This window comes from Camelus dromedarius, chromosome 17, assembly GCF_036321535.1.
Source record: "Camelus dromedarius isolate mCamDro1 chromosome 17, mCamDro1.pat, whole genome shotgun sequence".
NCBI classification, from domain to species: Eukaryota; Metazoa; Chordata; class Mammalia; order Artiodactyla; family Camelidae; genus Camelus; species Camelus dromedarius.
The window spans coordinates 9436733-9580911 of NC_087452.1; the positions used below are offsets into that span (position 1 = coordinate 9436733).

General features: G+C 42.7%; 2 protein-coding genes and 1 non-coding gene across 3 annotated transcripts; all 3 read right to left on the minus strand.

The window, feature by feature from the left end:
* Positions 1-24333: 24333 nt before the first annotated feature.
* On the minus strand, positions 24334-49231 carry EDEM1 (ER degradation enhancing alpha-mannosidase like protein 1). Its single transcript, XM_031470777.2, has 12 exons — positions 48515-49231; positions 43175-43247; positions 40150-40253; positions 38758-38929; positions 37562-37745; positions 36011-36185; positions 34610-34730; positions 33975-34145; positions 32108-32181; positions 31141-31237; positions 28930-29133; positions 24334-28215 (listed from the first exon to the last, which is right to left on the minus strand). The coding sequence occupies exons 1-12, from the start codon at positions 49021-49023 to the stop codon at positions 28126-28128; spliced, it is 1974 nt and encodes a 657-aa protein (XP_031326637.2). The 5' UTR covers positions 49024-49231; the 3' UTR covers positions 24334-28125.
* A 6483-nt stretch (positions 49232-55714) lies between these two features.
* On the minus strand, positions 55715-103077 carry ARL8B (ADP ribosylation factor like GTPase 8B). Its single transcript, XM_010984989.3, is given in 9 exon segments — positions 55715-58157; positions 62542-62612; positions 62855-62922; positions 65681-65774; positions 66354-66427; positions 67785-67865; positions 102760-102921; positions 102923-102970; positions 102972-103077. Coding segments are annotated over 9 exon segments (732 nt in total). The 5' UTR covers positions 103056-103077; the 3' UTR covers positions 55715-58107.
* TRNAA-AGC (transfer RNA alanine (anticodon AGC)) lies at positions 99743-99815 on the minus strand. The gene has a single exon. It is a non-coding gene; the product is annotated as a tRNA-Ala (tRNA).
* Positions 103078-144179: the final 41102 nt, after the last annotated feature.

Here is a 144179-nt window from a genome sequence, read left to right on the forward strand (position 1 = left end):
GTGACCTTCTTGGATTTGGAATTGGTGACTTGTGCTTTCTTGACCGGTGTCTGATGAGTTTTACCCCCGCTGCCAGTTTTTGGAGACGCCCGTCTTGCATTTCCATTCTCTCCCACGTTCGCTTTCTCCCGGCTTCCTGCTCTCGCTCTTCAAGATCCAGTTAGAGCCTCACGCTGTTAGAATGAACTGTAAGGAGGAATTCTGTAAACCAGGAATTCATGGTTCGCACACAAAGGGCGATTGTGATGATTTAGACGAGAACACATGTAAAGCCTTGCGCAGGTGGTTGGCACATGATACGTGCTAAACAAACATTAGCCATTTTCAGCAGGAAAGCGGGTGGATGGGTGAGAAAGGGATAAGGATGAAACTCGGAGGCAGCGTCCTGGTAGGAGAGCGGACTTCGGCTGTGGGGATAGAATTTCAGAATCCTGCCTACACGCAGAAGGCTCTGTGCCGGGGGTCCCATTTCATGAGCATGGATTCAGCCCTGCAGTCACCGAAACACAGACCCTGGCACCTGGGAGTTTACTTAAAGCTGTACAAGGTTGAGCATTCCATGTCAGGGAAGAGAGATTAAAAAAAAAAAATGTACCCACCATAAAGAAGTCATTACGGTCAAAATGGTGGTGTGAGTAACAGGAAGGTATCTCTGTGGATAGGGTGAGCAAAGAAAGCCTTCTTGAGAAGGCGACATTTGAGCTGAGACACAAGGCGAATGAGAATATATAAAGCAAGAAAAGGATGGGAGAAAGGCAGAAGGAGGACCCAAGGTGGGGAAAATGTCAATCACCATTGACCACGGGCGAAGCTGCCCCAGGCCAGCCCCTGTCACGTCATCTCATCTGACCCTACAACTCTGCAAGGAAGGAAGCGTTTCTGGGAAATAACCGAGGCTCGGAGAGCTCAGGTAAACCACCCGGGCAAGTGGCAACGCTAACACCGAGTCTGCAGCTGTGGTGCAGCCTTGTTTTGGAAACCCAAGGTCAGCGCACAGCAGTGGACCAGACCAGTAGGAACAGAGAGACAAGGCTTCCGGGTGCAGGGGAAGGCCAGCAGCCACCATGATGGATGTCAAATGACTCTCTTAAAGAGAATCAGTGGCAGAGTGTGTGCTTAGTATGCACAAGGTCCTGAGTTCAATCCCCAGTAACTCCGTTAAAAAGAATAATTATTAAAATAAATAAACTTAATTATCTTCTCCCCAAAAAATTAAAAATAAAAAGTTTTTAAAAGAGAGAATCATGGTCATGGCCACCGTGCTCTGAGTGACGGTCTCACGCCATCTGTGGGGCACTGTGCTGAGCCCTCCACAAGCATCATTCTTGTCCTCTTCCCAACATCCCACAAGGGAAGCAGCACTACACTCCGTGTTTTGTGGATGAACAAAGGGATATACCGCCCCCTTCCCTGCACCCCTTTCTCCCCACCCCCAGCCACGTCCCACACAGATCCAAGCAGAAGCCAAGATTTCAGTCTGGAATATTGACTGCAAAGGTGGGTGATGAGGGAGACTGTGAGACTTTAAACCATGTCACATGAGCCCTGGTTAAAAGCAAGTTAACCCGGAGGAAAGGAGAATGCACTAGAGAGGTAAGACACTGTCTGAGGGTATCTAGAAGGTTATCTCTTACAGAAGCTGGACTAGATTTCTAGACCTCAGAACACAAAACTCAAGACACCGGGTTTAGCGGAGGCTGCCGGTGCCCCACCCAGCTCCCCTGGACCCGATCCATCCTCTCCAACCCAGGTTGCAGGGAGTGCGGGCTGCCAAGTTCTCATGGTGGCGCCCTTTTCCGGAGAACTTGCACTGGAGATGGTGCCATGGAGCAACTGAATGTTTGCTGTGCCCCAGTCTCCCTGCTGGACCTGGATTTTGACATGTACAACCACCTGTCTGAAAATCCCGCCTCCCATTTTGCACCGTTTGCTTTCATAAGAACTAAAGTGCAAAAAAGACTGTGATTTGGAGACAAAATAAATCCCATTAATATCCTGATTCTCTCCAGCAACCAGACACAAGAACCAAAAAAGGACGCACCGACTATAGCACCTGGGAAATACGAGTTTGGAGTTTCTCCCTGCTGGTATTTTTTTTTTTTTTTTTTAATCCCTGGGGCTTTCCTTCACTTGGATAGTTCACAGGTCAATGATTTCCATTCTCTTTGCACACCTCATGTTCGCCTCCTCGCTTTAATCAAGGAACGATGGAGGGAAAAGCAAAGCTGTCCGGCTGTAGCAAAAAGCAGCTGTGAGAAGCATCACACCAAGATCAAATATTTATGCTGCAGTGAGCTAGCTAACGGACTGTAATATCAAAGGGTAATAAATCACTTGTAAAAAGGGAGGAAGAGCAATCAATGCGAACAGTGGACTTTACGTCTCATCAGGTGCTGTTGAGATCCTGATTTCTATTTTGTTGTTCACCTAACGGCGATCGTTTCTCTCTTTTTTCCTATGTTAAAAATATATTCATTTCCCTCCCCCAAGCTACTCAGATGTGCAGTGTTATTAGATGAGGTTTTGTGAAGGAGATATCGAATTCCCTATTTTGTACCATATGAAAAGGAACACACGTAGTTTCCCGGAGCCCCTGTTTCTTTTCCAATAGCTTCTGCTGTTGTTACATGGTTAAGAAATTGATCGAACTCCAAGAGACCGGAGCATTTCATAGAACAGTTGTGTTCAAATTACAGACTTCAGTAAAAGAGACCTACGAAAAACTAACAGCAGCCAATTGGCCAGTATTTCTCATTCCTAGCCACCCTTCCCCACCTCCACCAAGCCCACGTGGGCAGCAGGTAATAAATTAAATGTAAATAACAAAAGAAAAATGATAAGGAACAATCTGACATCTCATCTCTGCCATTAATGTTTTCTAAAAATCTACTATTATAATATTTCAAACAGTACCATCCATCTTGTTGCATTTTTTAAAATTGTATCACTATTTCCATTATAAATTCTTCAACAAGGTCATACTTAGAAGATAAATTGCCAGAAGATTTATCATTAGACCATCAATTTCCAGTGAAAATGACTCAGTTCTTACAGTAAGCTCAGTGCTAATGGAATTTGGTTCTCTTGATTTTTTAAAATGTATTTGTAAAAGCTTTTTCAAGATTTAATTCATATACCATACAACTCCTCCATTTAAAGTACACAATTTAATGGCTTTTACTGTATTCAAAGAGTTGGGGGTTCTTTTTTTTTTTTTCAGTAACCTGTTTTAAGTAATTCTCTTGTTTGTGAATTGGTCTTTTTTGGAGAGAAAATCCTCAAGAAAAATCTGAAAGAATTTTTAACCTCATGAACTTTGAACTCAATGAAGCAAATGCTACTTTTCCCCCACATCATGGCTTCTTTCTTTGTAAATATCTATCATTTCTTTGGGCAGAATTCATTTCACCGGTTGAAGCCCTCTCTGCCTAATGTCAGTGCAGAAGTGTTTTCATTAGGTTGAAGCTACAACTTCGCTCTAGAAAGCATAGTTGAGGTTTGGCTACTGGAAAATAATATCTTTGTTTCCCTCCATTTTCCCTACAGACATTTTTGATCCCAGCTCACTGCAGGCTCATCTTTGAGATTTCACATTTGCTCAAGGCACATGATTTATCAGCAGCAGCACCAGCATAAATTCATAGAGGAAAAAATCTTTATTAACCAAGGTTCACTTTTCACGCTTTGTGCTGCCTCTGTGTGTGTGTGTGTGTGTGTGTGTGTTATTTGCGTACGCACACACACACTCCATCATTCATAGCATGGCTCACAGGTCTGATTCTGTTACACTTTTTCCTTTTATAAGAAGAGGTAATTAAACATTAACACTTACTGTCCATTCAATTCCTTTACCTTATTCCCTCTTACCCCAGCTTTCCTGAACCTCGTGGAGGGGTGGGGCTCAGGAACCTCTATTTCAAATAAACTTTCCAGGTGACTCTGGTGACCCAACACTGGAAACCCAATTTTGCATCCTCCCAAAATTCATATGTTGAAATCCTAACCCCCAAGGTGATGGTATTGCGGGGTTTTTGGCTGTTGATTAGGACATGAGGGTGGAGCCCTCACGAATGGGATTAGTGCCCTTAGAAAAGAGACCTCAGGCAGCTCTCCCACCTCTTCTGCCATGTGAGGACCCAGTGAGAAGGCACAGCTATGAACCTGGAAGACGGCTCCCACCAGACCCCGACCATGCTGATGCCTTGATTTTGAACTTCTAGCCTCCAGAACTGTGAGAAATAGGTTTCTCTTGTTTATATGCCACCCAGCTGTGGTGTTTTGTTACAGCAGCTCCAACAGAGGAAGATATGGACTGTTCTGAAGTCTGAGAGCACCCACATCTGCGTATGCGCTACTAAGTGTCTACGCTGTGCCTCACGCAGGGGCTGCAGATAACCGAGACTCAGCTCTTGACTCTGTCTAGTGGGGATCCGGACATGTAAACCAATACCTTACAATAAAGTATTGAAAGGACAAAAACAAAAATTTGTAGGTTACAAGGCTGATTGGGGGAACACTTGATAAAACCACCTTCAGGTTTCCCTCTATCTCCTCTTTCTTCTGACCAACCCTCCTCCCATTGTCCCACCCAAACACATACCCCACCTATAATACACACACACACACACACAGAGCACGTGCACATGCCACACATCCCCCCTACACTCCCCACTCACACATCACACAGATAAGGTTGCCAGATTTAGCAAATCAATACAGGATGCCAGTTAAATTTCAACTTCAGATAAACGTATTTGGGACATACTTATACTAAAAAGAAATTCATTGTTTACTCAAAATTCTAATTTAACTGAGGGGCTATATTTTACTTGGCAATTCTTCACACATGTCTTTCTCTCTCTCTCTCTCTTTCTCACACACACACACACACACACTTGTCCACCCTACTTCCACACAGGTCTACTACATTGCTGGAAAGGCCCACAAGTAAAAAGAGTTCTGAGTCACTACCTTTTGTACATTTCTGTATTGTTTGCTTGAATTCTTAGAAGACATATCCATTGCATTTGAAATTAGAGATCTAAAAATTGTTCAGAAATATTTAAAACACATATTTTGTCTCATGAAATCATCAGCATCCCTGGGAACTCACCCTGCTCCTCAGCAAATGGATGAACTCCTAGAGAGAGCACCCTCTTTCTGGGGAAAGGTGACAGGAACACAGGAAAGGGCAGGAACACAGGGCCAGTGAAAAGGGCAGCTCAGAACGGACCCTGGAGAAGGCAGCCAGGAGGACCCCGGGCATGGAGATGGCCAAATGCTTTGATTGTTTCCTAAGGGTAAAACCAGCTACATCCATGACATCACCAGGACCACACCAATAACAGTGCTTGTGCACCGCAAAGGGGCTCTTTTAAAGCGAGCAGGACTGTGCTCTGCTTGCCCCTCCATATGACCAGGACATTTTTTTCTAATTTATATAAAGGCCACATAGAGGTTAACAACCGCCTCAGTGACTCATCATTTAGGAAAGAGTATTACATGCTAGCGAATATGCTAATCGGCTCAAGATTCACAACTCCCTGAGGAGATCTCCCTGTTACAGAAGGAACATCACTCCAGGAAATTCCGAGCACCAGCAGGTACCATGGGTACTTGTCTAGTTCATGCATCGGAAGGGGTGAGCCCTTCTTGAGCCTGGCCTCTCTCCCACTAGACTGCTAAGAGAGGTGGGGGACTGCATTTGCCGAAGATGGCCTGCAATGTGACTCCCTAACCTGGCAACCGGGCAGGGCTGCAGCTGCTTCAACCAACACAGTAGAGCAGAGTTGATACCGATGGCCTTGGTGGTAGGGGCATAACTGGTGGGGCAGATTCCGCCTCAAATCTAGGTACCATGAGGCCACCATGCTGTGAGGAAGCCACGCCAGGCACAGACTCTCTGAGTCATCCGAATCCAGGGACCACACGTGCGCAGGAAGGGAACCTCAGGAGAGTCCAGCCCCTTACAGTTGCATCATCGCCAGCCTTTGAGTCTCCCCATCTGAGACCCCGACATCCTAGACCCCCGACGTGCCATGGTGGCGGGGGAGGGGACTATACCTGATCAGTAGAATCCATGAGCATAAGCCACCATGTGTGGCAGTAACTTGTTCCACAGTCAGAGTACCTGGAACCAGAGAACAAAATACCACCTGACCTGTGAACCTGGTGAGAGCCAACAAATTCTATCAAAGCCTGGCGAACAGAGCAGTGCAAGCGAGGCCAAGTGCATTGTCCTGAAATCGCCAGCCCTGGGCTGCTTCCCTCTCTGTCCCAGATAATACTTCAAGCCCATTTGATCACAATGAGGCAGAAATTGCAAGACATTAAGAATCAGCAAGCAGCAAAAAAAGGGCTTCACTCTCTCATCATTGCCTGTCAGAAGCCATGCTAAGCTTTAACCAGATTTTCCCAGTGTTCCTATCCTCTGGGATAGTTTGGTTTCCTCAACAGTCTGAACATCACTGGACCCCAGGGCTTGCAGAGTCCACTTGGCAATGGGGCAAGACAGAAAAGCTTGCAGGTACAATTGGGCTATTCTTCCCCAAGGAGAGGGTAGCCTGATGCCTTTTAGTGTTTTTCCCTGGAAAGAAATTCTGAGGCTGTGGTGCTATCCAATCACAACTCTCCTGGGCATTTTTTGTAATATAAAGCACGAGTGTCTCCCTAATATGTCTAAGAACATGCCTAAGAGTAGACATAGCAAGCAACCACGGTTTTTAAATGAAGCTGTGTCCAGCAGAGGTTTGCAAACATTAAGAATTCTCTTGCTTTGTGCAGATAGATATGCAGCCCATCTCTGGGCAAAGACACAGGAAGCTTAGGAGACGCCACGAAAAGACTGTTGGAAACCAGCTACAGTCCATTCATTCCATTGATCACACATGAATTCCGTTGATTACACAGTGTCGTCAGGGGTCTCAAGGTCTAGGTCAGGGATTTTTCTGAGGGGCTCCCATGACATATGTATACAGTTTAATCAAGCATCTGCAATGACTTAATAAGGCCCAAGATGATGTCCCAAATTACCTCTGTACCTTCATGGGACTCATAATTTAAGGCACTCATTGTTGCCAAGAAGTAGAGCAGCCAGGATCCATGAAAAAGCTTTGGATCACTTGGAGAGGTTGTGCAGTGCTACTTAGAGACAAGAGTAATGGTGCTCATTTTTCATAGTGACATCAGCAAGGACAGCAGAACCTCCCACGCAGAGCCTCTGCTGGCACAAACCATGCACCCGATGGACCTGGTAGTACATGCCTTAGACTTTAGCCAGCCCTGCTTGTAATATGAACTAATAGTCTGCTTGGAAGGGATGGCATTAACCCAAGGTGTCTTGTAGAAGGATGAGGTCAAATACTTCCAACTCTCTAAGAGGTGACGTGAGGTAGTGGCCCAATCGCTGGCCTCAGACAAGTTTGAATCCCAGCCTAACCACCACCCTGCAGAACCTTGAGAAAGTCATGCCAACGTCTTTGGGACTCATTTCTCATAATCTATAAAATGAGGAGTTGGAACCAGTGTGGTCCTTCCCAGAATGTGTTTCTTAGAACACTAGTCTTTTGAGACGTTTCATAGACTTGGAAAAAAAAAAAAAAAAAAAAAAGAAGGATCCTGTGATCAAGTAAGTTTGGAAGATGGCATATCGAATCACGCTGTTGACGAGTCACAAGACGCAGTGACACATCAGAGTTCAGAGAAGCCCTACATTAAAGAAGCTTGTTTCACTACAGTTAACCCAGCATTTTCAAAACATGGTGGACCATAAAACTATTCTAGCCTATAACTCCTCCTGACACTTGGAGAAGGGTTCCATGGAACCCATTTTGGGAAATAGCAGGCTATATTCATGTCTTCATTCACTCATCAGTTTCCCCAATGATTCCAGAAATCATTCATTCCACCTCAGTTAGTTTGCCTGGTTGAGTGGGACACCTGCCAAATGGTAGACAAGAAAGCCAGTGGAGTCAGAGCCAGATCTGAGACCCAACATGCTTTCTGCCAAATTTGGCTGAGACAGCTCTAGGTCTCATCAGTACGACTCTGACTGTAAAAATATTGAATAAATGAGTTCTCCAGGAACAACAACAACAAAAGCCCTCGTACGTGCTGAGAAATATTTTCTCCACTGTGTTGAGGGTTCCTATTATTCTTCATGATGCTACTCCATTTAGCCACTTCCAGGTAGACTGGGATAAACTATTCCTCCTTAGCAGCCCCCCAAATAGCAAGAATGCTCCCCTGTTTCACAGAAGTAAACAGCTCTGACTGATTTTCTACTGATATTCTGAGAACTGAATATTTTCCTTGCCCCGCTTCAGATACGATGCCTGTCCCTAATCCAAGGATAGCAACTAGGCTTCTAACCTATTCTCTCTCCCCTGCTAGGACTGCTGGGGAGAAAAGGGCTCTGAAGGCCATGTCTGAAATCGCAGGGAAAGAGTTCCGTGATTGATTAATGATGTCTGCAAGGGACGGGGGAGCAAAGACATAGGCCATGGATTTGCTACCCTGGCTCTAAACTAAACTAGGTTGGAAGCTGCTATTCCAAAACAACAGGACTGTTATAAAAATCACCACAAAATCAGTCATAAATTAGCAGGGGAAATGTAAACAAATGCTTGTGTTTCTAATATCATTCTTTTTTATACCTCCAGCACTTGAGGGAAAAAAAAATGTGAAAAAAAATGAGTCCATTTTATTACACTCTCAGATCTTGCTACTGATTCTAGTGGGATCAGAGTTAATAAACCTCTGAGATGGAAGATTGAGTTGTAGTTGCTGCAATCCCCACTTTATTTCGTTACAGATAATATGTACACGCCCAGAGTAACTTTATTATTCTTCTGACATCTTTTATCTAATTCAGAAATGGGCAGTTCCAGCTGTGAAATGTGTACGCGGCATGCCAATATATTCAGAGGCTGGGAAAACCCTTGAGTGCTGGTTGTGCATGAAGAAGGGTCCATGCTTGGTCCCTCCGGGTCTCCACGCAGCCCCCGCGGCTCTGTGATTAAATTCACATGAGCATCTTCATCATGGCTGCTTCCTACATCTGAGGCACTACCTTCCAGTGAAGAGGGCAGGAGTAACAGTGCTGTTCTGGACTCCGCTCTGTTTCAAGAGCTGGGGAGCACCTGCCAGTCAAGCACAGTCTAGAGCTGCTGACCTCAGCCCCTAAACAGTCAGTCTCCAAACTGAGAAGGAATCCAGTCGTGCTTTAAGCAATGAACTTCAGGAGACCTGGATTCTACATGAGTGCAGTCCAGCAGCACTTTCCTTGACAGTGGAAATGTTCTATAATCTGCCATCCAGTAAGGTACCCTGTGTGCCTTCGAGGCATGCATAATGTGGATGGTGCTACAAAGAAGGTGGGATGTTTAATTTTATGTCATTTTCATGAATATAAAATAGCCACTATGTGAGTTTGGTCAAGTGATTTAATTTCTCCAGCCCTCAGCTTTACCAAGATTACACCCAGGATCCCTGGGAGCTTAGACAGAGAGACACCTAGGTCCAGCCCACGCACAAGGGGAGGGAACTACATGGAGCCGTGAATACCAGGAGACAGAGACCCCTAGGGCCCCTGGAGAAGCAGCCTGCTTCACCTCTGACAGCCAGCAGCTCACCTGGACTTTCCCTTCACCCTCAGCAAGGATGCCAAGGGAACAGAGCAGATTTGAACAACCCAAGGGTTTCCACGGAGCCAGACACCAATGGGAACAAGGGAGAAGCAAATGCAAACAGGGAAGAAAGAATTAAACATTTGGAAAGATTGCCTGTATAACCACAAAGACTGCAGGTCACACATACTAGGGAAGCACAAAGCAGCCAGGGGAGACTCGGGTCTCTACCTTGAGAACATCCCCAGAACCAGTCTTCAGCCAAGGCCAGAAGTGACTTTTTTAAACTTTGGGAAAGACACCAGGAAAGAGTCTCCAAACTTGCTCTGGTCCTTCCCTTTCATTGTCCTCTTCTTTCACTCCCTTACATAATCTCTCTCTCAAGAAATCACACATACCCAAGAATATGTCTCAAATTCTGCTTCTAGGAGTACTGACCTCGGAGAGTGACAAAAGGTACAAGGTGCCTGGCAGAGTTGAAAGGGCTGGTCCTCCGGGATGTATGCCAAGGACAGATTGCATGTGGTCAAAGCCAAATATCCTAGCAAGAGGGGTTACGGTGGGGGAAGTAAGAAGGGATTCGCTAAGGAGAATTTGTTGTTTTTAAGTGAATTGGCATCATACACTCAGCTTTGTTTTTTTTAAAGGAAGAGATTTGCTCAAGAACGGGGCTGCTCTCCTCCAGGAGGGAGGTTAAGGGATTGACCCCAGACCATTCTCGGCCGGCTGTGGCTCGTGGCCACCGGGAGCACTGCGTTGACCAGGGTGCCAATCCTCACACGCAGATCAGTATAAGAGAGGCATGACCAATTAGCAATAAGTGACCTGAACGCAAGAGTTTTGTGCCAACCCTGCGAGCCTTGAACAGGCCATGTCCGGACTACAGAAGTGAGAATGAGGCCTGGAGCCAGGGACGCCTGTGTTGAAAATGCAGAGCAGCTGCTGACTAGCCCAGGACCCCAGGCACGCGGGCATTGCCTCCGTATTCCTTCCCCACGGCTGCTGTGACAGACACCAGCGCCTTGGAAACTTACAACAGCACACACATGTGCTCTTACGGTTCTGGAGCCTGAAGTCCAGAATCAGTCACATGCGGCCAAAGCTGGGCTGGTTCCTCCGGCGGCTTTGAGAGGAGCCTTTTTCAGACCCCAGTATCTGATCCTAGTTCTTGGCTCGTGAGCCCTTCCTCCATCTGCAAGGCTCATCACTGTCATCTCTGCTCACGTCACCTCTCTGAGGTCAACTCTCCCTCTGCCTCCCTCTTACAAGGACACCTGGGGTCACATCCAGGGACCACCCAGACAATCCAGGAAACTATCCCCGTCACAAGCTCCCCAACTTCATCACATCCCCAAAGTCCGTTTTGCCATTGAAGGTAACATGCCCAGGATCCAGGGGTCAGGATTTTGGGGGCCCACAAACCACCCTCAGTTTCCTCATATGTGCAGTCAGAACATGCCTGTCCCCTTGGTGTGACTGTAATGATTGTAATGCTCAAATGGTAGGCTCTTCCTCTTCCACAAGAGGCCAAACTCTCTGTCTTCAATTCCCAGCCCTACACCGTGCAGTAAAGAATTTGCCTTTGCCCACAGAGGGCTCTGCGATTCGTCCTCAGCTTCTGCAGGTAACTGATGTCCTCCCTGACGGAAGTGTCTTTCTTTAAGGCAGGGACTGGCCACATCAGATCTGAGTGGGGCTGGCCACACCTAACAGTCATGGGATGGAGGCTGGGTCTACACAAAAGACCGATCCTGTGATTCTGGGTTCGGGGGAGGCCTTGGTCAAGTTGGATCAGCTGACCTGGAGACTGAGCGCAACCACATGGGCAATCAATCAGTCACGCCCCAGGAAAAGCTCCAGACCCCAAAGCTGGGTAAGCATTCCCTGGTTGGCAATACTCTCTGCATTATCATCACACCTTGGTGCCAGGAGGGGAAGGCACCCCCAGGACAGTAAAAGTTTCATGTTTCAAACTCTTCTAAACTCTGTCCTGTGCGTCAAATCCTTTGCTCATTCATCTGCATCCTCTCCCTGCAGTAAACTGTGACCATGAGTCTACTGGCCGGCAGTGAATTCTACAAGTCCTTCTAGCAAATTATCAAAATTAGAGGTGGCTTCCACAGGTCACTAACTTTTTATTGACCAAACTCCTTGTCTTTGGTGTCAGAGTGCAGGGAATCTTGAGTGGAAACTTTTTCCTTAATCCTTTCAGTTTTGGTTAACTTGAGACCAGCTCTGTGACCTTGGACAAGTCCTTTCTCTGTGAAATGAGGAGAGCTGATAGGGTTATTGTGAGGATTAGATTCTCTGATATAAGCACTCAGAAGAGCGCCTGGTACACACAAAATAAGCACTAGATCATGAAGACTTAATGGGGACAATATCACCGAGAGGGCAAAAAGGTTCTTGGCAACAAAAAAAATCGGATTATTTGCATGCATAAGGCACAGATATACATATAGTACCTAAATAGGTGTATAGTCTATCCATGGTATTAAAATTTCATCACACCCGAGATGCATGGTAACCATGGTGATGGTGCGGGCAGAGCCCCAACTTCCAAAAGGCTGAAATACAGAAATGCGCCCTTTCTGTTCCCTGGGCAGACTCCCAGTCTAAGGACTGGTCAGTCCAGACTGCTTTTCCAGCACCCCCACCCCTTGCGACCCCCTCCCCAGGCTGTCAGGGCTGATCCAGCGCTACTGTTCTCAGCGGGAGGAAGTGCGTCCTACCTCCACCAGCTTGCAGCTCCTGTACACCCGGCCAAGCCTGCTGCTCCCCCGTCAACTCTCTCAGCCCTCTTTTGCATATTATGCAAATCAAATCATCTCGATGTCCGGGCTGAGAGAATTTTACTTTTTCCCTCATTGAAATCTATTTTGAAATTGATAGATGTGTGAAAAACACATGCAATGTAAATTAGCCTCAGGATGAGTGATTTTACATAATTCTGAGAAAAAGAGAAATTACTGCCCTCAGAAGGTATCATCGATCTGCATACAATTTGGGTTAGAAAGAGAACATCCTTATCAGCACTTTATTACAGAGCTCTCAACCCAGCACCAGGAATCAGTGTAATTTGGGAGAATGAGTGTCATCAATGCCATGAATTCCATGTAATTGTATTTCATTGAGAAAAAGAAAAATGTCTCTCCTCACCATGCTTGTGCTTCTTTGGGCAGCGGGAGGGGGAGGAGTGGGAGGGATCGCACTGTACCATCTGGACTGTCAGAATAGAGATGAAAAATAGAACAGCCGCTCATCCCGTCATTGGGAACTCAGTCATATGTTTCTGAAACGCAAAATATGAACACAATTAAGCTAAGGTAAAGAGAAATCAGCTTGACAGCTAATTATTCCCTGCAATCCAGTTGCCCCTTACTGAACTGCTACTATGGGCCAAATGCTGTGGCAGCCGCCTGGCAAATTCTCTGTCCTGGCTGAATCCACCCCACCAGCCCTTGTAACAAAACAGGTAAAGACTCAACTAGTCTGAAAGTAGCAGACCAAAATGATGCAACTGACAGAGGCTTAATTTCCAGAATATACAAACGGCTCATACAACTTAATAACACAAAAACAAACAACCCAATCCAAAAATGGGCAGAAGACCTAAACAAGCACTTCTCCAGTGGAGACATACGAACGGCCAATAGACATATGAAAAAAATGCTCAGTATCACTAATTATCAGAGAAATACAAATCAAAACTACAATGAGGTATCACCTCACACCAGTCAGATGCCCATCATTCAAAAGTCCACAAACAATAAACGCTGGAGAGGGTGTGGAGAAAGGGGAACCCTCCTACACTGTTGGTGGGAATGTAGTTTGGTGCAGCCATTATAGAAAACAGTATGGAGATTCCTCAAAAAACTAAAAATAGACTTACCATATGATCTAGCAATTCCAGTCCTGGGCATATATCCAGAGGGATCTCTAATGCAAAAAGATATATGCACCCCAGTGTTCATAGCAGCACATGTTCAAGACATGGAAACAACCTAAATGTCCATTGACAAATGACTGGATAAAGTTGTGGTATATTTATAAAGTGAAATACTACTCTGCCAAAAAAAAGAATAAAATAACACCATTTGAAGCAACACAGATGGACCTAGAGATTGTCATTCTAAGTGAAGCCAGAAAGAGAAAGAAAAATACCATATAATATCACTCATATGTAGAATATTTAAAAAAAAAAAAAGGACACTACGAACTCATCTACAAAACAGAAAAATACTCACAGACCTAGTAGACAATCTTATGGTTACCGGGGAAAGGGGTGGGAGGGGATAAATTTGGGAGTTTGAAATTTACAAATGTTAGCCACTATATATAAAAATAGATTTTTAAAGAAGTTTCTTTTGTATAGCACAGGGAACTATGTCCAATATCTTGTAATAACCTTTAATGGAAAAAAATATGAAAACAAATATCTGTATGTATATGCATGACTGGGACATTGTGGTGTACACCAGAAATTCACACATTGTGACTGTACTTCAATTAAAAAAAAAAGTGGCAGAACCAGGAATTGAACCTTGTTTTCTGACTTTGAGATTATGGCCCTTTGAGACTCAAGGGACTGAAAGAGGTTCTAGCCAAAAAAGTAAAATACTAGCCCACAGAACTGAAAAGTGTAGGAGTACAGCTTCAGACATGGCTGGATCTAGTGGTTCAAACAATGTGATCAGAACCCTTGCCTCCTCTCAGCTCCACTTCCTCTGGGTGGGCTTCATTTCTCAGGAAAGCTCATCCTGCCTGGCAGCTCCCCCAAACCCCAAGCCTAAAATCCTCACAGCTCAGTAACTTCAGTGGTTCTTAAAAGAGGTTTGTTATTTATTTCTCTCCCTACTAGTTTCTAGGAAAAGCCCCAGGACTGAGTCTTGTTAGCGTGGCTCAGAGCCCACTGCTGAAGCATTCACTGTTGGGGGCAGGGAGGTGAACATTCCGATTGGCCAGACCTGGGTCACGTGCCAACCCCAAAAACTGTGGGTAAGGAGCCTGGAAACTTTTGGAGTATCAAGATGCTCTTCCCTGAAGAAGGATTAAAGTGCAAAATATTGGCCTGTATACCAACTAAGAGCAAACAAACAGCCCCTCCTCCTCTCCTCCATTTTCTCCACACGTCGCCCTCCTCACTCCTACCATGTTTTGACATTAGTGCGTAAGTTCATTTCTTTCTGCAAAGGCACAATCTTATGAGTCTATCCCGAGTACTCAGAAGAGTGTGTGGCCCATAATAGCTGTCAAATATTTGTTCAATAAAAGAATGAATGAATCAGAAACACCAAACTGGCCTCTCAGCTAGAAATAATGTAGGGTTTAGGTGATGGGGCATGTGAGAATGGAGAATAAATGATCAGCACACCCAGCGGGTGCCTAATAAATGCTCAGCTCCTGCACACTCAGGAGAGCTGAGAACAAGCCCCAGCTCCCACGCCTCCAGCAGGAACAGAACAGGTGCAGGGACCTGTCCCAGCAGATTGGGAAGATGTCCCACTGGCCCTCCCAGGAGGATGGACTGCCTGTCCCTCGACTGCAGAACCCCAAGGCTCCTTACAGCCCACCCCAGGGGTCCTCTTCCGCAAATGCTCCGTAGGACCCACGAATTCGCACTTTAAGTTTGCACTGCTGCTGCTACTTCACGAACCACATTTTGAGAACTAAGCTTTCCTGCCACCAAAGACAGCATCTTCTAATATTATTTGTAACAGTGGCCGGCAGCCACTGAGTGCCTGGGTCCACCAGATGGAACAGCAGGGAGCGGCCAAAAAAAGCCAGGGTTGTGAATTTGAACATATAAGTCCGTGAAGGTCAGCCTTGAGGTACGGGACATGGTGCCCCGCACGACCCACCCCAGCAGCAAACTCCCAGAGTTGTGGTTCTGAACCTGGGATCGTCTGATCACCAGCCTCAAAACCCCCTGGAGAGACTGTTAGAAAGCAGATTCTGACTCAGGGCCACCCAGGAATTGTTGAGTAATCATCAGGTTTTTTTGTTTGTTTGTTCATATGTTTTTTAAGATATAAAAAGAGATGTATCGTGAGGGATTGGCATCACCTGGATGTGGCGGCCGAGATGTCCCAAGATCTGCCAGCTGCAAGCTGGAGGCCCAGGAAAGCTGACGGTGTGGTTCCAGTCCACGTCTGAAGGCCTGAAAGCCAGGAGTCCTTCCGTCCGAGGGCAGGGGAGGATGGACGACTTTACTCAGCAGAGAACAAATTTGCCCTTTCTCTGCCTTTTGATCTTAATCAGGCCTGCACCTGATTGGAGGACGCCCACCCCCATGGGTGAGGACGGTCTTGATGACTCAGCCACACCCCAGGTGTGGAGGGGGTGGGAGGGCCAGTGGCCAGCTGTGCTCTCCTGAGGGCGATGCCCACAGAGATCGGACCTGGCCGGACACCTCCGAATTGCACAGATTTTTTTTTAAATTGAAGTCTAGTCGCTTTACAATGTTGTGTCAATTTCTGGTGTGCAGCATAATGTTTCAGTCATACATATACATACATGTATTCATTTTCGTATTAAGTGCATTCTTTTTCATTGTAAGTTACTACAAGATATTGAATATAGTTCCTTGTGTTATACAGTAGAAACTTACTGTTTATCTATTTTACACATAGTAGTTAGTATCTGCAAATCTTCAGCTCCCAATTTATCCTTTCCAATCCTCTTCCCCACCCCTGGTAACCATAAGTTTGTTTTGTTTTGTTTTTTTTTAATTTTTTTATTTTTGTGGGGAGGGAGGTAGCTAGGTTTACTTACTTAATTTTAGAGGAGGTACTGGGGATTGAACCCAGGACCTTGTGTACGCTAAGCCTGCTCTCTACCACTCAAGCTGTACCCTCCCCTCATGTTTTTTTTCTATGTCTGTGAGTCTGCTTCTGTTTTGTAAGTAAGTTCATTTGTGTCTCTCTCTTTTTTTTTTTAAGATTCCACATATGAGCGATCTCATATGGTATTTTTCTTTCTCTTTCTGGCTTATTTCACTTAGAATGATGATCTCCAGTTCCATCCATGTTGATGCAAATGGCATTATCTTACATATTTTTTTTAATGGCTGATGAACAGAAGATTATTTAATTGTGAGACCCGCTGCTCCAAGGACCGCTGGGCTGCACCTGAATGTAATTAGGTCGATCACAAGCATTCTCTGAGTTCTCTCGGAACCAGGGTCCCCAACCACAGAGGCAGCTGATCGAGGAAAAGGGAGGGAAAAGGGGAAGATCTGCTGAGCAGACGCACCCACCATGTGCCAGGCCCTTTGCACACAGTTACATAAATCCCTGCAAAACCCAGCGGCATGGGTATAATTAGCCCCATTTCACAGAGGAGTAAACAGCCTCAGAGAGGTTTACTAACTTGCCTGGCTAATAATGAGCCAGATTCCAGCCCACAATGTTGACTCCCAGTATTGCTTTCTGTCAGTCAGAGCGGATCATGGAAACACAGCAGGGCAGTAACGAGCAGAAGGCTGTGGGAGGTCAAGTTCCAAAAGCTTCTAACATCCAGAGTGAGGCTCTTGGTGAGAGGCTGTGAGAAAGGACAGCTCACGGAAGCAGTTATCTGGGAACCCCTCAAGTGTGCTGTGCTCTGTGAGCACTGAGAGACCCCTTCCCAAGCTTTCTCTAGAACAATGTCCCTGCCCAGTATCGGATCCGGCTGAAAGCATCTTCACGAGATGAATATTAAACCACCCACCAGCCGACTGAGGAAGGCCTGGTGCACCTCCACAAAAAACAGGTCTGCATTTCCCCTTTTTCACTCTCCCCTTGTTATGAAATCTACCCCCCTCACTCTGCAATTTGTGCTGTCTTCCCAGTGTTACCCTCTGGAAAACCGCAGCCCCAAGACACAGTCAAGACTGTGAGTCTTAAGTCAATGATAACTATGACAGAGCTTCGTCTTGGGAGGAAGACCCTAAAGAGATGCCCAAAGTCCTCATCATCATTGTCTCTATTGCTCATGTTTCAATGAGCAGCACATGCCGAGAATTCGATACAAGATTCCAAAGGACCATGAAATTACATTTTTGCACGCCGTGTTTCAAACATGAAAAGGCTATTTTTTCTATACCCCTGGTGGTTAAAACTGTAATTTTTAAAGGCACCATGGGAAACAGTGAAGCAATAGTGGTCTCTTGTGGAAGTTAGCAGTATGTACAACACTTGATAGACACTGAATCACACAGGAGCTTCTGAAGCCCATTGGTGGAAAGATGGCCTGATTCAGAGTGGATGGTTTTTGAAGGGGCATGCCTAAAACTGGAGAGCCTTTTCTTGGGGACAGGAAAACTCACTCCTTCCACTGGGCACCCACCTTCCCACTCCGCACTCCTCTGTCACCCAGGAAAGTCTGAAGCAGGTGTTCGGAAGACATTGTCTGAAATTCAGCGTTCCAGCGAGTTTCACTGGCATTGTGGTATTTCATTGTAAATATCACTGTCACGGTGGGACCACGCTACTTGAAAAACTTTCCCTCCTGCATGTCGACTCCAAAATGGACTGCAATCCAGTCACCCCTTGCCCAGGAAAGGCAAGGAAAGACTAAGGCTGGCATGGGGGTAACCCATCTCAAAGGCTTGCAGGGGGCCCAAAATACTTGGTAGGTTTCTCCACAGGATGAGGCACATTGTTTTATTTCCCCTTATATTTGATGAACATTTTGCCATTTTTTATGCTGTCCCAGAAGACACTGAATTATGACTTGTATTTCTGGATTTGGGGAACCGATTTCACACAAAATGAATCATATACTATGAAATTTGGCATGAAGTCTGAAGAACGTCTAAAATAAGTGGACCATATAAAGAATAAAAATAAAGTGAGCATTCATGCAACTAAGAACGAACCAAGCTCAGAATGAACACTGCCAGGACCACCTGTGTCCTCTCCAAGCACATCCTCTCCAGGCATGACTGTGCTAACCTCTTTTCCTTTAAGGTTTTCCACATCTGTTTCTATCTCTAAGCAATACACTTAGTTTGGATTGCTTTTGAACTGCATATAAATGGACCATCCCATTGTACAAATCGACTACTTTTGATGAACGTTTGGGTAGTTTTCCAGTTTTTTGCTTTGGCAAACGACACTGCTATGAACAGTCTCATATGTCGCCTGATTCCCACGTGCCCTAGACCGGAGGCTGGCAAACGTTTTCCATAAATGGCCTGCTAGTAAATATTTGGGACATTGTGAACCAGACAGTCTCTGTCTCTCCCAGCTGCCACTGTATCAGGAAAGCAACCACGACCAGATGTAGACAAATAACACGACTGCGCTGCACTGAAATTTTAATAAAACAAAACAAAAACAGAAGGCAGGCGGGATTCAGACCATGGTCCCGCAGTTTGCTGACTCCTGCTGAAAATGGCCTGCTTAGGAGTGGAAATGCCGGGGCCACCCCCTTGAACAACTCCATGGCAGCCAGAGTGTGCAAGCATGTCCAGCTCTGCTGGGTGGGGCCAAACTCTTCCCCAGAGTGGTTTTGCAGGTTTGCATTCCCACCGGCGGTACAGAGCTGTTCCCACACTCACATCCTTCCCACACTTGGAATCACTGATGTTTGCCCACCTCACGGCTGTGCAGTAGTTGGCTCTGCATTTCACTATTGGGTAGCTGAGTCCTGACGGCATGTATTTCTGACAGCAGTGCTACTGCTACTCCTGGGTAAACGGAGACGTCACTTTCCCGGGGGCACCTGAGTGGCAGAAGCACGTGCTTCCGTGTCTCCCTCTTGTCCCTGCCCCCAAAACCATGCTTACAAGCTGCCGAGGCAATTATGTTGGTAATTCAAATCATGGTAATTCAAACCCTCCTACTGAGGAAAGACAGGCAACCAAGACTAGTGGTTGAGGCTGAGGCCATTCCTGGGTGGGTGGGAGGGCTGGGATACAGACCACAGAATATATTAAAACCCTGAGAAATAAAACCACCCTACTAGTGAAGAGGGCAGAGGGAGCAGCTATGTTGGTTTCCAGGGGACCCCTGGGTCTTGTAAGACTGGCCTGGGAGGTGGGACATTAGGGTGGAGGTGCCAAGGACAGAGACTCCCTGTTCCCACCTCAACTTCCCCAGAGCTATGAGTTCTGTGTTTGTGGGGTCATCGGTTTTACGAATTCAATCATATGTAATGTGTCATTTGAAGACTTTTATAAGCTTATTAAAAAGACTATAAACCACTGTTCAGTATTAATCAACTTACAGAAAGCCAATCCAAGATACTGCCCCCATGGATATACAGTTGTCCCTCAGTATCTGGGGGGGGTACTGGTTACAGGACCCCATGGATACCAAAATCCACAGATGCTCAAGTCCTTTATATGAAACACCATGGTGCAGCCGTTCCTCTGTAGCCGTGGGTTCCACATCCGTGGATCCAGGAAGGTGACTGGTCTGAGACAACCAGTGTTTACGGCCTGAGCACTGACGCCACCTACGGACTGGGTGCCCTCAGGCTGCTGCCCACTTCTCCGAACCTGTTTCCTCAAGTGCAGAAAGGGAGCAATGACTGAACCTCTCTCACTGGCTTAGTCTAAGTGTTAAATGAGATAATGCATGAGGGAAAAAAAATAAAACAGAAGCAGACTCACAGACACAGAAAACAAATTTATGGTTACCAAAGAGGAAAGCGGGGATGGGGGAGGGATAAATCAGGAGTTTGGGATTAACAGATACACACCACTATATGCAACTGAGATAAGCCACAAGGACCTACAGCACAGGGAAATATATTCAATATCATGTAGTAAGCTATAATGGAAAAGAATCTAAAAAAGAATATATATATAATAGACTCACTTTGCTATACACCTGAAACTAAGACAACATTGTAAACCAACTATACTTCAATAAAAATAAAAAATAAAAAATAATTTAAAAACCTATTTGTAATCTAATAAATGTTGTTATGCCAATAAAAAAAAATGTAAGCAATAGATCCCGGCGATTGCCATCTTGGTAGTTTTTTTAAAATGCAGTCAGGAATCTAGCAACATATCCCTTACATAAATCCACAGCAGAACCACTTGTTTGCCATTACAGAAGTAAGCTTGTCTTGGCTAGGTAAGGGAAGGCCAAGAACTCAAGTACTTTCCCTCTTTGCTCTAGCTGCCAGGAAGCTGAGGTTCTGTAACCAGAGGGTTGAGGGTATGTGTTAGAAAGGGGCATACAAATGTGAGCCACAAAGTGTGTACATATTAATATAAATAGAGTAATCAAAGGGTATGTCGCCAAAAAATGTAGGCACAACAGAGGTGAATCAGGTCATTTTAGCTAAAATATTGTATTTTATGGATTTTGTTATTGTGGTATTTGTTACCTTTTTCTAACACTTGTGATTTGCTATGATTTCTTTTCTCATCCTAAACACATACTCACTTTTACATTCACTGTCATCACTTTACATTATTTTTCTTTAAGAGGTCCCTCTAAAATTCGAGTCAACCCCCGCCAGACATGGAAAAGTGGAAGGTCCTTCATACTGGAAGATCTTCCAAGGGGCCCGACTGCAGGGAAAGCTTTAAGCAGGGCTCTCAAACTGCGGTCCCCAGATTGGCAGCATCAGCTTCACCTGGAAATTGTTAGCAACGCCGAGTCCCAGGACTCACCCCAGACCTACTGTGTCATAAATTGTGGGGTGCAGCCCAGTGATCTGTGTTTTCATAGATACTCCAAGTAAATCAGAGGCACTCTGAAGTCTGAGAACCACTGGCTTTAACAGAAGCAACTTCCTGATCCTCAAGGTAAAAATACACATTTGTCCTTTTACCTAAAATGAATCGGCTTGAGACCGGACCTCTGATCTGCCAGTTCTCATCCCCTACAATCTCCTCTTCTACTTAACCAGACGGCGCGCCCCTCACAAACCCAGAATCTCACCACTCTGGGTGCACAGACGCGGTGTGTTTTTATTCTGGGGCACCCAAGGGCCCATGTGGAATATTTTTCATGTATCAGCCTGCCTTTTCCCTTCCTCTCTTATTGGCAAACAATGCCTCTCACCAGAGTTTGCCTCCAACTTCCTGCCAACTTCTCTCTGTCCCAGAACTCAGAAGGGAGATGGCTATCATGGGACATGCATTACCACATTTATTAGGACTGAACAATGAAGTCAGACTTTTCTGCTTAGCAAATAAGCCTGATAGGACCAATTGGCTTGAAAACAAGGGCCAGCTTTGCCAATTAGGTTAAATGATGAATATGTTTTCTAAATTGAATGAGTTAAGTCTACAGCTCCAAGGTTTTGGTGCAAACATATTTAAGGGAGGTCATAAGAGAAAGGTAAGTATTTTTTAAAATGTATTATCAGAGATATTTCAATTAATTATATTTTTTAAATTTCCCAGCACTTTCTGAATATTTCGGGTTACACAAGGTACTTCTAAATTGAAAAATAACAGGTACAATGAACAATCATTTGATAAATCTTGAAAGGCCTTTCTGGAATATATACCAGAAATTGCAAAAGTGAAAGACTCTAATAACTGAACAACAAATCCTTTTGCAAATCAGTGGTCTCTAATTAATTGCTTGCAACAAAATAGAGAGCCCAATTAATTTGTCAGCAAATGGATTCGTAAAAATAAGTTCTGATCATAAATTATTGGGTAATTTTAGGCATATTTCTCAGAAGGTCAAAGAATTAAGGTACATCTACAGATATTTATATGTAATATCTATAAAGACTTTGTATTCCTATCCACTTATTTACGTGAATGAGGTTACATCTATAAAAATGAAAAACATGATGATAATTGATACTGAAATCCATCTCATTCTGGCAATAAGAGGAGTTCAACCAAGTATATACAATTCAATTAGAGAGAGAAAAAAACTGTTATTTAATAAAATGAAAGCTTTCCAACAAAATTTTGCCTTTTAAATATCAGCATACACATTTCTACTGTTTATATACTAACTGTAATGTTAGCCCAATCCTGAAGGAAGTTTTTAATACGTAGAGCTTTACGATCATGGAAAACTTGTTAAACCTTCTATCTGTCAAACTATATACATCTATTTCTGTGGCAGTTTGGGTGGACAGCAAGACTTTAAAGGGCTGAAATATATTAAATCAGGATACTATTTTGTGATGGAAAAGGAATAAAGAACTTATTTGAATGTACTTTTAAGTAGATGACGGTAGGCAACAAATTGCAATGGTTTTTAGATTTTGATACATTTAAGAGTAACGTTCAGTGTTGTTTTAAAATGTCCCTATTTATGAAAAAAATCAATTTAGGGTGGCCCAGATGGGTTTTCCAGCAATGGTCCTCTCGCTAAGCAGGTGTGAAGCTTTTCAGATAAGCAGGCAGTTGTCTCCAAGGCTTTGATTAGCTGGTACTGAAGCTGCCCCCCACCCCAGCCCTGCTCCTCTCAGAACAGAGTTTCCTCAATGTCCCCCATGAGGCAAGAAATCCCTGCCCTGGAAAGGTGGCTGTTTGAGGACCAAGCTCTTCAAAGTTGGGTGGAGGCAGTGCCGACCCCCAGAGTGGCCTGACTGCCTTCCTCCCACATCCCCTGCCACACAGGCACACAGATTATTCTGAGCTGGGGTGAAAGGTTCTGGCCCAGGTCTCTCCGGGCCAGTCCCAGTTCTTACCCCCCCTCGGAGCCCCTGTTTAAAGACCGTACGGCTTGTTCCGAGTATCAAATCCGACGTGGCCCTGATCGTGAGAAACACATGCAGAGCCTGCCAAGTGCCAGGCGCCGTTCTAAGCACTTTACACACGTCAATCCGCTCAACCCACCCTCCCCACACAGACTGGCAGCGTCCCCTGTAGTGGGTGGGAAAACCGAGCCCAAGGAGAGGGTGTAAGTCGTGTACCTTGGCACAAAGCTCATCAGCGGTAGAGCCGGGACGAACCCCCAGCAGGGTGGATCCAGAGCCCCTACCTCACTCCGACGCTCCCCACCAGCGTCCACACGGCATGCTCCAGTCCACTCCGTCCGCAGCTCACCGACGGCTCTGGGCTCCGCAGCTCTTCCCCCTGCCGCACTGGGCCTGCTCGGACTCATCAGGAGGACGAAAAACCCACGGGACTTCACACACACACACGCACCCTGCCTAACGAGGGCGCGTGTTCTGAGATCAGCAGGTGCTTCCAATCTCGAGACTGCCCTTTGCTCTGTTGCAATTCACAGTTTTTATAAGGCCCATCAAAATTGCGATGACACAGAGCAGGGAAGCCAGGATGCCACAGGGGCAGAATCAGCAGTCTCCTTCAAGATCCCATCATGACTCAGGTGGGGGTAGGCGCAGAGCTGTCCCACTAAAACCGTCCTGGCTCGTGCTTCCGTTGGACCAGAGCATCTCTTATCGACCACATGGTGCCTTTACCCATCTTAACACATGAGAGGTTAGGAGAAAGGAATTGCCTTGCTTAAGGAAACACGGAGAACTGCTTCCAGACTCTAAAGATTCGGATAAATGGCAACGAGTATGCAGAACGAGTCAGTGCCTGGGAGCACTGGATGTGGAGAGGAGGGTAGAGATGGGACAAAGGTCATTAAAAGTGGCTCTGACTCGTACAGGAAGGAGGGTGAAATGGAAGTGTGTCAGGCAAAAATGGAGTGGGCTTAGCTGTAAGAAAGCAAAATAAAGACTTCATTCATCCAGTTTTATAGTTTCCCTTGTCTGTCTTGTACATAGTGTGTATATGTGAGCACAGAAAGGAGAAACAAAGTGACAACTCAAAAAAAAAAAAGAATCTTTTAATAAAAATTACTCATAAAAATCAGAATAAATTTCAAAAAGCAAGATACTTCTTAGTACATTTATAAAAGAACATTTGGTCCTTTTACAAAAAGCTCCCTTTTAATTTAAATACATTTCTTATTTACAGATTAAACATAAAATATCATCTATACTTGCAAAGCATATTGCACATGACAGAGAGAAGCACTTGTAAATTTCAATAGGTTTTCCCAGAGTTTTCAACTCTAGATTTTTTTTCTTTGTAAAAACAGATTTATCTTTCTTGTGCATAATAAATAAAAATGTAGCCTGTGTTTTGCTATTTAAAACTAAAACAAAATACCTTTAAAAATATTATTTCTCTGCCTTTCAGGAAGAGGGAAGGGGGGGTATTAGATCAGGAAGGTCCACAGGTACTTTACATTTTCGCCAGATTCACAACCAAATTCAAGTGGAAACATAACCCTGAGCCCTGTAACACCTGGGGACACACAGCCCAGCAGCCCCACCTCCTCACTCTCACAAGGTCCCTGCCCTGCAGGGAAGAGGCACTAAAGGAGGAGCTGGATGTCTGGGAATGGAAAAGGAAAGAGAGATCAAGATTTTTTTTTTTCCCTAAGGTCCCTGCTCAGCTGCTCTGGGGCTAGGGCAATCATCCAGCCCGACCTGTTACACAGCACTGAATTTGAAAACAGCCAAAGAGAATGACCTCTGGAAAAAAGGAATGTCTATAAAATCCGAAGCGAAGGATTACAGTTTGCAATCATTCAGTAAACTGAGCTAAGAAAATAGCTAAGTGGGGTCTTTTTCTTTGGTGGGGGGCAGAGGGGAAGGAAAGGGGCTTATCAAGCTGAGACCCCCAGACTGCACAACCACGCTTACCTGCCAGGGAGCTACGGGCTATTTTCACCTGCAAAGGCACCGACCTGGCACAAAATACACAGAAGACCGTGTGCACGCCCCGTGACCCAGGACAGCCTCAGAACCCAGCGGTTCAGGTGCCCAGAGCAAGTTGTGGCAGATTTGAAAGTTCTGAAGGAAAGATGTGAAAAATGGAAGCTGGTTTTTCACAAAGGCCAGCACAACCAGAGAGCTCGCCAACACGCCCTCTGCCACCTACACCTCTGGGAAATGGAGTTCCTCAGTCACACCATCTCAGCTAGCGAAGCCTGCCCTGTAATGGTTTAGAACCTTGTGGCAGGAGATTTAGACTCTACCAAGCCTAACTATAAACTAGCTTTCCACGAAGGTTTTGCAAAACCATTTTCATTGTGTCAACCAAAGCAGAGGCTAGACACTAGATACACGTGGGGATGCGAGGATGGTGCAGGCTCACAGCTGTTCCAAAGGACGACACTGTTCAGAACCAGGGTGTTCCCAGGGCAAATCACTGAGCAAGGGCACCGCCCCAACACTCCTCTCCTCTGCCCTCCCCTCCCTGATATCTCACAACAAAGAACAGAAGGAACAGACAACACTCTGCAGAATACATTATAGTTGTTGACTTTCTGATCTTCAAAAAGGAAGCCAGTTTTTAATGTGGCTCAAAGAACCTTCTCTTTGACTAGCACAAGATAGCATTCTGGCACCTAGTTGCACAAATCACTGATTACAAAGCATCCAACTCTAGACCGGGTGGTCTGGAAGCTCAACCACCAGGATTAAGTGAGCCGCTCACCTTGGGACTCACAACTGGTACAAGTCCAGTGCCTGGAAGTTGAGGCTCTGGGACTTGATACAGAACACGTCTCACCTCAGCCTGTGCCCGAGGGGCCTCTGCAGCACTCAGGCCCGGATCCCTGTTCCAGAGTGTGTGGGGGATGGGGCGCCCGAGCCCAGAGGGGAGGGGATGTTGGAGTGTGAGCGGGAAACTGAGGCAGGGAACGAAGAAAGAAAAACAGATGCACGGAGGGCCCGCTTTCTTCCCTGAGGTGCCCCACTCTCCCAAATGGCTCACTTCCATACAGTCCCACCTCAGAGAAAAGATACAGGGCACTCGCACGTGTGTGTGTGTGTGTGTGTGTGTGTGTGTGTGTGTGTGTTTAAAATGGGACCTTTTGGCTTTAGTGAGTCAATGAAAACACTTAAAACATATATAATATTCTCAAAATTCTCTCTTCAGTAGACTAGACAAGGTTGATAAACAGAATGTTTCTGAAATGAAAACATAAAATGGAAGCATTTGATTTTTTTTTAACTTTAAAGCAATTTGCATAGTAAATATTTAAGACAGAAGTGACATTTATTACTGAAAATCCTTTTCCTAAAAACCTCAAAGAAGTAGACTATATTTAAAAATCAATAACACAAATTTTCAAGAAGAAATAAAACTCCTCTTTGATTGAAAACACAATGGCTTACGCAGCACTCCCTTCCTCCTTTCAAAAGACTATAACAAAATCATCTGAAATCTGCCAGTAGCGACGGCAACGCTACAGGTGAAGGTGGGGGTTTTTATTAGACCGCCTGCCCTTTCTACTGAGATTCAGCTCAACCTCTGATGTCACAGGGAAGCCGGGAGAGGGGCTCAAACCCAGCCCTGCCTTCTATGAGCACTCAGTCAAGTTCAAGGAGACAAAGTTCTGTTCTGGCTAAGGAAATAATAACAAGAAAGAAAGGAGTTTTGGCACAACTTCTTCCTTATATATATACTTGCTTAAAATATCAGGTTGAAAGACAAGGACTGGCCAAGAAATTTCCAGAATCTTCCTAATTGATACCCATTCCCACCCCCCTTTCACTGTGGTCCCACTAGGTAGTAATAAAAAACAAGCCTGTTAAAATCATAGCAGCAGCTGTGACATCCAGTGGCCCAAACCAAAATAGTAGAAGGCACTAATCTGAAGCCTATGTTACACAGAGCAACGGCTCAAGGAGACCAGAAAGTCACCTGACATTTCTTTCTCCCTGACTTAGCTAGTTGGCACTAGACAGAGGAAACAAACAAAACAGAATTCTAACCCGAACATGGTCAGAATCGAGAACCCTTGGTTAGTAAATGTAAGACAGCTGGAAGCTCAGACAGTCGTAGGTACTTTTCTCTCCCTAAAAGGCACCTGGTTCTGGAACTATGGGCGTTCCTCAGGGAGGTCCACCAGAACCATAAAGCGGCATCCAGAAGATCCACCTGTTAAGTTCCTGAATCATGGCCTGACAACTGAAGAGAGTGACTGTTACAGTTCCGATACGGCTGTTACTCGTAAGCAAATCGTTTGTAACACTGTGACGATTACCTGTAGCGAAAATGAGTAAGTGGCTGACTGTTCCCCCACTGGATCGACAATCATGGGCGGTGACTGGGAGAGCCTAGCTATCCAGAGAGAGAGAGAGACAGAGACAGAGAGAGAGGATGATGAAACGCAATGAACAGGGAGGTCAGGTGGACCTAGGCCCTTCTGTGAGCCTCTGACGGAGAGGCAGCCACGCTGCTTTTGCGGCGAGGGCCCGCACATGCAACACCCGATGGATCCACAGACGGAAGCTCTGAAGATCCCGCCAGAGACAGCCCAGCCGCAGGGCTTCGTGACATCAGCACAGCGTAAGAAGCCAACTTCCATCTACCTTCTCACTTCAAGCTATATCCTTAAGACAACCTGGGCACTTTATTGAACAGAAGAGAAACACTTAAGTGTGCAAGAACCCACTAGCTGTGGGTGAGGAGCTGGAGAGAATTCCCTACGCCGTCATGGACACCCAGACTCCCATCCTCTCCTGCTTTGGCCCGGGTCTCCGCCAGGCCTGGGTTCCGCTGGATCAGGTCCACTTCAGATGAGGCCACACAGGAGAGCGCAGATCAGATCAAGCCGACCATCTGGTCGATCTGGCGCATGTAGATGCTCTTTAAGGGCAGAGAGTATCTCCTCTCGTCAGGAACGCGATTGCACTTAGGAAAAAGGAGGGACAATTTGAATTTTGAATTAAAAACCCATGTGTTAATTCCTCAGGAGATGGGACTGGATGACCTCATCTGGGGGTAGGTGGCAGGACTCGGAAACTGAGGCTTCTTCCGAGCAGAGCGATGGCATCCACTGTGAGATACTGCGGCCTGACTCGTCACCTGACGCAGTGCCCACGTCCCCCTCCGCACGTCCAAACCACCCTGTTTGATGCAAATCAATACAGCTACCTGGGGCTGCTACGAGAGGCTCCTGGATTTCTGTTCCCTAACCTTCCCCACTGCTTACGGGGATAACGTAGGCATGCGCGTGGAGCCCCGCTCTGAAGGAAGCCGGTGCTTCCTGCATCTCACTAAAGGTCATCATGAGTGATGACCGTCCTTCTTCCCTCTCCAGCTGGTGGGTGATCCTGTGGCTCTTCCGGGTCCACTCTCCATCTTCCTCCACGCCGCCCTGGCCCCAGAGGCTGTGTTCCCGTGACCACTCTCTCCGCTGGCCACTTCAGCCAGGAGTGACAATGGGCCACTGCCCCCACGGTTTCCTTACACCCTGACGGCGCCTACAGACACAGCCTCTCACTGAAAACCGTCTCAAACTGCCCAGCCTGAGTGTGCCGTGACTTTTCCGTCAGGAACCCGGGTGACAACGTGATTGGCAGTCTTTTCCCCACAGGCAAACCACCCCTGGAGAAAGCGACTTACGTTGGAGCTGGAGTTGATGACTCTGAGCTCGTGAGGTTTAGGCCGGTGCTCTGACTTTCCCACTTGGTCCTGCCCTCCCTCTTCTGAAAAGAACTCCTTCCAGGGTGATTCCCGGAGATGCTCATCTACGGATACAATGTGCCCCTCAGTTGTAAACATGTATCTGGTTCCAGATTTGTGTACCGGATTCTCCTCATCGAAGAGCTAGTGGAAAAGAAAAAGAAAAAAACATACAATTGGAACTAACTCACAGGGGTGCGTCCTCCCAGACCACTCAAGGAGAAGAGTCAGCTCGGCTCTCAGGCCCCCCCCCCAGGCTGTGGGGCAGGATAAACCTGTTGCTTAAACTGATGACTGAACTTCCCTGACCCCACCCTGACCTAGAGTTGCAGAAAGCCGGGGGCCAAGACCCAAGCGCCACCAGTCAGTAATAGCCCTGGGTAGACGCCCCACGCGCTCCCGAGAGTTCCAGTGCTGGAGTTCCAGAGCTACCCACCACCTCGCACACACCAGGCCCTAAGCTGTGAAATGCTGGAAGGAAAGGGGCCGAGGGCACCCAAGGCAGCCCTTTTCTTCGACAGAGGACGTGCAGGGGGTGAAGGAGGGGAGGGGACACCGGGAAAGAACACCTAACCCATAGGGACAAACCAGCGTGGGGAGAAGGCAGGGGTTCAGTCAACGACGAAAGAGGCAGAACTCAGAAACAGAACCCTTAGGGGTGGAAGAGACTTCACAACCACCGCAAGTATGTTACAGATGGGGAAAAACTCAGAGCAGCTTGTCTGTGTTTACACAGCTATCGGGAGAAGAGTGTTGGCCCAGGTTCCCCGCCACTACCCCCTCCCCAGACACCCCCGACTCCGCCCCGGACCCTGAGTTCTTCCCCCGGAACACCTGGGGTCTCATTCTTTCACTCCAGAACTTGCCCCGGGAACATCCCAGACAACGGCTGTGGACGGGATGCCCGCAGGCTCTCGGCGGCCGGCCCCAGCCGCCCTGACCGGCACGCGGTGGGGGAGCCCTCGGCACAGCACGGGATCCGGCAGCAGGTCTGCGGCCCCTCACTGGCGAGGCCCCGGGACAGCTGGCGGGCACGCCACCTCTGCTGCCTGCTGTCAGGAGTGACGCCACCAGCCGCATCATCGTAAAGGACTGGACCGGTGCTTCCAAAACCTACCTTCGTACAGAATCATTTGAACCACTAATCAAAACTACAGATTCCTGAGCCTGCTTCTAAAGATCCTGATTCAACGTGGCTATAATCTTGACAGGGTGATTCTGAACCAGCTGCCCCTGGGCTTGGGAACCAATGAACTAGATAAAACAACCTATCACTATTGTTCTTAAGATTTCTTTTTTTTTTGGCGGTGGAAGGTGGGGGGTGGTAATAGGTAATTAGGTAGGTTTTTTTTTTCTTTTAGTGGAGGTCCTGGGGACTGCTTAGCACACACTCTTCCACTGAGCTATATCTTCCCTCTTCTATCACTGCTGATGGCTATCTTTGGCTCTCAGCCCATATCCTGACCCTTTGTACCTTGAGAAAGTATCTGTTTTTGTGTCGCCACACTGGACAGTAAGAGAGGGGAGGACATGGCACTGGGACAGACACCACACGTGCCCGTGGCAGAGCACTGAAGTGGAAATAGCACTGGACAAGGAGTCGGGACCGGGTCTTTGGCCTCGGCTCTGCCTGGAGTCACCCCGAGAACCCAGGCAAGTCACCTCGCTCGGAGATGCCAGTTCTCACGAAGGGAAGAATGAACACTGGCTGGATGATCCCTACAGTTTCTTCCAGGTCCAAAAAGTCAGTCTCTCTCCAGACATGTTAGGACGTGTGTATGGACAGAGAGCCACTGGGCGGCAGGTCTCAGCCAAGGGCACACACGTCAAGGGAAGTGAGAGCCGCAGACACTGCTCTCTGCCTCAGAGAAGCCTTCCAGCCACCACCCTGAGGCGGGGCCTCTGGTAACTCCACAGGACTGGTAATCCTAAATGTGTCTGTTTGTTTACTTGACAACACCTCCTCCACGAGGCTAGAAACCACAGCGGGAGACAGCGACATGCTTTTGCTCTGACAGTGCTGCGTCCCCGGGCCAGCACAACGCCCAGCGCGGAGCAGCGCCCAGTGACGGGTGGTACGTGGGAGGCAGAAGGGGTGTCTGCTTTCAGCGGGACCAAACACTTCTTGGGTTTCCCTTACAGCACACATACCAGATACAAGTATTTACAGGTCTCACTGAGAAAGAAGCTCTCCATCCGGTCCTCTTTGGATTTGTCGATGACGTGATGCAGCGTAGCGTACCCACACCTACAAAACAATCTTCCAGTTAGTCCCACCTCTGCTCCCTCCCACCTGCTCACTGACTGAAGAAGCAGAAGTCGTCTGTTAACAGAATAATCAAGTTACCAAACACCCCATGAAAAACAAACTGTGTAAGGTTTAAGCGCAATCCTTTGTAGCCTACGCTGTCTGCAAGTTCATTAAGAAAGTGGCTTGGCTGCCTAATCATCAGGTTATTTGTAGGGGAAGTGGATGGGGGCTTGGGAGCGGGAGAGAGTGTTTGCTAAAAGCTTAACAGGACACCAAGAAGATGACTGGTAACATCAAAGGGACTGATTTAAATCTTATGTCCCAACACTTGTAGACTGACTTATCATACAGACAGTCTAAAACAGTATTTTGTAAGAAAATACTTATGGTATTACTGCTAGGTGAAAAAAGCAGGTCACAAAATCAAAATACTGAGTTTTTTTCATATATATATACACACATACATTTTATATATATATGTAAAAAAGGAGTGTAAGACTGTATACTTAAATGCTGCTTATGGTTATCTCTGCACGTGGAGATTATGATGGTAACATTCTACCTCTGCATTTCCTATACTCCCTACACTTTTCAGTGTGTAACTTCTCATCTGTATAATAAGGAAAACCATTAGCTTTAAAAGAACTCATACAGTCCGCTGGAACCTTACAGGAATAAAGTTTTTTTTTTAAATTCCCACTATAATGGACAGGTTCCACTACACAAAAAGTAAGCAATTTCCCTACAGAATTAACATTAATGACCTATTCTAGAAATTAAAATGCAAAATAGATAACATTTTCCCAGAACAACACAAAACAAATCAAAAGTGGCCAACAGAAAAAGTAAGGAATTTAGAAAACTAACTTGACTTTTGTGTACTTTTCCAGACTCTGCAGAATGTCCATTCCCACGTGGAGGTAGAAGGGATTCTTGGTTGCCTAGAGAGAACACAAGAGGAAGTGACCCAGCGAGGGCCTGGGAGGCGTGCCGGGTGACCGCAGGCATTTCCCAACGAGGGAGTCACTGGCCAAAGGAAGACACATCGCCAGCTGCCTTCGCCTTGAAGGGGTCACGAGTGTTAGGACTCGGGTGTTCTGTTGGGTCACGTCAAAGCGCACCCCAGTCTGGTGGACTTTAACGGGGCTGAGAAGATCTGCTCCAGGGAAGAGCGAGCTGCTGCCTTTGTCTCTCCTGAGCCCCATCAGGGTCAGAAATGAAACGATGCCTCATGGACAGTCCCAAACCCAGTCTCCCTCTTGCCTCAGAGCTCTCTAGAATATGAGCTGCAGGCACAGGGACAGGGCTTGGCCCCACCCGGCCTGGAGCACGGTGAGGGCGGGCTCGGTAGCAAGCTGCCTCCCCGGGTACAGGAAGCCGCCTCCATGCACTCGCTCTCATCACCCCATCGCCCACGAGCTCAGTCCCTGGGCTGCCTCCTCTTCTGCACATGCTCACAAATCAGATGGTTTCATTAGGGGAAGAAAAACTCTGGGATGATGAGACTTTTACCCCCAAAATAGTTTGAAAGTTGGGGATGAGCTGTAATTCATGCTCAGGGCCAACCTGCAGCAGCGAAAGAAAAACGACCATGAGGTTAGCTGTCTCTGCACTAAGAGAGCGCAGGGAGCGGCTTCAGAAGGCAAGGCTGGAAAGCCAAGGATTTCTCCAGATTCTAAGAAAATAGTCAGCGTGAGGTGGAAGCTCAAATAGCAAAGAAGCAGTGACAGAAATAAAGGGGCATAAACCCAAAGGCAGAACTCAGACAGCACCGGCATGCCGCCCTCGGGGTGTGAGTGGCCTGGCTCTGCGCTGAGTTCAGAGGCAAACCCAGGGGCTCTCTTCCCGCTCCCGAGAGGGTCTCTCTTCACACATGAGGTCAGTGACCAGTTTCATAGGATTTCTCCCTTATCAGAAGCAAATGGCAAGGATTTGGTATAAAAAAAAAAATACTGAATAAACCAAAGTACTGATCCTACTACTGGAGCTCATAACAACGAGACCTCCTGGTGAGAGCTTGCCCACTACACGTGTTCGTTCCAGGTCTACTGAACGGCACGACCGGCCGGCCCCGCGGGCAGTGAGCAGCTCGGGCTGCTGTGTCTGCGAACGGCGGACAGCTCTCGGTGCATGTACACGTATGGTGTGCACACAAGTACGCATATCTGCCTTAACCCATGGAGGAGAAGACTTTCCACAGTCAAAGTGACATTTCCTCTGGCACTCAAGTAATTTCACCAAAGATGAACACTGTATTTTTTTTTTAAGATTAAACAAAAATAGACATTCGGATGAATCCCAGATGATTCCCTTTCCAATTAAGAAAAAGAATTTTTTTTGTCTGAATAATTTACATACACCAGGGTTCCATAGTACAGGAGCACTGAAACGCATCCCAGAAAAGAGTTCTTCGGTCAAATAAATTCGGGAAACAGTGAGTACCAAACCATCCTCCTAAATGGTTTAAAATGTGAAAAACAAGCCGGAAAAACAGGGTATGTTTCAACCTTGCAGAGTGCAGGCTAAACACGCACGTGACCGCTGACACCTTCTCTGCCCTGTGGAACGAGCGCTCGCACTAAACACTAACAAGACCATGGACCGAATGTAAGTCCAACAGAGTTACTGAGAAACAACACAATTCTACACCAGTCAGCAAGTGATCGCGATGAGCCAGCTGCTACAGGACTTTCCGGCATTTCAATCCGAACCACTGTTTAACAACCTCCAGTACCTGGTAGAGGAGATACGTAGACTCCACCAGCTCTGGTCTTAGCGGGTAGAAGAGCACGTCGGGGGCCTGCAGCTGCCAGTTGAACCTCTCAGGGAGGGCCCCATAGCGCTTCCAGATGGCATAGTAGAAGGCATGCAGGCAGATGGCATCCTCCACGTCTCCTATCAGAACCTGAGGAGCAGACGCAGGCCACCAGACTAAGGCACGTCTCAGAGTGGCCGGAGGTGGTAGCAAGGCCCCGGACGCCCCACCTCTACCCACTGGTTACCTGACCTATGCGCGTGGAGACAAAACCCACCCAAAAGCAGCAACCCGGGCAGATGCCCCCTCCCCCCAATCTGGCCATCAATGCCAAATTCACATGAACTGCATGGGACGAGAGGTTAATTGTACTCATGAACAGACAGAGAACTGAGAGACGGGTCATCGGAAAACCACACACCGTTACTTTCCAAGCATGGCTTTGCACTTATGTACTATGGAGTAATTTCCAAACAATGGAGACACATTGTGCTATTAACATCCCAAATCTGAAGGAGTCAGAGAATGTTCTGATATCATAAAAAGGAAAGAAAGAGAAAAAAAAAGCTTTCCAATAATGGCATTTTCTTAGCAAACACTACTGTGTGAAGTACCTGCAGTCCGGGGAAGAAGGCCTGGAGAGAGTCGATCCACGTGTTCATGAGCTGCCCACTGAACATGTTCACATTGACGTAGAGCGGCGGGTCCCCCTCTCCCTCGTTACAGGCTTCCCGGCTGCGGGTCCAGGCAAAGGGGCCAAAGCGGGAGAAACAGAAACAGCTCCAGCCGTGCCCCTGCAGCAGCCCCGGGTGGTTTCACTTAAATGGAATCAACATTAACCTTTTCTCCTAACACGTTCTTTAAACCTTTGGAGAGGGACTGCCTCTACTTGTTGATATGAGACTCTGGCATCAGATGACACCCACCACAGAATAAAAGTTCTAAACTCAGCCGTGGTAACGCATCAGGATTTCATTGCACTTTGCAGAAAGCACTTTGACATTCAGGTTTGAGAATACTTCCATGTAATCTGGCATTTAGCTTGGGTGGGGTGTGACCTGAGTGGGGAAGCCTGGTTATTTCTGCAAAAGAGTCTCTTCTCTAATAAAGCCCTACACCATGGGCCTGGAGGAACACATCAGAGCAAGACGCTCAGGGATCACTACTCAATTTGGTTCAGGGCTTTAAAAAGCCAAAAGGGCTGAACTCCAGCTTGTCTGCCTCCTACTAAAACGCAGCACTTGCACGAGTGGTTCCTACAATAGTCGGGGGGAAATGAGTCCAAGAAAATCCCACCCTGTAGCCAACTCAGTAGCTGTCACCTGCAAGGGCCGTGTAATATACCCAAGTACACAGGGAAGGCCCGGGGAGAGAGAGGCGACATCAGGGGGGAAGCCGCTGCAGCTTCGGAAGGCACCTCTCTTCTTGCCGTCACTTGCTGCTTGTCACCTGTGGCAGCCAGTCTCCAGGTGGCCCCCCATGACCCCTGCCTCCTGACTGCCGCACCCTGGTGGGTCCCCTCCCACATCACGTCAGGCTCGGTCTGTGCAACCAGCAGCGTCCGCAGAAGTGGGGGGGGCATCGTGCTGAGACGAGCGCACGAAAGCACGTGGCTTCCATTCTGCACTTTCTCTTTCTCTCAGATCACTCATTCTGGGGAAGCCGGCTGCCAGGAGCTTTCCTACAAGGAGGCCCATGGGGCAAGGAACTGAGACCTCCAGCCACAGCCAGTGAGGGACTGAAACCTGGAAGGGGTCCCCAGGACCAGCCCAGCTGCTCCAAGCTTCCTGACCCTCAGAAACCGGATGCGATAACATCTGTTGTTTCAAGCCACTGGGCTTCAGGGTAATTGATTTTGCAGCAGCAGATAGCTAACACACCTCTTCACCCCCAAACGACAGGCAACTCGGAGGCAGGAAGAGACCCTGTGAATTTAGGCTGAGAAAAGCATGATCATCTCAGAATGCATTCTCTCTGCTTCACAGGGCAGTAAAAGCGATGCTGGGGAGACATACCCTCTTCTTAAGTAGTTCTGAATACTTTGATATGCAGCATTAAACATTTCTAGGTCTTCTTTTTCTCCGAAGAGAATATAAGATTTCAGGAGGTATTCGTAGAAAGAGTCCAGCCCGGCACCCAAGCCGCTCTGCTTTCCAACCCACCGGCCCGTCTGAATGTTCACGACGTTACCTGTGAAATAAGCAGAGACCGTCAGGGTACCCAGGTAGGGGAGGCTCCCACCTCAGCCCCACTGCCCCTCAGCCCCTTGCAGGAAACAGGGGATGAATGCGTGGCCCTCACTCCTTTATCAGCCCTACCAGGAGCAGGGATGGCCAGGAGAGCTCTCTGCATATACAGTGTTTAACCACTGACACAAAAATGGGGAAAACACTTCATGTAAAGGAAAACAGGTTTGTTATTTTGCTTTTCCAGATTGAAAATGCATTTTTCAAAAGCCAAAAGAGAGTTGTTCATTAGAGAATTATAAATTATATAATTTACATTATTTGTAAAAGAGTAAAAAAAACCCCAATAATCCAAATGTCCAATATTAGAAGAGTTAACAGACTATCACGTAGATTTTAAAGACAGTAACAATGAAAACAAGCTACCAACTTGAAAACACCTGAATGACTTGCCAAATGTAAGGCAAAATAAAAATATTTATATTATCATGTCAGTGCATAACAGCGGCCCATGCCAGGCTGAAAGGGCTCATGGGAAATTTTTGAGTTGACAATTTGGGGTGACACTGGTCAATCATTTGATGATGGGCTGACAATCTGGACAACTTTTTTATCTGTACAGTTGTTAAATACATGAAATTCACAAATAAATTTAAGAACTTCAGGAATAATCAAAAATTACTTCTTGCAATGACACTATAGCTCCAGGACCATCAATCCGGTTCCTTCTCAATGACAAGAAGAAAATACTTCTCAACATAAGACAAACAGTTACAGGAGGCAACAACCTATCACAAATTGTATCTTGAGTTAGCAAAATACTGATAATTACTGAAGATAAATGATGAATGCACAGGGGTTCATTATTCGTTACACTTTCTCCTACTTCTATGTGTTTGAAATTTTCCGTAATAATTTTTTAATAACATCTTGGCCAAAATTCCCACCTAATACAGGTATAACCAGAGCTTTGAACCTACCACCACGGGCCAAAATTTTTTAGGAGAAAGCCACTCTACCAGTAACTCTAAATTCCTATGATGTGAACCTCACACTGAAGCAGTACAGCCTGCCTCTTAGGCAGCTTTTCATAGCATTCTCATTAACAATGATTTTCAAGTGGAAAATGCCAAGGGATTCAAATCAGAAGGGAGCCGCAAACAGCAAAAACATCATGCTGCCCCATCGAACCTTACAGCCTCACTCTAAGCAAAAAGGCACAAAGAAATTAGACACAGCAGATGCTGAGGGCCTTTCTCTCTGAGTTGTTAATTTTCAGAGTCAACGGTACAAGAAAGAGGGGTGGAGAGGAGGGAGGGCCCCAGAGAAGAGGAAGGGGGCGATGGATGCAGTCCCAAGGGCCTGACAGGTGCCCCACACCTAACAGTCCTGTGTCGTTGCTCCGCAGGTTCCAAAGAGCTTTCACTGCTCGCCTGGCCACCCACTCAAACGTAGAATCCCCCAGCAGTCGGCTCAGAATCCCAAATTCCACCAGGAGGGAGCCAGCTCCAGCCGTGCACGTCTCATTATTGCTGTCGGGAGGAACGCCTGTCTTTAGATTCACCTGGGGACAGGAAGAGACAAAGGCTCTGTGGCAAAACTCAAGGCCCCCGCAGGGCTGGAAGGGTGGGCCGCAGCCACCGCACTCCACTAATGAGCCAAGCTCGCTGTGGCCTGAGTCACCGCCTCCCCCCCTTTACATCTGAGAGGAATGCGGGTTAAGTTTAAAAGACACAAACAAGACAACAACAACACCAGAGCCCAGTGTTATTAATACGAGCGAGTCCTGGGGGAATCATGGCAATGCTATGTGCTAATCCACCTCTTCCCAGCAGGTTTTCTTCGTGGTTACCCAGCACCAGGCTGGGCACCAGGACACAGGTAAGCTGCGGAATCAGCTGGACATGCTAAGTGAGCCACTGTGAACGCATTCCTGCTCTCAGCGAACACACACAGGACTCAGACTGGGAGGCAAAGGGCACACGGCGAGAACATGACCACCTCCTTCATCCTGGAGGCTGTGTGGTCTGGTTCCACTGGTTACCTAGAGCCTGACTCAGTTCCCAGAGGAGTTCTGGCCTCAGCACATCAGATGCCACAAAGATAGGCTCTCATACCGGACCCTACATGTGAACCAGCAGCTAACTTGCTGGCCTGTGCAGGCTTTACATGAAAGATCTACGTGAAACGTTCAAAGGAGTCGCTGAGCCCCCACAGGGCACAGGTGGAGTCCCTGGGGAGATGGACCCAGGTCAGAAACAAAGACAAGTTCCCCACTGTTTCGTAGCAGGGGATACAAATCCCACACGCCAGTGGACTTAAGAACACTGAGCACAGGAACACAACCTTCTCAAGGGGAGGGAATACGTCACATATGTCACTGGATGCCTGGCACACAGTAGGTGCTCAGTAAACGCTGAATGCATTAAAAACTCTTTACATCCTATTTAGGGCCAAATTCTCACAAGGACATGGCTTTCCTCTTCCACATCAGCCCCACTCCTCCCTGCAAATAAATTCATCAGCAAAGAGTTTTAACTCAGCAAGGTGGCGAGCCATCAGCACGGTCTACCTACCCGAGGGTAGGGGATCCCGGTCTTGGTGTTTTCAAAGGCAGGGAGGAGCCGCACGGCCAGGTCATGAGCCATGTGCAACAGCTCATTATCATAATCCTTAATCGTCATGTCACCAAAGGGCTGCTTGGAGTCAGTAATTATTCTGTGGGCAGAAAGAAGGCTTCCCAGGACCCTAATGACAGGAAGAACAAAAAAGTAATAAAATCATGCCAGTTGGAAATGTGCACAATCCAGCTCAGAATGACAGAACCATTCTGAACAGAGCGGAAAAAGGCTTCAGTTCCTTATGGACTTGGAACTGCCTGAAATCAGAGGAACTGGACTTCATGACCCCCTGAAGTCCTTTCCAGCCCTAATGGTAAATGATCAATTCTTAACTAACCACATTACTGAAAGGGAGACAGCAAACCACTCATCCGAGGCTCCTGGGAATAATCCCACTTCAATATAACTATGCCTGGTGATCTGCATCATCTCATCACAGGGGAGGACCCTGATCACTCTCAGAATAAGTGTCACCCTTCAGCATTAACAAACTACTCTTGATTTCTCTCGCTTGGGGAAAAAACGTAGCCATATGAGAAACAGAAAGGGGCAAGACAGCAAATATTGACCAACTTTTGTAATTCTGGTGGCCGAGCAACGTGAAGCTCTCCAACTTCTGGTCAAGAGTCGAGGTGAGGAAGAGGAGGAGACGGGGAGAAAATGGCCCACTCAGAGGGAGGGGCCGCCAGCTTAGACCTCCCTTCCCCAGCAGTCATGAATCCACGTCCCACTCCGGTGATGTGGAGTGGACTGTGACATTTTTCAGAACAAATGCTTTCCTAACTTCAATTTCAAATAAATGTTCCATCTGGAATGTTATGCAGTAATACAGTTTTCAGAAAGTTTAAATGGAATAGGAAAATAGTCACGATATATTAAACTAAGAAGGCAAGATATAAAACACGGGCCCAGTACACTGGGGCGGGGGAGAGCAAGAAAGACACACATGGCGCAGACAGACCCAAATGGTCCGCAGGGGTCTCATGTCGGGGGGTGGGGGTGGGGTGCGGGGGTGAGATGGGAAACCAATGTCATCAGAAACACGCAGGGGTTTTCCCAGGACAGAGTGAAGGAAATGAGACTAGACACAAAGAGAAATCATGAAAAATTCCTTTAAAGGGACTCACTCTTAAACCTTCATTAAAGCCTAAGTGTGTCTTTCTATTCAGTCCCAAATGTAATTGCTTTGAAATGTCAATTGTTTCAGTTTTCACAAATCCAAAAGCAGATGAAAAGGGGACACCAGGCCAGCAGGTCTGCACCTTGTGGCTGGTGGCCCCTCGCAAGAATTTTCCCCCTTACGCACACACAGAAGCAGCCTTCAATCCGTTCTATGGACTATTTTACCTTATTGTGGCCTCAAACACTTGGACGGTGGAATCTTTGTCAAATGAAACTGTGTCAATCACTAACTTGACGGCTTTCTGGAACTCGGACGAATTTCCCATTATCTTTAAAAAGAGGAACAGAAACCATTACAACAGCCTGAAATGAAACTGAAGGAGATGATGTCAGGAGACGGGCCACTTCATTTAAACGTCTGTGCGCCTGGTTTCCTACTCGTGGGAGCAGAACCACTCAAGGTACAAAAGCAGTTGTCCCAGGATATTTTCTGGGACAGACGGCAAGCCCATTTCCACCAACTCAAGAATCCTACCTCTGAATGGCAAAACTGTGACAGTCACTCCTCATAAAATCACGAGCAATGAGCACCCTCGGTGACCCACTCCTCTCTCCCCCAAACTTCAGACTGACATTTAGCATGCAGGACATATGGTGCCTGCAGTTCCTGAAATGGGGAAAAAATAAATCCAAAAACTGAAGAAACAGAAAACATAACTTTCCCTCTGCTCCTCAAATAATTCGACAGCTGGGGTGCTTGGCTCCCGGGAAACTGCAACATCTGGGTCACTGACTTGTTGCTTGTTATCCAGACGTCTGAACGCTCTGAGAAAGAGTGGTATTATCTTTTGGAGCAGAGCGTAAAGCCAGTGACATGCAATTCAAACAAAACATACACATAACCAGCTCTCCATCCTTTTTAAAAAGTGATTGAGAATTAGGATTCCTATTCTGGGTGTGTGGATATGGCATTATTCCAAGCTTCCCTCTCTTACATGAAGTGCCAAATGGGCATACAATTTTACAGATGAACTTGAATTGAAATGCTTTCATGCTGTTCAAAATTTTAGAACAATCCTGAGACCAAAATGACATCATAAGGACATACGCAGAAAAACAAGGAAGAACAAGTAACTTCATTCAGACACTACTTCCAGTATGTCTTATTTCCTAGTATGTATTGGTCTAGCGCATCTGTTTTCCTTCCCTGCCCCGCCCCTCACTGTTATTCTGCTGTAACACGCAGGGCAAGTACAGACATTTCTTTTCTGGCTTTCAGTTCTTTCTTTTTAAAGGATTATGCAATCATGCTGCAAGTTGCATCAAATGGTGGAGGGATTGCTAGAGACGGATGGTTTCCAAAGTACATCTGTTACAGTTCGTTTAAAATGTTAGCAAAAGGAAAGGAAAACCTCAACAGAAGTAACACCTGAAAAATAAGCCTGAAGTGTGCGTTAAAGACCGGATATTCTACAATGAAAACCACAGAGGCTGGCTTGTTTCCTTACAGATGTTCAGCAGCAGCAATATCTGTGAGCAGCTGCAGATGCTGACATGATCTCAGATCACGCAGAGGGTGGCGAAGGAAGCCGACGACTCTCGATTACGTGTTGTAACTTACCATTTGAGCCACAGAACAGAGTAACAGAGTAACAAGGCTATGAATTCATTCATTCGGCATCAAGAAAAGCTGGACTGGACATTGGGGTTAAATAGGTTTCTTCACTAGAGGCCTTCTCAGAGTCTTTAAAATGCTGGTGGGCACTGCAGCTCTCCAACAGAGGGACAGACTTAGAGAATTTTTCAAGTTCATTTGAGGACGGAATTCTTTCAGGGAGCATACCCTAAGAATCTGGACTGGGGGATGCCAGGTTGGTAGAAATGCATTTTCTTAACACATATTTGCACTCCTACTATGTTTCAGACACCAGTAGGTGTGGAGAGAGTGAGCTGAGTAATAGAGATGATGTCTCTGTACTTAATGCGCATGGCAGGGGGATAGAAAGACACAATGAGGCAAAAAGCGAGAGCTCGGGGAGAAAAGGTGGGCTTTCGTAAGCCATATATGAGTCTTGGGACTTTTTTTGAAGCAGGACTTGCAGGCTGAGTCTGCCTCTGGGATAATTCAACAAGTTAACTCTAATGAGGATGAACATACTTGTCCGGGCACAGTTAGATGAGTGATGGCAGGGGGCTGAGATGGAGCGGCAACAACTTCAGAAGGAGATATTGGGCGACTCAATGGCTCCGCAGCTTCAGCCTGGCAGAGTGAAACCCCGGGTTTCCCAACAGACCGTGAGCCTAGGAGGATGGAGCACGACCTCTCAAGCTCTGCCCCAGTTCCCGTAATTCTACAAGTAGCAAGATTCTGGCCAGCTGTAATGCAAACTTAGCGAGCATTACCCAACTCCTGACAGCTTTAAACTCTTTCTAAGTTCAAATGCAGGATCCAGAATCGACCACAGTAAGAATTTTCCAATGGTAAAGGCTTGCTGGACAACTAAGTGGAGCAAAGAGGTAGTAAAATCATGTTTACATGGGAAATTTGTGAACGCTAGGATGAAATACAGTCCCCTGCTGTGTTCTGCAGCAGAAGGTGGTGATGCAGGCGCAGCGCACAAAGATAGTAAGTACCGGGCCGCGGTGCCGTCTGCAAGGCTGTGCAAAGGCCTCCAGTTCCCTCAAGGGAAACCAAGGGATGAGGAGGTGCAGGCAGCCCCCGAGCTGGGAGCCCAAGCCCACAGGGGATAGTGTCCTCAAAACAGGGAAAGCAAACTAAAGTGGCGTGTTTAGAGAGAAAGTCTCTGCACAGGGGCTGGGGCCAGGGCTGAGACTCACTCTTGGGGAGCCAGGAGCTGGGTAGCATTTCAGGGGATCCTGTCCCCTGAAGATCTTGAGATCCCGAGATCTCGTCTTTGACTTCTGAAATCGTAACTCCAGTAATTGTAAACTGGTTCCTTCAAGGAACAAAAGAGTGGGAAACTGGGAGAAAAAGTTTTCCCCAAAACAATCCTACTTTCTTCTCCATTTTTTTTAAGGGTAATCACCTCCCCCTCATCTAACCTTCAGTGCTTTTCTTGCTCTCAGCATTAAGCTCATTAAAATAAACAACAGCAATCAGAGCTATGAATACAGTTTGAGTACCAGGTTTCCTGGAATTCTCATCCCTGAGGGAAATGAAGGGTAATTAACTCCAAAATATCTTATCTTAATTAGTTAAAAAAAATTAATAATAAGGCTGAACACTTACTGCAAGTGTATCCAACGCATCAACAAGAGTCAATGAGTAATTCCCTAGGACATCATTGATGTTCAGATTTGAACTGAAAAAGAAATAAAATCTGAATTAAACAAAGGTACTTTAAAAGAGAAAGAAGACAATAAAACTAAACACTCATCAGAAACTAAAATTGCTGGAAACTGTTATTTACTCAGGGACTGCTGTGGGTGGATCAGGACGGCAATGGTCCTTCTACCGCACAGGTGACAGTTTCTATAGTGTCACAGAACAGCAGAGACACACACACTTACACCGTGGTGGAAAGAGCACGGAACAGAACGTCAGAAGACGGGGAACAAGAGTTGTTGCCCTCTCTGAGATACAGTTTTATCATTGCAAATGATCTCTCAGTCCAGCTTCAAAAAGCTCTGATTTGGAAATCATCAGGAATGAAAAAGGAGAGGTCTTGTCATATGACCTGCAAATAAGACTTTAATACAGAAATCAGAGACTCCAGCAGATTACACACAGAAAGAAGCAAATAAAGATCTCACTTTCAGTCTCAGTATCACTCATCTGTCCATTGTCTGGGGGAACAGATCAACTTCTTTATAACATTTCTTCACTAATCTCTCCCCCAGAGAACTCCCACTACCTTCATCAATTCTCAGGAGGAGATGGCTTGTACCACGCACCAAAGCAGGACTGCTCCTAACAGGAACTGCATTAATGTTTCTGCCACACACCCCCTACCCATAATCAACACCAATTTCCCATTTTGAAACAATCCCAAGACACGAACCTCAGGACTGCAATGAGGGCCAATGACAGTTCTTTATAACATTAGGAACGACAAAGATGACACTAACACGGCTGGGAAAGGCAGGGATGGAGAAGCCGTGACAGAAATACAGTACAGCGTGACAGGTTCTAGGCAGCTCGGTTCTATCCCATCCCATTCCCACAGATCCAGAAAGCAACTGCAGGGGCTTGAAAAGATTTCAAAGATGAGAAATGAAAAAGATGCAAGTAAGGAAAGAAAGAGGATAACCGTTTAGAGATTACGTTTAATGAAAGACCACAGTGACAGAGCCCTAGTTTAATCTTCAGCAATGGACTTGCCAATATTATGATGTCTTCCCTCAAACCCCAGGACCACTTCACATACTCCCTGGGTCTCTCTGCTGGGCCCTGCCACCCTTCCCTGTGGGCGGCCTCTCCCGTGTTCTTCACGTCTTGCTCTGCTCTCTGAAAGGCCTCCTAGGCGCTCAGGCGGGGGAAATGGGCCCTACGTGAAGCAGGCATAAACAGCTCCAACGTTTCACTCCTGACTTTACCCGAGCCTTTGCTGTATGCTGGTTATGCCACTTAAACGAGGACAAAGAATGTATAGCAAAACTTTAGATTCATTGTTTGGAACAAGCTGTGCAGAGGGGCTGTATAGGAACCAGGGCTATCTGGTCTCCCACAAGCCAGGAAGCCAGCGCAGCACACAGCTGCAAGCCTGTACCTGCTTCTTCTTGGCATCGACTCTCCCTAAACACATTTATACGATTGCAGAAGGTCCTCTAAAGGTAAGAGCTGTGGGTTAAAATAAGCACTTCAAGGGTAGTGCCAGCCAGAGAGGAGAGGAGGAGTGTTGAGAGTTGCAGGAGAGCGTCAAAGCAGACCGGGAGATCCTCGTGCGCAATTCGGCCAACTCAGGAACCTTCTGCTGGGCTTACGTATTTACCTCCACCTGCACTGGCCCCTGGAAGGGGTGACTAATGTGGGTCACTGCCCTCCTTCCTATGTTTTATTGTGCTTTTCCTTTGGGGCTACAATTAAAATGGATCCGGTTTTAAAATACTTCTCAACAGAATGTCCAAGCAGTTACTAACAATGAACAATTACAAGAGATGCCGCAGGAAAAAGCGTATCTGTAATAACTGTCGTGGTTCCTTCTCTTCACTCGGTCAGACAGAGCCACTCAAGATTTAAGGTGTTTGTGAAAACACTTTTAATTCTTTGCTACCAGATAATTGTTATATACTCTTTCAAAAATATGCCAAAATAGAAAAAAGAAAAATGGGGAGGGGAAGGAAGGAAAAAGTAGACTCCATAAAACCCTCTTGGCCTGATGGCCCCAAATTATGCAGGTGAGACTGGATTTGCCCGCGTAGATCTCCTTGATCCATGGCCAGACTGACCTGAGGATTCTTATCACTCCAAAACAGAGAAGGTGGAGACATCTACGGTCTTGATGGAAAATTTTTGATTATGCAGCAAACATAATGCTAATAAGACATGTTCAAAATTAAATGTATGTGTGAAAAAAAAATCCCACATATACTTAACCTGTAACAGCTGCTCAGAAATCTACCTGGTACTGTATAGGCACAGAGGTAACACAAGAAACAGTCCTTGTGTTCAAGGGATTGATAATCTGGGGAGACAAGACAAAGCAAAGGAAGGTGAACACACAGCAGTACCCAATTCGCACACGATGTTAAAATGTGGAACAGCAGCTCCAAGGAAAGGAACCAAAAGGAGAACCGAGGAAATCAAAGACAATCATCTTCAAACAGTTCAATGGCGTCATGGAAAAAGACCTGCGCCTGACTCTGAAGGAGGCCAGGGTTTCAGAAAGAAAGGGGAGGACGGAGGAGGCCACCTTCAACTAGGCGTGCCTAGGAATGAGTCCATTTAGGGGCCAGTACCTGTTTGATCTGTTAATTTGAGATTTGCTTTTTTTGTTTGAATAGCAGCGTGGCTAAGGAGAAAGCAAAGAAGGGTCATGTGCCCAAGGCCTGAACGAACATTATTATTCACGAGATTGCAAAATTTTAATAACCAAATTGACTTGGAGAAACTTTTGAATTTGGATCCTCCAGCCCAAACTGGGGATGTGAGAGGAACTGACTTTGCACAGTGACCCGTAGCTGGACAGAAAGACCTACTATTTTTAAAAAGGGTTCAGGTTTTATTTACTTCATGTAAATACTCCTCACTCTACCTCCAGTCAAACAAAGCAGGCAAGGTAAGCCTCAAGTAAATGTGACTAAAAAGAAAGACACATATGTTTAGCATTCCTATTTTGTTCCTGTACTTTCTACATAATATTCTAACAGCTACCCTACTTTTTAAAATAAATCATTAGAATACACTTGACAGCAATTTTGAGGATACATTTGGTTAAAATAAATACCTGCAAGATTTTTATTGCCAGTTATTATTTCGGGGATGTAAATGTGCCCTATTGTTTCAGAGCCACAGTAACAAAGCTCTGGTTCTAAACTTTCCTTGAAAATACTAAAGTCTGAGAGGAGTTATGTTAAAGGAAAAGGCTGAAGAAAAATAAACCATTCCACGCTTTTTAAGTGGCCAGTGTGAGGGTATGCTCAGGGCCACCAAAATCTCAGAGCTCCTTCACCTCCTCAAAGACACCAAGGTTTACCCACCAGAAGGTTTACTCTTACCCTCTGGGCACAGCCCTTCCCAAATGGCATCCCCTCAATGTTTCTAACGCCATCTTTCCAACAGCAACAGATCTGTCCCAAAGCAACCTGACCTCAGCTTACCCAGACTGTCAGTGAACAGTCAAACCAAACCACTCACCAGCAGACGTCATTCTGAAGCAAAGGCCTGTGCCGCCAGGAACGACTATGGGGACTAGCAAGCTAACCAAGGCCACCTCACCCTTCTGGAGAGGGGCTCCAATTTTCCAGAGGGTTCTTAAGGTTCATTAGGGAAAGCCTTAAAATGCCAACTCACTCTCCAGACCATCGTGAGTGTTACCACAAGTCTTATTAAGCTGTTTTTCTTAGGTCTACACCATCAAAGGAAATCTGAGAAAAAGTTGGTGAGGGAGAAGAAAGAAGGGCACTTACTCAAAGTGTTCCCTCCCTTCTTGAAATACCATGACCATGGGTGAGGAAACACAATTAAGATCCAAAATATGTACACACATTTTGATTTCAACTATGTTAAGAATGTGGAGGCATATGGGCAGGAGCTGGCAAGAAAGATAAAATAAAAATAACTGGTGGGATTTCAGGCTTTTTTAAAAAAAATTTTAATGTTTTTTTCCTCAAAAGATTGAGTTCAAAAGAAAACATATGGGTATAAAGTCTGGTATAGTTAAACTAGTTAAGTGAAACAATTCAATTTCCTACAATCTGGAAAGGCCCAGTAATTCTTTTCAAAATTTAATAAAAATTCTCCCCCGAAAAAATTTGAGACAGAAAATACATTAATATGTATAAAGCCTGATACAGAGAAACAAGAAAAATAACTCATCGGTTTCCTACGATTTTAGGAAGGCCCAGTCCTTTTAAGTTAACCTGGGATGTGCCTGTTGCTTCACTAAAAATCATGCTTCCCAACTGCAATTTAAGACGTGAACTGGTGGATTATCGGACCATTTTTAAAACTCTTCAGCCCCTTTGGTGTACGGGCTTCCTTTTTAGAACCTAGGGACTGGACTTTGCTGCTCTTCACCAGGTGGAGGAAAATGCAGGCATCGTGGCAGCTCAGTTCCTCCACTCCCACCTGAGAGGAGAGACCCAGAGGAAGGGAGTCACCTATCCAGCCTAACAGGGTCCCTGTCAAAGCACACCGACCGGCTCCCTCCAGCTAGGAGGTCCTTAGCTGGGTATGCTGTCCTCTTGGACTCTGATGTCAACAACAGTGACCCTTGAAGCTCACCTTCTGCAAACAAGGCTGGTGGAAGGGGACTGGCTGATCTTCTCTGACAGCCCTGCCGCCAGAGTCGAGGAATTTATGGGACAGGCCCTTCAGGGCAAGGAGTCTCATCCGGGTTCTCAGGGCCCCACGTCTGGGCCAGACAGCCTTCCTCAAACCTAACCACCCTCAGCCTAGGAAGCAGCCTCTGTTAAGAAGGATAAAGGTGTAGCCCTAGCTCTGCCTCAGACTCACTGGACGGCTCGAGAAGTCCCGTCCCGGGATCAACTCCTGAATTTTTTTACCTGTATATAGAAAAGTTGGAAGTTGGCTAGCTAAGGGGAGATACGGGCTTGCTTTGAGCTGCGTTTACAAGGGATATCATTTTGATTTTATGTTTATCTGGAGAAAGGGCTGGAGATAGGAGTCGAAGGCCCCCTAAGCCACCCTCGGTACTGCCACTGTCCCCTCTGGTCTCTGGGTCTCAGTTCCCTCATCTGTGAAAGAGATGCGCTGACAGCTGTCCACTATTCTGAGATTCCGGGAGAATCCAAACAGAGGACAGCCACCGGCCCCTCCACGCACCCCCAGGCCCAGCAGACCTCAAAGGGCCGGCAGAGGCCCCCAGGACCCCAAGCGCCCTGGCAGCCCTGGGGCTGGGGGGCGCAGAGGATAGAAGGAAGCGCGCGGGGCGCGCGGGCTACTCACGGGTCCCCGCGGTCGGGCCCTCGGCCGCGGCAGTGGATGGGGTTGAGCTCGTCCTCGGGGAAGGCGTGCGCCATGTAGTTGTCGTAGCCGAAGACGAACATGCCCCGCGCCAGGTCGCGCATCTGGGCGCGTAGCTTCGGCGGGAAGGCGCCGCTGTAGCGCTTCTCGTACTCGTCCGGGCCGCGGCCCCGGCCGCCCAGCACGTAGCCCCAGTGGGCCGGGCCGCATACGCCCGGCCCGGGCCGCCGCGGAGCCCGTCGCCGCCCCGCCGCCGCCCCGGGGACGGGCGGCTGCATCCACGACGGCCCCGACGGCCCCCCGGACCGGCCCGCAGGGCCCGAGGCGGGAGACGCCGAGCCGTCGAGGCCCCTCAGGCGCTGGAAGCCGAAGCTGAGCGGGAAGCGCTGGTAGAAGCCCATGCTGGGCCCCAGCCCGAAGACGAGCCACAGCACCCCGTGGAGGCCAAGCCGGAGGAGCACCAGCCCCAGGACGAGCGCTCGCCATTGCATGGTCGCGCGGGCGCCGCGGGCATTATTTTAAAGCGCGGGGGGCCTTCCCCGCCGACCACCGCACCCACGTCCGCCCCGTAGCCCCGCTCACTTTCCCTTTAAGGAACTCCCTCGTGACGCACCAGGAACTGGCCCATTGTCCCCCACCCACGGCACCTCGGGCCCGGCCAGCCAGGCCCCACGTTCGCCCGCCCAAGTTGCCGGGATTGGCCCGGCCCCGGCCCGGCATCGCGGGGCGCGGCCCGGGACGCCCTCCCGCGCCATAGGCCGCCCGGACGTCCTCCGCGCCGCGAGGCCCCGCCCCGTTCTCACGCCCCGCCCTCCGGGCCCCGCCCCGGAGTCCGGTCCCGCCCCTTGGGCGGTCCCGAGTCGGACGGGCTGGCGTGGCGGGTAGGGGCCGCTCGGGCTCCGGACCGGGAACTTCCAGCCAATCGGAGCGCGGCACGGGAGCAGCCGCCGGACCCCGGACAGCGACGTGGCCCCGGACAGGGACGTGGCCCCGAACCCGCCCGGCCCCAGGTAGAGCGTGTCTCTGGCCGAGCTGGGGCAGGCCACTCCAGCCCTATGTTAGGCAGTTAAAACACGTAAGGAACGGGGAGGAAAGGGGACATTTCTGTATAAAATAAGCTACTTTGGCAGGGTTTTTAATTTGTTATATGGTGGGGTAGGGTACTACCTTTTAGCTTAAGACTGCACCAAACGGTATCCTGAGTTTTTTGTATTAAAACACCCTAACTTGTACTCTTTTTAACTTTTTATTTGAACTCTTTATTAAAACATCCCAATTTTTAACAGTCGCTCACGGTGATTGTAAAACACACATTCCCAGGTCCTGTCTTAGACCTATCGAACTCCATTGGAGGGTTCAGAGAATGTGCGTATAAGTGGTCTTGGGCAATACTTAGCATCTGGTAATTTCAGGAAATACTGAGCTACGTTATACTGCCTTTGTCTCAGAAACAGGATCTTTAAAAAAAAAAGGGGGGGGGTGAGTCAAGGCTGCCGCTGCCAACACCAAATTATTTTTACCAAATCTATTAACCATGTCACCTCTTGTCCCTCCCACTTCCATCACCTCTCCTGTGCACTGACCTAACCTTTGATCTGTAGAATAGATTCCTGATCAAATCACTTTACCCCTCGGTATCTACTTCCAATAATTAATAAGTTGCAAACGCTAGCTGTGAAGGGCTATTGCTTTCATGTAATGCCTCAACGGTTTAGATGTTTTCTTTTTGTTTGCTGCATTTGGAAATGCCCGCTAAGGTTTGCTCTCCGTAAGTTGAGACCATGTACCTGTTATACCCAGGTTCCTGAAAAGCTTGGGAAGCAAGGCCTGATGGGTGGCTCAAATCCGAGACTGGCTGAGTGACCAAGGGAGTGATTAATAGGATGGTAAGGTCGTCATGTGGCACATTCATCATGAGATGAGTCAGGGTCAGAGGACTTTTTGCAATAGAGAGGAGGTATAATTGGGACTGAGAAGGCGCCCAAAGAAACATTTGATTATAAACCAAGGTAGCTGGCACATAGTAAGGCCCTTTTTGTTGGCTGAGCCTTCTTCCTGTCCAAAATTCTAAGAGGCCGCCTCAGGAATTGAAAAGAGCATAAAAAGACTCTGAGCCAGGGTCTTTTGCCTACAGTTTCTTTTCTTCGTCTGTGAAAGGCAAGTAGGGACCCTGCTGGAAGTCCAGTACCAGTGCTTGATCCCAAACTTTCATGTCTGCGTTCCCAGAATTTGTAAACTGGATGTGAATATAACGTATGTGTTGTATGTTTCCTTCCTAAGTTATTTTATTACAAATTTTAACTCACCACAGTCAACTGCAGACCACATTGATAGTATCTCCTATTTCACATTAGAGACAAGCTCGAATAAAAACAAATCTCTTTTCATAACCAGAGAAAACTGTCTAACTTCTGAAAGATGCTTTCCATGGTAAAGCTGACAATAGCTGCAAGTCATGTATGTCTGGCGAGTTTCAAAATACTTTCACGCATGTTCTCATCTAATCTTCACAGAAAAACCTTGTAAGGTCTATTCCACAAGCCATAAGGGAAGAGGTCAGGTTGGGGGCGCTCAAGTTCTCCAAGCTAGTTGGCTCTAGGCAGAAAAAGAGCTACTGCCCTGGTCTCTCGCACTTTAGTTCCAGAAATTTTCAGAAATCAGCTGGTTCTCAAAGCAAAGAAAGACTGCTCCATCTATTCTTCCCAAACCAACAATGTTAACATTAGTGTCCTGAAAGGCGCACTAGAATTTAAGTGCCAGGTTCAGAAAACGTTTCCTTCTTAAATTAAACTTCTTAAATTAAACTTAAATTTTTATATATATAAAAATCTTGCACTAGCCCTTTAGACTAGACACCCCTCGAGGTAAATGTGGCTGATAAGAATGGAACAACACCCAGAGGTAATCAGGAAAACCAGGCTTAAAAATCAACTTAATTGTTTTGAGAGGTTTTTCTGTACATCTCACAAAAGCATTAGGAGATTGATTAAAAAGAGCCCTGAAATGCACCATGGTAAAAATGGCTTTGCTCTGGGTGGCGCCAAAGAGATGACCCCTAAGAACTCCGCAGTCCAAATACAAGGTGCTCAAATCTTAGCACTGCCTTCTGAGTGAACTTAGAAAGTTACTTTTCAGGACCTCTTTTCTCATCTGTAAAATGAGGGTGATAAGAAAAGTACTTAATGCATATGGCTGTAAGAATTCAATTATTTAGTGTATATAGTGTACTTTCCACAGTGCTACATCCCTGGTAAACACTACTGTTACTATTCATCAACTCTGTGTAAAAACCAGCATCTGGTAAAAGTACCTGGAACATACACACCTGAGGCCTGTTGGATGAATTAAATAACCAAGTCCCTCCTGTTTTCAAAGCATTATTTTAGGGGGAAAAATTTTGTCTGAAGAAACCAAGTATAAAATAGGACAAGGGCTAAAACTCACCCCCGTGCATGAAGAGTTGAAAAAGCTTTGAATCCTCAAGTCTAATTCCAGTTCTATTTAATTCAACCTGTTCCAGCTTCCACACATCACAGTCCTAAATCTCTGTGATTTGGGTTATATCCAACAAGATGATCCAAATTCAGTCTCCCTCTTACTTTGATTGTTGAAGTAGACGACTGCTAACATCTATTTCAGTGGCTCAACTAAGTAAACAGATAGACATTACCATTTTCCAGGTCAGTCTTGTGAGGCTGCGTGGGTGAAGCAATGCGCTAGGTTCCTAAAAGCGCACAGCCAGAAAAAAGCTCTGGCCTTATGAAGACCCTAAAGGGTAGTTCCAAAACTTCCGATTTGGAATATCAAGGCTAAAACAGTCTATTAAAAAAAGATTTTTCTACTTTTAAAAGTTAAAAGGTGGGGGTATGGGATTACCCATAACCCCATGATTAATTTGATGAAGATCCAATTCCAGAATTCAGATGTTTCCTCAGCTAGGTAAAAAAAAAAAAAAAAAAAGCAAAATTTCACATTTGTTTTAAAATTGAACAGTATATAATGCTCATTCACACGTCTTTGATGGGCAGAAGTCCAGAAGTTTGTCAACACACTGTTGGCCACAGGGACAGAGACTGGTAGAAATAAAAACCAGTACATCCCCCGTGAGGGGCACTTTGGCAACTCCTAGCCTAAGTGCAAGTGCACTTGCCCTTGACCCAGACATGTTTCTGTGACTTGCTGCACAGGTACATAATGATCCACTGCAGTACCGTTTATAAAAGTGAAAGATTATAGAAACAACTCAACTGTCTATCACCAAGGGCCAGGTAAATAAAGCATGGAATTCCCATACAACACAAACCACGATGAAATGGGAACCATACTGCTGCGAAAGAGAATGAGAAATTCTCTACATATTGCTGTGGAAATAATACCAGGTCACAGTAAGTAGGAAAAAGGCATGTTCATATCAGCATGCTACCTTCTATACGAGAGGTTTTTTTTAAAGGTGTATATATTTCTATTTCCTTTTTGTATTTTATATAAGAAAATACTAGAAAGATAAATAAGAAACTGATATAAGGGTTACCTGTAAGACCAGGATGGAAGTAGAAGGGTGTTTACTCAGTCATGGGTGGGATCAAGAATTCCTGTCTTTTTATCTATTTTCAGTTTTTGAATCATGTGACTTATGCATGAAAGATCAACTTAATCAAAGATAAATGGAACTTAGAGAAAAAGAGGTGAGCTGCCTTTCCCACATGTCCTAACTACGAAACACTAAATCAGATGCAACAACGATCCATCAAGATCCAGTATTCACCACCCATGAGCCCAGCCCCAGCCCTGAAGTTACCGATGTTGCCAAAGAAGGAAGGATATAAATTCTTAACCTTTCTCTGAAGGTTAAGGAGAGCTAGCACTTTCCTAAATTGGCTAGTGGTATGACAATTTTTTTCCTAAGAGGATGATACAAATAGAAAAAGGAGTCATCTAATTCACGTGCTGGGTAACAGGAGATAGAAATGATGGACTCTCTTAAAATGCAGAAATAAGGTAGCACATTATGGGATGCAGACCGTGCGAAACTGAGGGTAGGCCAAAGCTATAGACTATGTAAGAGATGGTTGGAGAGATACTATAATTAGTGATCTGCTCATGTTCCACTTTCCGTGTTCCAAAGGCAACACACTGGTTTTGTTGGGGTTTTTCCCCACCCCTCATTATTTTAAAGGAAGTATTTTCTAACTGCCCCAGGTTTCTCCAAACTCCAGGTAAATTCTAGCACAACCTAGCAACCAGCAGTTGTAAAGTATTCAACATTTGCCCTAAACATTTGCCCCCAAATTGGTAGTATATATGTGGTTTATATTTTTCCACATTATATACCAGAATACACATTTTTCTGCAGTCTGGGTGGGAGAAATGCTTTAAAAATTTTAAATGGATTTCAAAGTATAAGCCTGCGTGGTTACAGCATTTCCTTCAGACAAAGTCTAAGTTATTGCATCATTCTCTAAAATGTCTGTGATTGTCAGCCTTTTACTATGTTAGTTACAAAGTGTAAATATATTGTAGTTTGTATTATTTTCAAGCAGAAGGAACACCCAACATTAACATAACCACTGGGACACTAGGACTAGTGGGCATTTTCATCCTTCTTCCCCGCGTTTTGTTTTACCACCATCCAAATCCCTAAGCTGCTAGAACCAGAGCCTGTTAGTGGGAAAAAGTATGTTAGAAATCCCCTACTCTCCATTTTACAGGTGGACAAACTGTGGGGCGGGGGGAGAGGGGGTGTGTTCAGCAGCTCACCAAGGTCACATGATCAGTTAATAGCAAAGAAAAGAGCTCATTCTTGCCAACGCCGACCTAGCACTCGACAGAACCAAGCGACATTGGCATTTTAAGCTGACAATTCTTTTCCGACCACAATCCTTTTATGATTCCAAAACCTCCAAGCCCCAGTAAAATGAGGCTAAGATATCTAACCCCCTTCTGGTTCCTGCCAGGAAATCTTCATTACCTAAGTCACCAGTTACCTTGGGATTTTAAAATAAAATACAATTACCTTACTGAAGAGAGGGCTTGTTAATGAAATGCAGTAATGAACAACTACTGCTGTTGCTCTTATTAAGGAACTTTCCTTCGAGTCCATCTAGCATGTCAATGACTTGCTTCTGTTTCCCTAAGAACATTCAAGAGGCAGCAATGACAAAAGCACCCATTTTTACTAACAGCTGAATTTTAAACAGAAATTGTGGAGGCGACTTACTCATCAACAGGAAGCGCCTGGCATGGGCTGCACGTGTGTGCAACTGCAAACCTAAGGGAAGTCGGGCATGCCTAGGGCTTGCTTTGCTGTCTTCAAGTTATCTTCGCTGAAACACGTCGCTAAGGATATAACCTTTAAAGGTGGTACCAAAGTGAAAATATTTCACATACTAAACAGGTGACTCCCCCCAATGGCACATTTTTGGTGTAAAGCATTCAGCCAGCTGGATGCTACAGTCATGGTGCCATGTTGGTTACCATAAATTTAAACTTCTGCTCCAGTTCTCAATCCGCCAGACCCTGAAGAGGCTGGAATTACCAAAGCAACAAGATCTCAGTGTAACTGGATCCTAAATGAATAGAATACATCTGGCAATTCAGTCAAAAGCAATAAACACAAAAGCAGACACGGTCCAATACGTCTAATTTACTTGATAGAATCTAAGGGACTAATTTTAAAAGTGTCAATTTTTGGAAGCAAATATAGACTTAGAATATTGAGACTGAGGTAAGCTAGATTTATATGCTCTCCCCAGCCCCGTCCCCAGCACACACACACGCCTCCTTCAAAAATTACCTCAGCAGGAATTGGGGTGAGAAGAGGACCAAACTGACTACTTGATTAAATGGCTCCACCAATTCAATGAATTTAAACTTGATATCCCAGGTACTTCTGTCCCAGAAATGCTCAATCACACGTCCAATTGGCCAACAAGGCTTGGCTGCACAGAATGACAGTGTGGATGTGGAGGAAAAGCCAAGCTGAACTTCTCTGAGTAAAATGACATAAAATCATGTCCCCAGCAGCTGTGATGGGAGAAATGCTCACTTTCATTGTATAAAAAAGAACATACTAAACAAAACAGGCCAAATGCTTTACTTTAAAAGTGTGCCTCTGAGGGAAAACCACCACATGTTTAATATTTTAAATCTTGTCATCCTGGAAATGAAGCCAGAAAATAGACATGTCTTGTAATTTCAGTTTATTAATAGCTTTGTTATGATTTTTAAAACAGCTAGATTACAAAATGCTTTAACTAGCTCTTGTCACTTATTAAAAAAAGTCCTAAGTTTGGTGTATTATGACAGTTTACAAGTAGTAGCATTTCTTCCACCACCACCACCTCCCCCCAAAAATCGCAGTATCAATTCTGTGGATATTTAAAAGTTTATTCTATTTTATAACTAGCCCACAGACCCAATTCTTTGAGAGCTGAGCTGATTCCAGCACATGGTCTACGGACCCTGCTCATGGTAATTTTCTTTAAATCCCCTTCTAAAAAAGTCAGCACCTGCCATCATGATGCACATTTTAAGTTAAAACTGTCAATACAACCCTCAAAATGCAAGTTTATTGAATAAAGCTGAGAAGAGCAGTAAACAGACAAAAAAAAATGCATCCACCTAAATAAAAAATTCACGTATTTACAAAGTTCAGTAACTGTTGTTTCACATGCAGAGGTTAATGCACAGGAAAATGTTGGTAGTGGTGTTTGGATGTCTTGAAATGCTAGAAGCAATGAAAAGACACACAAACACATTTCGCTGTAGGTCAATTAACAAAACTATGCGGTCCCCACATAGTCACACATTCTAGTTCTGATTCCTCCTTTTAGGCACAAGCAAATCGCCACATTCTTTGTAATGGTTCACAGTGACCATTAATGGTGCTGAAAGTACAGTAGCAAGTTTAATACCCCTTCATTTACAGAACCATCCATCCCATCAGGGAAGTATGCAACATGCTTCAAAGAATAACAACAGAATTTTAAAAGCTGAGATTCTATTCATAAAAATGTGAATGGAGAAAAGCAAGTAGTGTCTGTGCAACATGGCACAGTCTTTTGTACAGAATATTGTTAAGGCCATGGCAGTCTATAAATTAAAACTGGTATTCATTAAAATAACTAACTGTCGACTTGCACTCTGAGTGCTCAATGCACTTGGAAATGCACTTGTCTACATGAGTGCTGCTTAACAGAAGAAACAAAGATCACACACGGTGTGAGGCAACACAGAAGCAGGTGTACCACAGTTATAGCTACTACATGGTCTGTGTGAATTACAATTTACAAGTGAACCAGTATTAATATGTCCCTTTATGTATATGGAGATCACTAAACTATAAAACATGTTCATGTAAGTTTTTACACATCTCTGTATCACAGAAGCAAACAACAGACAGCATCAGTTCCTCAGTTCTCTGTGTGATTATTAAACAACCTGTAGGTGGTGTGCATGATTACATCAGATAAAGCAGGCAGGTCTAGAGTTGTCACAATAATCGAGATGTCTAATGGCACCGGACAAAAGAGTGCCAAACTGTACATCAGTAAGAGAGAAAAATAAGAATTTTTATTTGTTTGTAAGTATCTATTGTGCTGAAAGTCAACTTTATGACTGGATATAAAAAGTCAAGAGTTACAGTGTCATGCAGCAGCACTGGTTTAATGACTGGAGGGAGAAAGAACAAACAGGTGTTTGAATAGTATGACATTCTTAACACGTTTTATTATATTGGCTGGAATGCTCTAAATTCATGAAAGCTTTTGAGAAAAATCTTCAATTCCCAACCCCTTAAAAAAGTGTGTTGAACCAGGAAAGAAGAAAAAAAAGAAAAAAATATATAGAAGTAATGATCTGGACAGATACAAAACAGCATGCCTCAGTTCCTCCCATATCCCCAGCTGCTGTCTGGTGATAATGAATTTTCAGAAAGCAGAATGTTTTTAAAATTCATTGTGTAAGATCTCACCAGAGTAAAGAACCAATAACAACATTGATCTGGTGCCTCTGCTCACTCTTTGCTGACCATATTTTAAATTCCTAAGGTGTAATTAAACATTTCACATGCATTTGTGAGATATGTAATATTTATGTTCATATCCCACATGAGTCAAGCTAAAAGTTTTCTAAATACTGTGTGCGGCACTAGAAACTTCATGCTGTATCAAGTCAGTATCAGTATTAAGCTACTGGAATCTATAATGAAATATCATAGATAGACATTACTGAAAACCAATATAAAAACCTGGCCCAGAAAGACCAGAACAGAAATATGCAATTTTCTTGAGTTAAGATGGTCAAAAGTGTGTTTTTTAAAAAAAGCTCTACACACTGTTTAAGACAAGTACATATAAGAAGCCTTTTTGTGTGTGCTGACTTTATCATGACAACTCTAGTTGATTCTTTATGAAGGATTAGGAATACACATCTTCAGCAGTGCACATGAGAAATAAACTCTGAAAAAGGCAATTTCTGGGGTTTAGGAAGGACCGTATTCTGGGAAGTACTTCAGAGGAACGGACAGTAATTCTAGGATTATAGCCAGGAAGGACTGGAAGACTTCAGGAGATGCTTCAGCTTCTTCTAGATTTTGAATGTTGAATAAGCCACTGAAGTGTGATATCTAAAGATGGAGGGGAAAAAAAGTGAAGGTGTTAAGATTCCAAAGTTAAGGAACTAAATACCAGACACAATGTTTAAAAGGTAGCTAACTTCAAAGCACGTGCTGTGCTCCGCCTGTCCTCGTCTTTTCTGCCCCTGTGCTACTCTCCTTAAATAGATAACTGCATCTGTACCACTGTCCTTCACTATCTCAGCTTCCAGAGATCAATCTGGGAACACCAGGGACTGAAGAGTCTCTGATTTAAAAGTTAGACTGTGGACAGAACAGCTTGTGCCTTCTTTTAGTCATTCAAAAATTTTCTGATGGCCTGTAAGTATTGTATGTGCAGTTCCAGGAATGCAAAAAGGTGGGAGAAACTGTCTCTGCCCTCAAGGAACTTTTAGTGTAAGAGATGGAAAACATACAAGTAACCATTTGGGTCTGGAGGATGGCCCCACAGAATTTCAGGCAAAACAAACAGCAAAAGCAAAAGAATAAACAAAGGTAAGAAGCTAAGAATTTAGCAGTAAGCACATCAAATGTGAGGGCAGAAGGCAACACAAGGAGATACCCAGCAAGTGGTTTCAGCTGTGCGGAGCTGAGGACAAGGTGGAGACTGGAAGATACCATTGGAGAGGGGGCAGCTGAAGCTACCATGGCCGAGACTAACCCAGAAAAACACTGAGATGGACAGGAGAAGGCAGCTAAGTCAAAACACTCAACAACTGTCCCTGAATTCGTTCACGTGTTATCCACATAAAGGGCAGGGGAGCGCCTAGTACAAGCGGCACTCTATTCTCCATTCAATCTCCCAGTTCCCCAGCTAACATGCTAACTGTAAGCCAAACATTACGTAAAGAATAGCCTAGAGCTGAGATCTGAACAGACATGTCCTGTTCAGAGTTGTGGAAACAAAGATTTAACCTGACTGCTAAAGCAGTGTCATTTACACTTAAGAAGGAGGGCAGCAGTGTGTAGTTTACCAGCAAAGCCACACTCATTTGAACTGAATGGAGGAAAAGGTAAATCTGAAACTGAAATGACTAAGTTTAAATATTTAAGAAATTCACTTAAAAAAACAAACAAACAAAAACTTGTGGGCACTTGACATAAGTCAACCTAAACACAGATGAATTCTTAAGACTAGATTAAAAGGCAAAAAAGAAATAAGATATTCAGATGAATGAAGAGTCATCTTCCATGACAAAAAGGGCCATAAGTATGAGCCATCTTTGCAATGATCATCTTCCCTGAAGCAATCTGTTCTAAGTGTAGTCTGAGGACAAATTACTAATGAAACTAAGGTACCTCATGTGTAACACACAACCCACGTGCACTGAAATACATCTTGGAGCAATTTAGTAAATTCATAAATTTGGTACTAAAATATGTTATAAAGGCTGAAATTAAGGAGGGTTTTCTGATACTTCATCACCCAAGAAGTTTAATTGACTTGGCTGTTAGTTGTATTTCTTCTACAAATAAATAGGCTTTACAAACTCATTTTGAGTCTAGTTAAGGGTGGATTCGTTTCCCTGGGCTTGATAATATTAAGTGAACCAGGAGTTCTACAATCACAGCCTGGTGACCGCGGGGCTCCACTGCAAACTATGAAGATCAGCCTCAAACAGCAAAAGAAGTTCTCACCAGCTCTCCTGTACATGCTGTATAAATGAGCTCACAAGATTTTTTCAGGAAACTATCAAGGCTAGTTTGTCATAGTGGTAAAACAAAGGATTTTTTTCCTCCTTTCCAACACTCCCCCCCCATATTTTAGAAAATACCAGAGAAAACAGAAAGGAGTAACAGATTTACAGAACAGTACAATGTACTAAAAATTATAACTAGTGTAGAACAGGGTTCCCCAGCCTCACTGCTACTGACATTTTAGGCTGAAGAATTCTTAGCTGTGGAGGCTATGGAATGTGTAGAACACCCCTGGTCTCTACTCACTAGAGACCAGCATCACTCTCATTAAGACAACCAAAAATGTCTCCAGACACTGTCAAATGTCTCCTGGGGGAAAAAAATCCCTCAGTGAGAACTAGTGGTGTATAAGTAAATGTTCTCTTGGGGACACACTTAAAATTTAACAAGAGTTCCCCGCAACATAAGAAAAACATTTAAAATGAACTCTAAGCAACCCTAAGTGTTGAATGGTCTGTTCTCAGATTAACTGGATGCTCCCAATGTAGCAAGCCACTTATTCTCTCCATTTAATAGAGGAAGTTTGTGTCCATCAGCAAAGTACTGGGCTCAGATTCTTCTGGGTGGTCTTTAAAGAAAGCCCAGTATCAGCCTACTGTAAGCTCACTGGAGCACGTTTGAGGGGACTGGGGAAGGAGCTGAGATACAGACTGGAACTGACTTGGGAGAAAAGTTAAGTATGATGAAGACCCATACTGCATGAAGGCTAAAGAAAAAATGTCAGAATACCTTCTAAACGCAGTAGTTTGGGCACTACTGATTTATTACATTGTATCCCAAAATATTTTTTAATTGAAGTTATGACTATCAAAGAACAGTCAGAGAATTTGAAGAGAGGGAAGGAGCCATGAGCCAAGAATGCAGGCAGTCTCTAGGAGCTGAAAAAGGCAAGGGAATGGATTCTCCCCTAGAGTACCCAGAAGGAGAGTGACTGTAGGACGAGGGCACAGCTCAGTGGCAGAGCACACGCCCAGCATGCACAAGCTCCTGGGTTCAATCCTCAGGACCTCAATGAGAAAAATTAGTAAGTAAACCCAGCTGCTTCCTCCCAGCAAAAAAAAAAAAAAAAAAAAAAAAAAGTGCTTCCTGAAGGAGCACAACTGTAATTTTAGTCCTTGATTTTAGCTCAGTAAGATCAGTGACAGGCTTCTGACAGCAGCAGTACAAAATGAATACACCCGTGTGATATCCACCATGTCAGACACTGTGCAGTTCATTTCTCACTCCCTCTCATAAGGGAGCTCTGAGGCTGTTGCCATTATCCCCGCTTAATAGATGAGCAAAAACCGGAGATCAGGGAGTTGAAGCTCTTTGTCGAAGGCCAGTCAGAAAGTCACTCAGAACCAAGTGTTCCAGCCTGAGGCTGCCTTACGCCAAAGCCCAGGCTATCTCCAGCCACTAAGCAGCACTGATGGATAGCCTCTTTTTCTATAATGACCTGAGAGAGATTTTTTTTCACCAGTGACCACCCAACTGGGAGAAGTGAAGGAGCCATGAAAATCCCTAGGTTCCTACCCAACTGTTTCAAGGCATAGCATTAACTCTCCTTTCAGACTTTGGCTGAGCCTGGCATGCCAGACAAGACTTAGCTTGAGAAGCTTTTGTCATGAAGGAATCTTTTACCAGTGAGTATAATTTACTGCACTGTTACGGGTCTTTCCACTCAAGCAGCTAACATGTTGGATAGCCTTTTACCTTGTCAAACACTTCTGTTTATCTTTTTTTTTTTTTAACCTTTTGACCCTCTTCACACTAATCCACTTTTACTAAATAATCCTTCACCAAATTATCTAAGAGACTAAAGTTGAGTCAGACATACTTACTCTTCAAGGATACTGTACTGGACTGAATGGTGTCCCCTAAAAATTCACATCCACCTGGAACCTCAGAATTTATTTAGAAATAAGGTCTTTGCAGATTTAAGATGAGGTTATACTGGATTAGGGTCGGCCCTAACCCAATAACATGTGTCTTTACAAGAGAAGACAGACACACAGACGTGCACAAGAGGAGAAGGCCATGTAAAGCCAGGGGCAGAGAATGCAGTGAAGCATCTACAACCCAGGGAGGCCACGGCCGGCTGGCCACAAGCTAGGAACAGGCAGGGAGGGTCCTCCCCTAGAGCCTTCAGAGAGACCAGGGCCCTGCTGACACTCTGATCTCAAACTTCTAGACTCCTAAACTTGAGAGAAGAAATTTCTGCTGATTTTAAGACACTCAGTTTGTAGGACTTATGGCAGTCCTAGGAAATTAATACAGACATTAAGTAGATAAAGGGTATTTTTGGCTTATACTTCCAAGAGAGTACTAACATATTGCAGTAATACACTGGTTTGATAAATGAAAATTTTTTACAGTGCCTATAGACCAATTTTTGTAAAGTCTTATTTCAAAAACATCATTCTGTTATAAAGCACAGCTGGATACTAGCTCTGCAAAAATTAATACAATAAATCGATCACAGTGCTTATTAACTTCATGTCTTTATTGCATTTACTTCTTTAAATAGCACAGAGCAGATTCAGGATGTTGTATTTGTTATAAAAGGTATAATGTCTACTCTTTTTCCTGAGGCAAAAGCAACAGTACTTTATAAGGGAAATCACTTAAACAGAAATGGAGATAGTAAGTAGTAAAAAGCATGAGACACCCCTTCTAATGGTACCCACTTCTTCCACAAACACCAGTCATTTCTTACCTATATTATCCTTTTCTTTGCAAGAAATTGAATAGCAGCAAATTTCTCTATCCTGAATAGCAGACAGATTCCTATGAAAAGCAGAAGAAAATAAGTCTGTGCTTAAAACAACTATCATTTTATCACTCTTTGCTCAATTTTACTTTTTTTAATTACTACACTAAAGAAATTTACTACTACTAAATTTTACAGGCTCACTTGTCTAGTATGTCAAGTTTATCTACCCCAAAACATGGCCATAATCATTACTGAATAATGTAGCAATAAGAACTAAATTTTTTTTAAAAAACCATCATTCATTCTGAAGACATACATTTTTTCAATTAGCTGTTTCTCATCCAAGGCATTAGGAAGATCTCTCTTGTTTCCAAGTACTAGTACCTGTAAAAAGAAAAGATATTGAGAATAAACTTTTATGTAAGACAATGTCACAGAAGCATATCATATTCATACCTGGAGACATTAAAATAAGGATGTTACCTCAAGCCATAATATTAAGGCATATTTATGTGACTGGTGGCCTCATTCATTCAGTCATTCAAATTAGCATTTACTTTAACTTCTACCAGGCGGACGTCCTTAATTCAACATGTAGCTGCCAAGTTCTATTTAAAATATTCTAAGTGTATGGTATACATTCTGCTATTTCCTAATAAATCTTTACCAAAATGTGAATGTGATCTGAATAGCCAAGGGTGGAGGAATGATTTTCAACCATTTTTATCTGTTAGTCATTCATCTAACAGTGAACATTGAAATAGCCTTTAAAATTCTACATCCATCCTATAAAATATCATGTATAAATAATCTAAAACAATGGATAAGTCTGGGGATCAGGAAAAACAGAGAAGCCATAAACTCAGAATAAAAGTCATCTGATCACTAGATGTGCATTGAAAAGAGAGGAAAGCAGAGATGGGCTTCCCAGTTACCACTCTGTCTTTCCCAGGTAGATCCTTTCTGCCTTACAAAAAGCAAAAAATGTGAGTCCATATAACGCATCTGATAACATCCTTACTCTAAGTCAATGTTTTCTAAGGACTTCTATCTTTGACCAATCCCAGCGAAGTACACACCAAGTCTACCGCAACATCTGGTCAAACACTTGTCACACCTACTTCTTTCACACAATGCACTCCCCGCCCCCACCCGACTCTAGACACTGTGACTGATTCTACTCATAGGCCCTAGACTCTCATTTCACACAAAGGATGAAGAGCCCAAGAACAGAGGCACAGAGAGCAAGGGGCACTGGGAGCTCACAGGGGAATGCTAAACCACAGGGAGTCAGAAAGCCAAAAGCCAAATCTCAGTACCTTTGGTCAGCCATCCTCCCTTCCCCAACTCTCCCTTCTCCACACTCTTATTTAAGTCACCCCAGGTTCTCAAGCTGGACCTGTCTGAGCATTAAAAAATACATCATGGTGATATGTGATCAGCTGTCAGTTTTAGGGTTGCCTAGTATCTTAGCCTCTTCCTACATTTATGAAATCTCCCACCTTATGAACCTGCCTCCCAATAAAGCTACTTGCTTCTGTAGATAATTTCTTTTCCAGCTTTCCTTTCTGCTAGAAAATGGACAAATAATGTCCAAGGATCAACGAAAACTCAATGCAGAGCCAGTATTGCTAGAAAGCAGGGACAGAGAACCCGTTCTGATAAGGAAGGGACATACTCCCCATCAGAGCAACTGTGTCTGGTGTTCGGAAATCACATGGGGTCACCAGACTCACTCTACAGTGTTTAAGTCTGGATGCGGTCCTAGCAGCTGTTTAGCTTCCCTTGTTCCAGCCGATTTTCTGAACATGGTTATTGGCAGCCTTCTCAGAGACTCTGTGAGCTACCCAATATCCTTTCAAAGAATTCTTTTCTATTTAAATCAGCTTTCTATCGCTTGCAACCAAGAACTCTTGTGGTGACCAAGACTGATTTTTTTAACTTATGGTATATAAAACTAGTTTTTAATATAGAAGAAAAAGAGTAGGCTTTGAAGTCAGAAAGACACGGATAGTTCTAGTGCAACAGACTAACAGCCATGCTATCCTGATTGAGTAACAACCGTTACGGAGGAGGGATGACAACCCTAGTACATTGTGAAGGTTAACTGAGATAACACACCTCAAGTACCTGACACTTGTGAACGTGCCGTGAGGATAAAGCCTGGTCCTTTTCCAGCACTCTCTAGCTCAACAAACGGCACCTAATTATATAAGACTACATGAGCCAGGAACAAGGAATCATTCTTTACATCTTCCCTTCTAATACATTACCAAGTCTAGTGGACTGTCTTCCTAAATACCCTTCAAATCTGTTTCCTTTTCACAGTCTTGTCTATGGCTACCCCAATCCATGGTACTCTATTTTGCCAGGACAACTTCAACAGTTTCCTAAAACTGTCCTCCTTATAATCCCCCTTCAATCTGTTCTTACACTGAAATCAGAGTGATTTAAATAATAAATCTGACCACGTGAAACCCCACAGCGACTGCCCACAGCCCAGCCCAGCCCAGCCTCCTCCAGGGTCCCGGCTGCCGCAGGGCTCACCACCTCCACCCAGCCTCCCCCTCTGCCCTGCGCCCCACAGACCGCCTCCTCTCCGCGCCCTACTTCCTCCTACCAAACAGCTTTGCCTGCAACTCTCTTTTCCTCCAACTGTCACTCCTCTCATATGCCTACACGTCCCTCATATCTCAGCTCAAGCAGCACTTCCTCAGGGAACCCTTCTTTCTTCCCTCAAAGTAGATCACACCTCCCCCTTACGATCCAGTAGCCCCAGCCTCTCCTTCGTAGCGCTTACCACAGCTGTACTGTTCAAGGGATTCCGTATCACCCACCTAGTTTCCTACTTAACCCTGAGAGCTCCACAACAGCAGGGAGCATGTTTCTATTCGTCTCTGTTCATGACTATTTCTCCAGGACTGACCACTGCTCCTACTATATACATTTTAATAGCTGGTTAAGAAATAAATAAATAGCACACTGCCCAACATGTGGCAGATACTGAGTAAAACAAGCCTTCTAGGCTTTAAAAATAGGAAATATTTTACTGATTTCAAACATAACTAATATAATTATATAATTTTAATAATATAAGTATTATAGTCATATAATAAAAAATTAACCAGCACTCCATACTTACTGGAATTCCTTGTAACTGTGGTTTATCTAGAAGATTATGTAGTTCATTTCGAGAGGCTTCTATCTTTTCACGATCTGCAGCATCTATCATGTAACTTTAAAAAAATAATAAAGGGATCTCAGTATGACTCCTCCATATTCTTTGATGACCACAATAGATTTTTAAATTTTCTTAATTTACACTGTTAAAACTCTTAATCAAAATAAAGCCCTAGATTAAAAAAAGGTCAGCACCCAAAAATGCTTTTCAATAGACTGTTCTACAGACTACTATGTATAAAGGAGATAAGCAACAAGGATACACTGTCTAGCACAGGGAATTACACCCATTATCTTCTAATAACCTATAATGGAATGTATCTGCAAAATACTGAATCCCTATACTGCACCCCTAAACTAATACAAACCTGTAAATCAACTATATTCAATAAAATCAGTACAGATACACAGACTGTCCTTAGGGGGCTAATACATGATAGTAAAACATATCCCTTAGCTCTTAGCTGCATGAACAAACAAAAAACAGAAATAAAACTCTCATTCTTCAAAGTGATTACACTAAGAAAATATCTAAGAAAGACTGTTATCAAGTAAAAATTGATCTTTAAAAAATATGAAAAACAACTTTTTCCCTTGAAACCTAAACTGACGAGCGGTGGGGGAGCACAGCTTACACGATGGCGTTGACTCCTCTGCAGTACCGTTCCCACATGCTCCGGAAGCGGGGCTGTCCTCCTATGTCCCAAATCTTCAAATCAAGACACATAATTCTTAATAAAGATATTTCTAATAATACATTGAAGAAAGAAGTAGCAGGAGAAGGGGAGACATCAGGAAGATGTGCTCATTTCCACAATGTTAGAGACAAACTGCTCCTGAAAACTTGAGCTCAAACAGTTCTTAATCTGCAAGTTCTTGGGACCACTTATAAACTTGAAGTTCATATTTAATATATTTACACTAGATCTAACAAGTGCTGCCTGAGTGAAGATTTAGTTTTTGTGCAATACTTTGCCTGTTAACCAGTAAATTTCCAGTGATGAAAAAATATTTTTTAAGACAATACTTTTAGAATCTGCAGAATCATGCATCATCCAGATTTGAATCCCAAGACAGAAAACAACTGTTCATTCAGAATCTATTTAAGTTTAATTATCGGATTGGGTATGTATTAATGCCTAATCGTGTTTAATTATTCTGTAAACAACATAGAAAACATTCCTACCTAAGTGCTTTTCTTATATAAAATTATTTTATTCATATGAAAGCCACTACCCACAATGATTTCATTATTATGGATACTCTGTACAGCTACGTAAAAGTCTTAAGTCATGGTATTTATCTCCAAGAGGCGTCCAATTTTGCTAGAGACCTGGGAAACATATATGAAGAGACACACATGAAAAATCTGAAGCTTCATTAGACAAAGCTACAGACAGAATTCAGTACACAGCTCCAGTGAGCCACTAGAATTGGGTGAAATGGCCATAAAGTTTCAGGCTACAGAAGTAAACTCCTATCGGCTACCGAACAAAAAGTAAAATAAATTAAAATAAAATAAAATAAGGCCCCTAATAAACAGACCCTGATTCAAACCTATCAAACTTATTCTAAAAACAAAAGTATGTTAAACTAGTTAACTTTTTCCTATTTTATAGCCTTAATTTTAGGGCTTAGTAGTAATGAAAGGGAAAACTGGGTTACCATATTTTCTACCACAAACATAATATTAAATTATCAATATTCATTATAAATAATAAACTATTATCTTTCAATACAAAATATTATTTGTGAAGTAATGTAGTATCACATTCCAAATACCCTGAAGATGGGATTTTTATTTTCTAGGAATACTTAAATCCCAAATATTACTTCTGCCAACCCATCTGTTTTCTATGGGCACTTAACAACATTTCAACACTTACATATTTTGATCTACTAGAGAAAGAAAGAAAGAAGAACAATTGATTTACATTCTTTTGGAACATGCCCATTCATTAGTTAAGAACTGCACATACTCATGTAAAAAGCAAAGAAACAAACAGAAAAATTCCTAGCTGTATATGCTAAAAGTTTAAATTGAGTATGGCAAGAAGCTGACGTACCTTTATTGTGACGTTACCTTTAGTTACTTTCCTCATGTTGAAGCCCACTGTGGGTATCATATCTTCACTGAACTGACCTGACTGAATGAAGGAAAACATCTGAAGTTAGACTAATTGATTTTTATTAAAACATATAACACTGCATAACCTTTGATATCAACATTGCTGCTGTACTCATCTTAGTAAACAACTAACTTTTTAGTGATGATAACAATCTGCCTTATGAAAACATTCCTGACAGACATAAATCTTGAAGAGGTGTGTGATTTTGTTCATTCAGACATATTCTTCCATTAATCATCTTTTTGAAACTAAGGTAATTTTTTACATGTTTCCTTAAATTTAAGAAATAATGTACAACCACATATAAAAATTTATTAATTTCCCCATCTATACATACATTTTTACAAAGTAGAAGTAAATTAGAAGTAAAAGTTCAAAGTTTTTCATTTCTAGTATTTAAATTATTTTGCCAATAACTGTTAAAATTCACTGTTGCTGTTCTGAATCAGTCTTTTAACAAGGCTTATAAAATGGTTTGTCATATAAATGGTCTTCCTTTTATGTAACGAATTCTGTTCTCTTTTTGGTTTATGAACTTCCTGTCATAAGACTAAAATCAAATGTCTTCTAATATATCTGTATTTTAAAATTTAAAATGTACATCCATTTGGAATTTGATTATATAGTGCAAGAAAGTTCCTTTTTACAACTGGAGAACTGAGAATCATCTTACTCCTCATTTAAAAATCCACATTTTCCTAACCAGTTAGAAGTGATCTGCCGAATTCCACACAGGGACAGTTTTACATCTGAGTCCTTCATTCTTCTCCACTATCCTGTTTATTTCTAGTTAGCCTACATGAATTACTGTACCTTATCCTATGTATTATTCTTTATAGCAGATCAAGAATTTGGAATGTTTTGAAATGAGATTCATCTCTCACATTTGAAATAAACTCTAGAAATTAGTAATTCTGTTAAAATACTGACTGTCCTTTATCAACTCTTGGTATTTAACCAAGTCTCTCCACCCAGGCACAAGATCTGGCTACTCAAACATCCAAATCCTTCAGTGAAGTATCATAATTCTCTCCTAACGGGTCTTCCACCTATCTTGTCATATTCTTTATTTCGACTGCAATTGTGAAATATAGGTGTATCTGAGTCACAACTAATGCTGATTTTATATGTTTATATACTTATACATTTTATTGGACAAATACTAATTTCTCAGCTGACCTGACTCTTACTTATTAGGTAAACAGCCCAGGATTATAAAATGTTTCAACAAGGGACTGGTTAAACAGGACTGTTTTCAAGGCCCTAATATTGGCCAGCTGTTGAGCTAGCCACACAAGAATTCCAAAATTGTCTACAAGTCCAGAGCACAATGAATTCAAACTTTACAAGTTAATTTCCTCTACATAACTCCAGAAGTGTTCTACTTTTCCCCTCCTGTTCAGTGCAGATTGGGCTGACCTCAGAAAAAATGGTAACACAACCATAATCATTATTTATATATATCAGACATTATAATTCTCAGAATTTCACATGTATGATTTATACATGAAAATCAAATCATGATATCAAAACTACACATATCAAAACTAGTCATGATACAACAAAAAATATATACATATAACCTGGTTAAAAAATGGGCAAAGGTAACACCAAAGGCAAGAATGACAGAAATAATAACATAATTTCATTAAAAACTTCAGCTCTGCAAAAGACAATGTCAAGAGAGTTAAAAGACAAGCCACAAAGCAGGAGAAAGTATTTGTAAAAGACACACTGAATAAAGGACTGTTATCCAAAATACACAAAGAACTGTTAAAACTCAAAAATATGAAAACAAACAATCCAATTAAAACATGAGTCGAAGAACTTAACAGATACCTCTCCAAAGAAGATACACGAATGGCAAAAAAGCATTTGAAAAGATGTTCCACATCATATGTCATCGGGGAAATGCAAATTAAAACAGTGAGATATCACTGCACACCAATTACAGTGGCCCAAATCTGGTATATTCTGATGACACCAAATGCTGGTGAGGATCTGGAGCAAGAGGAACTCTCGCTCATTGCTGGTGTGAATGCAAAATGCCACTGTGGAAGACAGTTTGGCACTTTCCTACAAACCCAAACATGTTCTTATCATACAATCCAGAAATCATATTCCTTGGTTTTTACCCAAAAGACTTGAAAACTTAAGTCCACACAAAAACTCACACATTAAATGCTAATAGCATCTTTATTTATAATTGCTAAAACTTCAAAGCAACCAAGATGCTCTTCAGTAAGTGAACGGATAGACCTGTAGTACAATATAATATTATTCAGCACTAAAAAGAAATGAGCTACCAACTACAAAAAGACATGGAGGAACTTTAAATGCATATTTAAGTGAAAGACCCAATCTGGAAAGACTACATACTGTATCATTCCGACAATACGATATTATGAAAAGGTCAAAACTATGAAAACAGTAAGAAGATCAGTGGTTGTCAGAAGTTGGAGAGGTGGAGAGGGATGAATAAGCAGAGCACAGAGGATTTTTAGGCAGTACAAGTACTCTGCATGATACCATAATGATGCATGCATGTCATTATACATTTGTCCAAACCCAGAGAATGTACAACACAAAGAGTGAACCATAATATAAACCACCAGACTTAGGGTAATTATGATGTGTCAGTGTAAGGGTATCAGTTGTAGCTAATGTAGCACTCTGGTGTGGGATGTTGCTAACGGGTGAGGCTGAGAGTGCAGGAATAGAAGGTATATGGGAAATCTCAGTACCTTACCCTCAATTATGCTGTGAACCTAAAACGGCTCTTAAAAGTCATAGCAAAATGAAAAACAAAATGGGCAAAGGACGTGAATAAACTTTTCTCTAAAGGGGAAGAATATCTCCTTAGCAAAGAAATAGCTAATAAGCACATGAAAAGATACTCAACATCACTAATCATTAGGGAAATGCAAATCAAAAACTATAAGAGATACCCCCTCACATCCATAAGGATGGCTACTAACAACAAACAAACAAAAACCCAAAAACCAAAGAGTGTTTGTGAGGATCTGAAGAAACTGGAAACTTGGTGCGCTGCTGGTGGAAATGTAAAATTGTACTATTGCTACAGAAAAACCGTAAGGCAGTTCCTCAAAAATTTTGAAACAGAATTACCACATGATCCAGCAATGCCAGTTCTGGGTAGATACCCAAAAGAACTGAAAGTAGGAACTTGAAGAGACACTTGCACATCCATGCCCATAGCAGTACTATTCATGAGAGCCAAAAGGTGGAAGCAACCCAAGTGTCTATCGGCAGATGAACAGATAGATAAAGTGTGGTCTATTCCTACAATATAATATTATTCAGCCTTAAAGACCTTATTCATGCTACAATGTGGATGAACCTAAAGGACATTACGCTAAGTGAAATAAGCCAGTCACACACAAACACACACAAAAAGATAAATACTCCATGATTCGACTTATGTAAGGAACCTACTGTTACATTCATAAAGATGGGAAGTAAAACGGTGTCACCACAGGCTAGGGAGAGAGGAGGAAACAGGGCATTATTGCTTAGTGAGTATGGAATTCCAGCTTAGGAAGTTTTATAGATGGTTGGTGGTGATGGTTACACAATAATGTGAATATACTTAATACTACTGAACTGCACATTTAAAAAGTTAAGATGGCAAATTTTATGTTTTGTGTATTTACAATTTATTTACAATTAAAAAACCTAGAATGACATAAAGGGAGGCATATCACTGCCATTTTATAGGACAAGGTATAAAGTCCTAAGCAAGGTCACATAGCTCAACAGTGCTTGATTATATTTTTCTTAAAGATTGCCACTGTGCATTGTAATACAGGCTTTAATTAATATCTGAGGAGAGGTCTGTATGAGATAATGCCTCATTTGCTTGGTATCACTAGGAAAAGGTGCTATATCTAATGAAGCAGCCAGAAATTGTGGCTAAAGCTTTTAGGTACCAAAACGTTTAATACAGCTTGCACAGAAAGCTTTCTAAAATGCAATACAAACTCGGCTAACTTCTCACAATCTATGGGATATGATTTTAAGGTGTTCGTAGTGTTTCAGGTTTTTTTTTTATCATTTGTAAAATTAGATAACCTTTAAGGGCCCTTCTGGCAGTAAAACTTTAAGATGATGATCATCAGTTATAGCACTACCACATGATAAAATGAAGGGAGGGGGCAGTATACTCAGCTGCCCCTGAACTCTCTTAGATGCTCATCTTTCTCTTCACCAGTACTTCTCACTGCTGGCAGATATGAACAATCCTTTCCCTAATTCAGCTGCCACTGCTAATCTGCAATGGCTGAAAATTAGGTAATCAAATCCTCAGGTTTTTAATCCTAAAAAGTCTTGAATACAGCATAATGTTCAATGAACATTTGTTAGCTCTGATGAATGGATTGTGTGGCATATCTACTTTATAGACTTGGAAGCATTTTCTACTTCTTTCTTAGTGTCAAATCTGAATCATCACTTTTCAAAGCTTGTGTTGAATGACTAAACCACTCAGTTGGCAGTTGTGTGCTCTAAATAACAGAATTTATTTCTGTGCTGTCAAAATGCCTCTAAACTGAGAGCAGCAATTTAGGAAACAAGCAGATGCTTTAAAAATACTACTCAATTGTGTATCATGCTATTTATTTTAACAAATTTAACAAACACTTGAATAACATGAAGCACTTTCTAAGCACCTAGTAAATATTAATCAGTATTAACTTCCTTAATTCTTATAACAACCCTATGAAGTAAGCAGCATTATCCTCATTTCTCAGATGAGAAAACCAAGACAAAGACAGGTTAAGTTATTTGCCCAAAGTCACATTATTTTTAAAATCTGTATAGAGAAATAAAAATATGTTTTCATATCCATCATCTTAAAAAGCATATAAAACATAAACTGATCTTCACTTAGTAACAAATTCATGATCATTGGCATTCATGGTGATTTTGTGACAGTGGATGGAACTGCAGCTATCAATGCACACCCAAAGTCACAAGGCGGTATCTTTGGAATTTGTTTGGTTGGCGCAAAATAAATCTGAAGCAAAACGAGAAGGTAAAAAGAAGACTATTGTTGAGGTCCAGGAGTCTTATTACCAGTTACATTACTTACTAATAACCACGTGCAAGTCATTCTACCTTTGGGTTGAAGCTGTCTTCTCTAGAAGAAAAGGGAATTGGAAGAGTATCTCCAAAGTCACTTCTAGTTCTAACATTTTGGTTTCATGTTTTATTCACAGACTTCTCACTTAAAATATAGTTAAGCAAGAGATGAACGCCTACATCAGTAGGAAAAATGTGGCTCTTTTTTCCCCAAACTCATTAGTATACCAAAGGCTAAAAGCAGACCTTGTCTCATAAAGTTCTGCTAGTGGCTACTCCAGCACACAGAGCTTACCTAAATTTACTACTGCAGATCACAGGCACATAAGACAGGGGAAGGAAAGAGAAGAAACCAGGTAAAAGTTAACACCAGGAAGGCAGAAAACATACGGCAGTGGACCCGTATGAGTGAAAGGACACCTCACTGACCATACTCTACGACAGTAAGAATGGGGGAGGGATCTGTGCTTTGTAAACAGGTTCTTGTCCAGAGAGGTACTGTGTGTGCACTGGCTGCTTATAAACCATACCTGACCCTAGTGAGAACACAGTGAAATACTCATACATTTCAGTGTTTTAAAGTAGAGAGATTCCAAATGCATTAGATTAGATCTTACAATTGCTCTTTTAAATGAAAAATGCAGAAATCAAGCTATTAACAACATAGGAAAAGAAGTTCTCTTTGCTTGATCTGTCCCAATACAGCAGCAGGCCAACCCAATTCAGTACATTTTAAAGACAAGTGGAAAAATACCTGCTTTGACAAATGTCTCACGGTTTTTTCTCTTAAAGTCTTTCTTTCAAGGCTTTAGCTATCAAGCTACTTTGTAAAGACAGAATGAAATAAGGAGCATAACAAAAGCCTCAAACTAAATTTCTCCTCTCAGCCAAAGAAACTACTTTCACATGCCAAGCAGAGTGGCCTTCTTCTTTTAAAACAACACACAGACTGTGACTTAATTGTTTAACTGCCAAAATTCCCACATTTGACAAGGGAGAGGATATGGCCAATAAATACACAAGTTAGTCATTTTTCTTTCCAAGAACTTTTAATTCAAATGTGAAATTGTTATTATCAGCATTCAGTTTTCTAGTGTAGAGCATTATTATGCTTCTTAAATTTCAGTAATAAGGTGCACTACTGACAATATCACTCATTTCAATTTACAGTATTTTAAAAACAAGAAAGGCAACCTATTTTTTGCTGCAGTTATTTGAAATGAAAGGTAGATCAAGGGGGAAATTTTGATGAGGAGTAGGATATTTCAACGGTCTTAAAGTGTACCCCAACAAACCACTCACCTTGCACCACTCAGCTGCAGGAGGAAAAACTAGTAATTATACAATGGAGAAATCAGACAATTCCTTGACCGAGTGATCAAAACTAACGTCACACTGAGGCTCAGACAGACATCATGTGCCTGCAGAAGTGTCACCACAAGGACACAGTATCCCCTATGTAGCATTTCGGCTGAGAATGCACAAACTAAATATAATCATGAAGAAACATCACACAAACCCAAAACAGAGGAACATTCTATTAAGGGGGGGGTGGGGTCAAAAATCAACGTTATAAAAGATAAAGGCTGTAAAAATGTTTTAGACCAGATTCGGATGGGTCTAAAGAGACATGACAACTGAATGCAGTGTCTGACCCTAGACTGGATCCTGCACTGGAGGCAAAAATGCTATAAACAACATTTCTGGGTCAACTGACAAGCTAGGAATAGACAAAATCTGTGACGTATCATTTTTTAATATAATAAAGTTGGTAACTAAATTAGTTACATAAGAGAATATCTCTAAGCTTAAAATCCCCTACTTAAGTCAGGAATAAGGGCCATGGTGCACACATCTTACTTATATAAGGTGACACATAGGGTACAAGAAAGAAAGCAAATGAAGTAAAATGTTCAACTCTGATAAAGGTGTGTGTGTGTGTGTGTGTGTGTTTTGCAATGCTTTTATTCCTGCAAGTCTTCTGTAAATTTGAAACTGTATCCAAATAAAACATTTTTAAAATGGGGATAATCAAATATCATCTTCTTGTATATGTCTGAGACACAGCTAGAATTAAAAGATAAATTACCTACTATAATAATTATGAAATTCATGAAAAATTCGATCATAAAGCATTATGACAATAGTTCAGGAACAAGTCATTGCTAATCTTGTTTTGTCCTTTAATATTCTAAAAGGACACTAACTTACAAATGTCTCCTAATAGAAAAATCCATGTTTATAGTTTCAGTATAAGGGAAAAGCCTCTTGGCTTTAAAACTGGCATTTTTAAATCTATTCCAATATTTTAGTATTTCTGTATAAGCTAGGAAATGAGTTAAACAGTGTGCTCTTCCAATCTCAGTTCCTCTTAGTTTCGGGGAAAACTATCCCATTTTAACATATACTCCTCTTTTCTTTCTAAGCATTTCATACAATCATTACCACTGTGAAGACATACACAGTATCTAAGACCATCTCCCTTGCAACCTCTCTTTTGAAGGGGTTAGAAAAGATACAATTATTCACGACAGCAGTATTTCAAGGATCATATAATGTTCATTTTCTCTCAATTTTAGAACATTCTGACAATCTTTCCTTTAACTAATTTCCCAAAAGAGAATAATACGTGCAAATCCAAAGTTACTCCCAATTACAGACATAATTCTTTCCCACAGGACGTCAGTTTAAAAGTTAAAATGTTAAAAGACTCAATTGAGAGTTAAATCTTAGTAACCAAAGAATAACATCTCTCAAAATCCCCAGTGGGTGGGTTTGTGTTTTCTGTTTGTTGTGAGAGGGAGGGAATCTCTTCAGTTCTTAGTGTATAGAATTAAATAGTGCATAAAATTTTTAAATTTCATTTCAGGTTCCTTAAGGGCATAATCAACGAAGGCCTCTCATTTTCAAATGGTCCAAATTCTCAAAATGGGCCATCATTCCAAATAAACTAAACTCAAAAATTATTTTTCTAAAGCAAAATCAAGTAATAAAAACATTCTGCAAAATCAGAAATTCCCACAATTATCCTTCAAAAAAAAAAAAAAAAAAAAGCACAATCTGCAATAACATTCACTCAAAAAAACTAACTTTTCAAAAAACCCTAGCCAAAAAGATAAAGGCATCCTTAGATCCTTGTATGGACAGGCCTCCTGTGTAGACAGCGGTCTAGATACCAATGTTTTTCATCTGGTCTACCCACGCAAATTGACTGGCAACTGCGTCCACCTGGGCACAGTGAGTGACGTGCTCTTTCATCTGCGTTGTCTACACAGATGAGGAAGTAGTGGCTGTAGCTCTCCTGCTAGGCATTTATGAATTCTGGCCTAGATGGTTTAATGTAGGCAGGCCAATTACAAAAGCCTGCTTTATAGATGATCCAATCATCAACCAATAATAAATCTGTGTTGTACTGATTCACAAACACCTATTCCTATTAATCCTTTCCTATATAGCCTTATCAACCTACAAAGCTACTTTGTCTCTGCCTTTATTCATTCATTTATTTACTCACTCATTCAACAACAGAGAGAAGGAAAAGAAAAGAAACTAGGAAACAAATATAAAAATATCTCACAACAAATAACATGCTACAGAGGACATAATACAGGGTGACTGGGTATCCAAAGAAGGACTCTCTGAAGTAGTGACATTTAAGCCTCCAGACCCACTCCAACCCTTAAGATGTAATATTTAACTCTTAACTGCTGCACTGGTCTTCACAAGCCACTCAAAAATTACCTCTTTGCCATCAGAGGCACTCTTGATAGACTACTTGTGGACTAAGGACCAGTCCTGAACTTTTAAGGGTCCAGTAAGGCAAGGCTCTAGATTTTAGCGCTGAAATTGCCAGGATTTTTTGTTCATTTGTTTTGTTCTTTTTTGATGTTAAACTTAGTAATTTTGCAAGTAAACAGTTTTGCCTTGGGAGGGGCTTAGGGTGGGTAGTTTATTTTTCAAGTTAACTACTGGTAGGTTTTTTAATACACCCCAAACAGTAGCAATATGGACTTTAAAATAGTTGTTTTTAGGTAGCAATATTAAAACTAGGTGAAAGGCCAGGGGTTTTCTTTGACATTAAGTTACAAAAACATGACAGATAAGACTTCTCTAGATAAGAACTTTTTATAAAGCATTAATGACATAGGGAACTCTAACTACTAATTAAATGACTGTCATTCTAATTCAAGTCATTTCAAACAATTAATCCTTAATGCCTGCTAATACCAGCAGAGCTACTCTGCAGCAATCTCCTTTACAAAGACAACTCCTGAGGATTAAATATTCCCAAACCCACAATTTCAATTAGGAGCCTGCATACTCTCATTCCTGCTAACCTTTACTCCTGAAGAAAATGCACTTCAAAAGGTCTCTAATGACTGTTTCCTGTGTTCACTATACCTTTCACTAACAGCACTTTAGTAATGGTTTTACTAAATTTATATTCAGAGAACTGCTGAAGAAAATTCAACTCGTTTTGTCCATGTAACAATTCGCTGGTGAGCCTCCCTAGTCAACCACTTGGCAACCAGATCACAGTGCAGTATTTTCACTCAGATAATCAGGAATTCTGATGATGTAATAACAATGTAAAAAAGGACCCCAAAAGAAATCAGTGCTGGAGAGCTTCAGCAAACACAGCATTTGCTTACTTGTCAAGTCATTAATATGTCTGGATGTATTTCCCATGAACATCAAGAGTCTACTATAAATCTTTATGGTCACTGTTTGCAGATGACATAATACTATACATAAAAAATCCTAAAACATATGACCAAAAAAACTTATTAATGAATTCAGTAAAGTTGCAGGATACAGTTAATATACAGAATCTGCTGTTTGTATACACTAATAATGAACTACCAGAAAGAGAAAGCAAGAAAAAAAATCCCCTTTACAATGGCATCAAAAAGAACAAAACCCCTAAGAAAAAAACCTACCTAAGGAGGTAAAAGATATGTATTCAGAAAATTTAAGACATTGATTAAAGAAGTGGAAGATGACACAAATGAAATGATATACCATGCTCATGAACTGGAAAAATAAATATTGTTAAAATAACCATACTACTTAAGATAATCTAAAGATTCAACGCAATCTCTATCAAAATACTAATGGCATTTTCCACAGAACTAGAACAAACAATTCTAAAATTTATATGAAAACACAAAAGACCTTGAGTAGCCAAAATAGTCTTTAAGAACAAAGCTGGAGGTACCACGTGCCCTGGTTTCAAGCTATTCTACAAGGCTCTGATAATCAAAGCAGTATGGTGCCGGCACAGAAACAGACACATAGACCAATGAACAGAAGAGAGCACCCCAAAATGAACCCACACTTGAAACCAAGTCCCCCTAAAACCAAGTTCCCTTACCAAGACTAAAATCAGTTTCTCTATCCAAAACTTTATTCCTTTTTTTGTCCCCTCTGACCTCAATCCTGTGCTAACTAAACACTAATCCACCAGAGTCAGATGACTACAATTGCAACTGTCGATAACCACTAATGTACTAAAATTGCTATTATAGATACCATCATTAACATGCAAACTCAGGTTGTTTCTTCAGGGCAAGAGGAGCTAACAGACCCCTGAGCCATTGACCACCTGGCCACAGAATTATGAACCAGACTCCCACAACCACAATTAAGAAATGTCACAACACAATGAGTAATCCCAGCTTCTTTGTTCTTCCCCTTTAAAACAAAATAAAACCTAATTCAAAGACCAAGCTGGAGTGGATCTGATGCTTGTCTTCCACTCTCTTGCTTGGTGCCCTGCAGTATTTCCTTACTCTGCTGCAAATTCCCACTGTCAAGAGTTTGGCTTTCTGTGCCACAGGCATATGTACCCTTTGCTGGGTTTCACACTTACATGGACAAATAATCTCTGACAAAGGAGGCAAGAAGATACAATGGGAAAAAGGCAGCCTATTCAATAAATGGTGTTGGGAAAACTGGACATCTAGCTACATTAAACGTAAGATCTAAAATCATAAAACACCTAGAAGGAAACATAGGCAGTACGTGCTCTGACATCAGTCTTAGCAGTATTTTTTAAAAATATGTCTCCTCAGGCAAAGGAAACAAAAGCAAAACTAAACAAATGCAACTACATCAAACTAAAAAGCTTTTGCACAGCAAAAGAAACTATCAACAAAACAAACAGGCTGCCTACTAAATGGGAGAAGATATTTGCAAACAATATCTGGTAAGGGCTTAATATCCAAAATACAAAAAGAACTCATACAATGGCAACATCAAAAAGAATTAAGCAACTCAATTAAAAAGTAGGCAGACGACCTGAATAGACATTTTTCCAAAGACACAGAGGTGGCCAACAGACACATGAAAAGATGCTCAACATTACTAATCATCAGGGAAATACAAATCAAAACCACAATGAGTTATCACTTCACACCTGTCACAGTTGCTGTTGTCAAAAAAAACATCAAATAACAAGGGTTAGCAAGGATGTGGAGAAAATGGAACCCTCATTGTGCACTACTTGTGGGAATGTAAATTGGTACAACCACTATGAAACAGTGAGGAGGTTCCTAAAAAAATTAAAACTTCAACTACCATATGATCCAGTAACTTCACTTCTGGGTATTTTTCCAAAGAAAACAAAGACACTAATTCGAAAAGATATAGGCACCCCATGTTCACTGTAGCACTATTCACAATAGCTAATACAAGGAGGCAACCTAAGTGCCCATCAATATATCAATGGATACAGATCTACGGGGTGTGTGTGGAGTGGAGGGTGGGGGGACAGCATACATATTCACATATAAACAGTGGAATACGAGTCATAAAAAAGAATGAAATCTTGCCATTTGCAACAACATGGATGAACCTGGAGTGTTACGCTAAGTGAAATAAATCAGAGAACAATACAGTATGATTTCACTTATATGTGGATCTATAAAACAAAATAAATGAACAAACATAGCAAAATAGAAACAGCCACAGATACAGAGAACAAACAGGTGGTTACTAGAGGGGCGGGGAGTGGAGGGGATGAGTGAAATAGGTGAGGGAAATTAAAAGATACAAACTTCTAGTTAATAAATAATGAGTCTTAGGGATGAAATGAATAGAGTATGGTACACAGTCAATAATAACATAACATTTAAGTATGGTGACAGATGGTAACTAAACTTATCACAGTGATCATTTTGTAATGTCCTGAAACATCAAATCACTATATTATGCATCAGGGACTACCACAGTGTGTTGTAGGTCAATTATACTTCAAAAACAACCTCAGAAAAAGAGATCAGATTTGTGGTTACCAGAGGTGAGGGGTAGGGGAAGGGGAATTAGATGAAGGTGGTCAAAAGGTACAAACTTCCAGTTATAAAAGTACTAGGAATGTAATATACAAAGTGATTAATGCAGTTAACACTGCTGTATGCTAGATATGAAAGCAATTAGGACAGTAAATCCTAAGAGTACTAAGGGAAAAATTTTTCCCCTTTTATTTTGTATGAGATGATGGATGTCACTAAACTTACTGTGATCACTTCATGATGTATGTAAGTCAAATCATTATACTGTATACCTTAAACATACAGTGCTGTATGTCAGCTATATCTATAAATAAAACTGGAAGAAGAAAACAAGTATTTTCTATATTTAAAAGTTTCTTTCCCTCTTTCTGGGAAGAACTGGGTATTCAGGAAACTAAAATGAGAAAGAGACTTATTTTTCACTGTATGCCCTTCTGCATATGCATGTACAGCTTGTTCAAAAAAAAATTATAAAAAGAAAAAGTTTCCTTCCTATAATCCTGAAATAGGTTTCTACTACTAAACTTAAAAAGGGGAATTCCTAGAACCAACCAAATGCTACAAACCAATGAGATATATATATATATATATATATATATATATATATATATATATGTAACGTAAATCCTTTAGTCTTAGGAAAAACACTGTGATGGAAATATAACAAATTTGTTATCTACAAATGGTAAAATAAATTCTGTACTCTTTAAAACAAAATAAGAAAGCCTAGTCTGTACTGCTCTACTGAAGATCTATTAAGCCAGAATCAGAAAAACAACAAAACAAAATTTTGAATATAATTAATAAGGCCCATCATAAAACAGTAAAATCATATAGCTGATAAATAATCATCTGACAAGAATCATTCTTTAAACAAGAAGCCCAGTGGATGTGGAGTTACTATAAGCCCAGCTCATTTTCTCAGGTGATGGATGTTAATGTTAGTCTAGTGGTTATGACTGGGACTCTGCAGACAGTCATACTAGGTTATTACTCTGGTCTTACCACTTGCTAGCTATATGTCCTTCTTGCATGTTCCTTAACTTTGCAATGCCTCATTTTTCCCAAATGAAAAATGAATATAATAAGTGTCTACCTTATAGAGTTGTTTAAAAAATTAAATAAATTAAAACACATACAGCATTTAGAACAATGCCTGCTTCAGGCACAGGGAAAGCATTGTACATTTGCTACCAACACTATCCATGAAATGAGATGTTAAAAAGTAGTTCACAGGGTTCTGGTTAAGATTAGGTTAGCACACTCCACTCTGCCCCTTCAATGAATGTAACTAAAAACTGGACAGAACAGCATGCAGCAAATTGAGGACTCTGAAAGTAAGTGGTAGCTGATAAGTTAGAGAAGAAAATCAGAACTCAGAGTACAGGCAACCTGATACTATGTCCTAGTTGTTTTTTTCTTCCCTTTCAATCTCCCCTGGATCAAAGGCAGGTCAACTGCCGGAAATGGATACCAAGCATGAACAGAAAAAGCTCAAAGAGGAGCCTTCTCTTTTTGGTCTGAGGACTGTGTGTGTGTGTGTGTGTGTGTGTGTGTGTGTGGTGGGCAGGGAAGACGGTGGGGGCAACTGAGAAATAAATCCCTGTTGATTTGTCGGGGGGACTTTATTCTCTCCCCTACCACTTGGCCCCTGAGACAGATACGGTTGAGGGAAGGGCATAGCAAAGCAGGGAGACTGAAGCCCCAGCTTTCTAATCAGAGGATCAGGAAAGTGGGAGGGGGAAAGCCCTGTGAGTCAGACAGTATTGGGGAAATTCATAAATGAATGGACTAGGGAAATAGACCCCATAAAGTTGTATATGAACTCCTGGGCTCATCCCCAAACTGTGATATGTGGATCTGACCTGAAATAACCTATCAAAGGCCTTGAGAACTAAACTATGATGCAGACCACTAGCCAGGTTTCTAGTTAACCCCCTAGGTAGTATATAGGTAGAAATGATCCAAATAGTACTACTGCAACCTGGACTGATACTAGAACCAAAGCCCACAGAAGAAAGCAGGTTGGAGCTTGTGGCCTGAACCTAATTGGGTCAACTTCCTGCTAAAACAAAACAACAAATCAACATTCTCCAAAGAATTTAAACAAAACTCAGAATCTCATAATATTCAAAGTATCCAAAATAACAATAAATGAAGAATCAAGACAATTTCAATTAGCAAAGAAAAAAACACTGAATAGATGCCAACATCAAGATGACCCAAATAATTGGAAATAGCAGACGAAGACTGGTTACCATAACCATACTCCAGGTAGGGCAAACACTCTTGAAATGAATGTAATAGAAAGCTTCAGCAGGTAAATAACAGCCATAAAACAGAACCAAATGGAAATATTAAACTGAAAAATACAATAACCAAAATTAAAAAAACAAAAACAAAAACAAAACACCTCAACAGATGGGCTCAATAGAAGAATGGAGATGACAGGAAAAAACTCAACCACCTTGAAGACAGATCAAGAGAAATTATTCCAGGCTGAACAAAAGAGAAAAAAAGACTGGGGGAAAAAACTTAACAGATCCTCAAGGATCTATAGGACAATATAAAAAGGTCTAACATTTACATCATTGAAATTCTAGAGTAAGAGAAAAAGAATAGGACCATGCAAGACCTCAGATAGTCAAAGCAATCCTGAGAAAAAAGAACAAAGCTGGAGGCATCACACACTCCCTGATTTTAAACTCTATCACAAAGCTGTAGTAATCAAAACAGTACGGTGTTAGCATAAATAGCCACACAGATCAATGGAACAGAATACAGAACTCAGAAATAAATCCACATGCATATGGTCAATTAATTTATGACAAATGAGCCAAGAATATACAGTAAGGAAAGGACAGTCACTCCAGTAAATGGCCATGGGAAAACTAGACCACTATCTTACACCACAGGAAAAAAAAAAAGTAACTCAAAGTGGATTAAGAACTTGATAAGACCTGAAACCATAAAACTCCTAGAAGAAGACATAGGCAGTAAGTTCTTTGACATAAATCTTGGCAATGATGTTTGAATACAACATCAAAAGTAAAAGCAGTAAGAGCAAAAATAAACAAGTGGAACCGCATCAAACTAAAAAGCTTCTGCACAGCAAAGGAAACCATCAACAAAATAACAAGGCAACTTACCGCATATGAGAAAACATTTGCAAATCATGTATCTGATAAGGGACTGATATCCAAAATATATAAGAATTTATACAACTCAACTGCTAGCAAAACAAGCAGTTGGATAAAAAATGAGCAGAAGACGTGAACAGACATTTTCCCAAAGAAGACATATAGATGGCCAATGGGCACTTGAAAAAGTGCCCAACATCACTAATCATCAAGGAAATGCAATTCAAAACCACAATAAGTTATCACCTCACACCTGTTAGAATGGTAATTATTAAAAAGACAACAAATAACAAGTGTTGGTAAGGATGTGGAGAAAAGGAAACTCTTCTGCACTTTTGGTAGGAAAGTAAATTGGCACTATCGGCCAGCGTGGAGGCTTCTCAAAAAATTAAAAACAAAACTACCATATGGTCCAGCAATTCCACTTCTGAGTATTTATCCAAAGCAAATGAAAACTCTAACTCGAGAAGATATATGTATCCCCACATTCAGTGCAGCATTATTTACAACAGCCAAGATAGTGAAACAACCTAACTGTCCAGTGATGAATGAGTAGATTTTTAAAATGTGAGAGACAAAGAGATAGATGTACACACACACGAACACGAGCATGTGCATATGCTCACATGTGCACACACAATGGAACATTATTCAGCCTTAAAAAAGAATGAGACCTTGCCATTTGGAAACACAGATGGACCTCAAAGGTATTAAGCTAAGTTTAAAAAGTCAGACAAAGACAAATGCCAAATGATATCACTTTTATGTGGAATCTAAAAACAAAACAAGAAAATAAGCTTCTACATACAGAAAACAAGACAGGTGGTTGCCAGAGATGGGAAATGGGGGTAACTGGGGTAAAGGGTCAAAAGGTATAAACTTCCAGTTATGAAATATGTTAAGTCACAGGATATAATGTATAGCATAGTGACAAAAGTTAATAACACTGTATTAAAATACCGTATTTGAAAGTTGCTAAAAGAGTAAATCTTCAAAGTTCTCGTCACAAGAAAAAAACTCTTCGTAACTATGTTAAGGTGACAGATGTTAACTACACTTACTGTGGTAATCATTTTGCAACAAATATGAATATTCAATCATGTTGCACACTTGAAGCATCACGTTGGATGTCAATTATACCACAGTAAAGAAAAAAGAGAGACAGAATGGCTGAAAATATTCAAAATTTGGTAAAAGACGAACTTACAGATTCAGGAAGTGCAACAAACCCAAAGCAGGATAAACGCAAAGAAATCCACACCCAGATACATCATAACTGAACTGGTGAAACCAAAGACAAAAACAAAAAAACAAAACAAAAAAAACAACAAAAAAAAACACTTGGAAGTGGCCAGAGAGAAATTATATATGAGAATAACAATTTGAATGATTATGAATTTCTCATCACAAATAATAAATGCCTATTCAAAAGTACTAGGGGGAAGAAAGGACTCTCAACCTAGAATTCTATATTCAGCAAAACACCCTTTAGGAATGAAGATAATAAAGACATTCTCAAATGAAGGAAAACCAGAAGAATTTGTAGCTAGCAGATATGTTCTAAAAGAAATGCTACAGGAAGTTCTTCATCCATAAAAGAAACTAACAGAGGGAAACCTAGAGCTTTGTAATTAAGGGAGGGCAACAGAAATAATAATATTTGGGTAAATGTAATAAACCATTCTCTTCCTCTTGAATACTATAAAATGTTCAATAATTGAGAGCAAAAACTGTAACATTGTCTGCTATGGTTTTCAATGTATGTAGATATAATATGACAAAAACAACATAAAGGGAAGAAGGTAAAAGGACCTATATGGTGGTAAGGTTTCTACATTCCACACAAAGTGATAATGTATTAATTCTAAGAAAATTAGGTAAAATACATATATTGTAATTCCTGGAACAACCACTAAAGAAGCCATACAAAGAGAATAATCAAAACCTCAATAAATTAAAATACTGAAAAAAGTCTAAATGAACAGAAAGCAGGAAAGAGGGACAAGAGGAACAAAAAACAAAGGAGACAAACAGAAAATAAATAAAATAGTAGAACTAAATTCAAACATATCAATAATTAGAGTAAAAGTAAGCAGTCTAAACACACAAACTAAAGGACAGATTGTAAGTCTGTATTTTTTTAAAAACCCAATTATATGCTATCTTCAAGAAACCTACTTTAAATATAATGAGAGAGGTAGGTAACAAGCAAAAGGATATAAAGTCTATCACCATGCAGACACTAACCAAAAGAAAGCAGGAGTAGCTATATTAGTATCAAACAAAAGAGCAAGGAAAATTACCACGGATAAAGAGGGACACTACACAAAGATTAAAGAATCAATTCACCAAGAACATATAACAGCCTAAATGTGTATGCACCAACAACAAAGCTTCAAAAAAACATAAAATTAAACTAAAAGGAGAAATAAACCCACAATAATAGACTTCAGCACCCCTCTCATGTTAATTGATAAACAAATAGCAAGAAAACCAGCAAGAGTACAGCATTTAACATCACCAACAATTAACTAGGTCTAACTGACAATTAGAGAACACTCTACTCAAATACATGTTCTTTTCAAGTAAACACGGAACAATCATTCAAGATAAACCATACGCTGGCCATAAAACAGAACTTCAGAAATTTTAAAATATTCAAGTCATAAAAAGTGTGTTCTCTAAGTACAATGGAATTAAACTAGAAATAATTAACATAAAAGAATCTGGAAATAACCAAATATTGGGTTATATATAATCTATGGGGCAAAGAGGAAGTCTCAAGGAAAACTAGAAAATATTTTAAACTAAATAAAAAATACATAAAAATTTGTGGGATGCAGTTAAAGCAATGCTTAGAAGGAAATTTAGAGACTCAAATGTTTATATTAGAAAAGAAGAAAGGTTTCAAAGTAACAACTTAGGAAACTAGAAAAAGAACATGTATCACATGATAACTATAGTTAACACTGCTCTATGGTATATTTGAAAGTTGTTAAGAGAGTAAATCCTAAGAGTTCTCATCCTAAGGAAGAATTGTTCTCTCTTTTTTTGAATCTATCTGAGATGATGGATAGTAACTAAACTTGTTGTGATAAATCATTTCACAATATATGAAAGTCAAGTCATTATGTTGTGTACCTTAAACTTATACAGTGCTTATGACAATTATATCTCAAAAAAACTGCAGAGAAAAAGAGCAAAATAAATCCAAAACAAGCAGAAGGAAATAGTAAGAGGAGTAATTAATAATACTGAACAGAAAATCCACAGAAGTAAATCAATGGAACCAAGAGATGATTTTCTAAAGATAAATAAAATTGATAAACTGTTAAAGGAAAAAAGAAGACAAAAATGACCATTATCAATAATAAAAGAAGAGATATCACTAAACTTTACAGTTATTAAGAGATAAGGAAATACGATGAACTTTATGCACATAAATTCAACACCACCAATGAAATGGACCAATTCTTAAAAGCTACAATCTACCAAAACTTACCCAGGAAGAAAAACTTAAGCAGTCCTCTGTTGTATTAAACAAATAGAATTAGTAATTTTAAATCTTCTTAAAAAGAAATCCCTAGGCCCAGTTTCATTTGTGAATTCTACCAAATATTTAAATAAGAAATACATACACACACAAAAAAGAAGTAACACCAACTTTGCATAAAAAGAGAAGAGGCAGGAACATGACCCATCTCATTTTGTGAGCCTAGCATTACACTGATGCCAAAAAATAGTTTACAATATTCAAAAAAGTTGACACACTGTCCTAAAATAAATTTAACAATGTAAGACAGTAACCAGAAGCAAGAGGGATGGATCATTGGCTATAACTTGCTGAATGATCTAGATTGTCCAAATTGTCAATTTTGTTCAACCAAATGCTGGTAGGAGGGTAAGAGAGTGGGAACATACCAAGCCATCACCTGGTTGCTAGTGGTTAACTCCTCGATGTCTCCTGGTGCCCCAGGAACCATTTATTCTAAATTTTCAGAATACAACAAGTCCCAGTTCCACACATACAGCTACTTCCCTGAGGGTGTCTTTCCTCTTCTGATTGTACCCATGTTTCTGTTTTAAGCAGTATGAAAACCTCCAACATTCAATAAATAGAGAATTAAACACAAGATTAATCTGTGCTGGAATTTATCTATGAGGCTTAAGTTCCTGATGCACCAACAGGAGAGCATTATTTTAAAAAAATGCCCTACATGGCTCCCAAAGTGAAGAAAATAAGCTAATCACATCTTGTATAGGAAGACGATGCCATGACCACTGCTACCTCTGAAAGAAGATGATGAGGAAGGCCACTGGGAGACCTCCCTGCAAGCTTGGTATTGCATATTGCCCTGATTTCTTTCAGACAAGACTCCCTGCAGGAATTGCACTGACTCATTCATAACTCCCTGGTCCAACATCATCCATTAACTACTTCTGCTTCCTGTTCAGCTCCATTTCTTTAAGAGAAGTTATATAGGAGTTTTTCTGAGCCATGAAGAAATCTAACTGGTGACACATTCCACACAATTTTCTGAGTCTGCCTCATTCTACTTCCAGGGAAATAAATTCCACTGCTCACTGGAACCATGATATCCATTAGTGGTTATTTAGATCTGCAATTAAACAAATGTCAAAGACATTACTGAGAAGTTATCCAGAAACTGTCTCCTAATTTAGAATTTAACCCATGACTCCTACTGATACTTGGAATCCCTAAACATTAGAATGAAAAATCCTCTAAATGTAACCAAGGATTATAGCGTATCATGCCAGACAGCATATGCATGACCTCTTAACAGTTCTCTTTTCCATCTAGAAGATAAATGAAGCTACTAAAATCCTGCTTCACAGTTATGTCATAAAACAAATAGGCAATCCTCCCTTTTCTTTTAAAGACTAATCTGGGCATTCATTGCAACAGTGGAGGCAAAAAAATGTTTATAAACACAACTCTGATGCCAGACTCTGGAGAAAGCAAACAGTGGCACCTATCATTAGGATAAATTAAAACGTGGATTTTAATTTATTCATCCTTGATTGCATACTTATAACATTTTCCTGCCTAGTGGATTCGTAACCTTATCTCCTCTATTAATAACATCACATGGATTGTCTTGTCTTTCGCCACTGTAAAATGTTTAGTAACACTGTTTACTTTTTTAAATATCAAAGTTACTAATTCCCTAAAAACACTGTAAACCGGAGTACAAACCTTTTACCTATCTGTTCATTCATATATCAGTAGAGGCATCTTTGCTCCCATTTTTATCAGTTTGGCAGCACAATGGCACAGCTCCAAAAAATGCCATGGCCTGAATACATTTTCTTTCAATAGTTATTTTCCATGCTGTGGCTCTCTGGATGTCCCCAAAGAAACACTAAACACTATAAAGTTACTCCATCAGCCCAGTCAGTATTATCAGGATTGCTTCACACTGAAATTCAGCTCTTAAGTGATGGACAGTCATGAAATACTGAGTCACTGCACACTGCTCAGATTCCAAATTGCAGTGCCTCCTAAGATGCTAACGTCATTATTTATTCAGTAGCTGTCTACAACCCCACTTATAACCATCCGGGTGGGGAGCCTGGCAGGGAACTGAAAGTGCAGGAAGAGTGTGGAATAACAAGAACGTCTTCCAGTTACGTGTGATTACTGCCTCACACATCATTGTTATTAGTTAGGATACATGTCGCTGGCTTACCCTCTTAATAACAGTAAAAATAACAACAGCAGCACACCACCATTCATTCACTTTACTGGCCTCATCTTACAGAAAAGGAAGTTTGAGGTCAAGGTCACAAGGTCACACACTCAGCTAAGTATCGGCAGGGTCCGAACTTCAAAGCCGTAATGTTACTTTCTACTCGAACATAATGCTTCAGGCATTTGAGGGTTATCTGTGGGTAAATAAGGAATGGTCATTATTTGTACAGAACCTGAAGACAATGTTAAGTCGTGCAACAGCAGCAACAACAAAATACAAACTCAGCAGTCAACTGAGAGGTTGTAAATAGATACTATGCTGGTATTCTATTAGCATATGTAGTAAAATACCAACTTAGAGCGATCAGAGTCTCTTCCACCGAGCTAAATCTAGTAACAACCACCAAATTACAAACAGAAAGACAAACCAAATAGACCAGCAGATTTTTCAACAGGTTGCTCCAAACATCCTAGCACATCTACAGTGGATTATGATAAAGGACGGTCAGTTATTTTAGTTTCTCTCTCACAATGACAGAAAACCTTCATCAGGAATCGGAAACTGGTCCCTAGTGCCCAATACACCTCCACCCTGAAACTCAGGAACCTTTCATCCCTCCTGAAATGGAATCCCTAGTCGGTACTCAAAGGAGGGAAGGGGTTCCCTTCCATCCACCATCTAACTGGAGTACATGCTCCTGCCCTAACTCCCAAATATCACATCACCCACAACGATAATTACCAACTACGGAGCATTCACTGTATGACAGACACTGTGTTGATTACCTGACCTCAGACTGTGAGTCTACTAGGTACCTAGTCTCACTTCCAAATCACCAATGAGGAAACTGAAGCTTTGAGGGATCAGAGCTCTGGCATATCTCAAATTCAAATTTAGGCCTCTCTGACCCAACATATTTAAACATCACCCTACAATGCTTCACTCTCTGAAGTCTAATTATGGAGCTCCTACTGAGTCAGGCCCAGAGCTACACTTAAGAGGGCATAAATAATAATAAGAAAGTTTACAGTCTTGAAGTAGAGACAGATGAAGAGATAATTGGCACAATTAAATATAGTTCTGGACAAAGTACTATGAAAATGGAGCAAGGGGTAATTAACTTTGCCTGGGAGAAGAGCTGGGGCAAGGTTTTACAATCTGAGACCTCAGCAACGTGTAAGACAGTGTCATCAAAGGGAAAAGGGACACCAGGGGATAAAAATGTATTGTAGGCCAAAAAAAAAAATTTTTTTAAAGTCTTGATAGCTTGAAAGTCTCATACTCCTCCATTACCCAATCTAACATGTATTTCAAAGACTTGCTTCCTCCATCCTTCCTCAAACCTACCTTGCTAATTTTCACTGGCAAATATAAGGACCCCCCCCCCAAAAGTCTCACAAAAACAAAAACAAACAAGACAAAAAAACTAATATTTACAAATGTTCCTAGGAAGGATAAAGCAAGGACATACTTAAACAATTAGTAAAGCAGATTTAAAAGCATATGGCAACAAAGAGCCAAAGAAAGGTAAAACTGCATGTGGAACTGCACAATGTCATGTCCAATTTCCAAATTAGTCTCAGTTACAGGACTTCGAAAGAGCTGTACTTATTAGGTGGCAAAACAAGATCCTTAAGGATTTGTCTGTAAACATGTATTCATCAAAGCTCACCTTTTTTATGGAATGGAGCTGAATTCCAGGCGTATCTAAAAACTGTCACTTAAGCCTTTCTTTACCTTGTATAAGCTTATGAATATCTACTTAACAAGGGAGTTAAAAAAATCATACAATGCTTTGTGTGTGAAAGCACTTCATAGAACAGTCAAATGTTCAAATAACTAAATAAATGAATAGATTTTTACTGAATGCCCCCTGTGTGATGGACATAGAGGAAAGGATGATTAAGAAGTAATAGGATGTTTAGGAACATTCTTTGTGCTAACTACACTTAAGAACGGACATAGTGTAGGTGGTACATTTCCTGTCTTGTTTTATCGTAATGTCTACAAGGTCCAAGATGAACTGCTGTCTGAGAGCACTTTGAGCACTAAAAACCCACAACAGACTGCAATGAGTGAGTCTCTAAGCACGTATCAAACAGCCTATCAGATATGAGGACTGAGGATCACACTTTGTCTTTTCAACCACATGGTAAAATAATCAGTAATGTAACCTGATAGGAGAGAAAACTGATATTCTGAACCTAATACTGTCTACAAGACTACACAGCACCTAAGAAAAATCCCAACTTAAATCCCAAACTATTCACTATCCTTTACATTTAAAGCACACAAATTACCCTTACCAACTTTCATCTTCAGTAGAAAGACACTATACAAACCTAAACCAGACATTTTCCAGGCACAGAAACATTCCTCTTCAAATTCAACAGCAAAGGCTTCCAAGGATATAAAAGAGTCTGAACCACTCTGAATACACGGCCTTCATTCAGTTGCCTAAATGACCTGTACTGGCAGCCTGCATTCTGGGCACAGATTAATGCACCTAAGTGCCACAAATAAATCAAGACAGCCCAACCGCAATTCCAAAGGAGTGGAGATATTCTGCTTGGTTCTTGTGAACAAAACAATGGCAAAACAAAAAGTCAGCAGAGTAGGATGATTAACATGAATCACTAGAAAGAAAATACAGCATTCTTCTGAGAAGCCAGGAGTGAATGTTCGACTACTTTCTAAGTCTCTTACTACTCCTGAAGATAAAGATACGAATTGGATGAAATTTCAATTCTCAGTTTTAGTTCCACTGCACTTAAATACAGCATTAATTCCCTTCCCAAACAAAAGTACCTTTATATCATTAATTGTATAATACATTTTATACTCTACTTATCCCCTTCCCTTCTAAATCCATCCCCCCTTCTCCACCCCATATCTGCTACTTGTTGATTCCACAATCTCATTCCCCACCAATCACTTAAATCCTTAAAAAGGTCTTTGACTACAAATTCCCCTTTGCCGGGCACATCCGATTCAACTGCAGTGGGCACATCCGATTCAACTGCTAAACTGCACTTCCGTAATCTTGCTTACTCTCCCTTACTCTCTAGCTTCCCCTTCATTATCTCTTAACTAGACGTTTGTAATAATCTTGTAACCAATTTCCTTTTTGATGGTCTCTATATTACTACTAAATTAATCCGTTGGAAACAGAGCTCTTCATTCCCCTGAACAAAAATCTTCAATGGCTCCCGATGGCTACATATTCAAATTTAGTCAAGGCTTTGTGTGGACTGATTCAATCTGTTTTTCCAGCCTTTTGGTTTTTTTCCTTCATGCAGGTTATACTTAATCTGACAAAAATTCTTGCCCTCGATTTTATCTTTGTTTCTCCCACTGTTCCTTCCTGAACATCTTTTCCTCCCTCCATGATAACTGGAAGCTCCACAGGGCAAAGAACCATGTCTGTTTCATTCTTTATTGTATGTGTGCTGCCTACAACAGTGCTTCAAATACTCATTGAATGAATGAAAACCACTCTACTCAAAGCTCAGCTTAACAGGTATTCCCACCACGGTCCTACCAAAAGTCAGCAAAATGTCTTTCTAAAACTTCTCCAATGTCTTCGGTGAAGGTGGGGAGATTCCCACAGCATCATGTGCCAGTTCTAAGGCACTTACTATTTCTATCCCATACATGGCTACTCTAAGGCACATACTCCACCATAAATAACCTCGTCTGGTACATTTATGAATCATCTCCTACCACAATGCTTTGCACATAGTTTGAGTACACACAAAATAGATACACTACTTTGCTGTTATATTCATTCATTCACTTACTCAATATTTATAGAGCTTATTATGTGCCAGGCCCTGTTCTTTTCATTGGGATGCAGCATTGAAAAAAGGAGAAAGTCCTGCCCCTATGGAACTTATAATCACAAAAGAGATGAAGACAGTAAGCAAGACAATTTCTGATGGTGGTTAACTGTGGCGAAAATTACGATGGAGGTGATATGATCAATCTGGAAGGAAGATACCTACCACAGAAAGGATGACAGGACAGCATAAAGGTTAAAACTGGTCAAACCATCTGGCCCACTTTCTGGTTCTCCAAAGAAAATCACAAAATGAAAGTTTTAGGCACCAATATTTCAATCACTCAACAGTGGAAAATAATGCCCGTAACCAAAATATACATATAAGGGTTAATTAAAGCCTACAACATCTATTTGTTTTAATATTTTTAAGATAAGGATAGACGTTGGTTCTTTGAATTGACGGAGGGAGAAATCAAGAGTTCCATTCTGAACTGAATGAAACCGAGCTGCCCATTAGCCACCAAAGTAGATAAATCAAGTAGACTACATGGGACTACTTAGTACGGACAGCACGATCACGTCACTGTTGTCAAGAAAACATATTGTGAGGGAATAATCCTGCATGAAAGTGAAAGGGAAAATCAGGATCAAACTCAGTGTTAGAATAAAATTTCTTACATTACCAATTAGACTATACCAACAAATTGTACACACATCACTTATTTCCCTTTAGAATCTGACCTGCAGAATAGGAATAGGCAAGACAAAGCTGTGACTAAATGTTAGTTCACAGTAAACATTCTGGAGCTTCTAGGGTGGGTGGGTAAAAATATTTGTTTTTTATGGTACACATTTCAATATTATTTTAAAAAGAAAACCATACTGATAACAGCTAAGAAGACATTGAAATTTTTTGAGTCTTTAATAATAAAAAAAAAAGGTTATCAGAATAATACAAAAAAGCAAGCATATATTGGGCATTATTCTAAGTGAAATAAGTCAGAGAAAGATAATTATGTATGGAATCTAAAATTTTAAAAATTCCAAACTCACAGACAGTGAAAAAATTGGTGGTTGGGGTGGGGGAGGAATAGGTGAAAGGATGGGATGGCAGGCTACAAGCTTCCAGTTATAAAATACATAAGTCATGGGATGTAACATACAGAATGGTGATTATAGTTAATAATACTGTATTGTATATTTGAAGTTGCTGAGAGAGTAATCAAAAGGGAAAAAATGTGTAGCTATGTATAGTGACGATGTTAACTGGACTTACTGTAGTGATCATTCCACAATATATACAAATACAGAATCATTATGTCATACAAAAAATGAACACAATGTTATATGTCAATTTTATCAATTTTTAAAAAGCATATATTTGTATATATAAAGGGACAGGTGAAAAAATGCAAAGGATATTCAGCTGATACTAATAATGACTAAAGCTTAATGGTATTAAAAATTCTTTCCTGTTTGTATATCCACACTATTTTTCAAACAATACAGATTTTGTATATTCTTTTTAAAAAACAAATGTTTTTAGTTTTATAATTCAGCCACTGAATGAAGAAATAATAAATCAAAATAGGGAAACTAAAAGCTAGTGGAGCAAAACGGCTAGATTTTGGAGGAAAAAATGTTACTTTCCTCCATTTCCTAGTTATTCATGTGATAAGAACTATTCAGAAATGATAAAACCTATACATCCACCTTAAAACATTTTCGAGACAAAATGAGCTTTCAAGAAGTAAAGGAAAAACAGGCCCAGTAGGCCTAAACCAGACCCTAAGCCACCTTAAGAAAGGAAGAGCTTTCTGCCAAAAGCCCTTTCTGGCCCAGCCAATATGCAGTCCACAGAGCCCAATTCTCATCCAGGAGAACAGAGCAACACAGGCAGCAAACTGCCTGTCGGGGCTTGCAAATTTAGAGCTGTCAACAGTGACTAAAATCCACTTGCATCTTAAATCTTAGTTAAAAAGTTACAGCAAACACAATTGGCAATATCCAAATTTAAAATTTTAATCTAAGCATGTACTTGTACAGGGCACCAAAGTTCTAGAGGGCAGGTACTACTCAATAGAGCCACCTTTTTCTTCCTGTTGGGAACGTCTACCTTTCTACCTCTTAACCATAAAGCTGCAAACCATCTCAGTTTTTCTTCTGGCAAAAGGCTGGGATTTTATAACCGGCATCCTTATCCTTTTATTTTATTCTCCAGTCTACGAGTAAGAGTTCTAATTCCAGGTATAAGAAAGCACCGCTCACTCTCAAACATCAAGGTTCTCAGTGCTTACTGACTCTTCACAAAAACTGAAGAACAGGGAAGTTAAATGACTTGTCTACAGTCCTGCCATTTAGTCAGTGGTGGGACAAGCAAAAGGACAACTCCTATTTCCAATTCCCTGCTCAGAAATGCTCCACAACCAACTCCACAATTAAATACACACTGTCCAAGGAGAAGTATACAGATCTCTCTTCATCTTCTAAAAGGAAGAATTGTACGAGTTGGTCCATCAAAAATGACTAGCCTATCCAGGAGGTTAAAACATTTTTTCCACCAGCCCATCTCAGCTATCAAAAAAAAGTCAATAGGATTCAAAATGTGAATTAAACAAAACGAAGCCTTACTTCTTAAACAAAGGCTACTAATATCTAAATATAATCGAGAGCAATCTAATGAAGGCTGATGATTACATCTAATATTATTCCTGAAACGTAGCAGTTCCACTCACTGAGTGCTCTCTAGGTGCCAGGCAAGGTGCTGGGTAGTCTGCACACATTCATTTCATTCTGACAACTACTCTATGAGGCAGTACTTTGATCATCTACATTTTACTGAGGAGGAAAAAATGAAACACACAGATGCTAACACAAGTTATATACGGCTAAATCGATATTCAAATCCAAATCTGTCAGACTCCAGAACTCTCATTCCTAATATTATGCTACACTTTGCATACTGAAATGTGAATATGGGTTCAGAAAGATATTTGTTCTTAATTTTATATTTTAAATAAAATAATATTTGTCCATTGGAAAATACATTTGAGCACCATGTATGTGCCAGGCACTGGTTTAAGGCATTTGGAATACATCAGTGAACAAAAGAGAGAAATCCTGGCCCTCAGGAAGATCACATAATGGTAATCGAGCAGCTAACATGCACCTCGTTTTGATCACTGCTCAGAGTGTTTTACAAGCATTAACCCATAACAACTATGAGGTAGAAACTACTATTATTCCCACTTTACAAGTAAGTAAACAGAGGGGTTAAATAACTTGCCAAAAATAACACAGGTGGAAGAGTCAGGATCTGAACCTAAATAGTCTAGCTCTCAACTCCTAACCTCCATGCCATTGTAACTTATGTAACAAGCCACTTAATTTAAATATATTCCAAATAAACCCAACCATACCACATTCAAATGCCAACAAATTTAGGCTCAAAATATATTCTAACAGTAATAACCACTTTAGTAGTTGCATATGGAATTGTTATCAAGTAAACTGGTACAAAAGACATTTTAAGAATCATTTTGCCAATCATCATTCAAGGTTTTGTTTTTGTTTTTTTTAACTACAAATGATTACTTTTCCAACCCAGTTTAGGAGGAAAGACCTCAATTTTCAGAGAAATGTCACTACTTTGATACCTGAATCCTAAAATTATTTTGCCAATATTATGATTTATTAAAAACATAGTATCCTTAAGGATAATTTTTAAATGAACCCTAAAGCTTTGTTAATTTTTTAATTTAAAAAAAGTTCCTTTGGAAATGAAACAAGAACATTATTCTATTATATAAAACTGAGGAAACTGGAATCAGATCCAAATATAGAATCCAATATCTAATTTAAGAAACAGTGTAACATTAAAAAAAAAACAAAAACCAGTACAATAGAATGTGATTTTGACTTTGAATAAAGAAATTAACTCAAATTACTCCATTAGAAATTTCAATTTTGGTTTGTCACATCTTAGAAAAACTAAATGCCTTAAATTATCATTATTTTTGACCTATTCAGCAAATAACAAGGTTAACATTTTTTTGCTTTATTTTTTTCATACATGAGCTCAAAAGACATGAATCAACTTATACAACTATAAATGATATTCAAGATATAAATTTTTAAAATTTCATAAGCCATAGCTTCAAAAAGTGGCCTACTTGGCAAACTTTCTTAGACTCTGGTTTAGAAAACATTGTTTTTAACCACCACCCCACCACACACACACAAAAAGCAGCATCACACTGTAATAGTGTAAGGTTAGGTAAGGGCTACGTGGAAATATGCCAAAATTCTGGAATACAAACTCCTAATGCAATCCGCCAATAAGCTGAAAACAAATTAGACTGTGATTGCTAAAGGGGATGAGCTGTATTTATATGGCTTGCCTGGAAAGTTCAATAAAAAAGAAAATTGAAAAAGGAATTATGGGTGGAGGCCATAGCTGGTAATATGGTATAGTGGTAATGTGCCTGCTTGGCATGCATGAGGTCCTAGGTTCAATCCTCAGAATCTCCATTACGTAAGTAAGTAAATAAACAAACAAACAAACAAACCTAATTACCTCCTCCCAAAAGAAAAACTTTTTAAATTTTAAAAATACTTTAAAAAATTTAAAAAAAGAAAAAGGAATTGTGTTCTCTATAGCCTCCATCTTAGCACCTGCTAACACATAAATAGGTACTTTAAAAAAGTTAAAGACAGAGCAGAGCAATTACCTGTTAGGACAGTTTAAAAACACTGCTGGTTAACTTCACCTTACCAATAAAACTAAGTATGCCTAAAAATACCAAAGGAGAACGTGCTTAACTGAAGCCCAACTTTCTACCGTTCATAAAATTTGTTCAGAAGAGCCTCTCAGTAGGAGTGCATACTTTCTGGAAAGCAACTTGGCCATCTGACATGAAATACGTTCGTACCCTTGACCCAGCGATGCCAACTCTGGAACCCATCCTCAGGAAATGCAGATCAAATTGATGTACAACAGCAAAACCCTGGAAACCACTCAAATGTCCAATAATGAGGAAATGATCAAATATATTACAGTATGTCCACAAGTTATGCCATAACAGAATAAATTATGAAGGCATTAAAGACGGTTTTAGGCACAGAAAAATGCATACATCACAATTAAAAGAAAACAAACCAGGATATGAACATTATAGACAGCATTTTTAAATGGCATTTGGACACATATATTTTTTAAAAAGAAAGATGAAAAGGAAATACTCTGAAATGCTGACAGTAGTTAACCCTGGATGGTGGAGAATAGTGGTTTCTTATATTTTACAGTATTCTTTTAAAATTTCTACTCGTAACCTTGTGCTACTTTGTTAATCAGAAAAAAGATCATCTAAAAAGAATATATAACTATTTTTTACAGTTGCAACACATTCTGTATCCATGTTCAGTGACATTTCATTTTATCTTTGAGAAACCTAATAAGTGCTTCAAGTTGTGAAATATCTTCTATGTTAGTCATTTAAAATGCCTTATTGCACTCTTAACAGCTTCTTAACGAGAACATTTCACTTTGAGATTCTAGGCCTGCACAGAAAAAATGATGGCAAGAGGGATGGGGGATAAAGAACTGTGAAGAGTTCTCTAGCAGGATGCTTCAGGTTCCACGACTCGGAATTTACATTTGAAGCCGAGTTCACTGGAAGGCTACAGTAAAGTTTCAGATTTGTTCAAGTTTAGAGTTGAGCTACAGTACATTTTCTTTAAAAACTGTTTTCGCCATTCTTACCCCAAAGTAATTAAATAACAAGTACTTTGATCACAGAATTATTTCTGCTTTTTAAAGATACTAAATTTAGTTCAATAATCCAATGCCCAATAGCCAGTTATTTAAATGTCCAAACATAGTATTATAATATTCCACTATTCCTACTTTCCATAGATTATCATTCTTTCCCCTAATATAGACACATATATACACATATGTACACAATCATATGTGTGTGTGTGTGTGTGTGTGTATAGTCTTCAAATTTTAGTCAAAATGCTTAAGATGCTTGGATTTAAAGTGCTACCCGGATTCATAATAGTAGTACATTTACATTAAAAAAAAAAGATGTTTAAAGGATTAAGATCTCCCAATCCACAGCTCTATGGTTCTACCCTCAGGTGGATCCACAGAGGAAGACAAGAAAAGTAGAAAGTGCACTGGCCCTGGGTTCTAATTTTATTTCTGCTACTAATTAGCTTTGTTGCATCAGGAATTTCACTTAACCTTTCTGGATCTCCTAGCTACATCTATAAAATTAGGGTAAAATTAGACCACTTAGTTAAGGTTTCTACAATTCTTTAAAAAAAAATTATTCTAGGTCCAGATTTCTACAATCTTCCCAAATATCTTCTTTTCCTAATTCTCAGCAGTGATAAACTTTTCCTAGGATTAACCTTTGAGGTAGCAACACTTCATAAAAATGTAGACAAATTTTTGTAACACTACTTATTTCAAAAATACAGAAGGTGTTTAAAACTCATCCTATCACATTTTGGTAAATTCTATTAAACATTTCTCAGTAACTATCCTATCACCAATCTAAGAGTCTCAGATAAAAAGAAAGTTACTGAATATACATTACACATATGGGACACATGATTTATTATGCAATGACTGTTACAACACCTGGCAATGGGCAGTATTTCATTCCCTGACACTCATCAAAAATTAAGGACTAGAGGTGTTTCTTTTTTTAATGTTCAAAACAAAGAGAATACTATGTAAATTAAGTGTTTCGACATAAAGTATTAGGTAACATGTGGTATTATTTGGGGTTTTATTTATTTTGGGTTTTTTTTGGGGGGGGTAACTGGGTTTGTCTGTTTGTTTGTTTGTTTGTTTTAATGGAGGTACTGGGGATTGAACCCAGGACCTCGTGCGTGCTAAGCACGCACTCTACCACTGAGCTATACCCTCCACCCTCATTTTGGGTTTTAAACCCTAAGAATATGAATTTAAGGATTGAAACTCTCTGTAAGCAAACTGCCAAATTTCAGAATTTTCAGAATTCAGAGACCAAACCCTACAATAAGTAATTCAGCTTCATAAACCTTTTGAGCAAGTTAAATGACTTCTATTAAAATTTTCTTAACTTTTAAAGTAGAAAAGATAGCCACATTTTACTTTGATGTTTACAAAAAATTGACTTTTATCTAAGTAAACTGGCTTCACCTGAAGCTTTTCATACCTGGGAAGTTACTAGTTGAACTTGAGAAATGGCCAACTTTCTAAAGTGACACATAGTGTTCAACACGTCTGAATTCCTGAGTCTATAAATCAAAACACTTTCTACAAAAAAATAGTGCGTTTTTTAAAAAAAGATCAAGATAAATTTACTATTCTGGACATATTGTTTCTATCTAAAAGTCTGTAAATTTCACTTTTAAGTACTTTTTCCTCATTGTCAATATATTCTTGTAAGAATTATAGATTAGGTTAAAGCCTGAGGTTTTTTTTTTTGAAGTATGAAATTTACTGAGATTTTTTCTTTTCAGTTTCTTAAAGGTCACAAGCAATTACAGTCACAATTTTTTTCTTAACAGAGCCTACCCACAACATATCATTCAAAAAGAATACTCTAACATTAAAATAATAATTCACTTTTAGTTCAACAGTTTTCCAGAAGCTATGTTGTTAAAATAATCTAATGCAAAAAAGATGGGGGGGAGGACATGATGTGATTACTTGCCACTATCTATAAATCCAGTACAGCAGGCCACGTTTGGATATACACACAAATTCAAAGGAGGAAATGACACCAGCCAGCTTTCTTCTGAACATTTTTCAAAATACTATTTCTGCATTAAATGAGTGTACCCATTACATACAATAACAGCAGTTACCATTTACCTAGCCCCTTCTATGGCAGGCATGATGAGAGTCATTTAACATCATGTACTTGCAGCAAATCTGTAAGAAACCTATTATTATCTCCTTTTAATAGACAAGAAAGCAAGGACTGACTGAGAGAGGATACAGGCTGCTAAGTGGCAGAGCCAGACTGCAAACCCAGGCTGCCTAACTTCAAAGTTCACACTCGTTATATTAAACTACACTGTCAACTAAAAACATAAGCATGACTTTCATGCTTATGTTTTTAAAAGTTCCTCAAAGATTTACTAAACTTTTTTAGGTTTCCCGAGCTTAACTAGTTGTCTGCAAAAAACTCAACAACTGACTGCAGTAATACACCTATCGACATTATAAATTACTTCAGTCTTGTCAAAGGGTAGGATTTACAAGGAGATTCCAATTCTTACTTAAAGGGAATATCAGAAAATTTACAGTTCAGTGAGCTCAACTGCACTCAGGCTGATCTTTTCCACATCATATAAAAGCTCAAATATGGATACTTAGCTCAAAGTTTTTCCTTATTAATTTTAGGGGTATTAGATACACATTCCACTCATCTACACATATTGAAAAGGTAGTCATTTCAAGCACTACCCCCCAAAACCATATTACAAAAAGAGCCAAACAAGTAGGCAAATTTTCTTTATGCTTATAAGCAACATTCCTCAAAGGAACTCTGGGTTCTGCTAATCTCTTTCTCCAAGTCTTACTCATTCCTGTGGCTCTGTAACTGCAAGGACTAAGAGTCACAAGTTACACAAGCTCTCGTGTTCTACAACAAGGGAGATGTGTTTGAATCACTCCCATAACCAAACCAGTTGGACAGCTAGTCTCCTATTAAATAGGGATTTCACCCATTATCTAAAACGTGGAGGAGCTGCTGCCATCTCTCTTTGGAACGGCTCTAAAGTTCACCCCCGACAAGCACAAGCCCCTACCAGCTAAGACTGAGTGAGTCACAGCAACTCCCAGGCTCTAAATAAAGATTGAGAGAATCTCTCGTTCTTATTCCTTCCCCAGCCAACCAAACAAGCAAAATGTCATCATCCTCCTTCCCCTCAATCACTGTGGGATAAACAGCACACTGTGTATAGGTTCCCAGGGCAATTTCCCTCCCAGACACCCCTGCCCCGTACGTGGAATGAGCTATATTCCTGCTGAGTCCCTTCCTCTCTATTCATGTAGGAAAGCGCCATCCCAAGAGACCAACCCCTTTCTTTCAACGTAGCTGGCTGACTGATAAGATCCATCTTACCACCTCGACGAGGGCAATTAGTTCTAGAAAAGCGGAGACCCCACCCCCAACCCCTACAACTGCTCGGCTTAATAAAAGCTGAGCACTACTGTGAACTGGCTGGAAATGTCTCTCCCCAGCTTCTACCCACGAATGCAGCACAATCAACTGGATCTTGGCCCCGAGGGAAACGGATGAAAACCAGTAACTGAATTACAGGGGACAAGCTACCCAAAGAATTCAGAAAGGAGTCCACAATGGTCCCCTGCTTTTCTCACAATGGGACTTTTCGTCCCGAATGGCGAGTGAGAGGATCTAAATTTTTATGCTTTCTCCCAAGACAGACGGACTCGCCAAATCCCACCCTTCAGGAAAGTGACAAGCTGGAGTTAACCCTTCCGCTGCCCCCAGAGAGCAAACCCGAAAGAAACTCCAGTCCTCCAAGCGCTTTAAAAATCTGACAAGCCCAATTCCACCCTTTCCAAGCCCCGGCCGCGACGAGGACACACACCTTGGAAGAAGATGACTACATGGAACTAACCCTTCAGCTGCCGATCTCAGCGCTACACTTCAGCCACCAACACGCGGGAAACTCCAAGTCCTGGCCCTCGGGGAGGTGACGGTCACGTCTTGTCTCCCCGCGTCCCCCACCCAAACACACACAATTCCAAGAGCCCCGCCGCGCTGAGGGGAGCCCCAAGCCAGGCCTTCGGCGAACGCCGGGCCTGACCCGCGGGCTGCGGCGCCCTGGGCGGGTGAGCGGGAGGGCACTCACCGCGATGACATTGACGAAGGTGGTCTTGCCCGAGTACTGCAGCCCCACGAGCGTCAGCTCCATCTCCTCCTTCCAGAAGAGCGAGCGGAACCAGTCCAGCAGGCGGGAGATGAGCGCCAGCATGATGGCGGCCGGCAGGGAGGACGGACCGGCGAGCGGGCGCGCAGTGGCGGCGGCGACTTCCACACGAGCGGGCCTCTGCCCGGATCCCCCCAACGGTTCCTCGGGGCCCCGGTGCTACGCTGGCGGACACGGGCGGGCGGCGGCGGCCGGAGCCAGGAAGCCGAGCAGGTCATATGACTCGCCCTACCCCCCACGCTCGTCCCCGCGCCGCCGTCGGCGTCCACAGCAAGAGCGGCGGGGCCCGCCCGGCTAGGTGCGCCCGCCGCCTGCAGCGCCACCTGCTGTGGACTCGGCGCGCAGCGCCGCGTACCAGCGCTCCGACCTCGGGCTCCCTTTCTACCACCCTCCATGGCTCATTGATGTTGGTGAATTCTTTCATTCTCTCAACAATTGTTTATTGGCAGTCTCCTCTGGGCAGAAAGACTTCAAGACTGGCGGAGTCAGCATGAAAATTGCTTTCCTACATAGCAAAAGATGGAAGCCCCAAGTGTAAATCAGTAGGGAAGTGATTAAATAAATTCTAGTATGTCCCCAAAAGGGAATACTTTACAGCTGTTTAAAAAAGAATGAGAACGTTCTCTATTAACTGATACAGAATGATGTCCAGGAAATATTTTCAAGGAACATAAAGGCAAAATGCCAGCTATGTATTAAATGATAGTTTGGTACAAGACAAGAAAACAAGAATATGGGGAATGCGAGATTGAACCAATATATATTTTTAGAAGTTTGCTGTGGCAGCTCCAGGCAGAACTGGCTGTAGGAAGGCGTGATGGGTTGAACTGTGTCCTCCTGAAAGGATGTGTTGGAGTCCTAACCCCCAGTACCTCAGAGTGTGACCTTCTTTGGAAATAGGGCCATTGCCGTTGTAATCGGTTAAGACGGTCTTAGTGGAGTATGGTGAGCCCTTAATCCAAAATGACTGCTGTCCTTCTAAGAAGATAAGAGACGTACACACAGGAGGGGAGAGAGCCATGCAACAACAGAGGCAGAGAATGAAGTGCTGCAGCTGCAAGCCAGGGAACACCAAGGAATAGCCAGCAAACCCCCCGGAGCTGGAGGAAAGGCATGAACAGATGCTCTGTCCCAGCATCAGAAGGAACCAGCCTTACTAACATCTTGATCTTGGACTTCTGGCCTCCAGAACTGTGAGACAATAAATTTCTGTGGTTTTAAGCCACACAGTTTGTGGTCCTTTGATACAGTGGCCCTAGCAAACTAACCCAGAAAGAAAGGGCAGAAGTAGTGAGATGAGTTAGGAAACTATCATACCAGCATAAGAGAGCCATGGTGCTGGCTTTGTACACGACTTTGTACACACTTGGGGGTCGGCCACTATGAAGCTTCCATTCTGGTGGCAAAGACAATGAACAAGCAAACAAACTAATTTCAAAACGGGAAGTTGAACATTCCTCAACCTTTACAATGATCATAATTCTCTTCACCTCTAAAATCATTTAACAGAAAAGTCATTTCTTACCTCCTGGTTCTAGTCTCCCATTAAAAAAAAAACTTCATAAAAATTTTTATCATAAAAGCACACTATGATAGTTGTAAAAAAAAAATCAAATAGTACAGAGGTATAATAAGAAAAAGGTAATCTGTCTCTTGGCATCCTCAATTCCCCATCTCCGAAGTAACTCATTTTAAGAGTTTACTCTTTAAAAAAGGACACTATGAACTCATCTACAAAACAGAAACAGACTCACAGACATGGTAACAATCTTACGGTTACTGGGAAAAGGGGGTGGGAAGGGATAAATTTGGGAGTTTGAGATTTACAAATGTTGGCCACTATACATAAAAATAGATTTTAAAAAAGTTTCTCCTGTATAGCACAGGGAACTATGTTTAATATCTTGTAATAACCTTTAATGAAAAATATATATATGAGACAGAATATATGTATGTATATGCATGACTGGGCCATTGTGCTGTACACCAGAAATTGACACATTGTAAATGACTGTACCTCAATTTAAAAAAAGAAAGAAAAAAAAGAGTTTACTGTTTTCTGATCAAATAAACATTTATACACATATATGGGGTAGAGAGTTTTCTCTTATGCACAAAAATGGAAACATGTTGTAGCCATTATTCTGTAGCTTCCTTTGTTTAACTTACAGTTAAAATTATTTTATTAAAAATAAAGGCAGAAATATTCAAAAAGATTTTCAAAACTCATCATTTCCTAATTATTTTAATACAGTTTACTATAATCTATGTCCTTGAAGCTCTCTACCTGTATTTTATCCATATGATGCAAATACCTTATTATAGGGAGTCAATGAACATTTCTTCCCAGCTCTGGGTTCATCGATGTCACACTGGTAGCTTGAAATCAACCACTGTGGGAATACCTGCACCATAGAAACTGGCAGACACTACAAATTAGGTTCCTCCCTTCCCAGGAGAGCCAGTTGTTAGATATTTACCAGCACACTACAGATAGTACCTCATTCATAGGATTAAAATGAGAATTAAATAATAGTGTTAGCCGACAGTGAGACCCCTAAATTAGGAGGCCCACCAAAGTGTGGGTCCTTGCCTCATGGCTGGAAAAAATTCCCAGCTGATGCAGAGGGACAGAGCGAAAACTGCTTTTATTTCTCAAAAGAGGAAAAGGAAGAAAAGCGCTCAAGTGAGGAAGAGGTGCTGGAATGGGGAGCCTTCAGCCAAGATGGGTGGCAGGGACAGCTCAGGCCCAGGTTAGGCCATGTGGACTTTTCTGGGAGGCTTCTGCCATCACGTCCTCCTCCTGGCTGTGATGGAGCCAATCAGTCCTTGCATGGGCTTTTTAGTCCTCGTATGGACTTTGTTGTCATGGCAATCGCCAACTGTCACGGTGCTGGTGGGTGTGTCATTTAGCATGCTACTACATTACAATGAGTGTATAATGAAGTCAAATCCTCCACCATCTTGGACTGGATTCTAACCAGTTCTTGTTTCTTCTCTGCAGTTGCCTTCTGAGACTTAGAAAGAGTAACTGGTTTCTAGTTGGGGGAGGGGCACGGATATGATACTGGGGGCAACAGCCCTGGCAACAAAAAGGAAAGTTGCTTTTAACCAGAATGCCAGCCATCTGGTGGGCCCAGCATCTTCCCTGACAAAAAAAAAGAATAAAAAAAACTCCGCAGATTCTGTTCAGCCATGAACGTTTTTAAAGGAATTGAAGGAATAATCTCAGTTAATCATTGAGAGAGGTGGTCAGAGCGGTTGCCACCCCCCAGTGCCTGCAGGCGTGTCCTAATCTATTGCTTGAGCCTGCTCTTCTGTGACTCAGGGAGGCCTGGGAGACTTCAGCTTTTCTATATATAAGAGTCAGAGGTGGGGGGGAGGTGCCTCAAAGGGTCCTGCTCCCTTTCCGTAGTAAATTAGATAAAGCAAGGTAATGAAAGGCAAGATATGCTTACTGTGTACAGAGTTCATAGTTTGAATGCCTGATTCTGATACCAGCTTCTCTACCTATCTCTGTGTGAACTGTGCGAGTTGCTTAACCTCTCTGTGCCTCTATAAAGGGAGATAATGGTGTTCTTTGCCTCAAAGGATAACTGTGAGGACTAAATGAATGAGTCCACAGGAAGCTCTTACTATGTAGCACCTGGCGCAGCATGAGCATTCACTAAATACTAGGCATTATTTCTGGAACACAGTGACTCAGGACATTTGGTCACTAATTCAGGGGCTCTGTTTCTCATCTGTAAAACAGGGGTAAAGATATCACTCTTATTTGAGATTTTAACTGAAAGGGCATTTTCTGCTGGACTCAGTCCCTGACGTAGTCTGGCGGTGAACTCTTCCCTCTGAACTTCATCTAGAATTAAGTTTAAAAACATGGGAGAGCAGGATCACGTGCTCAGACACATTCATAAGTCACATGTAAAGGTCAGGAGTCCTGGTGTGCTGGGAACGTGGATGATGAGGACAAGTGATAAGCCTAACCCATGGGTTTGCTACCTGGCTGTTGTATAAGACATGAAAAATTCCATGATCAGAGCCAAATGCATCCTTGAAGACCACTTTAGTTTTAGCTCTGAGAAAACTGAGGCACAGAGGAGGAAATATCGCACCTAGGGACATGATTTTGAGCTGTCATCTCCTTAAGAAGAGGGATCATTTCTACTTAAACCAATAAACCCATTCTGAGAAAATGAGTCGGTTAATGTCTCACCACTTCGCTGTTTCCTCAGCTTCACGTTTGTCTAACGGGATAATAGTTTTAGACAAAGAATAAAATGAGCGTGACGTATTCCATATGTTTCCACCGGCCTGATTATCAGCTTCATAGCATCTTCAAATGACGGCACCTGGGCCTTCTCGGCAGGACACGTCTGCATTTTGGCCAAGTCAGTCAAGAAGCCAGAATCTTTCATTAGCCATGGATGTCAGCCCAGGTCGTAGAGGCAGCCTTTCAAAATCTATAAGGGGCAGAATGTCAGCTCTGTCTTTTAAAAGGACAGAGCCAGCTTCAGGAAAAGAGAAGCAAGAACCAGGTAGGGAGTAGTCTAGAGAAGAAACATTCCTCGTTAGTCCAAAACTGAGCTGGCCAACCCCACTGTAAGAACAGTCAATCACTTGAGAATTCCAAAGGTAGAAAACAGATACTCCACACAGCTCGGCGTGATGCAAAGCGCCCTCTGCTAGGAAGGAAAAGCCTTATCTCGAAAAAAAAAGTTCTTATTCTGGCTTGAAAAACTAAACAGTGACCTTGGGCAAGTCACCTCTCCCCCCTGGGCTTTAGTTTCCCTATCTATGAAGTGAAAGTTTGGGTAAGATAAAATTTAGGAATTCCCTCTCTCTAAAATCTTGTGATTTCATAGGAGTCTGACTGAAATGTTCGGGAAGGGATTTCTACATGGGGAAGGGAATAATTTTTTAATAGCTTTTTTTTTTAGGGGATTTTTAAGTTTACAGAAAATGGAGCAGGCGGTATAGAGTTCCCGTAACCTGCTTCCCACCTGCTACAGCTTCTCCACTTGTATTTGTTACATTTGTTATAAAAGATGAACCAATGTTACTACATTATTATCAACTAAAGTCCATAGGGTACATTTGGGTTCACTCTTTGTGTTACATAGTTCTACGGGTTTTGACAAATGTACAGTGTCATGTATTCACTGTTACTATATTATACAGAATAGGACATACAGAATTCCCTAAAAAACCTCTGAAATAACTCTCTTAAATTTGACAGTCTATGATTTTGAATATTTAAAAGAAACAAAGAAACATGGAATGTCACCAAAAAAAAACCCCCACAACAACAACAAAGAAAAGAATCATCAGTGGAACTCAGAAACATCTACATGACCATGGGATAGAGGAGAAAGGGACCCAAAGGATTTCTGTTTGTTGGAGCAGCGAGGTTCAGCCAGGCCTGAAGCTGTTCTTTTGAGTTTTTCAATTATGTTCGATAACCACTCTCTTTCTCCTTAGGCTGTTTGGATCTGAGTTTCTGTCAAATGCTCTGGTAAGAATCCTGCCTAAAATAGATTTAAGAATAAAAACAAAACCAAAGACTATCTATGAAAGGAATAAAGTAAGGTAAGGAAACGAAATAAAAACCAACAAAGTCAAAGAAACAATAGAAAATCAAAATAATACGCTGTACAGGATAGATGCAGTAACTTTTTTCAAGTGGGTCTCTGCTTCATCCAGGTCATCACTGCCGTTTGGTGGATTTGATGATGAGTCAGTGTTATTGTTTCAGGGGTAAAAGTATAAGCAGACAGGGTGAGGGGGTTCCCCAGAGAAAGAGGACCAAGGATGGTTTTCTTGACGTAAGAGAAGCCATTTTTGGCCTAAGCCGTTTTGTGATCTAAGCCTGGCCCCAATGCTTGTCAGTGAACAGGTCTCAGTAATTAATGATTTTAAGGGAACACAGGAGAGAAGGAAAAGTTATCAAGAAACAACAGTTTATCGGTAAAACAGAGTCCTGGCTCTTCCTCGAGGGATACTCGTAACAATCTGATGCGTATCTCTGAGTCCTGCAGGAACTAAGTCCCCACCGTGGTGGAGGATGGTAACCACGTGCTGAGACCCCAGACTGGTCAGAACCTAAGGGATGATGATGTGGACCTTTTCTGGCCCTCGTGACTTTAATCAAGTAAAGCTTGGACTCTGGCAGCCTTTGCCCCAGTTCTGTGCTGAACTCTTCTCTGCTCAAGCCCCTTCATGAATATGCATGTACTCTTAGCTTTAAATTTCCCCAGTTTTGCTCTTTGGGGAGATACTGCTTTGGGGAAGACCCCTGGTGTTCTCCTTACTTGCTGCAAGTGAGAAAGTCCTTCCTTCTCTTGCTCTTTGGCTGGGTTGTATCTTTTGGCTCAACACACATCGAGGCGAACCCAGTTTGGGGGTAAGAAAAGCATGCATTTTGGAGTCAATCAGGAGCTGGTCTGCACCCCACTTTTCTCCCTTCTGACCTTTGGTAAATTGCTTCACCTCTCTGAACCCAAATGGAAATAGTGTCTACCTCTCAGGGCTGTCACGAGAGTCGAATGAAAAGTACAACAGCATCACTTAGCACCGTGCCCTGTTCACAGCACGTTCTCCTTAAATGCCATTGTTATTACTTCTCACATCCGAGATTCCAATGCCTGATGTGGAAATTCCCTTTTGTGTCTTCCTGCCACAGGCGCCCTACCCAGAACTCTATCGGCACAGCCCCTCCTAAGCGTTCCCGGTCTACAGCAGCATGCCCTGGGAGTCCTGTCTGTGCTGTCCTCACGGGTGCTTTATAATGAGCACTTAGGATACAGCCGGTGGCTTCAGTGTCCAAGCCAGGGAGGAGGATTTTATCACTGAGATTGCTCAGTACTGCAGCACAGCCGTCATAAAAAGTTGGTGAATTGTTGTTGGTTTGTTACTGGATTTATCTTCTACAGACAATGCGCCCTAGACTGCAGCATCCAGTGCCCCCTTTGCTCTGCCATCACTCTGTGCAGTGGTTATTCCCTGGCACCCGTCATTCCTACATCATAAAAACATCCTCCTGTCACTTTAAATTAGTGCACACACTTCTGGTTCCATTACTAATATATGTAGTCTTAAGAAATTGAAAAAAACAAAAAATGTATTTCAGGTAAGAAGTCTCCTGGTGCCCAGTTTGAGCCAGCTGCAGAGTGGACCTTTGGGAAGGGACAGAGGACAAGACTGGCTGCTTCTGTTTCTGGGTGTATTCACTTCCCAGGGCTGTTGTGAAAACGGACCACAGACTAGGAGGCTTGAACAGCAGCAATGTTTCGTTCCATAGTCTGGAGGCTAGGCGTCTGAGATCAAGGTGTCAGCGGGGCTGGTTCTTTCCGAGGGCTGAGAGGGAGAATCTGTACCAGGCCTCCACCCCAGCTTCTGGTAGCTTGCTGGCAATCTTTGGTTCCTTGGATTGTACCGGCATCATTCATCTCTGCCTTCAACTTCATATGGCCTTCTCCCTGTGTGCGTGTCTCCCTCTGTGTCCTGTGTCCAAATTCTCTTTTTCTAAGGACACCAGTCTTACTGGATGAGGGCCACCCTAATGACCTCACCTTAAGTTGGTTACCTCATCTGCAAATAAGGTTACATTCTGGGGCACTGGCGGTTAGCACTTGAACTGGAGGGGTAGGGGGGGACACAATTCAATTCATAACACCTGCCTAAGTAGTTACCCCTGTTCTTCCATCAGTAGGATGGACATGGAATTATCATCTAAAATGGGACCCTTTTAAGAGAGAAAGGGGGTGCTGTTCATAATTATGCCAGAACTTCAGATGTAAATCAGAACCATCCTGGTCACACTGGGGCATATGGTCACCTTACCCATGAAGCATAGACCTAGTGGAGGTAGGGAGCGGGGTGTGGGGGCCAGAAAGAGTTGACTTGACCAACACCACCACGATGGATGCTGGCACTCTCCAGGCACGGCAGATGTTTCACACTGGCCGTCTCCCTCCTGGAGCTAAAAATACTGGGAACATCACACCTGCAGTTCACTCCATCCAGGTGAATGCATCTCTGTTTCAGCAGGCAGATTAGGGAGTCCTTCCTTTAGAACCAGAGTATCCAAGAGTCTATCTTTTTCCTGCTGAGATATCCTCACTCCACCAGGACTGCAGTCTCCATGGACAAGACCTAAGGCAGCCCCACTTCAGTTCTCTCCACACGTGATCCACATCCGGTTCCCTGGAAACACTGTACTTTGCCTTCACAAACTGTGAGGATCAGACTGGCCCCATTGTAGTAATGTCTTTTTCTCTTCAGTCAGAACAGCTAGCCAACCCCAGAGCTGCATGTTTTAGATCACCCAGGCAGCCTCTCTAAGGGGTCCCTTTAAAGCCCCTGTCCCTAGGTTTAAGTTAACATTGTCCTTCACTTGGGATGAGGATTGGGGAACTCATCAACAGCTCCCTCCAAGCACCTTTTCCTTTAATTCCCCCTCTGGATCCCTTTCCTGCCCTCAGTGGGGGTGAAGGGTTCAGCACCTCCAAGCTATCTCTTTTTGCAAGTCCTGCATGGCGAACTCACACATCTCATTGATATGGGACATCTACAATTTTGGTGATTCAGACAAAAGCAGAGCCAAATGGTTTCACTGCAACAAACTTTTACCTGATAATTACTAACCAGACTGAGGCCCTCTGAAGGCAGGGATTGCCTTACTCTGCTGGGTGTCCCCAGCCTCCTGGCTCTCCCTCTGACACCCGGTAGGGGGATATGCAAATACTCCCGATGAATGATGTAACAGCAAGTTTCCAGTCGTCTCTACATTCGGCTCCCTGTCCTTTGACAACGTTTCGGTTTGGTTTTATTAAACCCCTACAGCAACCTTTGATAATGGAATAAAGAGACAGGTGCAGAAAGGGAGACGCAGGTGAACCTCTGCCCAGCTTCGGAAAGGATGCGGGCGGGTGCCGCGGGCTCGGGGCCGCGCCGCCGCCGGTGCGCTCCAGCTGGCGGCTGCCGGGAGCACTGCAGGGCTCCTCCGGGCAGCGAGGGGCGGGAACGCGCTTCCGACGCGCAGCGGGATCGTCTGGGATGCTCCAGATGTTTATCCGCCGCCAAGCCGGGTTCAAAGGCGGCCTAGAAGCTTTCAGAAGAGACACGTCCGTCCAAAACGCCCCCGGCGTTGACCAGACCCAGGCAGGTGGTGTGCCCTGCGGAACACTGATTCAGGGCATCCAAAGAAAACTTTAATAACCTCGGGTTCTACACACTGCTCTGGTGCCAAAAATAAGCTATGGAACAGAAACACTTGAATAGAGCTTTCAGACTTTTTTTTTTTTTTAAAGTTCATTATTATTTTACCGGTTGCTCCTAGCAAAAGATAGAGGCACTTGGGGAAATCACTTTTGACATGAGAGCTATTTTCTATCAAATAATTTACATAATATAGATAATAGAAGTAGCCTCTGATTGGTGTAAATACTTCGAACAACCCAGATGTGTATCAGGTAGAAAATATAAATCACCACCCGCTTCCTGGCCCCTCTAGCTTCACTCCCTCTCAACAGCAGTGATCACTGTTGACAGCTTGGTGAATTTCCTTTAGTAACAGTAGTAGTGGTAATAATAATAATAACAAAAATGAATCTAGGACTCACTCATGTGTCAGGCACTGTGCTAAATGCTCTATGTAGACTGTTTCCTTTAGTCCTTACATCCTTCCTATGTGATGGATACTTTGACTACTCCCTCTTTACAGACATAAAAAACCAAGGCTTGGGGAAGGTAGGAAACTTGCCTATGTTTGTGCAGCTTTCTGCCTATTTTTCTCATGAGTACACACAGATATATGAGTGCATGTGTATGTGTTTATGTACAGTTTCTATTGATGAAGGATAACATGTTTTTGTGAAACTTGCCTTTTTTTCACGGAACACATTATACGCACCTTCATATCAGGATTTGTAATTCCCCTTTGTTCCACTGAGCAAGACAATCTCTTCAAACCTGTTTCCCTGTTTTCACCAACATGAAAGTTAACTTATGTAAGTAAAGTACCTGGCAGGTATATAGTAGGCACCCAGGAAATTATAACTATTAATATCATGATGAGCATTACTAGTTAATGGTCAGGTGAACTGTCATTAAAGGAGGAGTTTTGGTTGTTTTAATTTAATGCAATCATCCTTATGCAAGTAAAATCTACTGAATTTAAATAGCTTGCCAGTTCTTTCTGGGTATTTTGCTTCAAGGTTTTTTTTTTCCCCCCAACTCTTAACAGAGGCAATGGGGATTGAATCCAGGATCTTATGCATGCCAAGCACACACTCTACCACTCAACTATACACCCCATCCCTGAGGGTTTGGGTTTGTGGGCTCAGAAAGAAGGTGGGGAGGGGGAATAGACAACTGGGAATGAATGTTTAAGAAACTGTCTAATGAAGCTCAGAGAAGCAAACAGAAAATGCAAAACAAGCAAAATCCCGAGAAAAAATCTGACAACAAGAGATCAAGTCTAATGTCTTTCATATCATCTATAAATCCCTCTGGCCTCTTGAGATCAGTTCCTGGGTCTAAATGAGGTCTGCCCAGAGCCAGACACCTAGTGAGCCTTTATGGAGAGCCTGTCTCACAGAGCTCCAGTACCGTCCCAGAATCATGTGGACATCTCTTTTTTTTTTTTTTCCTGTCCTGTCTTTAGAGTAACTACTTCTTCATGAAGTAGTAAATTGCAGTTGGCTTCAAGAGTAGAGGTTGCAAGCTGACATCACTGATTTGTAAGTTCCAAGGAAGGTTCCCACAGTTACAGGAGGTAGGGACTCTAAACACTGATATTTCCATGTAGAAAATACAGATTTGATATCTCCTGTAAACTTCTTCTTGCCTCTGCTAAATAAAACAACACACTGAGAATCCTTTGAAATTGCGCTTTTGTTCAACAAACATTTGCTGAGCACCTACTGTGTGCCAGCACTGTCCTAGGCCCTAGGCATTAGGGTATCGATGAAGAAAACAGGAAGAAAGAAGATCCTCTTGGAGTGTTCATTCTATTGGTCTCAACCTCGAATGGGCCAGGAAAACCACTGTTTCTGATGATCTATTTTCAGCAACCCTTCTGTGGCATACACGGTAATTTAATAAAAATAATAATTCCTCATGCTTATTTAACCAGTATGAATTGCCTCATGATCCCCGGGTGAGCAATGATTTTGTCTTTATGTTTGAAATGGAATTAGGACCAGCTCATAGCCCTATATATCAAGATTAGAAGGGAGTCTGGTATCTGTCTGTTGGGGTGTTCTCTCTACTTGGGCACGCAGGCTTCTAGAGGGGGCCTTAGAATCCAAGAAGGGGGTCTGCTCAACTTCCACCAGGAAGCATCCTGATTTCTGAGTCCAGAGTTTACCAGATCTGCTAATGTTCCAAGCTGCTATTCGATATCATTGTCAGAAACTAGTCAGCACTACAAGCTGTGACCCAAAATATTGAACCATCTGTATACCATCTGTGGAGAGAAAGCATCCAAATAAAGAGCAATCCTTCCCAAGGGGGACAGAGAAGCTTGAGGGTGGGAGTCCACAGGGAAGGGCAGTTTGGAGGCTGTCACTGGGATTAAAAGCAGCGTTCTGGTTATCTACTGCTGGCCAAGGACTACCAAAAATGTAAAATAATGACAATATTTATTTTGCTTACAAATCTGCAACTGATGAAGAATTCAGTGGGGACAGCTGTGTCGGCTCCTCTCAGCCCTGGAGCAGTTCAAACATGGGGACTGGACCACCAGGGGCTGCTTGGTGTCTCTACCTCTGTGTGGTTTCTACAGATGGTCTCTCCAGTGAGGCGGCTTACGTGGCTACGTGGCAGCTCAGGGCTCCAAAGCAACAGGTCTGAAGAAAGAGCCAGGCAGAAACTGAATTGCCTTTGTGACTTAGCTTTGGGAGTCATACAGCATCACTTCCATTGTAGACAGACCCTCCCCAGTTCAAGGGGAAAGACCATGGACCCCACTTCCTGATGCAACGGTGTCAGCACCACGTTTTAAGAAGAGTACGTTGAGATGGGATACATATGTGTGGCCATGTTCGGCAAATACAAACTGCCACAAATTGCACTCAGACAAGCTGGACCACATAACTCAGGCATACCAAAAACAGTGACGAGGACGACCAGGATGAACAAACACAACAGTTGACCCAAGAGGGAATTAATCAATTCAGGGAACACAGATTTAATTTTTTAGTAAGAACTAATAAGGACCATCAAAATTATTTGAGACTACTTTACATCCACAAAATAATATAGGCTGATATGAGTAAGAAAAAGGCAGAATAAAACAACCTGACCAAAATTAATCATTGAGGGGGTGGGGGCACAGATCAGTGGTAGAGCGCCAGCTTAGCGTGCTTGAGGTCCTGGATTTAATCCACAGTATCTCTATTAACAACAACAACAAAAAATGCAAGCAAAATTAATCATTGAATGGACTGACTGAATACCACAACAGACAAGATGAGGACCAAGGCAGCAACCTAGAAGATAATCTTGAATAAATCCTCTATGATGCAGAGCAAAAGCAAAGAGGGGAAAAAATCTACTGTTTTAAAGCTGACGCTGGTCTTTACCCCAAGGAGTTGAAAACTTACGTCCACACAAAAACTTGCATACAGATGTTTATAGCACCTTACTCACAATTCACAATTGTCAAAACTTGGAAGCAAGGATGTCCTTCAGTAAGTGAATGGGTAAATAGACTGTGGTCCATCCAGACACGGATTATTATTCAGTGCTAAAAAGAAATGAGCTACCAAGCCATGAAAAGACATGCAGGAAACATAAACGTACGTTACCTAAGAGAGAAAAGGCAATCTGAAAAGGTTACATACTGTGTGATTCCAACTATACAACATTCTGCAAAAAGGCAAAACTATGGAGACAATAAAAAGATCAGTGGTCGCCAGGTACTGAGGGGAGGGAAGGATGACTAGGTAGCACGCAGAGGATTTTTAGAGCAATGAAACTACTCTGCATGATATTATGAGGATGGAAACATACATTAGTACAAACCCATAGAATATGCAACACCAGGGGTGAACCATAATGTGGACTGTGGGTGATTATGCTGTGTTGGTGCAGGGTCACCTTAATTTAAAAAAAAAGTAGCATTCTGGTGATGATGTTGATAATGGGAGAGGCTGTGCAAAAAATTAAAAATTAAAGAACATGGAAGATAGGTCCACTGGGCTGCAACTTTGGTGTCCTAGGACTATCAGAAACAAAGGCAGCCACAGCAGAGAGGAGGAAATGACCTCCTCAAAGAGAAGGAAAGGTCCTCAAGATAAAGAAAGGTGTGACCCTCTGGGAGTCCAACAGGTCCCTGAGCACTAAATGGGATGAATAAAAAGACGCTCGTGAACAGAAACATACTTTTGAACTTTTGGAATTCTAAGATCAAATAAAAAGAAAAAAATTCTTCAAGAAATATCCATATTCTTTGTACCAGACAGTTAAAACTGTTTACCTACAAAGCAGAGAACCACACTGTCCCTGGACTTCACCTCAACAAACATGGATTCTAGAAATCAGTGATGTAATGGTTTCTAATTATGAATAAAATGTTTTGATCCGAATTACTATACACAGGCAATAGGAATCAGGCACCATGAAGATAAATTTGTACTTGTTAGGATGCATGTGCTCTCAATTTAAAAACAAAATTCTAAAAGAAGTATTCAACTACAATGAGATGCTACCGCACACACACCAGAGTGGCTAAAATTTAAAAAAGACTAAATCCGTCAAATGTTGGTGGAGATGTGGAGGAACTGGAACCCTCATACATTGTTGGTGGGAGTACAAAATGCTACCATCACTACGGAAAAACTGTATGGCAGCTTTTTATAATGTTCAACATGTATCTACTCTATTACCTAGCAAATGGCACTCCTAGGTATATACACAAAAGAAATAAAGGCGTATGTGCACAGAAAAAAAACTTGTATATAACACTTGTAGTAGCTTTCTCCATAATGGCCAAAATCTAGAAAAAAATCCAAGTGCCCATCAACAGAAGAATGGAAAAATAAATGTTGGTACATTTATGAAATGAACTTCATTGGTAGAAAAGAACAAACTACTGATGCCCACCAATACGTGGATAAAACTCAAGTCAGAATAGGGGTTCCCTCGAGGGAGGGGGGACAACTGACTAGAGAGGAGCACGAGGGAACTTCCCAGAGTGAAAGGAATGTTGTGTGCCTTAAGACCTTAAAATTTGTGCATTTTCCTGTATATAAAATATACTCCAAAAAGGATGGTTAAAAGGAAAAAACAAATAAGGAGATAACATTCACTAGTTTTTATAATTGGGTATGAAAAGGGGGAGACGTGGGAGAGCTGAGTTTGACAGGCAAGGATGATTCCCAGGAATCTTCAGTGCTATTGGCTCAGCCCGAGAATAAAGGTCCAGAAGCAAGAGTCTCAGAGCTGAAGTTTCCAGTCATTAGCAAAGAACGGCAGTGCGTGCTTTGTTGTAGGTAATTCCTTACCATCTATAGCTACCAAAGTTGCAAGTGGTTTGTCTTAATATTTTTAAATCAGCAAGAGCGGATGTTAGGTTGTCCCTGCAATGAGGGCATTCTAACATACTTACATTCCAATGTACAGTCTCCGATGGGAAATCAGAGGGTAAAGTTCAGACTGCAAACCAGGAATGTGCATCACCTGCAGTTCACCTACGTCATTACCTATGGCCTACTGGAGAAATTATTCACATGCTTACAGGACACCTTTATGGTCACTATGCAATAAAATAAACCAAAGTACAGAATGATAAAATAATTAAAAGGAGGCCATTCAAACAAAATGAGAAACAAAATTCAAGAAAGAACACAGGGTAAGATAAAAAGCAGCAGAGTGGTTAAGTATGACCTGGAGAAGAGAAGAAAGCTGAAAGCAATGAAGGAAGGGTCTCTGGAACACTGGTGCTCAAGACATCACCTGCCAAGTGGCTGAAGTTTAAGGGCACAAGATTACACTTTCTCTTTGGATCCAATCAGACTAATTAGCTCAGTGGTAAATGGTTACTACATAATGAAAATATTATGAGTTGTATTAAATTTAAAATTTAGACTCAGTCTTTAGATGAATAAGGAAAGAATCGTACCTATAATCTTGACAGTGAAAAAATAAAAATAATTAAAAAACTGGAAGGCATGGTGGAGACAAGAACTGGATGGAAATGTTAATATGATAATTTCCGTTTTTTTCACTGGGGGGTGGTGGTGTCAATGGATAACTGTCTAAATTTCAAAAATAAACCAGGGCTTGGTTATATGATTTTAGGTCATAAAAATCACCATTATAAGAATTAAAAATACTTAAAGGGCAGAGTGGTTGGCATATAGGTAGTAGAGAAACCGCACTGAGTCCCTCATCACTCATGGCATGGAGGCAGCAGCTACCACCTACATGTGATAAAACAGAACATGGATGTGCACACTGTTCAAAATAAACGTTCATTTCTTGTAGAACTTAAAAGTCATTAAATATGGTCATCTCAGAGTGAGTGATGGATTCAGGATGAGAATGGAAGTGGGAGATGTTAACTTTTTATTTCCTTTTGGATGGCTAAAATTGGGAACAGGATGGGGCAGATATTACCTCGATTTTTTGTTTGTCTACAGTGGCTGATGGGAGACACAAAAGCAGCCCCACTTTCCCTCCACCCTTTCCCTTGGTCCCTTCCATGTCTGCCCTTCTCTTTTACTTTAGCTTTGCTGGATTTTTTTTTGTCAGGATTCAAGCCACCAAGGTTCCCATATGACGATCCCTGGGATCCCATATGAGAACTACCACTGGAGAGGTTAGAAGCCACGGAAGCAAATTCGAAGGCTGGCTGGTTGCTTTGCTTTGCTACGCCTGATATCCCTTGTTGGGGAAGCCAGGTAGGGCCAGGATGAGATTAACTTCCCTCTCATTCTAAGGAATTAATTAAAATACAGCTAATAGAAAGTTAATAATAATAAAGGCATTGACGTTAGCAAGAACTTTAATCTCTGCCCTTTCCCAACCCCCTCCCCTACACACACACACACACACACACACACACACACAATCACACAGGACTCCTGTTTCCGTAGAGGAAGGTCCTCTCAAGCAAGGCTCTCAACCTTGGTGGGTAAGGAAGTGCATCTGGAAATATGTTGGTCATTAAATATTTTGGTTATTAAATAACTGACCCACAAATCAAGGATGCTAAAGATCTTACAATGTGGAGGACAGTTCAACCAAAAACTGTCCTGCCCAACCAATGGCAACCAGTAAGTACCACTCCACCTGGGTGACACTCCAGCCTCTCTGTCCCCCTCCTTCCCCGCCCCACAGAAGGAGTGACTTCCCTAGTTGGTGGCTTTGGCAGAAGGAATGAGGAGGGTAGATCAGGCCCTGCTGGGATCTGTTTTCTTGGGATCTGCCAGCCTGAAAAGACGGTGAACTGGGGCCTGCTCTTCACTGGGTAGTAGGCTGCCCAGCAGGCTCTGTCCTCGTGGGAAAACCTGGCACCTATCCACAACAAGGCCTGGATGGGAGAGATCTCTCAATTCCAGTGGTGTTAGCAAGCCCTTTGGGACACAGCTCTGAAGCCACCAGCCACCTCATACATCGGGACAAATGTACAAGGATAAGTATCTATCATGACAGCATCTTACAGAGTAGTCACCACTCTAAAAACCTTCTGTGCTCTGATTTTCTCTTATTTTTTCATACCCTGGCAAAGAAAAGATTTTTTAAAACTTGAGTTATTAAACTTAAACTCAAACACATGCAACACTCCTCTGTCCTAACCCTGTTTTTAAAAAAGCAGAAAGATGTACTGTCCTGGAAATTTCTTCATTAATTTTATTCAGAATAAATAATATGCTCCAAATGAAGGCTGCTGGCATCCAATGTTAATTCTAAAACATGGTGTCACCAGTTTTGCATGACCTCTGCTTCTGCTTTTTCCCCAGCATTCTGGATAATTGGAAGTTGTTAACCCTTGGCAACAGTCTTAGCTTGGACTAGGTCTGAGCCAAAAATAATTATACAGGGAATCATGCCAAATCTTGATGCTAAGATCAACAGAGAAGTTATTTTCAGCTATCAACAAATAAGTAAACTGATAGTTACCTGGACTCAACAAAAGCTAAAGCTTCTTCATTCACATAGTAGCTCAATATTTTGCAAATTTCATTCATTCAAGTATCATTCTCCATGATTTTTGTCAACTACCATGCATCCTGTTAAGACTTTCATTCTCACTTTTTTTGATTTTAGTCAGTTTATTTGAAAAAGAAACATGTATGTTGATTCTATAAGTGGAAAACTAGTATAAGTTGTCATAAGTTGAAAACCATAAGCTTTTTTCAAAAAAGCATTACAACTAAATTTTAAAAGTATCTGTCCATGTATCTTTAACATTATCTTTGGTAGGTGAAAGCTAAAATCATAAAGCTTTTAGAGGAAAATATAGAAGGATGTCTTCAGAACTTGAGGGTAGGCAAAAGTTTCTTACGTCACAGAAAGCAAAATCACAGAAGAAAATTTGCTAATTCGGCTTTCCTGAGCATTTCAAACTTCTGCTCAACAGGACACAATCAAGAAAATATTTAAGCCACAACACTGTAAAGTGACGATAACTCAATAAATAAATGTTAAAAGAAAAAAAAAGAAAACAACAAACAAAATGAACAAAAAAAAAAAAAAAAAAAAGAAAGAAAGAAAGAAGAAGAAGAAGATACATAAGCAAGCTACAGGCTGGGAGAAAATGCCTGCAAAACATCTACCTGACAAAGGACTTCCATCTAGGATATGCAAAGAATTCCTCCAATTCAGTAACAGGAGATAACTGACCCAATTTAAAAAGACAAAAGCAACGCTTCATAAAAGAAGGTATAAGAATGGACAATAAGAACACGGAAGCAGTGAAGGGTTTATTCACTGATTCTACAAACATTCACTGAACATTAAATATGTGCTATGTGAATAAAACAACGATTGTGCTCCCGAGGGCCTCACTACTGCCAGGGAAGGCAATTAAACAGACTCATAAAATACAGTGTAGTGAGTGCTATTATAGAGTTAAACGACGGTATAGCTTTTCATGTATGCATATGTACACACCTATATACACATCTATACGTATATACGGGTATATTATATATTAGTAATATATAACAATAATGAAATATATATTACTAATATATATTATATATTCACAGATTTAAATACAGATTTATATTTAAGCAGATTTATGTATACCACTAAGGGTAAGGGCCTTTCACGCCTTCCTTAAACTTTTATTCAACATTTCCTGAGCACATTAACCAAACCCAAATAACTATGCACTAAGTCATGTAAGGAAATAAAATATTAATACATTAGTATGATTCCATTTCTATGACATTCAAGAACAGGCAAAAACCTATTTTATAGAAATAAGAATAGTGGTTATCTTCGGCACTATTTTGACTGGGATGAAGCTCAAGGGGAAATTCTTTCATGCTAGAATGGTCTAAATATCTTTTTTTTTTTTTTAATCTTGATTTGGATGATTCCACATACTTGACTATTTGTGTTTGCAGTAGTGAGCTATACCTCAGTAAGAAGTGTAAAAGGATAAATCTGACAAGCTCCTGCCTTAAAGAATATTGCGATCTGGTTGAAAATGTAAGGCATGTTGGAACTAACTACAGTAGAAGGCAAGATGCATTAAAAGTGACAGATTTAGGGGACAGCACAGCTAAGCGGTTGGGCCAAAGGCCTCTACATCAGGAGGTCTTGGATTTGAAACCAGCTCCTGATTTGCCAGCTTCATGAACTTGGGCCCGTCACTCTGATTAGGTGAGTTCACCCCTGCGAGCCCATCAGAGTTTCCCTGCTGTATACAATGTGAGGCACAGTACTTCCCAGCCAGGGTTGTAGAGAGGATTAGATGAAATCCCTACGGAAGGCCGTTAGCTGAGGACCTGGCTCTCAGTGGAGTTCAGCAAGTTTCAGCTTGTGCTATAATCATTCCCAAAAACTCTCGCAATACGGTGAGTGTAAATTCTCACAGCCACAGCAGCCCACATGCCGCAAGTGGACCTTTCTTTGTTGATCCACTTGATCTCAGTTGAACCCTTGTTCTACCACGTGGCAGAAAGCAAAATCTCACTTCCTGGTTTTCTCAGTCATTTCAGGTTTCAGCTCAGTCCTTTCACTGTTTCTGCTTCCCAGATGGGGAGGTGGTTCAGGTTGCGCACTGAGGAAGTGGTCAGTGCGTGCCGCCATCCAGGGGTCCTTGTTCCATCAGAATTCCATTCAGAAGGGCCTGGCAATGTCACCCCTTACACTGACACTGATCCCCCAGCCCCAGGCCCCAGCCATCCACTGCATATGTTATCATCACACTGGAACAGGCAGGCAGGTTTTCGCTTGGCAGGAGCTGAAGGCTTTTGTTGTTTAAAATCGACAACAGACATTTAAAAATCATTTTAGGTTGCCACAGAGAAGTAGAGCATAGAATGTCTTCTCAGTAATGTGAAACAGTCAAACTTCCCCCTTTTATTGAAATAATCATTTATCTCTGTGTGGTTTCCACAGGAAAATGAATTCAGTCTGTCTTGCCTGAGTCTGACCCCATCAACAGCACACTGGAGCCATTACAAATCTTAAAAATTAGACTATTTTGCTCATGTAAGTCATGTACCAAAGTTCTTTAGATGTCCAATTAACCTTAAATAATTCTTTACTGCCTAAAAAGAAAGTAGGGAAGGATCATTTTTAAATATTTGGAAAATGAAACATAAAGGGTAAAATTGGATACATTTTAACTTGTTAAAATATTAAATAAACACATCAATAGATTCACTTACAAATGTATAAGGACACATACCCACTACTATAATACCATACATGGTATTCCCACTGCCCTAAAAGTCCTCCTGCTCCCCAAGTCCTGGCCATCACTGGTCTTTTTACTGTCTCCATAGTTTTGCCCTTTCCAAAAGGCCATATAGTTGGAATCACCAGCTGGGATTTTTAAACAGGCTCTGAGTAACTACTTACAGAGGAGGCCAGAGCTCAGGGGATACTGGGGATACAGAAGCCCTCAGGGACTAGCGACTTGAGAAGCCATCACTACCTGCAGGCCTGAAGACGTTACCAGAGCCCGGCTGGGGTTAGCACCATGGACAGGGGCTGTCTGAGGCAGGCTGAAGTCACAGAGGGATGCAGCTACCACCAAAATCAGGTCAAGCCATGGAGAAACAGGAGGAATAGACATCCACACCTTTCTCCAGGGGCTGCCTCCCTATTGGCCAGTCAGAAGCCAGAGGGCAAGGGGACTCGAGTGACAAATGCAGTCCAAAGGGATCAGCCTCCCAGGGTGCAGAGCAGGATCTAGAAGGGAGGAGGAGAGACATGGGGGCAAATGGAGGACCACCCACCCAACGAACATCCCCAGTTCACCATCAGTCAACCCCCAGTCTGTTCACCATTAAAACCTGAGTTCACTTTATGACTACACCTCCAGGAAGCACATCCCTACACATAAATTGTGCCCGTTTTTAGATATTTCCTAGTATGTTTACATTTGAGAGTAAATTTCATTTTTTAAGTGGACAGTTTTTACCTTGAAAACACAAGCCAGTGAACCTGTTCTCCCTGTCAGTTAATCAAGTGTTCAGTGTGCCTCTGAATAAAGACAAACTGCGGGCCTTTGGACTTTTCTGCCAGGCCTCGTATTTAGAAGAGGAACCCAGTGAAATTCACAAAAGGCAAGGATTGAGGAACTATACACCAAATGCTCCCCTCTCCTTTTTTGACCAGAAGTGACAACTGAGGAGCAGGAAGGGGGAAATTTGCTGTCACCGGGCAGACATGTCATATTGTAGGATCCCAAGATCTTACCAGTGAAAAAGACCTTAAGAACCATCTAGTCCTGTGTTTTCGAGCCCTTTTAGTTGGGATGCCTCTTGCTTACACATTCACATGGAAACCCATTACGTGAAAGGATTTTAATAGTTCACAGGACCTGCTACTGTGCTTTGCGCGTCACAAGGATAATCTCATTTCATTTTGACTACAGTTTCACGGGGGAGGTTTCTTTCCTTTTCTCCAACTGACAGAGGAAGATACCGAGGGTCAGAGAGATGACCAAGGTCATATTGCCAGTGGCCGTGGGAGGTGCGATTCCAACTCAGGATTCCTGATGCCACAGCCTGTGTCTCTACTTTCAGATAAAACCAGAGATGCTTGAGTTAAAGCAGAGGGTTGGAGGCTCAGAGCTCTGCTGTTTCTCCCCTTAACACTGGCCCTACCCTTGGCCACCTGGGGCACTATTTAAAAACACCCAACCAAGTCTAGCACTTGACAGCTTAATTTATTAAATTGACTGTCCTTGACCCCAACAGATAGAAAACCAACCTAGCTCTTTTCTCCCGCCTCCAAACTACTTGGATATAATTTCCCCTGTCATCAGTATGCACATGTAATTTCATCTTCGGCTTTTTTTACCCTAAATCTATTTTCTATAAAAATTCTCCTATATAAATCCAGACCTTAGACTTACCAATTTTAACAGCTGTTTATCATTTTTAGAGAAGACTCCCAGAACTTCCCACCCCATCTTCCATGGAAGCCTGGCTCCTAGTGATATTAATAGGTGTCTGCAATAAATTGGGGTGTTTTTTTTTTTTACCAGTTTTTGTATTTATATTACATGTAAAAATATATATACATGATAAATTTGGGAAACAATACATATGCTCTTCTCACAATGTCCCTCCGCAACTGCCCACCACATGCATATTAGAAAATTAAAGATGACAAGTTATGCAAGAGAGGATCTGACATCATTGGGCTTAGCAAGCTGATTCAATCCTAGAAAAACCCTTCTGTAAAAACCTCGATGGAGCAAATCCACCGCTCTACAGACCCAGTGGATTGAACCCGCTGCATTCAGATTTGCTTGGTCCTTTCTCAGTGACTGTGGCACCCTTACTTTACAGATGAGGAATGCAGACATGCAAGTCACCCAGCTGGCTGGCAGCACCGGTGAGGGTTGTCACTCAGGTCGCCTGATAACTTCTATAGAAATCCTTGTGATCAAATAGGCTGAGCTCACTGGGATATTATTCTGTACACAAGAAATTGACACCTTGTAACTGACTATACTTTAATTTAAAAAAAATTGGCTAAAAAAAAAATTGGCTGAGCTCTTAAAGGTAGACACGTGTTCTGCTATTTCACACCTGACAAACGGCAGACCAGTCCAGTTCCTACAGTCACCCCAGGTCGCCTGGGAACTTGGTGGGCTTCTTAAAAGGAGAATAGCCATCTGCAGAGGATGGCACTGCTTTGCCTCCAAGTCCTGAGGTTCTCTGCGGTGCCGCACCTGCAGCGGGCCTACCCATGGCTCTACACAGCATCTCTCTGCTGCAGGCACTTCAAGCAGTCGGTCAACAGCCGGACCCTGGGGCACCGTCTTCTCCTGTTCTGGGCCCTGCACATAACTGGCAGCTTTTTGGGTTACACAGTAAGGGGGTTAGGAAGGAAGTTGTGGGCTCTGGCAGGGAGCCCTGACCCACGTGCTGGCTGAGGGCAAACGGAACACGGAGTGGGCAGTGGAAAGAGGCATTTATAAATATCAGCTAGAACCACATGACCAGTCGCAGGACTGCAACAGTTGTGAGCACTCTTCCTTATGTGACATGATTGTATCTGCTTATACACAGACCAGTTATCCCCCTCTTCCACTGCCCTACCATCTAATATAAGGTGTATTAATAGTAGTCAACCTCGTATTTCAGTGTTTCAGTTACAGGATATGAAAGGGACATGGACTCAGCTAGAAAAGAAGTCACCCCAGAGTGGATAAAGGGACTTTGGCGAGGTTTGGCTTATTTTTGGATGAGTGTCACAAATGTCTCTCATCAGTTAAGTTGTTCCCATCAATGAAATACTGAGTATGAGATGGAAAAGAGATGCAAAGGAGTCTAATTCAGCCAGTACTCGTGTGAACTCAGAAATAACACTGCATTTGCCCATGCAACATAACTCAGCATCCTTGCAAAGCAAGTATGCCAACAAGGTTCAAGGAAATTGATGCCTTTGCACTGGAGGATAAACAACCAAATGCCACTTGGGAGGACTCATGCTCCCTCAGCCTTCTTGGAACTTAAAAGCAGCAGAGACTTTCTGTTGATACCAGGAGATGATGGGGAAGTTCTGTGCAGAAATGATTTTTGGTGCCAGGTGACTCATTTTTAAACAACTTCCACATTCGGCAGATGGTGATAATGCCAGCGCTTAACGATGGGGCTGAGTAAATCAGGACGGCATGTTTCCACACTTCTCAGATGCTTATTTCTAAACATTATGTAAAAACCAAGTCTTTGGGTACCTCTCTCTGCAGTGACTCACGGAGCCTACACAAGGCTGCTGTCTCTGGAGTGCATTTTGCCCTCCTGCTGGAATCTGAAAATGGATCACACTGACTGGACTACGGAAAAAGCACCCAGACCCTCTCATTTTTCAGATGCTGAAAACATCAGGCCACAGAGTACAGCTACCCCAGACATTTTCTGTCTTGATCATTTCTCAGATGAATACCACCCTATGAAAAGACCTTCACCTTCATCAAATACCCATGTATTCCGAACAAAATAAATCATGAAACCATAGAACCTATGGGACAGAAGGTCACTGAGGCTGGGGCAGAAACAACTAACTTTTTACCAAACATTTCATGCTCCCTCTCCCAAGATACAAAGTTGACGGTGAAACACGGCTGCCCAGGGAGGCAGTACTTTTCCCAATGCCCTTTGATTTGTGCAGAAGGCATGTGACTAGTATTGGCTAATAGAAAGTGAGCAAACATGACAGGTGTCACTCCTGGTCAAAGTAGTTAAGAAGAGAGTGTGTCATTCCTTCTCTCTCCCCTCCCTCCCGGATCCAGAGGTCTCCGAGACTCTGACAGATGGAAGAACCATGAGATATGATAAGCCTGGGTCCCTGAATCACCACATGGATGAAAGCCACCAGGAGTATCTTCATCAGATGGTTACGTGAGTCATACATTGTTATTGCATTAAGCCACTGAAATTGGGGGTTTAATCATTACAGTCACTAGCATCTCCTTAATTAATACAGATGCCAACTTCCATCACCCTCTCTCAATCTCTTGTCTTCATTCTCTTTACAACCTCTCATTGGGATATTAGCAGGAGAAACCAGAAGCACTTTATATGATGACCAAGATTATGGTCACTGGTGTCAGGCAGACTAGGGCTTGAATTTCATTTTTAATATGGAGCCAGCTGTGTGTTCTTGGGTAAGCTAATTAACTTCTCTGAACCTTGGTTTCCTCATCTGTAAAATATGCCATAAAATTGTTGAGAGAAATAAAGGAACTCATCTTGTAAGGCACTAATATTCAAGATATGAAGGCTTTTGTTCTTAGTGGCATTATCCTACAGTAGGTGATCATCCAACCTATGCTGGTGAAAGTATTAAAGAGATCAACATACAGGGTTTGTTGTATGGTCACTTTCCAGGGGGCCAAAGGAACTTAGGTATATAGGCAGCTTCCTTTATTAGATACCAGGACCTTAGAAAAATTAGTGGGGTGGTGGAATTAGAAACATAGGTCCAAGGAGACTTGGGCACCAGGAACCCAGAAATAATAAGCATCAAAATATCTAGGCACTAGCCACTATGGAGGACAGTATGGAGGTTCCTTAAAAAACTAAAAACAGAGTCACCATATGATCCAGCCATCCCACTTCTGGGCATATATCCAGAGGGAACTCTAATTCGAAAAGACACATGCACACCAATGTTCACAGCAGCACTATTTACAATAGCCAAGACATGGAAACAATCTAAATGTTCATCAACAGATGAATGGATAAAGAAAATGTGGTATATACAGACAGTGGAATATTACTCTGCCATAAAAAAGAATGAAATAATGCCATTTGCAGCAACATGAATGGACCTAGAGATTATCATATTAAGTGAAGTAAGTCAGAGAAAGACAAATAACATACGATGTCACTTATATGTGGAATCTAAAAATAAAATGCAAATTTTCTTTACAAACCAGAAACAGACTCATGGACACAGAGAACAAACTGTGGTTACTGGGGGTGGTTGGGAGAAGAGGAGGGGAGGGCTAAATTAGGAGTTTGGGATTAACAGATACATATTACTATATACAAAACAGATAAACAACAAGGACCTACAGTATAGCACAGGGAACTATATTCAATTTCTTGTAATGAGCCGTAATGGAAAAGAAACTAAAAATATATTTATGTGTGTATGTATATGTATAACTGAATTGCTTTGCTGTATACCTGAAACTAACATTGTAAATCAACTACACTTCAATAAAAAATGAGAATAAGACAAAACAAAAAAATCTGGGCACTAACACATCTTGCAAACACCCAGGGTCCTTCAGTGGAGAGGAGATGGTAGCTGTTGTTTCCAAGATACACGGGTGAGGTCACATGAGACATGTGGATGGAGGGTCAATTCTCTGACTGGGCCTCAGGAAACAGATCCTCTCCCATGGTCTCTAAGGAAACCCCAGAGATGGTCTCAGGTGACAGTGAGAAAAGGAGGCGTGGGAGAGACGCTGCCAGGAACACAGGAGTGAGATGGAGGAGAACACGGCTCAGGGCAGGTAGCCAGACACCCACACTCCCCAAGAGAATCAGTAGTTTTCTGCCCTTGATTCCTGTACCTGCTCCTCCAGCTCCACTCTGGGCCATAGGATCCTCTTCCCCTCCATCCTCTGAGCAGAGTCCAAAGCCCTGGGCAGACTTCCTGCTGACCTCTCTGTCACCCGCTGCCCCGGGGCAGTCCTCCTTTGGCATCAGGAGTCTGGAAGAAGATGTTCCCTTTCCTTCCTTTGCCCAGATGCTGAGGGTTGGAACAACAAAAGTAGATGTTTGGCCCAAAACTGCTCCAAAGAAAGATGAGAACAGCCTGGTTCCTGCCGCCACTGGGGCAGTGATGGGGAGAGTGAGAACTCAGACCCTGTCCTGCACCCACTTCCAAGATCCCTCCAGCTGAGCTACTGAAAAGCCTTCACGAAACTGGACCCACCAGCGACTTCAGACGCCTCCCTGAAGAGACAGGAGGACAGAAAAGCCGGAGCAGAAACACAAGCGCCCTCCCAGCATCTCAGGCATCCACACCGAGAGATGCCGCCGGCTCCGGCTACCCTCTCCAGCTGGTTTTCCTTCAGTCACGTTTTTGTCTTGCTGCTGCTACATTCAAGTATTTGGATTCGAACAGGTGAGGGAAGGGTTTCTACCACATGAGGAAGAACCAAGAAAATTTCATACACAGTACATTTTCCAGATTCTTGTCTTTACACCCAGATAAATCATGGACACCCATGAAAGCAAGCAAGAAAGGGAGACAGGGCAGGAGGGAGGGGAGGAGGGAGGAGGGGAGAGAGGAAAGAGAAGGAGCCCTTCAGAGGAAAGGATGATTTATCTTGTGCCTACCTGGTACTCCAGTTTCCAGCACTTCCAAAACCGATGACCTTAAAGAAAATGAGGTCGGACCGGAGTGCATAAGTGTCCCGTTTCCCCAAAACACACCTGAAGCATCCCATTCCAGCTCTGGATGACACAACTGACCTTTTTCCTGTATGCTGAGACAGAACCCATCTGCCTCTATTTCCCATCCCTGGTCCTCTCTCCTGGCCTGGGTCCACGTGGAACAGGTCGACTCTTTCTTTCACGTGTGAAAGTCCACAAGGATGGCCTGTCCATGAAATAGCAGAGGGAAAGCATAATCTCCACCGAGGGTTAGTTCTCCTTGGGTTGCCTTCTCCTTTGGAGCAATAATGGGCAACTCCTTTTATCATTTTTTTTTTGAGGGATGTTAAAGGACTCTGAACCCCAAGTCTTCCTTCCAAACTCCAGTATCAGCCTAACTCTTCTACTGTCACCTATCCTTCCTCAGTGTCCCTTAATGTGAAGCACAGGCTGCAGGAAACAGGACTCATGATAGATGAGTTTGGAGGTCAGAGCATGAGAGGTGAACCAGATTGTGCTGTGAGCAGAGAGAGAGACCCCGGCACCCTGGAGATGCCCATGTGCAAAGAGGACCAGCCCCAGCAAACTTCCCACATCACCACGGCCACATGGCCAGGACAGGAACAGGAAGTCAGAATCACCTCCCTCCAATCCAGTCCTGACACGCAACACCCAGCCCAACCTTCCCTATTCCCCGCACCTCTGTCTACTGTCTTCTTTCCTAAAATGCTCCTTCCAGATGTTGGCAGACATAAGAGGAAAGATCTGAAAGAAAATAGAGGGCCTGGGCTATTTATTCAAGAATTTAAAGTCTGCTTAATTTCTAACTCTCCTCAGAGAGAACTTAACTTTTCTGATATTCTCAGCCTTCTTCTCAAATCTTCCCAAGATGACAAATACTGTTTGTCCATCGAACACCCCTTTTTCTTCCTCAAGGTAAAAGCTTTCTGAGTTTCCTCTGATGAGCCGCCCTTCTCAGTCCCCGTGGTCATTCAAGACTGACCGCACACGACTCACCACCTGAAGGAAGAAAGGAAGACCAACACCTGAGCAAGCAGAGTCATGGTGATTGGCTGGGGGCCAAAGCAAGATGGGCGGTAGTCTGCACCGTGGATTTTCCTAGAACTACTGGGAAGGATGTGCTGAGGTTGCTAAGCAAATAGGACTTAAATCTGGAGCTGCTGATGGTCATGATCACCGCCCTTGAGGAAAGCCTGTCAACCATGAAGACAACACTAGCAGGGAAAGAGGAAGAGAGATAGGTGGTGGCTTACACCTGCTGGAGTGGAGTCTGCCTCCTGCAACCAGAGTTACTCAGAATTCTGAGTAATACTCGGCCCCTGTGGGTCTCAAGCTCTTTGGTCTCAGAAATTCTGCACACTTTAAAAGTTTAAAGTGATCCCAAAGAGCTTTCGCTTGTGTGAATTATTTATCATAGTAGCAATTCAAATTGAGAAATTTAAAAATTTATTATTGGTTTTGTTTGTTTGCTTTGGGGGGAAGGTAATTAGGTTTATTTATTTACTCATTTATTTTAATGCAGGTACTGAGGACTGAAAGAGAAATTTTTAAATTGTTGCTCAATAAAACTAATGACAAACCCATTACATGTTAAGATATAAAACATTATTTTTATGAAAAATAACCACAGTGAGAAGGGTGCCACTGTTTTATATTTTTTCAGTTCTCTTGCAACGCCTGGCTTAATAGAAGAGAGCTGAATTCTCACATATGTTTCTGCATCATTATAGTGATAAACACTGTTTTGGTCAAAGTATACAAAGAAAACCTGGCCTCACTGAGATACGTATCATTAAAAAAGACAGAGAGATTTTCACAGACTTTTCAGAGAACTGTGGATATTCTTTTTTGATCTTTCCCCAAATGTAACAAGTCGTAGTTCCTTAAAGATTCCTTAGTGTGGAACCTGCAACTATAAAAAGGAGCTTTTTGTACACCATATACTCATGAGAGGATGAGACTGATAAAAAGCAAAACTGTATCTTAGAATTAACCGGAAACTAGTTTCCAGGACCTCCAGGGGTTCCCTGGACCACACTTTGAGAACTACTGCTCCACCCAATTCCTCATCAACTCTGACTCTCTGTGTGTATTTTTCTAATTGGAACTTCTGAAGAAAAGGGAACTGGTCTGGCTCATTCCATCACCCTTCCACAAGAAGATCCCTATTAGTTATTCAACAAACAGTGCGGGGTGCCCCCCGCCCCCCGCCCCGTGCTCCAGGCACCACGGCAGGAGCTGGGAGCACAGGCGTGGGCAGAACAGAACTGGACCCTGCCCCCCAGCTGCCGGCAGCCGAGTGTGCCGCCCGGACATAGGTCCTGACATGGGTTCACAAACTGAGCTAAGTTATGTGAAGGAAACTACAGAAAGCATCCAGTCAGGGAGTGGTGAGGAACTGGTTCCTCAATGAAGCAACTTTTAGGAGGTTAAGAAGGATAAGTCGTCTTTCCAGGAAGGCGGAGTAGCCATGTTGGGAGGAGGGAATGCCTCTTGTTCTAAGCAGAGGCAGCGGCCTGGGAGATGTCTTAGGGAAGGAGAAGGTGCAGGAAGCCAGCATCATTGGAACGCGCAGGCTGGGAAAACACCGTGGAAGCGTCTAGACAGGTAGACAGGTGCCATCTGTTAGAGAGAGTGCCTGCCAGATGCCATCTCATTGGCTGCTGGCCCACCTAGAGAGGATTGCCTTTGAGTCGGGCACCTGTGCCTGGTCCAGGCAGCTGGAGCCAGGATGCAGTCATGCAGCGGCCCATGCACAAGGGACAACGCAAAAGGGACTGTGGGAGTATGGCAAGCACTCCTGGAGGAGTCGTGACCTCCTTGAAAAATCACATTCCATCTCTCATGGCTTCACAGGTGCCAAGTGCACGGCCCCCTCCGATTTGGAAGCCGTGAAGATCTTCTGCGTTTGCTGCTTCATTCACGCTTGATTTTCAATAAGGACAGTGTCCCAGGAGGGACTCCTGAGAGGCAGATTCTGAGATGGAGATGAGCAGCAGGGGATTCTGAGCTCTTGGAGACAACATGTGTGAAAGGGGAGGGACAGAAGCAGGACTGGACAGAGAAAGAAGTTGACCTGCAAGGCAATCTCAGCAACAGTCTCGGCTAATCTCAGGCGCAGCTCTGATGTGGCACTGGCCCTCCTGAACTGTCCCCAGTTGCAGCAAGAGGGTCAGCTCTAAACGCCCACATCTCCCAGTCACTGTGCATGCTTTGCCTCTGGAAGGAAACATGACCCTGGAATGAAGCACCACCGGGTAAGGTAGTTGTCTTCAGTTAAAGCAACCCCCCTCCCATGGGGGCGGAAAACAGGTGGCCGTCTTCCAGCATCATGCCCAACTCCTAGGGGCCATCCTTCTTTCTTGAAGGAGGATCTGAGTGGTGCATCACAGAGCCCACCACACTCAACAAGGATCAATCAAAAGCGGCATTTATGAGGACAGCGGTGGCCAGGGACTCAATGGGACTGACTTCGAGTGCTGGCTTTTCATGAATCAAACACACATAAAAACTTGCAGCTGATGAGCTGGACACACCCTGCCTGTCTCCCTAACCTTACCTCATACCCTTCCTCCCTCATGAACCCACGCCATCAGTGCAGGTCCCCGCGCTCGTCTCTCAGCCCTCCAAGCTCATTTCTTCCCTGGGGTCTTTGCATTGTCGATAGGAATTATCTCATTTGTGTGCTGGACTAGAACACAAGTTCCATGAGGGCTGCGACTATGTCATTCCTCTCTGTATCTTCAGAGCCTGGAACCCAGTAGGCATAAAAACACTTGCTGAAAAATAAAAAAAAAAAAAAAAATGAAGAGCGGGGTACCAGGCAGAGGGAGGTGCTGCTTTGCGAGGCCTGCTGTAACTAAGCACCACAGACCGGGCGGCTTAAACCCAGAAGTGTATTTTCTCACATTTCGGGAGGCAGCAAGTCCGTGCGTCCACAGAGCTGGTTTCCTCCGAGGCCTCTCTCCTTGGACTGGGCAGCTATCTTCTCCCTCCATCTTCACACGGTCTTTCCTGGGTGCATGTGTGTCCAAATTTCTTCATTTTAGGACAGAGGCCATATTGGATTAGGGCCCATTGTAATGACCTGACTTTACGTTAATTGCCTCTTTAAAGACCCTATGTCCAAACAGAGTCACATTCTGAAGTACTGGGGGTTAGGACTTCAAACACAGAAACTTGGGGGTGAAAAAAGCAACCATTAAAAACGGGGGACTTAAAAAACTGTATCATGGGGTTTTTCTCTCAGAAGTGTTGCTTAGTGTGTCACACTGAAGAAGAGGTGCCAAAACACTAGCCAGCACTTTTTAAAAAATTTACAACATACCCAGCCCTGCGCTGATGCCACACAGGTATTGTCCTATTTCTCCTCACCGCCATCTGTGGAGGTGGGTAACATTAGGCCCATTTTACTGACAAGAAGACAGAGGCCCTGAGATCTTAAGTACCTGCTCAAGGTCACACAGAGGACAGATGGAGAAGCTAGAACTTGAACCCAGATCTCCAGACTCTAAGCCCGCACAGTTAATCATGTCTGGAGAGTGCCTCTTGTTTATCTCTTCAGCTTCCTAAGCCCACAATTTAAAATGCTAACATCATGGATCCACGGAGCCATAATTAGTTTAATTGCGTGGTGTTTTGTGATGTTCTTGCTCAGTCACCTGTAGCCCTCTCCAAGGAGAAAGGGACCTTCTGGGAAAATAACAGAAACCCAGATGCTGCCCGCATTCAGGACAGAGACACGTGAACAAGCATTTCTTTGTGCTCCTGGCATTGTCAAGTTCAATGCTATCGTTCCCCCACTGAAACTTAAACCCAAATCAGAACTTACTTCACTCTGTTTCATTAGCTTGGAACCAACCCAAAATAAGGTTAACCAACTGAAGAGTCTGAGAAAACTGCAACCAATTACCCTGAAAAAATATGCTAAGCCTGAACAGATTTATTCAACGTTGCTTAGTGGGTGGCTTCACGGGATGGAGGCCAAGATTTATCATCTGCTTGGCTTTGCTTTTGATTATTCATTGACTGGGATGACTTTCTTACCACAAGCTGATAAGTCTCCCATCTCAGAAATGGAGGCGAAGAAAATACAAAACACCACATTGACTGATTCATTCCAAACAGAATTTTTTTTTTTTAAGAGAGATAGACCTGTGGTGCTAATGAGTATTCCCTGCTTTTCCTTTGGAATTCACAGCAGGAGATTAATGAGGAATTTCACGATGGGTGTGCAGGTGGAATGTTCGACTACTGATTCCACTGGGTGCACATCCAAACACACATGATAGCTGCCTGTGATAAGCCCTGCATCTTGCTACAGGTTCTCCAGAATCATCTCATTTAGCTTGCGTAAAACCTCACGGACAGATGTCATCATCCCCATCGTACAGAAGAAATTGAGTCTTTAAAACTGTGTTGTTCAATATGGTAGTCACTAGCTACAGTGGCTATATAAACTTAAAGTAACTGAAATATAAATGTCGGTTACACCAGCCACATTTCCAGTGCTCAACAGCCAAGGGTGGCTAGTGGCCACCACACAGAACAGCACAGATACAGAACATCTCCAACATCACAGAAAGTTTGGCTGGACATGCTGTTCTAGAGACTAGAGGCAAGAGGGTTACCAGTGGGTAAGGTGGGGGGGGGGTGAGAAGGGATAAATTGGGAATTTGAAATTTGTACCACTTGGGGAGGGATGGAAATGTTAGCTAACTTGATTGTGGCAGTGGTTTCACTGGTGTACACAGCTAACAAAATTCATCAAGCTGTGCGTCTGAAATGTATGTCGTTTACTGTACAGGAATCATACCGTAACAAAGGTGTTTAAAAAGAGAGAGACACAGAGACAGAGACTTGCATTTGCTAAAGCAAAGGTGAAATTCAACTCCAGCTATCTCTGCTCCCCACTCAGGTTATTCCCACGATTCCACCACCCCCATGGCATCTGGGATCTCCCTGGGAGAGCCTGTTAGCTACAGAGGACAGCCACTCTGATCCTGACTTTTTTGGTATTTCCATGGCAGTTTATCCATGAACTGAAAATGTCTTTCTGCCCTGAAGGGCATGTTGGAAAATGCCAAGAAATGACCAGGAGGTGGCGTGCGTGTCCCATGTCTCAAGGCCTTGCTAGAAGAGGTACTTGCAAAAGCCAAACACTTGTTTTGTCCTAAGACACAGGCTATAGATAAAATTGGAACTCTTCTTCCTCTCTCCCTCTCTTTTCCTACCCTCCTCCCTCACTTCAAGTTCTTTTTCTTACCACTCAGAACCTTTGCAACAAAGATGTTTAAAAAACTGCAAAATACCAGTTCCCTTGGTTTTAAACATATCTCAGTGTAGATTACTCTGAAATTAATCCCCTCCAGACAGACCCATCCCTAAAACTCTTAATGTATTGATCCAGCTGCTTACTTGGTATCTCACATGGGTGTCAAAAAGACATTTCAAAATGACTTTGACCAAAAAGGAACTCTCACTTCCCTGACCTCTCTGCCTCCCAAACTTGTTCTTCCCCCATCTTCCCTATTTCTATAAATACTACCACCATCCACAAAGTTCCTCAAGTCCAAATCCTAGCTTGCACGCACACACAAAGGCAGACACACGCACACACACATGACATCACTGCATCAGCAAATCCCAGCGGTTCCACCTCAGAAGGAGACCTTGAATCCACTCACTCCTCTCCCTGTCCGCATCTCCCTCATCCAAGCCGCCATCCTCTCTTGCCTGGACAACTACAGTAGCACCTAACTGGTCTCCATGCTTTGACCCTTCCCTTTCTCCAATTCATTCTCCAATGAGATTGTTTAAAACCAAATCAGAACAAGTCACTTCCTTTAAAATAAAATCCAAAGTCTTTTCAGGAAGTTCACGAAGACCTACAAGACCCTCCAAGTTCAGGCTCCTGACTGACCCACTGATCTCATCCCCAGGGCCTTCCTGGTTGGTCACTAATCTCTCCTGTCTCCTGTGGCTTGTCAAGCACATCCAGCACTCTCTTACCTCAGGGCCTCTGCATGATCTCTGCTCTCCTTTCAGAGGTCACCTCCTCAGAGAGGCCTTCCCTGATTATTTCTATCCTTCAGAACATTTATCCCAAATGTAATTGAGGTTGATGCTGTTTCCTTATTTGTTGGCCCTAGAATATAAGCTTTTGTTCCCACTGTATTTTGAATTCAAAGCTACCAACTCCAAAGCTCTAGTACGTTTCCAAAGGGAAGGGAAAAAATGCATTCACAAGAATTCATATTTTCATATGAATTCTTTCATATTTTCCATTAAAATCATCCTCTGGTCTGTCTTCCTTTCTTCAGAACACCTCTGGCATTCTTGCTTTGGAATCTCTTTCAGGGCCAAGCTACCTACTGAAAACACTTGATCGCAACGTGGTTCTAAATTCGCTGTGCTTGCGGGCAGGGGGTAAGAGCGCGTTTTAGAACAGTGTTGTGACAATCTCATTTTTTTAATTGAAGAAACACATGAAAACCTCTCACTCTCTGTGAACGTACCTCCCTCCCACAGGCACACCTTCCACGGATATACAGTTGTCCCTGGGTCTCCGCGGGGGACAGACTCCAGAACCCCACGCGGAGCGCAAACCCCGCGGAGGCTCAACTCCCTCGGGTAAAATGGCGGCGAGTCGTCCACCAGGCCTCCGTACCCGCGGGTTCCGCATGCGCGATTCAATTCGCCCTCTGATTGGCTGAGCGCGCAGACGCTGACCCCGCGGATACCGGGAGCCCGGTGTAATTGAAATCTGGGAGGAGACTCGCTAAATTGTTAACAGTGCTTACTGTAGGGAGAGGAGAACTTTCAAAACCTGCCTCTACTCTTCTGAAAGTGGGATTCCCAAGGGAATGGATGGGAGCGGCAGGGCTAATTTTCAACAGAAATGCACCAGTGGGGACTTACCTGCCCCTGCTGGTCATAGGTCATAGCCCCCATCCGCTCTTATTGGACTGTGCCCATGGCATATCATCTTTTAAATGTTTTCGTTGATACCCAGAGCAGGGAGTTTCGTTTTCTGCTCTAGTACACACTGCTATATTATTTAAATTCTGTATACACACGCATTGATTCATAGGGATGTCTTTGGAGCAAAAACGGCCAATAAAAATAAGTCCTTGGTTGTCAAGGAGGCTTGGATCAGACTATCAATTAATTGCTATATAAAGTCTGACACTAAAATTTAAAAGTCAATCTTATTTTCTTGAAACTGTAGTTCTTAATTCCATTGCAACCCCTTTTTCTTAAAATAAATATTTTACGCAGCGCTCTACTTTTTTATTTTTTTATTTTTTTTTTTTTTTTCTTTATTCTTTTGATTTTTTTTTTTTTTCTTTTTTTGATTTTTTTTTTTTCTTTTCTTTTTTTGTTTTTATTTTTTTTTTTTATATATGATTATTTTTATTTGACTTTGGGGCAAGGAATAGCGACTTTATTCAGAAAGCCGGCAGACTGAGAAGATGGCTGACTAACGTCCTGAAGAACCATTTTCCCCAAGTCAGAATTCAGGCTCCTTTTATACTAAAAAGGGCAGAGGTTATGCTTGGTTGTTGTAAACTTCTTGGCGTAGGAAATCTTTGTTCTTGGAATTCTTTGTTCTTGTAGCCATCCACATGGGTCAGATCATGGTGTCCCTGTAAACCTCCAACAAAACAAATGTTATTTTCTATTCTGCAACTTGTTATCTTTATATGATTGGAAAAGTGTTACTATCATTAAATGTCAGAGCCTTGAGAATAGGCTATCTTGTATATTTCAGGCTACAGGCAACATTCTTTTACAAAAGGTGCAGAACCAGCAAGACTAAGCCTAGGAAACAGAGCACAGGGTTAAAGTCAAAGGAACAGATCTAATATGTTCTTTTCTATTACATATTATCTGTTATATAAGAAAGAAAGAAAAGCTGTAGTTTACAGTACAATATGGATTTCAGTATGAAAGTGCTCAGATGACTCAAGAAGACAGTGAGTAGTCAACTGTTTGCACTTACTTTTAATGACTACATCTGGATTTCAGAGGAGTTAGGCAATATTCAACTGAATGTTGTGGAACCTTTTTGTTTATGTTTGCTATTTCCAAATAAGGGCTAGATAGGCATCAGAGACTCTGTGCATGAAATAGTTGTAAGTGAAGAGTGATGCAGCTGTGTTGCCCTGGTGACTCAGACACCAAACGTGGTACTGCTGTTAATGATGTCGTTGTCCAAACTGGCAAACAACTCTTTGTACGGTGCTACAGTCCTCCTTCCATTTAAACAATAGTAGCATTTCTGGGAAGCTTGGTAACTATTAAAAACATGCTGGTATCTGTGTGTATATGCAAAAAAAAAAAAAAAAAAGAAGAAGATATATGCTCAGATAATGAAAATAAGCTTTCACCTACAGTAAGAGGAAATTTTGAGGAGACACAACTCTTTGCCTCACAGGATCCTTGTGAAAACCAAAAGCACTATCACAAGGAAACACCCCCTAAGGATGGTGCCAGCCCCTTTGAGAAACATGTCCTCGAAGCCACAACTCTTAGGAGAACTTCGAGTCTTTTGGTCACTCGTTGGTCACTGCAGCACCTACTCTGTCCCTGATCACCCAGCTGAGAGTTAGAGGGTCACCAGCAAGCAAGTGGAGGGGCCTGAGATGAACTGATGATCACTCTAGAGAGATCAGATCAGTTCCTGTGGGTGACACGCTGAACTTCAGGCAGGACATGACCACCCGCTCTGAGGAGCAGACGGGGCTGGTGACAGGAGGAAATTCGGCCAGCAGATGACAGGGCGAGGCCTGCAGTGTGCTCACCACGGGGCACGTGAGCACAGGAAGGTGAGCTGTACCACAGGGAAGCACAGGCCCAGAGCGCCCCCAAGTCCACCCACAAGACAAGGGCCCCACTGCAGAGGAATCACAGTCTGGGGACACTTCCAGAAACTCACAGAGAAAGAGAGAGACGAGTGGAGGGAACAGAGGGCATTGGTTCAGAACTCGGGCTCAAATCCCAGCCTTGCCACTGCTGAGAAGTGTGCCTTTGGGCCAGTTGCTTAACTTCTCTTGGCCCCGGTCTCCTCATCCATCAAAGGGGCCCTAACGGTAGGCCTCCCAGCACGGGGTTGTTCTAGGGACAAGAGGGGTCAGAGGTGATATGCGTAGCAGGCGGCCTGGTGGTCTGTGAGCTCCCCTAGAGCAGGTCTCTGTCTAGTTCTGTCCCCTCTGTACCTGGAGCACTCGGCCTGGAGGAGCCACAGTACGGTCCCAGCTGAGTGAGCCGACTTGGAAGGCAGTGTGGGAGCCACCTTTCTCCCTGTTCTGACAGATTCAGATACGGGGGCTGGGGTGGGAAGTGGGGACTTGGGTCTTTATTGGGACACCTGATCACAGGCAGGACAGGCAGAGGAAACCAGACCACCCAGGGCAGTGAACCGAGGCTCCCGAAATCTCTTGAGTAAGGCCAGCCCTGGGGCCTGTAGACCTGTGAGCCCCGCCAGGTCGGGCAGGCCTGCCTCCTCCCTGTAGGAACTGTGCACATCAGAACTATGAGCCCTTCCCCATGTGAGAGGGAAATAGGCCACCCCAGCTCTGTACCCTGCACTGGCTCCCGATCGCGTCACTCTCCTCTCTGTGTTTTGAGCTCCAGCCACACTGGCCATTTCCTTGTTTCTCGAAAACGCTCAGCTTCCCCACCCACTTCCCCACCAGTCACTCTTTGCTTGGTTAATTTCTGCCCACCCTTCAGGTTTCGGTGCAAACATCACTTCCTGGGAGATGCTGTCCCTGAACCCCCAGACTACGTGCAGCGGCCCCTTTAACCCATTCTTGTCCTTCCTGGTATCTATTGCAATGACAATTACGGCTTAGTGTCCCTCTCTCCCACTGGACGTGAAGCTCCTGAGAGCAGATTCCGTGTCAGGCCCATTGCCTCATATCCTGCTGTATGTAGCCTAGTGCCTGGGGGCTGGTTAGTGCTCAGTAGATGTCAGTGTAATGAGTGGGTGGAAAGAGGACGTGAGCCCCACAACTCAGAGTGGGGGTCCCTGGGTTTGTCCTAAAAGATGATCAGATCCCTAGACAAATTCTAAGGAAAACCAGGCCTCAGATGTTTCTGATCGAATATTCATTTTGCAGTAATTTCTCACTATTTCAAGGCCAAGCTCACAGCAAAGATGAATGCGTCCTCTCCTCTCAAACACAAATGACTGTGGGAGCAAATACTTTGATTTCTGCGCCCCGCCTCCCTGCTGTTCAGCGGGATGCCGAGAGTGGTACCAGGTGTACCATCCCTTTGATCTCACCGGTGAGAAAATATGTTCAGTACTAAATCCCAGGCAGAAATGAAAGTGGAAAAATAGATTCTTTCCTGCGGCTTCCTCCATCCCACCACCACCGTGCAAACGTCCGCCAAGCTGAAATCTGCCAAGCGAGACACCTGAGCACCTGGGCAAGAAATCACAGTGTGTGTCCAGAGATCACTTCGTTTGTTTTTCCTTCGGTGGTGTCACTAATGGAAATTGCAGACCCTGGTAGGTGCTTGCAGTCCAGTCAGAGCACAGTTGGCCCTAGAAGGCCAGCTCGTTCTGAACTCACAGAAATGAAAATTTCCCAGTATTTAACCTCTAATCGCTAATTACCTCCTCCATTCACTGAACCCTCATTCTGAGCTAACAAGTACCGTTAAGTGTTTTACATCCATGATCCTATTTAATCCTCCCAACCTCTTGGAACACCTACTATTAGCATCTCCATTTTACAGATGAGGAAAACTGAGGCCTAGAAAGTTGAAGTGACCTCCCAGACTCACATGACCAGAAAGAGGTGACCGGAGTGTCACATCCAGGTCTCTTTGCCCCCACAGCCTGGCCTCTGAAGTGCTGCACTCTGTTGCAAGGACAATTGTGACTTATAAGGTACTTTGTTGTTAATCAGCTAATTGATGGAGTAACAGTAGCAACACCACCAATGAGAATCGTAGCTAAACGCTCAAGGCATGTTAGCTGCTATGGTTATGACTGTCATGTTATGATTCCCGATTTAGAAATATTGTCTCGAAGGAAGGGCGAGGCCATTCCTCTCAAGATTCCTCTCTACTCTTTGGCCTCTGTGCAGGGTCTGGTCACAGAGGCAGCTGTGTGTGTGACTCGGGCATCTGTCAGCTGAGGTGGCCTTTGCCCGATTGCCCAGTTCCCCCTGGGTCAAGGGTGCGCCATCACAAGGGCCCCAGACAAGCACCCAAATGAAATTTGAGATGCACCCACGAGGGTGACAAACCCCAGCTTCTATTACCAGTTCCTAGAACTAAGCTGTTTCCCCACACGGAGTCCTGTTATGATTAATGCAAAGTGAGAGCTGAGTGACAAGTTCAAGTCTTTCTTTCTTTAAATACGCCGACCTGAAGAGATCCTGGGAAAATGGACGGGGCATTTTTAAAAGCAGAAGGCTCCTTTAGGAAACCTGGAGCCATTTCAAAGAGGGGGAAAGGTATACATGTGTCTGTCTCAAAAACAGCTGATGATATCAAACATAATCCTCTCTCTCATGATTTTTAAAACATGTCAATTCTCTGTTATAAAGAAGCAGGTGGAAGATCACTCACGCATGGGGTGGGGGTTGCTGGGATCAGCAGCTCACGTGCCAGGGGAGGCAATTCACAGAGGGAAGAAGCTCTGAGTGTGGAGCCATTCAGAACTGGGTTCAAACCCTGGCTCCCCCACCGAATCAGATGTGCAACTGGGGGCAGGTTTTCTATAACTTCTCTGAACCAATATGGAAAAGTTTTATCCAAATCCACCCTGGAGATTTTTTTCATGGGGATTTTCAAATAAAATCGAGCTCCTCGGGTGAGCAGAGGAAGTCAGGAACAGCAGTTAAGAGCATGAAGTTTGCAGCCAGAGCTGAGATAAAAGCGCAGCTCGGCTACTTCCTTGTGACTTTGGACAGGTCGCTAAGCTCCCTTGAGCTTCCGTTTACTCATCCAAGGGAAAGCCAGCTACCTCTGAGGCTTTGGAGTAAGAATTAGGTGCGATGGTCTAAGCAGTGTGCTTAACTCAGTGACTAGCACTTAAGAGAGTTTCCAGAAAGGGTAGTGCCACCTAGGAGGTCTGGGCAGGACCAGACCCTGGGCTCTTTTATGATCTGGCCAGACGTTTGAAGTCAAGGGCCCAGCCTGAAGTCGGGCAGCAAGCCACTCAGGGCAGGCTGTGATCCAGCGTGGAGGCCAGCACAGCACAGCAGGGAGCAGGGATCAGCTGTCCCAGGGCCCTCCTAAGAGCTGCAGGCCCTGTATCGCCACCCTGCCTCCTGGGTTCTTAGGTTTGGGCTCTTAGAACATTCCATCAGTGTGTCCATCAGCCAAGGCTGAAGGTAGAACTGAATTTTAAATGGATGTCAGTTTTTTTTAATGGAGAGGAAGCTAACAAAAATTTGCCTTGGGGGGAGGGGGGTGGATGGTTTCACTCAACCCCGGAGTAATGGAGAGTACCTTCAAAGACAACTTGGCCACATTCCTTTTTGAGGTAAATTTAGTCCTGGATAAAGTTGCAGATTAACACACCTGCTCTTTTTTCCTTGCCACAAAGTCAGCACTGTCCCTAGCTAAAAAGGTATCTTTGGTTGACGTCAGTAAGGGAGTTCGGGAATTAGTCAGTTTGATCATGGAGTCTCATCTTTGATTAAGTGGAAGTGGGGCCTCACCTCATCCTCCTCTGCTTTTTCCCAAACGACTTAAAAAAAAATTAATTCTGACGTTCCACTCTGTAATTATACTGGATGGATAAACAGCCAGGCCAAGCGGAGTAAGTAGGACTTTGCATTCATACAGACCTCTGTGTATCTAATGCCACATTTCTTATCTGTGAGACAGAATGAGAAAATCTCCCTTACACATTTAATGGAGAGATTCAAGGAGATCAGACACGTAAGGCGGAATGGCTTTCCCTCTCACTGCAAAACACTCCCCTCTCCCTTCCTGGAGCCTGGGCAGCAGACGCTGTTAGTTTTCTACCCAACTGTGATTCCACACCCTTCTGGCTTCAAAACAGGATCCCAGTTGGATTCATACTCCTTTGAGTGGCCATGTCTTTTATTTGGAGGAGCAGGAGTACTGCCCCCTAGGCAGTCCTGGGAAATAAATCTTGTTTCATTTCAGCCAGTGCGGGCGGTCTTGGTCCTCCTGCCAACTGGGTGGTTTAGACAAGAGCGTACGATACAGTTCTGGCTGATGAGATGGGGAAAATCTGCTGGAGAGCCCCTGGAAAGGTTTGCATTGTTTTCAAAAAAGGATACAAGACAGATATGTTTGCTTTTCTAACTCTGAGTGTTGTCATCTGTCTGCAATAGCTGAGAGCAGGCAGCCATCTCTGGACTATGAGGAGAGCCATCCTATGAGGTGAGGACTGCACACTGAGAGTGGCAGGGCAGAAAACAGAAGGACCCTGGCAGTGGGTGATGGTGTCGGGGCAGCAAACAAACCAAATCAGCAACTCCCTGATACTTGGGCCCCTTGTTAATAAGATAATAAATCTCCTTGTTTTAGCCACTTCTGGCAGATGTTTTATTACTTGCAGTCAAAGGTACCCTGGGGCAGACCCCTTGATAACCCAAGGTGGTTATCAGGGTTGTTTGCAATTATTTGTATTCTCTTGTTCTGGGCATATAAGATCACATTTCTCTACCTCCTTTGATATAAAGTGCAAATATTTGGCTGGCTTTAGCCAATGAAAAGTGAGTAGAAGGGCATGTGTTGCCTCCAGGCTAAGCCTTGTATGTGCCAGTATGATTTTCC

Bases quoted from the DNA above. Each gene is read 5' to 3' on its own strand.
- EDEM1 (XM_031470777.2), bottom strand. From the start codon at position 49,023: ATGCAATGGCGAGCGCTCGTCCTGGGGCTGGTGCTCCTCCGGCTTGGC. The intron at 43,248-48,514 runs GTGAGTAGCCCG...TTTCTTTTTCAG, and splicing joins GGGCCCGACCGCGGGGACCC to TTCAAATCTGAACATCAATG. The intron at 34,731-36,010 runs GTATGTCTCCCC...CTGGACCCGCAG, and splicing joins CAGAACTACTTAAGAAGAGG to CCGGGAAGCCTGTAACGAGG.